Source organism: Pelmatolapia mariae, linkage group LG14 (genome assembly GCF_036321145.2).
Source record: "Pelmatolapia mariae isolate MD_Pm_ZW linkage group LG14, Pm_UMD_F_2, whole genome shotgun sequence".
Lineage (NCBI taxonomy): Eukaryota > Metazoa > Chordata > Actinopteri > Cichliformes > Cichlidae > Pelmatolapia > Pelmatolapia mariae.
In genome coordinates this window covers 28,940,326-29,067,642 of record NC_086239.1, presented here as the reverse complement: position 1 = coordinate 29,067,642, position 127,317 = coordinate 28,940,326, and the positions used below count along the sequence as shown (strand labels likewise).

The following is a 127,317-nucleotide window of genomic DNA, read 5'->3' as shown; positions in this document are numbered from 1 at the left end:
CGATAAGTGACAGTAAAAACCACGAAACAAGAGAAAATCACAAATCTGAAAATGCAGAGAGGTGCTGAGCACATATTGTGATGGCACTGACAACATCTATTTTTTCCAGAGGCAATCAGAGAAGAGAAAGCATGTGTGTCGGTCTACAAACAAACTGAACATGTCTTTTCTCCACCAGTGTTCCTCAAAGAGAAGTCCTATTTAAAATACTCCAACTGCTGCTACTAATACTACTACCACAAATAATAAAAATAAAATTAATAATAATAACTTTTCATCTGCTGTGTCATGCTGACATGAGATGGAGAAACTGGGCGGGCAGCCAGTTTATGTTACTGTAAATACAACTAGAAAGCGAAAATTTCAGAAGAAATTTTAAGTGTGCCTATGCCGCTGGTAAACAGTGTAGTTTGCCATTCATACAGCTACAGAGAGCAAAACTCAGCAGAGCAGCCATTCTCCACCATGAACTATGGTAAAAACAAACACCGCTCGCACCTCACAGATGACAGCTTACAATTTTGGGTAAAGATGAAGTGACTTTGTACAGCCCCGATTTGCAGACGCTGTGCACATAGTTTCATGAGCAGAAGTCCCATTGTACCACGGCAGACCCGACAATGTTTGCATGAACACGCTTTGAAGCATTACGTTATGGACCACTTTTCACACATGGTTGGTGTACCCACACAGCCGGCTGTAGCTTTTCAACTCACAGCCTGACACACACCCAAAAAACAGCCGAGAGAGCACAGACTACGCCAGAGAGGCGTGATTGCAGATGCCGCTCAGGTGGGTCCACCTCCCCTGCAGCGGCACTGCAGACCACGCCCCGCCACACACATCAATCACGTAAAATAAATATTTATGCACTTTTGCATTCACTTTTTGTTTTTTGTTATTTTTACACAGTGTTCTGAATGATTAACAATGGTCTACAGACAATCTTGTGTATTATTATACAAACTTTGGTTGTAAGATGCCCTACCTGGCCCCCTGGCAAAAGCTTTGCTAGATCCGCCCCTGCACAGTTACCAGCTGTCAGCTAAATAAAAAAGGAGCTTGGTGTTTATTTCTCTCAGAAACAGTTCATAACTTCCCTTCAACTCATTCATGTCACCTAAAAAAAAGGTAAACCTGTTTCTCCATCACCAGTTCAGCTCTGATGATTCGGTAAGGTCATCTCCTGGTTTCCACCAGCCGCTTCTACAGCTGTGGCTCCAGCAAACATCAGCTGATACTAGAAATTAAAATCAAATGAATTCTAACAACAGCTGATCAAGCTTAAACGTGCTGCTGTTGTTTAGCGCGATAAACAAACAAGAGAGAAAAGCCGATCATTGATCAGTTTCATGACTGAAGTTTGAACAGGCGAGAGAATGACAGGGGAGGCTGTCATAAAGTTCAACATCAGTAACTTAGCGCGCACACAGCTGTATAGAAACTCCGTCGTGCTAGCTAGCACGCAGTACAAGTTATTATAACTGATTGTAAAAAGTCAGCACAACGAAAATAAATTACACCTAAACTCGGTTTATATCTGACCCAAATAGAGTGCAGTTCATAACTTCTTACCTGAAATTCAGTTCACCTCACGCTCTGACCGGCAGCCGCCTGCTTCTCCTGCCTTCGGTTTCCCTGATCCACGATCTACCACCGGTTGATCGGCGGTCGCCTCGCCGCCTCGTTCCCTGCATGCTCTGTCTGACACACACCGGTGGATAGCTGCCCTCGGTTGTAGCTCCGCGTCAGCGACCACCAAACAACTCAGTTATTTTTTCCACATCGACCAGCATCTGGACAATCCACCGCCTTTCACTGTTTGTACCGTTACTAAAAAAAAAACCCTCATCGGCTCATAAAAACGAAAAATAAGTCCAGCTATGACCCTGAGTCAAAAAGACAGCCAGTTAGCTAGCTAGCTGTCTAGCTCTTTGCAGGCACCGAAACCATCAGAGCTAATATGGGATGTCTTGGTAACACGAGCACATATTTGAAGTTTACATCTGGCCAATCCACCACCTTTCACTGTTTATACCGTTACTAAAATGAATAAATAAATAAATCATTTATTTATTTAAAATAAGTCCAGCTGTGACCACGAGACTTTACGAAGGACCGGGTGTGAAACCAGAGTAAGCCGCTCTCACTGTCATCCAGGCCGGCTGTAGCTTGTTAGCAAAGCCGCGCTAGCCACACTAGCCAGCTAGCCTCAAGCAGAAACGACATCGTCAGAACATTGTCGCTAATATGGGATGTTTTGACAAAATGAGCAGATATTTGAAGTTTACACACCTATATTCTCGCCTGAAAATATCTTAAAAGTTTATTTTGTGACCTAGAAACAGTATTAAGAGGAAAATAAAAACTAAGTGATGGCCGCCATTGTTTGACTCGGCAGAGGCGTGCTATGAATTGTGGGATATTGAGTTTTCCACCAAGCATTACCGTAACTTTTGAATGATTTGCGCAACCTTAAAAATTCCAATGGCTCCTGAAAGCAGCGACGCTGTGCGCACCGTTGATATTGTCATCATTACGGTAATCCAAATAAGGGTAGACAGGCCGTACTACTCCCGGCATACCACTAGAGAGAGCCAACACACCACAAATGAAGTTTGAAATTTGTATCAGTGGGACCAAAAGATGGAGCCAACACACCACAAATGAAGTCTGTTTCTATGGCGCCAAAAGAAGAATCTTTCTAAATTTGCACTAAAATATTAATATTTAAAAAACTATAAAAGTCATAAACACCAAAAGTGTATACCATACTAGTCCAGCTCCAGCCGCACAAAATGATCTAACATATGTAACCCTATTGTCAAAACTGTTTGGCAGAGAAGCGCGGGAAAATTTTCACTAAAATATTAATATTTAAAAAACTATAATAGTCATAAACACCAAAAGTCATAGCACACCATTCCTGATCCAGCCGCACAAAATGAGGTAACATATATGAAGCTTGTCTCAAAACTGCGAGGCGAGATTCGCTGCAAAATTTCAGGCGGAAACTGAAGAATAATAATAATAATAATAATAATAATAATAATAATAATAATAAATCCGACGAATAGTAATATGTGTGCCTCTTGGCATAGGCACACATAATAATAAAACCGGTGAGCTGTAATCTGTTTAAAAGTCAATTTTTAACAGTTGGTGCACAAAAAATATGTTTCTGCCCATTTAAAACTACAGTTTTATGTTAAAAAAGGTTTCAGTATTCAATATAACAATGTTTGGTGTAGTCTTTTTTAATTTTATTTTATATGGGTAACTCTAGTTACTGGTCCCAGTACTGGATACACTTTAAAAACTTTCCCACGTGTGGGACTAATAAATGTTTATCTTATCTCTTATTCTGGGCAGTTTAATGAATTTTGCCAGATTTCTACAAATGAGAGGTGCTGGGATGGATGCCATCTCTCCCAACAAGTTTCTCAATTATCTATAAAGCCCACATCACTCAGACAGCGAGCAATTTAAGGGAAACATATGGCTAAATATGTCACTCCTGCTCTGATAAACATACCGTTTATTCTTACTTTTCCAATTTGGCGACTGCTGCTGTTCATTTCTCTTGTGAAGCAGCACGTTGAAATGTTGGTCTGTTCTGACACAAGGCCTGTATTTTTATTAGAGATGGACCGATCCGATATTACGTATCGTTATCGGTCCGATACTGACCTAAATTACTGGATCGGATATCGGCGAGAAATAAAAAATGTAATCCGATCCATTAAATATCAAAAAAGCACCTCACAAAACTTGCGACATGGCGTAACTCGGCTCATAACTGTAGCACGTCGGAGCAGTGTGCATCACGTGATAGAGCGGCTGTGTGTATTTGTAGCCTCGCTACCAAACCAGCATTTCATCTCCGAGGAAGTGATCCCAGAGAGAAGTAAAGCAAGTGTGTAAGTTCATCTCTGAATGTTTGTAAAGCGTTCCCATGTTAAGCTTAACAACCGATATATAGAGTGACTGCCTCTCTCCCTCCCCTTCCTGCTGCTACTTCAATCGTGAAACTGCTTAATGATCAGCTGATCGGCTTTTCTGTCGCGAGTCTGTCTCTCTTGTTTGTTTTTGGCCCACTTTGCACCAGAAAGAGGAAACCAGCGGCTGAACAACAGCAGCACGTTTAAGCTTGATAAGCTGTTGTTAGAAATTATTTAATATTACTTTCTACTCCAGGATCCTTTTCTACGTAGCTGACGGCTGGTAACTGTCCAGGGGCGGATCTAGCAAAGTTTAGCCAGGGGGGCCGATAGGGCATGAACAGGGAAAAGGGGGCACAAAGACATACTTTTCTTTCTTATTCTCATTTAAAATGTCTAGCTTTTAATAAATAATTATCTGAATCTTACACCCAAAGTTTTAATCTGATGTAAAATGTATAGAAGTCCAGTACTGTATATAGTAACTGTTAAGTCTAATATACCCTAGTAAGCTATAGTACTTTTTCCTTTGGGAAAGTACCATCTGTGAATTCTGCAATTATGTTGAAGAAAGATGTTGAATCTATTTAATTATTCTTGAAAAATAATTTATTTCTGTGCATTTTTTTCACCCTGCATCAAATTAAAGTTGATTACATTGATTAAGCATCATCAGGTGGAGGGTGGGGGGTGGTTCCTTATTTTCTTTTGCTGGGAGTTTGCAACCCTATTAGTTAGGTTGCTTAATATTTCTGCTAAGTACTCTTTAAAATACCAGAATAGGGAGGATGGAGTAGGTTTAAGTTTATTAGATTGATAAGTATTGCTGAACTATGAAATATTTTGGGCGCAGTGTATTTTTTACATACAGGTATAACAGAATAGCTTTAGTGTTATTGTTTATTTAAACTTGAGTATGAACTTATAGAAAATGCAGCAAGATATTAAAAAACAGTTTTGTTGATTAAAAAACACACTATATCGGATTCATATCGGTATCGGCAGATATCCAAATTTATGATATCGGTATCGGACATAAAAAAGTGGTATCGTGCCATCTCTAATTTTTATAGCACTTTACTAGTCCCTAAGGACCCCAAAGCGCTTTACACATCCAGTCATCCACCCATTGGTGATGGCACGCTACATTGATGGCAAGCTACATTGTTGCCACAGCCACCCTGGGGCACACTGACAGAGGCGAGGCTGCCGGACACTGGCGCCATCAGGCTCTCTGACCACCACCAGTAGGCAACGGGTGAAGTGTCTTGCCCAAGGACAACGACCGAGACTGCCGGGGCTCGAACCGGCAACCTTCTGATTACAAGGCGAACTCCCAACTCTTGAGCCACGATCGCCCCTAGACTAGCTCAGATTAAAAGTGTATGATCCAGAAAAAAAAACATACAAGAATATGCAATGAAATCTGATGAGAACAGCAAATCTTCACAAGATGTCTTCACAAAGCTTTAATCAAGACTTTATTTGATCATTAATCACATTATAAATGACAAAGAACTGATAGGTAAAACATACCTTAATAGTATACATTATAGTGTTAACACATGTCTGTATTTTAAATAAATGTGACACTTTTAGTCAGAGTTTAGATGTTTCCAGAACAGTAGGAAAGCATGTAATGGAATGCATCATGATATTGTCCCCACAAAATGTGTGTAAATTGTAGTGAGATCATCAATGTGAAACATTTACTACCAAAAGTAACTCATTTACTTATTTGTCAATAACATATTTTGTTGTAGATAAAATCTTACATATGATTCAAATATACATGTCGTGTTTGATACATGTTGTTTTGAAGCATCCAGTGAATTTACACCCTTTACTTTTAAATATACATTACTTTTTTTTTCTTCATGTATTTGAAAATCAGCAGATGTCACAAACAAGGGTATTTGTGCATAAAAATTGATTAAATTAAACAAAGCTTGCACTAGATAGCAGCACTGACATGGTGAATAGCACAGAGCTAACCAAAGCAAGTTGGCCCCTGGAGTAATACACCTGTCTACCATTCAAAGGCTGTACCGGTCTGTAGTTGTTGACCATTTTCTGTCCATCATAAAACTGAAGTTGGTTGAAAGCAGCGAGCTGTAACAAAGAAAAAAATTAAAACTGGCAGTTAAACATGTACTTTTATTAGAAATAGTATGCAAGGAGGATACTATGATAGAACGCTTTGCTAATAAATACAGCTATTATCAGTGACAACTAGGTAACAAGGTGTGTCTCACTAAAATTAACTTCCTGCTTTACTATTGTGGTTCTACTGTAATTACAGATTTTTTTATCATATAGCTGGTTGAGATCAGAACAGAAATAAACAAAGAAGTGCACTTGTGTTACATTAGATAGGTTGTTGAATGTGTAATATTTCAATAATGTATCAGTAATATAAATTAAAATTAACAAAAGTTTCATATAGACAGCATAATTTCAAGTGAAGGTTTATCCATTTTTAAATATATTTTCGGGTAATGTGGGAGCAGTGGAAACAGTTGTAAACAGCTGCTCATCAAAGAGGCTCATTAGCATAGCCTTGTGTTTGTATTACATATAAACCCTGAATTCTTTTTCTCTGATGTCTTTTTATGTCCCTATATTTTCTCGGGTAAAATATATGCAATATTAGCACCTAAACGCACTGCTTTTTTTTTTTTTACCCATAAGGTATGTGTGAAATCAGTGAATTATTCTTGTTATTTTTAACATTACATTACCCATAGTCACAAATTTACAATGACCAACTACTGCCATCTAGTGGCTTTAGTTATTGTAGCAGATACCTCGGGTTGCCAAAACATTTAATATTGGTTTGTATTTGTCTTTCATTCTGGTTATAAACGAGTAGTTCATGTTGCTTACTTTAGCCTTTAATTTCCTGTTTATTGTTGTGACTGTGGTCTAACATTAACCAAACACCAGGAATTCCCTCTACTCATCTCCTATAGGTCTCAGGTTAGCATGAACACTTTCCCCCCTAAAAACAGCTGACTACTGCTATCAAAAATTATGCAGTTTGGCATGAAAGTCAACAAGCACGTTAAATGTGTGAAGCTGGGAGCTAAATACCGAGCTGATATGGGTGATACCATTATTAGTGTCAAATGTAGCCGGTTTAAAATAAACTATTCAGAAACTATTTACTATTTATAATTTGGGGGTTATCAAAAGTTTCCCAGAAAAGTTATGAAAAATTGCCTTAGTGTTACACTAAATTAAATTTCAAGGATAAACTCATAACGTTCCTCTTCTTCATAGATTAATTAAAGTGTAGGGAATGGTACCTGATTCCTGCTGAGAGGAATAGTGCTTTCAAACAGGGTCCAGACCACAGCTTCAGCACAGTCAGGTGTGGTGAGGGAGCCCTTGTAGCGAAAGTACTTGGTCCTGTTAATTTCAGAAGGAATGAACATGTCCAGGGAAACACCCAGCAGTGTTACATTCGTTTCTGGTTTGATGAAATATTAACAAGAACATAAAGTCAGAAAGTCAGTAAGAAAATCATTACTAATCTTCAAAAAGTTTTGGTTAGCTTTTCTAGTTGATTTATTGTGTTGTTGTGGATGTTATATAACATTGTGTTATCTTATAATAGATGCCCTTTAGCCTAGTGTAATCAGCTACATATTTAGGACCTCTATATGGAGGGTGAAAAGAAGATTATTATCATTTTTCAGCAGATATAACTTACTAGGTTGAGATATGTATTTCAGTGCATTGATAAGATTATCATACTTCTCATTTGCAGACTCAGACTCCTAAAATGAAAGAATAAAATGTTAATCGCCACACCAAAAGCAATTTATAATTAAGAAACCAAAGTTGGTACAACATACAGTAGCTAATTTGGTTCAAAGACACACTAAAGCTCATAAAAGTTTGACCAAAAGAAGGTAAATTCAGATTTCCATTCATCAAAGACGTTGGAGGTAAAACGCTCTGAAACACTGATAATATTCCCCATTTTTTTTTTTCTTTTTTGTTCGGTTGTAGTACAGATTTGAAATACGTTGATGATACCAGGTGATCTAAACTACTGATTTTGTGTTTATTGTCTTATCAAACTTGTACTGGATGCTAGAAAATATTTTAAATTATGTTTTCACAAGTACCTGAAAGAAAAATCCCAAAACAGCCACACCCGTACTGTCTTTTGAAGCCTCAGCTAACGAGTCATATTCTTCTTTTATATGGACGATATGCATCTACAGATGAAATAAAGCACTGCATTAGAATAATTAGGATTTATTTGAATCCAATACATAAAATTACTTAAACAAATATAGTGTCATTTACAAAATATTTCTACTGATTTATGACATACTGTACCTCAATTGGAAACTTTTCTCCATTAATTGTGTGCTCAGAACCACGTCCTCCATCTTTGCCCCAGTGCAGGTGAAGCTGAATTGCCTTGTATTCATCATCCAGATTTCCTTCTTTGATTTGTATACTGGAAGGCAAATTTAGCTGAACTGAAATTCAGAATTAAAAAATAAAAATAAAAACCATTACACAGTCTTCCATGGATGCTCCCATTATTTCAATTGCAAATGACCACACATGACATATTTTAAGAGGTGTTTTTGTTACACGAGACGCTTTGTTGCTATTGTTGTCCATTTTACCACCTCCTCCTCCCTATACTGTTATCCATGTTATCTACAGATGGGGTTATTGCGTTACATTTTTACAGCCAGAATTGAAATCATAGTGTTAAACTGTCTTCCTCAAATAAACTTGCAATTATAATTAAGACATACCACTGTGTCCATTGTTTATGAGGCTCCCATAAAAAGTCTCTTTATAACCGGTGAAGTGAAAAGGAGTCAGGCGTTCATCTGGTAGCACTTTACTTGTGACAATATTAACTGGAGACTGAGATCTGCCATTGCAGGTTTGTGAAACCAGTCCCCATAACACTGGAACTGTGAGGAGAAGAACATAAACAGCTCCACTAACATGCCTCCTTTGGTTAACCATTCATTTGGCTTGTTTTAAAGTTTACCTGTGCAGGTTTGATTCCATTGAAGTTGGGAATAGTAGCAAAAATCTAAAAGATCAGGTTTGCAAAATTTTAAAAGAGAAAAGAATTATTCATCTGTAGGTTATGAGGTATTAATTTTTGAGCATTTGCAATCACAATCGCATGTGACTTTATCTAATCTATCTAATCTTTATCTAAACTTTCAATACAATTTTAGATATCCGGTTGAATTAAATTGACCCTATTGGTCACAAGCATATTTATATTAATGATTAATTATTTCAATTAATACACTTTTGATTTTATATATTTCAGCTGTATTGTACTCAACATCAATACTTCATGTTTACTAAGGTAAAGACATACATACATCTTTCTTTCTTTTTTGGATGCAGTATCCAATGTCATGCAACTTATACACAAATGAAAAAAACAAAGAAACATAAAACTCATACCTGCCCCTGAGACCAGACTCACAAAAGATGTGAAGAGAAATAAAACAGATCTGAGCAGCATTGTGAATCCACTTATAGTGTAGATTCTTCCAGCACTGACTGTTTTCAAAGATGATGCCAGAATCAGAGTTCAACCAGACTATCATACAACTGGGAGCCCCACCTATCAACCCCGCTTTATAATGCACGCTTTAGATTTATGACACCTAATTTGTGAGGACAGTGACACACAGCAAGAGATATCTCGGCGTTCATATTCTTGAGATAATGAATGGACCCTAACGCTGAAGGTGTCTTCCTCCAGAAATGAGCCCACAGGTCATTTGTCCAAACTGCGAGCTACAGTTACATTTTTGAAGTTAAGGGACCTCTAGTGGTGATGTGAAAAAATGCAAGTGACATGTTTGCTGGTGTCCTTACCTTTAAGAAAAACTGCAAAGTAGATTTATTTACCATGAGAAGTGTCATTGTTTGGGATTAGATTTGTGATACTGTTAGGATGTTTTTTTATCACTCTTCAGTGATATAATATTCATGTAAAATTACAAAGAAGTTGAGTTAAGTTATTGGCATTTAAAATAGTGAGGCGATTTGTCCCTCATCAAGCTCATGGAGATGTGCTGTATATAAAAAAAGAATATATATGTATATATATGTATATATATATACTATGTAAGTTTATGTTCACGGAACACCTTATTTAGAACACCTTCACCTCCACGCCTCTCTGCTCTGTCAGATTGTTTTTTACTGTTAATAAAAAAAAAAATTCATTGTAACACTAAAAATCAGACTACATAAAAATTAATTAACAGTTGGTACAGAAAGTTACAGAATGGTACAAAACGTTTTAAAAAACATTTCAGGTTTTATTTGGTGTGGTTTGTAATTCATTATTATGATATATGGGTTATATGTGGACACTTGTTCCCTCCACTGAAGAAAAAAATCACAGTTTCAGGTTCTCTTGAAAATATTTTGGGTGAGGTACTGCAAAATATCAACTTAGTCCAGTGTTTTAGTTAGTAAGACAACACTTTGAGATATTAATTTTTATTCAGTGGTACAAAAAGGTCAAAAAGCTAATCTGATTTTAGTTATCCAAAAGCAGACAACGCAGTTTGTTCCCCTTCTGTTAGATATATTTTATATAAGTGTAAACTGGACTTTAGAAAATTACATGCTGATTCACAAAATATTTTGATATTCTGCCAAATATGTTTAGTAATCCTCAAAATGTATAAACATAAACAAACAATAAGCACACCACATATACCACGTATATTGTGTATAATACTGTAAATTGATGTAAAAGCAAAATCTTCAATCTATAATTATAATACAGAGACACAGATAAGGTTGAGACACATAAATGAATGTGCCAAATATTTCCTTAATCCCTTTAGAAAACCAGCACACCTCCTTTAATCAGGCAGTAATCATAACAGAGTTTGAAAAAAGCTTTGCCCTTAAAACCAATCTCTTTGCTGCTGCATGGATTCTCTGAGTGTCACGTCTCTCTTTCTTTTCTGCTATGTCAGGGTAACATGAGACAGTGAGAGACTGGGCGAGCAGTTCATTGTTCATTCAGCAGTCGGCACACAAAATTTAGTTCATTCAAGTTCATTCCAGTTTTTGCAATAATTAGCCAATTAAAAAACTCTATTTCATGTACCATGTTGAATCACTCTTTAGAGCTCTGCTGTGCTGAGAATGGACAAATCAACCAACAAATCAATGATGGGCCAGAACAGAAGAATTTATTGGGTTCCTGCTCACCAAGAACAGCAATATCAAGCTAAAGTGGGCAAACCAGAAAGAAAATAAAAAGATAAGGCCTCAGACGGCAGGTTCATAATTTGGCAGCAGGAGTCCATGTACCAAATCTACCTTGTATACAAATTGCTGATGATGATGGTTTAATGTTTTTCGAGTTCCTTAATATCACCCAATCATAGTTTGGATTCCATGCTTTATATTATAGGAATGAATTTGTAGCTGATCTGCAGAAATGATGTGATTTCTATGGTGCTAATGTTTTAGTGAATGTAATGTGCTCTGTCTCAGAGTATAAATATAACAAATTACAAATGTTGGGGGAAAAAAACCAAAAAAACCAAACACAATTTATATGGTGTTACCTCCCCACGATGAAGGTCTAGGGGTGTGTGTGGGGACTGGTAACAAATGGGTCCAGAACGGAATGAAAGGAAAACAGACAGAGGTGTTTAGTAAATAAAATAGTTTTTATTATAGATAATCTTAACATAAAGAGCTGGCAACGCCGTTTTTCCAGTAACACTAGAAAAAGAAAAAGATTGCAACAACAAAGAACACAACTCCACACCACGAGGAGGTACTTCCAGGGGCCCACATGCCCTCCCTGTCACTAGAAGCAGCAAGTTCCACTGCTGCTGCTGTTGAGGCCCACAAGCCCACACTACTCACATGAAGCAGCTACTCCCCCCACTGCTCCTACAACTCCACGCCACAGGCAGGACAATCACACAAAACACAATCAAGAAACACCAGAGCAATCTGCCTCCCCCTCATCCAGTTCATGCCCAGCATATATGACCTCAGAGAGGTGATTGCTGACTGGGCCCAGGTGGTAAACAAGGCCAACAAACAGCAGCTGTGTACTGGGGAGAGAAAAGAGTGAGAGAGAGACAGAGGGGTGGAGCAAGAAAGGAGGAGGTGGGGAGAGAACACCACACCCACACAAGAGTAGTTTCAGGAGGCCCTGCTAGGGCCGTAACATATTGCTTTCACAATAGACTGAACAATTAAAGTTTGAGAATGAAAATCTCTGTTGGCCAAATATGATCACAAACAGAGAAGAGTGGAAAGGCATAAGACAGAAATGGTCACTTGTGTTTTTTAAGTGATATAAGAGAGTAGAAGGAAAAGGAGGCAAAGGAGGAAAAAAACAAACCTTTTTCACCACTTGAGGCAAAAACACACTGTTGAACACAGCCAGGCTATAAAGGAGGTGATACTAGCAGCTGGTGTAACACAAAACGAAATGAGTGTTTCTGGGCCACTCGCTAGTTTCACTCCATATGGCCGAAAGAGGAAATGGTGGATGAAAATTACTAATGTGTACATGGTGATAGAGGAGGGTCTTAAAAAAGCTCAAAAATACAAAAGCAGTTGAAGCCGTGAAGTTGGCCGAGCTGGCTGGGTATGAAAGTGGAGGGCTGGGCAAGGGACGTATGAAAAATCCAGGTTTGCTCAGAAGTGGAAAAACGTAGTTTCTGCGAAGAGTATGTTAACATTACCTGACTCTATGAAAAAATAAATTTTGATGTTAAACTTGCTGTTGGCTAACATCATATAGGCAGGTTATTATTGTAAATAAATTGGTATAACCACTTAGTAACAGCACAATATAAATAAATAAAAGAGACCTACATGTAAAAGCTAGTGGTTAATAGGTTTTTCTCACTTTAGTCCCATACAGAAATTTGAAAGCTGGACATAGATGAACTTTTTTATTTACACTAAGTTTATTTAATTTGTAAAACTTGATTTTTGAACTCCAGAGTTTTCATTTGAAAATAATTTATTAGAAAATGCAGATCATTGTGGTTGTTATAAATTGCTTCACGTTGGTTTTAATGAAGGCCAGTATACTGTTGTAAAAACAGGGATCATGCCCAAGTTAATAGTCATGTAAAACTGGAAAAGGCTTTTCTCTGGAAATATGTTTTTAAGCTATAACTTAAAGGAAATGATTTGGATTTCAGTGGATTTTTTTTGTTTTTTGTTTTTGTTTTGTTTGTTTTTTCTGTTAAGGCAAGTAAAAACGTTGTGACACTAATGGAAGCGTGATGAGATAAAAGCATGGAAATTACCCGAACTGTCTTTAAATATTCAAACAGATCCCATTTGTAGGATAGGAACAGGTTTAACCAGCAGAGGGCAGAATATGCATATCCAGGAGCTGGGGTCTATTGACAAGAATCTTTAGAGATGAGCCAGAGAACCATATTTGACATCCAGTGCTGGACTTCCCAAAGAGACTCATTAAGAGAACTGTGTATATCCAGTGTCAGATGAAATACCAAATAGGTAGGTAGATATATCTGAGTGCCATCAAGAAAAATAATGAATAGATACACGGTGTCTCTGAATTATATACTCAATGGGGAGCAATATCAGCACAGACGACTTCCAACATTCAGATGATGTTTGGGCAACAAACATCATCAATTACTCTTCTTATCTTAACCACCACCTTTCACACTGGTTCCCTCTGGAAGGCAAGTCTTTATAGAGCTCACAAAAAGTTTTTACTTTATGTGTCTGAATTGCATTTGAGACTAATGAAACCCTGACTAGAACCCTCAAAGATAATATTACTGTCTAGCGCATGGAGTAATTGCGGTTTTTTTTAAATGAAATTTCTGCTATAAAAGGTTATTTAGAAATTGGTCTAAACGGTCTAAAAGTATTTTCAAGTGTGACTTGACCAACGAGGAGGAGATTCTGGGATTTCTTCCGAGCAGAACATTGCGCTGATAACAGATGATCGCTTTAGTTCAGTGATCCTTAGTTGTTGTTATTTATTTCAGAAGGTTGGCAAATGAATGTGTTAAAACAGCCAAAACATGAAAAACAACCTAGCTCATTAAAATAAATAAGCCATCACAAACACAATAGATGAGAAAGATAAACTGTTACACAAAAGTGGCTAAAAATGGTTTCCTCTTCATTGTTCCCATGAACACATGAAGCGACAAGTACATGTGCCAGTGTAGAGGGTGTTGATTACAGACAGTTTTTTTCTTTTTTTCTACTCAGTCTCTTGCAGGTGAGCATTCTTGCATTGAGTATCTGTGAACGTGAAGCGTATCAGTCAATGAAAGTGAGAAATGTGGATGATGGGCACATCATAAACATAAACAGGTGCAGTTTTAATTACCGATGGACAGTAGCAGACATGGTTGTGAAGCCTGTAGATATAATCATCAGGTAAAGATCTTTTTATAGAATCTTTATCACGATTTAGACAGCGATTATGGAGATAACCTTTGCAAACATTGCACAAAGAAACTTCAAAGACTGAGGCCATGCCTCTTAACTGGAAGGTTGAATCGGGTTAAACAGGGATTATACTTTCTTGCATCCAGGAGTCCGCTAGGGTCCGCTGCGGTCACAGTCACATGAATTTCATCAGACAGCGTGAGGGTCCTTGTAGATGTCCATGTGCCTGTCTGTTTTTTGTGGCTTTACAGGCTGTGGAGAATTGACATTACAGTGCACCAAATATGCACGTTCCATCCTTCATGTTTAAGACTTAAAGAAATAATTGATGATAAATTATATACAAATTTTTGAGATTTTAGACCTGATACAGATTTTCTTGCATCATTCAGCCAGATACTATATGACTGCAATATTAAATAATCAATTACAGTCAATTAGGCTTTCATATTAAGTTCTGAGATCTGATCAGAATATGCTGCTAAATGCTGATCCTCTTCTGTGGCAGCTTAAGTGGTCATAAAGTTTTTCCTGCTGCTGATGTCCATTTCTACAATGCCACCAAGTGTGCTGTAACTGCTCTGACTGAGGGCCTGGGGCAGGAGCTGAGTGCAGAAAACAGCCATATCCGAGCCACAGTAGACTTTGAAAGACACTCTAACCAGCATTTAACCCCAATATCAGCTGTTATGAGACACATATACAGCACTTTATGAAGTTCCTTCATTATTATCTCTTTTGTGAAGAGCATTTCTCCTTTGGCTTTGTAGAGACAGAATTTGAACACAGCTCTACAGGGACTATCCTGATAAAGCAGCATAAGGTAAAAGTATTATTCCTACATGTCAGGCACTGTTAAGATGATTATTCACATACAAAATATTTGTATTTTATACAAATACTTTTTACTTCTCGGACAGCCTATGAAAGCAACAGATATTGCCAGTGCTGTCATATACGTGCTCAGTGCCCCTCTTCATGTTCAGGTTTGTCATTTCCTCTTACTGTTAACCTTTTTTATTGTGACTAATTTTATGTCTGTTATGTTTACTCATAATGAATTACATTCATCTAACTTTTCTTTCAGGTTGGAGACATTCTGTTTGAAGGTGTGTAGCAGGTGAAGTGGAGTTTGTTACCCTGGCAACTACAGTGCAGGAACCCATAATAGCTTTACATTAAAGTGGTGTGATTGATTTGCCTCACTACTCAACTCTGCCAGATTGTAGTCAATTCACAGAAGACTGAAAAGAAAGAAACTCATCCAGCTGTTAACTCTTCTTCTCAAAGCCTCACCTGCTATCGGCTCAGAAGTGCTATTGACCAATCACAGGAATACCCAGGAAAACACTTTAATTAATGACAACTTCCTTCTTATTACATTAAATCTTACTTGTTGGACAGTTTTAAACCAGTAAAAGGTTTATTTGTTTGTTTTTTACAGTTAAATCGATGTTAACTGGTTAAAACCTTATATAAGGATGTTGGTTAGACACACACAGTGTGCATTTTCACATCACTAAGAAGAGGCTACTGGTATGTTAAAGAAATCTTTCAGTCAAACCTAAAAAGTACTGTCTTGATTTGTGTGATATGCAGCAGACAGTGATATTTCAAGTCTGGTATTCGTCAGATAACGGATATGTGGAATATCCTCCATCAGAAAACATTTTCATAGCTTTTTTGTGCAAACTATTAACAAGAGCTACAGTTACATTTTGGAGTTGGAGTTTTAAATTGCAAACTGTAGTAGGTGTGTGAAAAGTAAATTTACATTGTGTAGCTGGTTAGATATTTTGTTTCATATTTTGCCCTTGTCTTTTTTACACGACTGTACTACGACCTCTAGTGGTTAACATTATAATGGAAGTTATAGCAGAGCTGGTTTGGTTTCAAAAACTGGCAGCAGAGTGTCAAAGTGCTGGCCAGCTCGGTGTTTTGGTCCCTTTCAAGTGTGACTTGACCAAAGAGGAGGAAATTCTGTCCACGACTGTACTACGACCTCTAGTGGTTAACATTGTAATGGAAGTAAAAGCAGAGCTGTGAAATGCAAAATGATGATGGTGGTGTGTTTTCTTGGGACATTTGTGCTCTTCATTAACAACCAGCCATGGTTTAATTTCCATACATCAGTATTTCCATGTTTATACCAGTGTTATCTTATTATGAGTAAACTGCTTGTTTAAAATGCAATTAAAATGAAAGTTCAATAAGTGACAGTAAAAAACACGAAATAAGAGAAAATCACAAATCTGAACATGCAGAGAGGCATCAGAGAAGAGAAAGAGCTTAGTCGTCTTTGTATGATGTGTGTCGGTCTACCAGTCTACAGACAAACTCAACATGTCTTTTCTCCACAAGTCTAACTCAAAGAGAAATCCTATTTAAAATAAACCAACTGCTGCTACTAATACTACTGCCACAAATAATAATATAATGATAATGATGTTTTTTTCTGCTGTGTCATGCTGACATGAGACCAAGAAACTGGGCGGGCATCCAGTTTATCATACTGTAAATACATTAATAAAATCGGTTAGTTGCAATTTACGATTCTCCCCGTTTAAAACGTAAAAACAGGGTTTCTGTTTTAGGTGTTTTAGTTTTAGTTTTTTTTTTTGTTTATATGGGTTATTTATGAAAGCTTGTTACCCCACCCCCATAAAGTAATACCAAATAATGCCTTCTTTCCTTCTTTGTTGTTGAGCTGTGAAATGTGAAATGCTTATGACCTTCACAAGTTTTCCATTTTTGCAAATTCACTCACTTCAGTCTTTACTGTGGCAGTCACAGTGTAAGGTGCATAGAAGGAGAGCGTGCTGACACAACTATGATATGTTAGTTTGAGATAAGAACTTTTGTTTGATAAAGAATTTGCTTTGTAGCCAGTGATTCAGCTGAAATGAAGTGGTTAATCAGTCAATGCGTTCCATTCATTGGCGTCTCGTGAAGTCTGCACCGAGACTTAAGGCGTTCCAAAATATATATATATATATATATATATATATATATATATATATATACATATATATATATATATATATATATAGATGGATGGCTAACGGGCACAAGACAGTTGGAGCTCACTGTCACTGAGACTCCTCATCACTCTCTTCATACTGGTGCTTTCGTGCGTGTAGCAGGTTACCGGTGTCGGTGATGGAGCGCTGGCGGGGCAGAGTGGCTCTGGTGACCGGAGCCTCGGTCGGGATCGGGGCGGCTGTAGCCGTAGAGCTGGTCCGGCTCGGCATGAAAGTGGTGGGCTGCGCCAGGGACATCGGAAAAATCCAGGTTTGTTCTGAAATAACAAACTGGATTTCAACAGAGAATAATTTAATGTAAAACTCTAATGCAAAGGACTTTTTAATGCCGATACGGAGTTATAAAGCTCTGTCAGGCGAACATCATATTGTGGCTGTCGAGCAGCCAGACCCTTTGTTTTACTGTGAATAAATTAGAAATACTTTAATTCTCAAAACAGGTGCATTAGTTTACAATAAAGACATTTGAGGGGAGTTATTATTTCCATCTATGCACCAAACAGATTTCAGCCGAATGGAGCAATAACAAATTGCATAAGGCAATCCTATTGATATACGCTTCAAAGATGAAGAGTTGAGAGAAGTAAAAAATAAAGAAACAAATAAAGAAAAACATAATTTATGCGGTATGTATTGGTCTATATGCATGGGTTAAAAAGAGCTGCTTTATACCAGATTTAAGCTGTGTACTATACAAAAGTAAAGGAGATGGAAGTCAGGCATGATAGCTTACATCTTGATGAATGCAGTTGTGTAAATCCACAAAGAGCAGTAAGCCTCAGGTCAACAGCCACAGCACAGGTCAGCTGATCGCAACCTGTACATAAAGAAATCTCCTGGAGCCCTCAATAGAGCTTATTATGATTAATTTCCTCACACTGCTATGATAATTATGTATCTCTCTCTCTCTCTCTCTCTCTCTCTCTCTCTCTCTCTCTCTCTATATATATATATATATATATATATATATATATATATATATATATATATATATATATCCTGTTTGGTTTCAGAAACTGGCAGCAGAGTGTCAGAGTGCCGGCCACCCTGGTGTTTTGGTGCCCTTCAAGTGTGACTTGACCAAAGAGGAGGAGATTCTGTCCATGTTTGCAGTGATCAAAGAGCAGCACAAAGGCGTGGACGTGTGCATCAATAACGCTGGCTTGGCTCACCCAGAGCTGCTGCTAAACGGCAAAACCAGTGCCTGGAAAAACATGTTGGATGTAAGGACTCAGAGTTATTTTAGAAAAACAAAATTGTCCTGGTTGGTATGCAGTAATACATGAAAACATTCACAGGAATGGTTTCAAAGCAGAATGCTGTATTCTAATGAAATGATAAATTGAGTCGTCATTAATTTTTAGCATGCGATAGTTGTCCTTTATTTATACAAAAAGTTGGATAATTAGTGTGTTAAAAATGCCAAAATATGAAAAAAAAAAACCCCATCTCATTAAAATAAAAACAAAATCACAAAACACAATAGATAAGTGAAATAAAATATTATGCAAAAGTGGCTAAAACAATTTGTTTTTCTTATGCGCAAGAAGCAACGAGTAAAAGTATAATTTTGATGCGTCAATTCCATATATTTTTTTAAACCGTTTATTTCGCTGCTTTGGTTTCTTACAGGTGAACATTCTTGCACTGAGCATCTGTGCACGTGAAGCTTATCAGTCAATGAAAGAGCGAAACGTGGATGATGGGCACATCATAAACATAAACAGGTGCATTTTTATTTTAGTGATGGACAGTGATTGGTATGCTTGTGAAGTTTATTGATTTAATCATCACACAAATACCTTTTAGTTGAACTGTGTCTGTGTCTCTGTGTTAGCCCTGTGACAGACTTGGGACCTGTCAAGGGTGTACCCGAGGCTCCAGAACCCTGAATTAGATAAGCAGAAGAAAACAGATGGATGGTAAATGCTGATTTGATTCGCAGCTTGTAAATCTCCGTCTGTTACAGCCAGTGCGGTCATCAAGTGTTTCCTAATGCTGATGTACATTTCTACACCTGCACCAAGTATGCTGTAACTGCGCTGACTGAGGGCCTGAGGCAGGAGCTGCGTGCAGAAAACACTCATATCCGGGCCACAGTAAGCCTTTGAAAGACACTGTAACAAGCTCCAAAGTACCTTTAACGCTAATGTCAGCTGTTATGAGATGCACACACAGTACTTCTTGAAGGATGCTCATTAATAATGTCATTTTGCAGAGCATTTCTCCTGGTGTAGTGGAGACAGAATTTGCATCACGCCTCTACAGAGACAATTCTGATAAAGCAGCTGCTGTATACACTAAATATAGGGTAAAATCATTATTCCTTCAATTCCTACAATTCCTACAGTATTGTTGATGTGATTATTCAGCTAAAATTTCATTAAGCACTTTTCACTTCTTTGATAGTCTCTGGAAGCAAAAGATCTCGTCAGTGCCGTCACATATGTGCTCAGTGCCCCTCCTCATGTTCAGGTTTGAGATTTTCTCATATTTTCATCTTTTTTGTGACCTTTTGAATTTTCATCTTTTGCATTTTAAATATCAGCAGTTTAGGTATAAGATAACATTCATCTATTTTTTCTTTCAGATTGGGGAGATTTTGCTTGAAAGTTTGTAGCAGGTGTCATGCAACTTGGCCGTGAGACCCATCCCAATCTTTACATCAAAGTAGTGTGACTGGCTCTCCTTACTTCTCAACACTGTCAGATTGTAATCAATTCACAGAAGAATAAAATGGAGGAAACTCATCCAGCTGTTAGCTCTCTACTATCTAACTGTCTTCTTATCAAAGGCTCCCGTGGTACCTTTTCACAAGCGTCCTACTGGCCAACTCCAGGAATGCCCATAAAAACACTTTGATTAATGACAGCTTCCTTCTTATTGTAACAGATCTCAGTTGCTGGACAGTATTTAAGCTCTAAGAGTGTTTTTACTGTTAAGCAGATGTTTATTTCGTCTGGTTAGAACCTTCGATGAGGATGTCAGTCAGACATACACAAAGTGTATGTTCTCACCCCTGAGGAGAAACTGTTGCATCTTTAATTTGTAGCCTCCCTTCAAAACAGTCTGTGAAACGTTTACCATCTCTGTGTTTTTTCAGTCTCAGTGAGAAGTTGCATCATGTGACCCTAATGTCCTGGCAAATTTTACTGACTTTATGTACTCATGAAAACACTCTATAACATTTTACTGATAATTTTCGCTAATGAATAAAATAAAAGGATTTTCAGGGAAATTTCTTTCATTGCAGTGTTCTTGTTGTGGTAAAGAATATTTAATGTGTTGTTTGTAAAAGGACATTTAAATAAAATTGTCCTGTGGAGAATATCCAGTACACAAATATTTATATAAGAATAAAAACAAAGAATATATTTAAGGTAAAAGCAAAATATCTGAAAAAATTACAAAAATCTCAATAAAATTACTTAAATATATTGGAATTAAGGTAAATATTATACATTTTTTTATATCTGCATAGACAAAACACCCAGAAGAATTACTATAACTAACTAGATAGCCAAGGAAATTCCATCCTCTCTTTGGTTGAATACATATCAGAAAAACTGTGTAATTTCTCTCAGACACAGCTTATGCTAATTGGCAAATATAATAAAAACTATTAAACGGGGTGGAAATCATGGAGCAACTGGGTAACTGGGAGGTATCCTGGGGGAACTCCCAGGTCTGGACCATTGCATTACTGAGCTCCTGGACAGCCTGAGGTGCAACCTGGTGGCATCACATGGGCAGAAATATAATATCCCTGAGGTGTTCTGTTGGTTTTATCTCAGGTGAATCTGGGGCCATTCGGCGGTATCAATTGATGCTCTTTATGTTCCTCCTTGCACAAAGGAGCATATACTTGTCCTGCTGATGTTTTAAGGACCTGTGGCATTGTCCATGTCTCCTAGAGTAACTGCCTAACCTTTGGAATTTCTTTCATGCTCTTGAAACTGTGCTGTGAGCACAGCAAACTTTCTGGCAATGATGCATTTGGATGTACCATGCTGGAGAAGTTGGACTACCTCTACAACCTTTGTAGGGTCCAGGTATAGCCTCCTGCTATCAGCAGTGACACAGAAATTTGGCAAATGTAAAACTAGTGAAAAAACAGTGAAAAAAGGTTTCCATGAACAGAAACCCCATGATTCACGGGTTGTTTCATCATTGTCGCTCTAGTGCACCTGTTGTTAATTAACACCAAATGAGATTAACTTACCAGATCTTATCACAGAGCGGTGTAGTTACAAACTCAGCTGCAGGGAGCAATACCAGATGAAATGAAATAACACACCTATTGTTTCTTAGTTATTAACCTTTCCCCCTTTATGTACTAGGTGAAGGGGCAGTTATGCTGACACAAACAGACCAAAGATGAAGAGCTGTTGTCAGCCTGTGAAGTTTTCAGGGACTAGCATTTGAGTTATTGTGGAAAATTTAGCTACTAGGTAGTCTTTATGGAGAACACAGTATCAAGTTTATGTAGTGTGCGTGGCAAATTCTGTTGGTGGGCTGTTTTGTATAATGAGATGAACCCACAGGTAGAGCAAATAACTGCTACAGTTATGTATGACGCCAAAGGTCTTGAAGAAGTGACTCTCACAACTTGGCATCCATGCTTGCAATACTTCTGGTTACTTATTTGGGCAATTATTTTGAAGCAGTATCTAAATTAACGTTATTTGTACTGGTCATGGGAGCTGCATGTATAGAATCACCAGTGAAATCTGATTGAAGAGGAAAAAATGGTTGACTGTGCTCCAAAATAAAAGATAAACTTCTACCACCATCTTTGCTGTTGAATAGATATCAATTCAGAGTTCCTTCAGTGCCTCATCCCTCTCTCATTCTGTGCTGATTTAAGCAGGAGATACGCATGGATGACCAAATTAAACAGAGACTGATCTGTCACAAACATACTAAAAAGTAAAGTGAAGTTTTTCTGAATTTAAGAGCATAAATAATGTGTTTGAATTATGTGTGTCTGTTTACCAGTCTACTCTTAAACTGTACATCTCTTTGTGTATTCAAAAAGAGATCTCGTTCCCAAAGACAATATATTTAAATGACGGATTAAATACTGCTACTACTTCTACTACTACTAATGCTATCATGATGATGGAGTTTTTTTCTGCTGTGTCATGCTGACATGAGAGAGAGACTGGGCGGGCAATTAGTTTATCTTGCTGCAAAGAAATTAATGAACCAACTATTTGCAATTCATCATCCATTACTGTAAATAAGACTCTGTGAAAAAGTTCACTGTTCACAGTTGGTTTATAAATGACCAGGTTTATTCCAGTTTAAAACTACGATGTTATGTTAAAGCAGCATTTATGTGTTCAACTTTACAATGCAAGTCTTGTTTGATGTAGTTATTTATTTTTGTTTACATAAAAACAAAACAAAGCTTAGAAACTTGAATAAAAAACTAAACAATACTCAAAGCTCTTTCCCCTTAAATTTAAACTTCTACCACATTGTTTGTTGCAGCATAGATTTTGATTCAGGATTCTTTTAGTGACACTTTCTCAGTCTATGGTGTTAGAGAGGAAACACCGATGATGGTCACAAACACATTATTATCCATTTATTGCACATTAAAGTGAAGCAACAGGTCTAACTTACTCTGTAGATGTTATTGTGGCAGTGCATGGTGCAAAGAACTGTGCGGGGAGAGCTAAAACAAATATGATATGGAAGCTTGAGATAAGAGCTTTTGTTTGGTATAGCTTGGGAGTGTAACCAGTAACAAGTGTTTAATCAATCACTGCTTTCCATTCATTGGCGTGAAGGCTGTACCAAGACTTGCAACGTCTTTCTGTAATATATATATATAGAGAGAGAGATGGCTCACTTTAAAGGACAGTTTGAGTTCAACGGCGACTATCCTGGAGACCCAGCGTCCCTGTCTTCATACTTGTGGTTCTTTCGTGCGTGTAGCAGGTGTCCAAGCTGTGATGGAGCGCTGGCGGGGCAGAGTGGCTCTGGTGACCGGAGCCTCGGTCGGCATTGGGGCGGCTATAGCCGTAGAGCTGGTCCGACTCGGTATGAAAGTGGTGGGCTGCGCCAGAGATGTCGGAAAAATGCAGGTTTGTTCTGAAGTGAAAGACTCATGTAATTTTTGATATGCAAATCATTTTTTATTGTGTCAGGCTGGAATGAAAATTCAGACTTTCTGCGAGACTGCAAAGTATATTTTACACAAAATCTTCCAGCTGTGTCAGGCTTACATAAGTCGTTTTATTTAACTGTAATTAAACCTGTTTTACAGACTGTGTGTAAAAGTTCATCATTGATAGATGTGGCACAACGCTTTCAATTTCAGTTTACTCCATTGCAGAAAAAGAAGGCTGGACACAACTGAACTGATGACTAACATCTGAGTTTCAGTTTTACTTTTTTTTTACTTTTCTCTACAGTTTATACTAGAAAATGAGAAATTAATAAAAATGCAGATCTTAATCTTACCATTTTAATCTTAAAGCTTATCATCTGTCATTTCCTTTTGTTTTCAGAAACTGGCAGCAGAGTCTAAGAGTGCCGGCCATCCTGGTGTTTTGGTGCCATTCAAGTGCGACTTGACCAAAGAGGAGGAGATTCTGGCCATGTTTGCAGTGATCAAAAAGCAGCACAAAGGCGTGGACGTGTGCATCAACAATGCTGGTCTGGGACAGCCAGAGCCGTTGCTGAATGGCAAAAGCAGCGGATGGAAGAACATGATGGATGTAAGAGCTCAGATATTTTAGAAAACATAATTATCTTGATTTAGACTTCAGTAATATTTTTGGTGTGCGGTATGTGGAAATACATTCACTGGAATGTTTTCTTTGAAGAATATTGAATGAAATAAAATTATTACTTTTATGTAGCTCTAAGAGTTGGGGAATTACTCTGTTACAGCAGAAAAACATCAAAAACAATTTAGCCCATTACAATAATAATAATAATTATAATAATTTTTACTGTTTATTTCTCTGCGTGGTTTCTTGCAGGTGAATGTTCTTGCACTGAGCATCTGTGCACGTGAAGCTTATCAGTCAATGAAAGAGAGAAATGTGGATGATGGGCACATCATAAACATAAACAGGTGCGGTTTTATTTACTGATGATCAACGATGGCCATGCTTGTGAAGTCTGATGATTTAAACGTCTTTCAAATATCTTTGAATATAATCGTGCTCAGATTCAGATTGAGATTATGAGCTTCCTTTGGTAACACTATGCATTAGGCATTTTTCACAGTAGACATGTAGTTAAGAGAGAAAGAACACATGGCCATACAATGGCTTTCCTAAAACCTACAGTAGTGTTCTCGTATTGCTTTCACTGGTAATCAAAATGCTAGCTTTTTTTTAGCTCAAAACTTAAAGTTACAACGTGTAAAGGTTTTCACTAGTAGAGCCAACTGTGTGCTGTCCAGAGACAGGATGTTGGAGGGTCGCATGCCTGCTGACAATAAGCAATTGCAACAATATCGGGAATAAGTAATAATAATACATTTGAATTAAAAGTGCTTTTCAAAACACCCAAGGACACTTAGCAATAGAATAAAACACATAGTAGAATAATGGCAAACAAAGAACAATCAAAAGAACAAGATAAAATATACAAACAATAAGTTCACAGCGAATATGCAGACTTGAACAGATAGGTTTTGAGTTGAGATTTAAACTGGGGGAGAGAATGTTTTTTATATCTGGAGGTGGATATTCTTAACCTGAGGTGAAGGGAAAACTGTGGAGTTTTCAATAGTGAGAGTGAAATGATTTGCCTTTATTCCCGATATTGGGAATAAATAGGCATGTTTATGCACATTTTTGTATATTCAATCCCAGATTTCAGTTCAGTAGATGAGATTTGAGGTGAGGAGGAAGAGGGTGACATTTTATTAAGATGCCAGTGGCGCTCAGTCTTTTCAATTCTTTGGTAAAGAGGACTCGTCATCAAGGATAAAACACAGGTGTGATCCTTCCTATATTGAGTTCAAAGGTGCAAGCATGAATATAAATGTTGCGTCACCTTGTATAAATGCCTAGGACCTCCCCTCTATGTATGTCTTTAGCAACATGCATAAAACGTGATTAGTTGGAAGGGAGCCACAGCCACTCTATTCCAATATGGCGGGGGCTTCCACAAACCAGAAGTCCGCTCCTATGTGTTTTGAATACATTAGCTATAAGTTTTATGAGAATGCAATCAGTTTGTTAGGACATGTGATTACCTATTGTTATATCTATATTTATGAGTATCCTTTTTTTGTTTAAATAACCTAAAAAATAGTGAGTGTACCTTTAAGAAACTAATTGATTATAAAGTATCTAGCCTCTGCAGCCATAGCGCTTATACAGATGTTCTTGCATCATTCAGTTAAGAATGTCTTTAAAATGATCAATTGCAATACATTATTAGGATTTCTTGTACTAAGGTCTGAAATCAGATAAAAATATGTTGGTAAATGCTGACCTAGTGAAACGTTCTTCTGTTGTAGTGTGGGTGGACATCAGGTCTATCCCCTTCCAGATTTACATTTCTACATGGCGACCAAGTTCGCTGTAACCGCGCTGACTGAGGGCCTGAGGCAGGAGCTGCGTGCAGAAAAAACTCATATCAGAGCCACGGTAAGGTTTTAAAGAACACTGATAAACTCCAAAAGTGCCTTTAAAACCAATATCAGCTGCTGTGAGACACATTTACAATACTTTCCAAAGTTGACACACAATCACACTTCTTTTACTTTTGTTTTTTGTTTTGTTGTATTACAGAGCATCTCTCCTGGTTTGGTGGACACAGAATTTGTATCACGGCTCCACAGCAATGAACCTGAAAAAGTAGCTGCTTTGTACAGTGAATTTAGGGTAAAATTATTAATCTCACAGTTTATAGATTGTTGATATGATTACTCTGATAAAAGTTTTTAAGCATTTTTCACTTCTCTGACAGTCTTTGGAACCAAAAGACATTGCCAGTGCTGTGACATACGTGCTCAGTGCCCCGCCTCATGTTCAGGTTTGTGGTTTTCTCTTATTTTCAACTTTTTTAAATGTTCACTTATTTAATTTAGCTCGTTGATACTCTAAATATCACCAGGTTACTCACCGTAAGATGATATCTCTATGACTTTCCTTTCAGGTTGGCGATATTAACTTTGAAGCTGTGTAGCTGGTATCACAGTGCAGGCACACAATCCAGCCTGCACAACAAAGTGGTGTGAATCTCCTGACTGCTCAACACTGCTCTCCTTTTATCCTCTGCTAACAAGAAAAAACTAAAAACCACCAACCATTACTGGGCATACTCCTACGTGATCTTAAAATGATAAAAAGCCAAGTCAAAGTTGATTTTTTCATCAAACAGAACTGTCAAAATGACTGTGAGAAAATTACCAAATAAATTGTTCTAATGCAAATGAAAAAAGACTCAAGAATGTTTTTGTTCAATTCAGATGCACACTGAACTAAACTGAAATTGAACACAACAGAATTAACTATGATCTGTTCTTATTAGCTATGCCCTACAGACTGGTAAGTGGCCTTTGTTCATTAATCTATGTTCTCCAACCAGTTGGTGAATAGTTGCTGGAAGCTGTTGGCAGTCACTAGGTAAAAGGCGTGGCAAGGACGCAATGTTCCCTCTAAGCTGCGCACGTGCGCAATTGCGCACTGCTGGCACGGTCTCTGCGCACAGAAAATCTGCGTTGCGCACAAAAAATCTAACCTGAATTGAAATTAAAATTTATACTTTAACAATTCTGTTTTGCAGTGTTAGTCAGTAAGTGACTGGCTGCTCCCATATGGGATTAGAACGATATGCCACTTTATCCCATAGTCCAGCCAATAATGCGATTCACATTCGTATATATGCAGCCAATCAACGTGGTTGACAGGCTATGATAGCGTCCTTATGTGCCGACACCGGTGTTTTAGCTAGCAAAGCAGCGTCGCTGATGTGGAGTGAAGCCACGTTAATGACAACGTGTACAACCATTGGAGATGTGAGCAGGACAGACGGAACAAATGACGGAAAAAGTGTGGACTTTATACCAGTTTTTAAATTGTGTTGATAGGCCACGTAAAACCAGAGTTATGATAAAAATATCTGCAATGTTTGGTTTTCTTCCTGAATACTGTCGTTGTTTATATTTACTGCGGGAAGAAACGGTAAAAACGGCGTTTTATGAGAAAAAAGGCTCGAAAGCACTCTCCGCCTTTGAGCAAAAACAAACCCCACCCCCCTCTCGCTTTCCTATTCGTCCAAAAAAGTACCATGTCGACCAATCAAAAAATGATATGGCAAGGTGGCATCCAGTTGTTAAGAAACGGGGGGGGGGGGGGGGGGGGGGGGAGTTTAAGGAGTGACGGCGGTGTTTTGAGATGTGAGAGATTTGAGACGTTTAGCGCAAATCTTGTGTAGTTAGTGTGTAGTTAGTGTGTAGTGTAGTCAATAGTTTTGTTGTGTGTTTCAGAACAATGAGGCGACTGCTGAATGTTACAGGTGTTACAGCAGTGATACATCTCCTGCTGTCAGGCCTGCAGGTATCAGGCTGTTGTTCTCCTTTATCTCATAGTGGACAGAAATATTATTTTTTGGAGTGGCACAAATAATTTGTGTGGCATCAGATTTGATGCAGAAGAGCTGATTGTTCTGTAAATAGTTTGTTTATTTAAAAACGCCTTGGCTGCATTTAAAAAAAAATAGCTGCAAAAAACTTTGTTGTTTGCCAAACTGAGTTACTTTTTTGAAGAAGTAACTATATAATTAATTGCCCAGCATTGGTCATTATATACTATATTTTGCAGACAGAGAGTTACAGGACTCTCTCCCAGACCACAGACTCATAATACAGTCAGAGCTTTATAAAAAGAAAGAGAAAAAAGAAAGTTGTTTTCAAAATTGGAGTTCAAGTTATTTTTACTTCCAATAGTGTTAACATACTACACAGGTCATGAACAAGATTTTTTTACATTTTCATTGTAAGTGGGCTAAAGCAGTTAATTAAAAGTAGTCTAACATAAATGTAAATGCTGTAATTTGATTATTTTAATAAACCATGTAACTTGGATGGATTTGATGCTGGCGTGACCACAGTGCACACGTCTGCTGTCGCTCACAGTGGTCCAAGGGACCGCTCAGGGAGTTTGTATGTTCGCTCAGACACATGAAAAATTAGAGGGAACATTGGCAAGGAGGTATATGGTGCTGTACTAAAAACTCCATCGTGGTTCCTTTGTATGGTAGCAGATTTCTGCACTCTCCAGCAGTTTGTGTGGATGATGCAAATATTTCTGCAAACACTCACCAAATCGCCGAGTGTCTTGACAATTTGACACTGCTCAGCAAGCACAATGCTCCATTGTCAAGGATGCACTAGAGAACTGTTTGCTAGTGTTAATTTTGGTTGTAATAAATAATATATTTGGTGTAAATAATTAAATGCAGGTATCTGAGAGAGTACACTTTTAAAGGAGTTATCATGTCAATACAAAACTTAGCCTACCAAGAAAACATAAGTTTGGTTTCAGAAACTGGCAGCAGAGTGTCAAAGTGCTGGCCACCCTGGTGTTTTGGTCCCTTTCAAGTGTGAGTTGACCAAAGAGTAGTAGATTCTGGCCACGGCTGTACTACGACCTCTAGTGGTTAACATTGTAATTGAAGTAAAAGCAGAGCAGTGAAATGCAAAATAGTGATGATCTGCAGAGGTATGTTTCCTTGGGACATTCTGTGCTCTTCATTAACAACCAGCCATGGTTTAAATTCCATGCATCAGTATTTCCATGTTTATACCAGTGTTATCTTAGCAAACTGTTTGTGTTTAAAATGCAATTAAAAGGAATGTTCAATAAGTCACAGTAAAAAGCATGAAACAAGAGAAAATCACGACTCTGAAAATGCAGAGAGGTGCTGAGCACATATTGTGATGGCACTGGCAACATCTGCTTTTTCTAGAGGCTATCAGAGAAGAGAAAGCATGTGTGTCGGTCTACAGACAAACTCAACATGTTTTTTCTCCACAACTGCTCCTAAAAGAGAAATCCAATTTAAAATACTCCAACTGCTGCAACTAATACTACTGCCACAAATAATAAAAAATAAAGTTAATGATAATCAGTTTTTTTCTGCTGTGTCATGCTGAGATGACACCAAGAAACTGGGCGAGCAGCCAGTTTATGTTACTATAAAACCGGTGAGTTGCAATTCATCATCCATTATAACTCTGTAAACATGACTCTGTGTCAAAGTTCATTTTTATCAGTATAATAATGTAACAATGTTTGAATGTAGTTTTTTTTAAAAATTTTATATAGATCGTTTATGGAAGTTTCTACCCTAACCTAATTCTAACTAAGTAACAAAGTAACTAATTACTTTTTAAAATAAGTAATCAGTAAAGTAACTGGATCACCTCCTTGGAGAAGTAATCAGGAATTAGTAACTACTTACTATTTTCAAGTAACTTGACCAACACTGCTGATAACACGTGAGAACAATAAACGTATCATTTTCGGTTGTAACCCACAAACTGAACGGTAATGTAACGACACTCGTCTTTAGGTTTTTGACAGTTCATCACTGTTTCCACATCTAGTTGGTTGGAATGGAGGCGGAGTCAACGGGATCCGTTCTCCCTACCTGGTGCGCGCTCCCTACGCAGAGGAAACTAATTTTGTCCGGGATATCTATCTTGCCACGTCCCTCTCTTCATACGTTTGGTGCGTGAGCAGGTTAGGGCTGTCTTTGATGGAGCGCTGGCGGGACAGAGTGGCTCTGGTGACCGGAGCCTCGGTCGGGATCGGGGCGGCTGTAGCCGTGGAGCTGGTCCGGCTCGGTATGAAAGTGGTGGGCTGCGCCAGGGACGTGGGGAAAATACAGGTTTGCTCTGAAATAACAAACTCGATTTCGGAAGAGAAACACTTAATGTAAAACTCTGATGCAAAGGACTTTTTAATGTTATGCCGATATGCAGTTATGTAGCGCTGTCAGGCGGACATTATATAATGGCTGGCGAGCAGACAGACTTTTTGTTTTACAGTAAACATTTTATGCTGTATATATTGGTCTATATGCATGGTTTAAAATAAGCTGCACAATAACAGATCCAAACTGTGTACTATGCAGTAAAAAAAATGGTATAAACAGTATGTTGGCAGTGTAGGAGACGGAAGTCAGACATGATAGCTTACATTGAGTTGTGTAAATCCACAAAGAGCAGTAAACCTCGGGTCAACAGCCACAGCACAGGTCAGCTAATCACAGCCTGTAGACAAATCTGCTGGAGCTCCCAATAGAGCCTATTGTGACTCCTGATTCATTTCCTCACACTGCTATAACCACTACAGTGATCTTAGGGTTCTCACATCTGCAAATCCCATTTCAGCCCCTGACTATACTCATATAGTATATTAATAATAATTATGTAATGATGTTTTGTATTAATATTATTAAATTAATAAATGTATATTCTGTTTAGATGTAGAGGCAGACTCATCCATCTACAATGTAGGCTGCAGCAAATAGAGTTATAAGTTCATTTGTTTGTCTATGCTTGTGTTCTCACTATCATTCAGGTGTTCATTAGAGTTTAGGTTTAAATGAAGTTTTCATTTCCATGACGAATTTTTCTATTATGTTAAAGTTGTATGAGGTTGGGTTTCCTTTGCAAAAATAATTGAAAAGTCCTTATCTTCTTACTTTTTTGCTTTGAATTCATTTCAGAGTCTGGAATTTTTCTCTTTTATCTTAGTAAAGAAGTTTAATTGATAATTCAACTTTTACCAGAGTAGTTTTTACCACGAGAATCTGAATGCAAAGGTGATTATCAAGGTATCATCTTTTCCTTCTTGGTTTCAGAAACTGGCAGCAGAGTGTCAGAGTGCCGGCCACCCTGGTGTTTTGGTGCCTTTGAAGTGTGACTTGACCAAAGAGGAGGAGATTCTGTCCATGTTTGCCACGATCAAAGAGCAGCACAAAGGCGTGGACGTATGCATCAATAACGCTGGCTTGGCTCATCCAGAGACGCTGCTAAACGGCAAAACCAGTGGCTGGAAGAACATGTGGGATGTAAGAACTCAGAGTTATTTTAGAAAGAAAATTGTCCTGGTTGGTATGCAGTAATATGTTGTTGTGTAGTACATATGAAAGCATTCACAGGAATGGTTTCCCAGCGGAATACTGTATTCTAATGAAATGATAAATTGAGTCATCAGTATTTTTTAGAATGAGATAGATGTCTTTTATTTATACAAAAAGTTGGATAATTAGTGTGTTAAAATGTCAAACTATCAAAATCCCCATCTCATTAAAATAAACACAAGGCTTTGACTTGGTGTTCGCTCTCTCTGCGGTAGAGTATCACTTCCTGTTCCAACACACAGTGGTGTTTTTGTGTAGCATATGTGTTGTTATAAAAACTGTATTTACTCACTAATTTATAGTCACTGTGGCTTTAGGGATTCACTAGCTTAGGTTAGTTTTTTAATTTTTAATTTTAACGATACTGAATTGGAGACTCGGTTTTGCACCCTTGAAAACTCTCTAGCTAGCCAGCCTCCTGTAGTCAGTGCAGCCGAAGGTATCGCAGGCCCCATTAGGTGTCCCCCGGCAGACTGTCGAATAGCTTTGGAAACAGGATGGCTGGATGACGGGGAGGAGGAATCATAGCCCCGGTACACTACCAACCTGTTCATGTGGCTAACTGCTTTTCCCCACTCAACGACACACTCGCAGGAGAACAGACTCTGGTAATTGGCGATTCTGTTTTAAGACATGTTGGCTAAGAGTAAATGCAAATTCAGTAAAATAATAAAATCAACAAAAATTGACTTAAACATTAAAAAAATCACAAAGAAAGAACAATACAGTATCCTCATCAGCACCAAAGAGTAAAACATAAACATTAGGTCTCTCTCTTCCAAGTCTCTGTTAGTACATGAATTAATAATTGATCAACAAATCGATTTACTCTGCCTTACAGAAACCTGGTTACAGCAGGATGGTTATGTTAGTTTAAATGAATCAACACTCCTGAGTCTCATTTACCATCAGAATCCTCGAGGCACAGGCTGGGGGGAGGTGTGTCTGCAACTTTCCACCCCAGCTTATTAATTAACCAAAGACCAAGACAGACTTTTAACTCATTTGAAAGCGTGATGCTTAGCCTTTTCCACCCCAGCTGGAAAACTCAAAATCCAGTCTCATTTGTTATCATCTATCATCCACCTGGGCCTTACACAGAGTTTCTGTCTGATTTTTCTGAATTTTTAGCTGATTTAGTGCTCTGTTCAAATAAAATAATTATTATGGGTGATATCCATGTAGATGTTTAAAATGACAGTGTCAATCAACGTGGTATTTAATATTTTATTAGATTCAATTGGCTTCCCTCCAAAGGTGAAAAAATTGACAAAAAGTCAGAGCACTGTTGAGCAAACGATTCCTTTAATGTAATCTAGGAATGAATTCATTCACAAATCAAATTTTAACCATTAGAGAAATAAATTACTCATAATGATCTCACAGATCTAACATTATCTACACATACTTTGAGTACCATTTGTATTTATTTAGTCTTTTTTTCCAATTGACCTTTCTGAGTTAACATAAGTAATTACTTCCTCCAAACCATCAATGTGTCTTTTAGACCCCATTCTTACAAGACTGCTGAAAGACTGTTGCCTATGTACCGCAGGCCTTCAAGCTGGCAGTAGTTAAACTTAAAAAGCCGTTACTTAAAAAGCCATCTCTTGACCCGGCGGTTTTAGATGTTTATAGGCCAATCTCTAACCTTTCATTTCAAAAATTGTCAAACAGCTAATAGATCATCGGCAGACAAATGGCTTATTTGAAGAGTTTCAATCAGGATTCAGAGCTCATCAAAATACAGAAACACCTTTAGATAAGTCCCAAAAAATTGATTCTGTTCATCTGGACGTAGCATCTCAGTGGGAGAAACGTTTCGTCACTCATCCAAGTGACATCTTCAGTTTCAGATGACTGCAGGTTTCCCCAACCTCATAAACAGTACCTTTGCACAATGACTAAAACTAGCCCACTGAATGAAAAACTGGGCTGTGAGGTCAGTTCCTGGATTATTGGTATCCAAACTGGCATGACCAAAGATCAACAACCGCTGATCAAAGACCATCGCTGAACCAATTTTACAATGCTGTGATTGCAGCCATTTCCTAACTCACTCTTCAGTGAATGTTACAAATGATCTTCTTGTGGCCTCTGACAGTAGTCTCATCTCCATGCTTATCCTGCTAGACCTCAGCGTTCGATAATGTTGACCATAATATTCTATTAGAGCGATTAGAACATGCTGTAGGTATTACAGGTACTGCACTAAAGTGGTATGTATCATATCGATCAAATAGCCTCCAATTGTTCTGTATTTTCTGTGCCAGGACCAGTTCCGTTTACATTATATATGCTTCCCTTAGGCAGTATCATCAGAAGGTATAGGATGATTTTTCACTGCTATGCAGATGACACCCAACTTTATCTATCCATGAAGCCAGATAACACACATCAATTAGTTAAAACTGCAGAAATGTCTTAAAGGCATAATGATCTGGATGACCTCTAATTTTCTGTTTCTAAATTCACAAAAAGCTAAGGTTATTGTACTTGGCCCTAAAATTCCTAGAAATATCTAACCAGATTCTTACTCTGGATGGCATTACTTTGGCCTTCAGTAACACTGTGAGGAACCTTGGAGTCATTTTTAACTAGGATATGTCCTTGAATGTACATTTTAAACAGATATGTAAGACTGCTTTTTTTCCATTTGCACAGTATCTCTAAAATTAGAAATATCCTGTCTCAGAGTGATGCTGAAAAACTAGTTCATGCATTTCTTACTTTTAGGCTGGACTACTGTAATTCATTATTATCAGGAAGTCCTAAAAACTCACTGAAAAGCCTTCAGTTAATTTAAAAATGCTGCAGCAAGAGTACTGACAGGGACTAGAAAGAGAGAGCATATTTCTCCTATATTGGCTTCCCTTCATTGGCTTCCTGTTAAATCCAGAATTGAATTCAAAAGTCCTCCTCCTCACATACAAGGTCTTAAATAATCAGGCCCCATCAGCATCAGAATCAGAAGACTTTATTTATCCTCAAGGGGCAATTAACAAACAACAGAGCAGCATAACGTTGAAGACAAGGACAGTAAGAACAGGCAATAAGAGTGAAATAATAAATACACAGAATATACAGTATATACAGTTTTAAAATGACACAGTTTTAAAATTAAAGTGACTGAAAGGTGAATAAATAACTGTAAGTGACTAAAAGTGAATAAAGTGTCGGTAGTATAAGAAGAGTGTAGTTTATGTTTATGGGTGTGGGAAATGTTCTTATCGGCTGGAGTTAGAAAGCAGAGTGGCTTTGGGGACAAAGGTGGCTCTCCTCCTTTCAGTCCTGCAGGAAATGCAGCGGAGGCGTCGCCCAGAGGGGAGCCATTGAAATGCGGGGTGAAGAATGTGACGGGGTCGTTGATGATTTTGGCTGCCTGTCTAAGGGCCTGTTGGCTGAAAACCTGCGCCAGAGTTCTGACAGGCAGTCCAATGATTTTAGAGCACACTGATGCAGTGTGCTGCAGTCTGTTCTTGTTCTGAAGGCTGAGGGAGTGGAACCAGCAGGTGATGGAGAAGGTCATGATGCTTTCCAGGAAGGCATAGTAGAAAGTCATCATGATGGGTGTGCTGACTCCAAAGGAGTTGAGTTTCCTAAGGAGGTATAGCCGTTGGTGGCACCTCCTGAGAATCTCCTCTGTGTTGGCAAAGAATTTCAGGAGGTTGTCAAAGATGGTTCCCAGGTATTTGTACTCCTCAACTACCTCCACTGGTTTCCCGTGGATGGTGGTGGTGACTGAAGCAGCCATCTTATCTTAATGATGTCCTAGTATTGTATCCTTGCATTAGAGCACTTCGCTCTCAGACCGCAGGCTTACTTGTGGTTCCTAGAGTATTTAAAAGGTGAATGGGAGCCTTCAGTTTTCAGGCCCTTGTTCTATGGAATATGGGAGACAGACACTATCTCTACTTTTAAGATTAGGCTTAAAACTCCTTTTTGCTAAAGCATATAGTTAGGGCTGGATCAGGTGACTCTGAATCCTCCCTTAGCTATCCTGCAACAGGTGTAAGCCGCTCTCTTCCACAGTATGTCTTTTATCCTGTTTTCCTTCTCTCACCCCACCCGGTCGCGGTCCCTGAGCCTGGATCTGTCAGAGGTTTCTTCCTGTTAGAAGGGAGTTTTTCCTTCCCACTGTCACCACAGTGCTTGATCATAGGGGGTCATTGTATTGTTGGGTTTTTTTCTCTGTATGTATTATTGCAGGGTCTAACTTACAAAATATAGCACCTTGAGGCTACTGTTGTTGCGATTTGGTTCTGTATAAATAAAATTGAATTGAATTGAATTAAAAGAATTTGTTCATCTTGAGTGCAAAAAGCAACAAGGAAAAATATCATTTTGATGCATTGATTCCATATATTGTTTTATCGTTTATTTCGCTGCTTGGTTTCTTACAGGTGAACGTTCTTGCACTGAGTATCTGCGCACGTGAAGCTTATCAGTCAATGAAAGAGAGAAATGTGGACGATGGGCACATCATAAACATAAACAGGTACATTTTTATTTTAGTGATGGACAGTGATGGGTATGCTTGTGAAGTTTATTGATTTAATCATAACACAAACATCTTATGATTCAGTCATTCTTTTGGCAACTCTGCACACTGGACTTTTCTCACAGCACACATTTGATCTCCCCGTTTAAGAACCCCTGTCACGGTCCTGGGTCGGATCGACCCAGCATTTTGAGTTCCTTATGTTTTGGTTTATTTTTGAATGATGGATTGTTCTTTATGTTTCTCTGGTGCTTTGTTGATTTTTATTACGAATCTGTGTTTCAGTTATTCTGGTATGTTTCTGCATTATGGCTAAGGTTCGGGTTGTATTTTGTTGTTATTGCCGGTTTAGTTCAGCGTCTAGTCTGTCTTACTCTGTCGAGTCCGTGTCCTAGTAAAGTGTGTCTTGTTTCCTGTTTTACTTTGAAGGTTCATGTTCCTGTCTTTGTCAGTGTTTCTAGCTTTGTTCCCCCTGTCTCGTTAGGTCTTATTCCTCCCAGCTGTGTTCCCCTTCTGTCTTTAATTCCTTGATGACTCCCTCAGTGTATTTAAGCCCAGTGTGTCGTTGTGTCAGTGTTGCGTCGTTAACGTCTGTTCACCCTCACTTCCTCTGTGTGTTCTGTTTGCCAGCCTGCCAACCTGTCTAGTCATTTGGTACTCCCAGTTTAGTTAGTGTTTTTCTGTTCTGCTTCATCCCAGCAATAAAGCTGTGTATTTTGAGTTTCTTCCGCCTCCGTGAGTCCTGCATTTTGGGTCCTCTCTTCCTGCCTGCCCACACACAGACATGACAACCCCACTATAGCCAATGAGTGTTTTTTATTACTGGTAGGTCCAATAAAAATAAATGCCAGACTGCTGTCAATAACAATATTCTAAAACCAAAAGTGACATCGTCATATTGCTTTCATTGCCCAGCTAGCAGTTCAGAACTAAAATATTTTTGAGCTTACTATGAAAATCATAAAGAAAAATGCAACCAAATCTAATTGCCAGAACCGAGAAATGTTTTTTTTTTTTTTAAATCTCAAAACACAAATAACTTCCTGGTTATACATTATATAGAAACTTTTAAATTACAGCACAACAGCATAGTGATGCAGTGGTTAACACTGTTATCTCACAACCTATCTCACAAATCCTGCATCCGGCCAGTGTCTTTCTCTGTGTAGTTTGCATCTTCTTCCTGTGTCTGCAGGAGTTCTCACCTTCCCACATAGTCAAAAGACATTAGTTAGTTGGGTTAGTTTAGTTGAACTGTGTCTGTGTCTCTGTGTTAGCCCTGTGACAGACTTGGGACCTGTCTGTGGTGTACCCGAGGCTCCAGGACCCTGAATTAGATCAGCAAAAGAAAACAGATGGATGTTAAACTATATAGTAACTGTTGCCATTGTTGTTGTAACACTTGTAAATATTCTTCTGTTGCAGCGTGTGCGGCCATCAAGTGTTTCCTAATCCTGACGGACATTTCTACACCGCCACCAAGTATGCTGTAACTGCGCTGACTGAGGGCCTGAGGCAGGAGCTGCGTGCAGAAAACACTCATATCCGGGCCACAGTAAGCCTTTGAAAGACACTGTAACAAGCTGCAAAGTACCTTTAACACTAATGTCAGCTGTTATGAGATGCACGCACAGTACTTCTTCAAGGATCCTCATTAATAATGTCATTTTGCAGAGCATTTCTCCTGGCTTTGTGAAGACAGAATTTGCATACCGCCTCTACAGAGACAATTCTGATAAAGCAGCTGCTGTATACACTAAAAATAAGGTAAAATCATTATTCCTTTATTTCCTACAATCGCTACAGTATTGTTAAAATGATTACTAAATGATTACTATTAAAATTTCATTAAGCACTTTTAACTTCTTTGATAGTCTCTGGAAGCAAAAGATCTCGTCAGTGCCGTCACATATGTGCTCAGTGCCCCTCCTCATGTTCAGGTTTGAGATTTTCTCATATTTTCATCTTTTTTGTGACCTTTTGAATTTTCGTCTTTTGCATTTTAAATATCAGCAGTTTAGGTATAAGATAACATTCATATATCTTTTCTTTCAGATTGGGGAGATTTTGCTTGAAAGTTTGTAGCAGGTGTCATGCAACTTGGCCGTGAGACCCATCCCAATCTTTACATCAAAGTAGTGTGACTGGCTCTCCTTACTTCTCAACACTGTCAGATTGTAATCAATTCACAGAAGGATAAAATGGAGGAAACTCATCCAGCTGTTAGCTCTCTACTATCTAACTGTCTTCTTATCAAAGGCTCCCGTGGTACCTTTTCACAAGCGTCCTACTGGCCAACTCCAGGAATGCCCATAAAAACACTTTGATTAATGACAGCTTCCTTCTTATTGTAACAGATCTCAGTTGCTGGACAGTATTTAAGCTCTAAGAGTGTTTTTACTGTTAAGCAGATGTTTATTTCGTCTGGTTAGAACCTTCGATGAGGATGTCAGTCAGACATACACAGAGTGTATGTTCTCATCCCTGAGGAGAAACTGTTGCATCTTTAATTTGTAGCCTCCCTTCAAAACAGTCTGTGAAACATTTACCATCTCTGTGTTTTTTCCATCTCAGTGAGAAGTTGCATCATGTGACCCTAATGTCCTGGCAAATTTTACTGACTTTATGTACTCATGAAAACACTCTATAATATTTTACTGATAATTTTCACTAATGAATAAAATTTTCAGGGAAATTTGTTTCATGCAGTTTTCTTGTAGCACTAAAGGATATTTAAATAAAAATGTGCCGTGGAGAATATTCAGCACACAAATATATATAAAAATAAAAACAAGAAAGATATTTAAAGTAGAAGCAAAATATCTGAAAAAATTACAAAAATGTCAATAAAATTGCTTAAATATATTGTAATTAAAGTAAGTATAATACATTTTTTACATCTGCATAGACATAAATCTCTGAGATTTTGATAAAAACATCCATACGAAATTACTATAACTAACTAGATAGCCAAGGAAATTCCATCCTCTGTCTTTGGTTGAATACATATCAGAAAAACTGTGTCATTTTATTCAGACACTGCTTACGCTACTTAGCAAATATTGTCACGGTAACTGGGAGGTATCCTGAGGGAACTCCCAGATCTGGACCATTGCATCACCGAGCTCCTGGACAGCCTGAGTTGCAACCTGGAGGCATCACATGCACAAAAATATAATGTCCCTGAGGTGTTCTGTTGGGTTTATCTCAGGTGAATGTGGGGCCATTCAGTGGTAATAATTCCTCCAGGAACTGTAGGTCATTTGGTGGGACTCTGGCAATGCTTTTTATGGTCCTCTTTGCACAAAGGAGCATATACTTGTCCTGCTGATATTTTAAGGACCTGCGGCATAGTCCAGCTCTCTGAGAGTAACTGCCTAACCTTTGGAGTCTTCTTCATGCTCTTGAGACTGTGCTGTGAGCACAGCAAACATTCTGGCAATGTTGCCTATTGCTGTACCATGCTGGAGGGGTTGGACTACCTATACAACCTCTGTATATCCCACAGATTGTTGATATGATTACTCTGATAAAAGTTTTTAATTATTTTTCACTTCTCCGACAGTCTTTGGAACCAAAAGACATTGCCAGTGCTGTCACATACGTGCTCAGTGCCTTGCTTCATGTTCATGTTTGTAGTTTTCTCTTATTTTCAACTGTTTTTTAAAATTTTCACTTATTGAATTTAGCTCATTGATATTCTAAATATCACCAGATTACTCAAAATAAGATAATATCTCTATAACTTGGTGACATTAACTTTGAAGCTGTGTAGCTGGTATTACAGTGCAGGCACACAATCCAGCCTGCACAACAAAGTGGTGTGAATCTCCTGACTGCTCAACACTGCTCTCCTTTTATCCTCTGCTAACAAGAAAAAACTAAAAACCACCAACCATTACTGGGCATACTCCTACGTGATCTTAAAATGATAAAAAGCCAAGTCAAAGTTAATTTTTTAATCAAACAGAACTGTCAAAATGACTGTGAGAAAATTAACAAATAAATTGTTCTAATGCAAATGAAAAAAGACTCAAGAATGTTTTTGTTCAATTCAGATGCACACTGAACTAAACTGAAATTGAACACAACAGAATTAACTATGATCTGTTCTTATTAGCTATGCCCTACAGACTGGTAAGTGGCCTTTGTTCATTAATCTATGTTCTCCAACCAGTTGGTGAATGGTTGCTGGAAGTTGTTGGCAGTCACTAGGTAAAATTCGTGGCAAGGAGGTATATGGTGCTGTACTAAAAACTCCATCGTGGTTCCTTTGTATGGTAGCAGGTTTCTGCACTCTCCAGCAGTTTGTGTGGATGATGCAAATATTTCTACAAACACTCACCAAATCGCTGAGTGTCTTAACAATTTGACAGTGCTCAGCAAGCACAACGCTCCATTGTCAAGGATGCACTAGAGAACTGTGTGCTAGTGTTAATTTTGGTTGTAATAAATAATACATTTGGTGTAAATAAATAAATGCAGGTATCTGAGAGAGTACGCTTTTAAAGGAGTTATCATGTCAATATAAAACTTAGCCTACCAAGAAAACATAAGTTTGGTTTCAAAAACTGGCAGCAGAGTGTCAAAGTGCTGGCCACCCTGGTGTTTTGGTCCCTTTCAAGTAGTGCTGGGCGATATGACGATATACAGGTCCTTCTCAAAAAATTACCACATTGTGATAAAGTTCATTATTTCCTGTAATGTACTGATAAACATTAGACTTTCATATATTTTAGATTCATTACACACAACTGAAGTAGTTCAAGCCTTTCATTGTTTTAATATTGATGATTTTGGCATACATAACTCATGAAAACCCAAAATTCCTGTCTCAAAAAATTAGCATATTTCATCCGACCAATAAAAGAAAAGTGTTTTTAATACAAAAAAAAGTCAACCTTCAAATAATTATGTTCAGTTATGCACTCAATACTTGGTCGGGAATCCTTTTGCAGAAATGACTGCTTCAATGCGGCGTGGCATGGAGGCAATCAGCCTGTGGCACTGCTGAGGTGTTATGGAGGCCCAGGATGCTTCGATAGCGGCCTTAAGCTCATCCAGAGTGTTGGGTCTTGCGTCTCTCAACTTTCTCTTCACAATATCCCACAGATTCTCTATGGGGTTCAGGTCTGGAGAGTTGGCAGGCCAATTGAGCACAGTAATACCATGGTCAGTAAACCATTTACCAGTGGTTTTGGCACTGTGAGCAGGTGCCAGGTCGTGCTGAAAAATGAAATCTTCATCTCCATGAAGCTTTTCAGCAGATGGAAGCATGAAGTGCTTCAAAATCTCCTGATAGCTAGCTGCATTGACCCTGCCCTTGATAAAACACAGTGGACCAACACCAGCAGCTGACATGGCATCCCAGACCATCACTGACTGTGGGTACTTGACACTGGACTTCAGGCATTTTGGCATTTCCCTCTCCCCTGTCTTCCTCCAGACTCTGGCACCTTGATTTCCGAATGACATGCAAAAGTTGCTTTCATCCGAAAAAAGTACTTTGGACCACTGAGCAACAGTCCAGTGGTGCTTCTCTGTAGCCCAGGTCAGGCACTTCTGCCGCTGTTTCTGGTTCAAAAGTGGCTTGACCTGGGGAATGCGGCACCTGTAGCCCATTTCCTGCACACGCCTGTACACGGTGGCTCTGGATGTTTCTACTCCAGACTCAGTCCACTGCTTCCGCAGGTCCCCCAAGGTCTGGAATCGGTCCTTCTCCACAATCTTCCTCAGGGTCCGGTCACCTCTTCTCGTTGTGCAGCGTTTTCTGCCACCATTTTTCCTTCCCACAGACTCCCCACTGAGGTGCCTTGATACAGCACTCTGGGAACAGCCTATTCGTTCAGAAATTTCTTTCTGTGTCTTACCCTCTTGCTTGAGGGTGTCAATGATGGCCTTCTGGACAGCAGTCAGGTCGGCAGTCTTACCCATGATTGCAGTTTTGGGTAATGAACCAGGCTGGGAGTTTTTAAAAGCCTCAGGAATCTTTTGCAGGTGTTTAGAGTTAATTCGCTGATTCAGATGGTTAGGTTAATAGCTCGTTTAGAGAACCTTTTCATGATATGCTAATTTTTTGAGATAGGAATTTTGGGTTTTCATGAGTTATGTATGCCAAAATCATCAATATTAAAACAATGAAAGGCTTGAACTACTTCAGTTGTGTGTAATGAATCTAAAATATATGAAATTCTAATGTTTATCAGTACATTACAGGAAATAATGAACTTTATCACAATATGCTAATTTTTTGAGAAGGACCTGTATATCGTGTGGACGATAGAAAAGTGTCTATCGTGCCATTTGTCTTCTATTGTCTCTATCGTTTCTAACCCTAATTTTATAAATTATTACATAAAATATATAATTAACCCTTTACAACCAGTCGGAGCAGGCACACTCCGTTTTCCCTAACTATTTTTAAATCCCTGTAGAACTGGAACCACGTAAGCTAGCGCAATAATGTTTTTTGCATATGAAACCGTAGGAGTTGTACTTACATCTTATTCCATTAGCTTGCCCTAGGTCACGGTTTTCTTCCACATATAGCTTTGCAAATTGCATAAAAAGCGCTTCCAGCAACAAAAACATAATATTCCAGACTTGCAGGAACAAAAACATAATATTCCATTAACGCGCTTTGCCGATCCGATCAGCTGTTCATAACACTTCCTAAATTGGAATATAAGTCAGCGCGAACTATCGCATGTCCGCCATTACCTGTCCGAAACCGGAAGTGACGTCAATTTCGCGGAAATGTAGTTTTTTAGCTTCAAAGCCTATGTTGGTGTTTTTAAAAGTCATGTTTGACTTTATGCTCTTCTGTATCGTTTCTGGGATGCTTAGAAGTCAAATTACACTGTTGGAAATAGTTTATTTTGATGCACATGCTGTCTGTGAAGGTTCTTAGTCACAGGTTCTCAGTCACAGGTTCTCAGATGCACATGCTGTTTTTTTGCAAATTTGCGTTTATTCATTTTCCCTGTAGTATATAAAAATTTGTGTATCTCAAAAATACAACTATGAAGACACTCAAAATAAATTTCTCGTGGTTGGAAACTATTTTGTGCAACTTTTTTGTATTTACAGTTTTGAGGGATAAGCCTCTTAAATTTCTCTAACTAGAAATATATGTAAAAAAAAAAAGATTTTCAATTTTTTTGTAGTTTATTGCACTTTTTTGCAATTTATGTAGTTACTATGGACTTGCATACATATTATTAAAATTTGGGCTATAACGGTTTTATTGATGTATAGCAACTTGAAATGCTCCCACAAATGGCACTACAGCATGTAAAATGTAAAGATAAGCTCTGGCGGACTTGGTTCTATGGTAGGTCTTAAAAGGTTAAATAGCCTGTGGTAAATATATTAGTGTTGTCTTCTCACTATACATACTCTTAACTTTATGCAAGAGAAAATAAAGTATAAAAAAACGATATTTTTCACAAAGAAACTTCGTCTTGTGGTTTTGCGACATGGTGCTGCTTTACGTGCACCCGGATTTGTGACATGCTTTACGGTAACTCAAAACAAAGACTGCAGCCTCTCCACTCGCTGTTTACAGACTGCATACTTTCCAGATGACCACAGGTCAGGTGGTATATCGTGATATATATCGTTATCGTGATATAAAATAATTCATATCGTGATAATATTTTTTCCATATCGCCCAGCACTACTTTCAAGTGTGAGTTGACCAAAGAGCAGTAGATTCTGCCCACGACTGTACTACAACCTGTAGTGGTTAACATTGTAATGGAAGTAAAAGCAGAGCTGTGAAATGCAAAATAGTGATGATCTTCAGAGGTATGTTTCCTTGGGACATTTTGTGCTCTTCATTAACAACCAGCCATGGTTTAAATTCCATACATCAGTATTTCCATGTTTATACCAGTGTTATCTTAATATGAGTAAACTGTTTGTGTTTAAAATGCAATTAAAAGGAATGTTCAATAAGTCAAAGTAAAAAGCATGAAACAAGAGAAAATCACAAATCTGAAAATGCAGAGAGGTGCTGAGCACATATTGTGATGGCACTGGCAACATCTGCTTTTTCTAGAGGCTATCAGAGAAGAGAAAGCTCGTGTGTCGGTCTACAGACAGACTCAACATGTCTTTTCTCCACAACTGTTCCTCAAAGAGAAATCCTATTTAAAATACTCCAACTGCTGCAACTAATACTACTGCCACAAATAATAAAAAATAAAATTAATAACAATCAGTTTTTTTCTGCTGTGTCATGCTGAGATGACACCAAGAAACTGGGCGAGCAGCCAGTTTATGTTACTATAAAACCGGTGAGTTGCAATTCATCATCCATTATAACTCTGTAAACACGACTCTGTGTCAAAGTTCATTTTTATCAGTTGGTGCACAAAAATGCCCGTTTAAAACTACAGGGTTTCTGTATCCAATATAACAATATGTTGTGTATTTTTTTTACTTTCTATGAGTTATTTGTAGAAGCTTGTTTGACCCCCCCCCCCCCCCTCTTCCTTCTTTCCTTCTTGCTTGTTGAAATGTGAAATTCTGATGACCTTCACAAGTCCTTCCATTTCTGCAAAATGGAAGGACTCAGGACTCATCCTAAAAAAGCATTTCCCCAGAAAGTTAAATGTCTCTTTGCTGCTGTATAGAGCATGACTGAGAATTCTTCAAGTCTCTGATCTTACGGAGGAAATCCTTAACCTCCTAAGACCCGAACTCTTCCACGAGATGCATTTTTAATTTCTCTTTGATATTTGGGCTAATTGGGAAACGATGAATGTAAAAACAAAGAATTACCAGATATTTTTTTTAACCTGATTTTTATTTCTAAGAAAAATGAAAGCCACATATGAGGATATTTGTTTAAAATTTCGATAGAACAGTGGCAGTATAATGTCCTCATAAGTGGATATCAGGCCCTTGTAGAGCAAAACTGAGTATTTTGGTCTAAATAACCCAAAATGTGATGTCCACATATGTGGACGCCAGGTCCTAGGAGGTTAACAGAGGCCAAATGATCACAAATACTTATTATTATATAGAATGTTACAAATTAATTAGCTCACTCACTTCAGTTTTTATTGTGGCAGTCATGTCAAGGTAGTTGTCCCCAGCAGAATTTGTTTTCCCTGCATTCAGAGCACACGCCTGGCTGTCCAAATCACAAACAATATAAGCACAAAAAATGATTTTATTTTATATCCATGAATATGGTTTAAATGTTAAACAAATTTCTTCAAGTCAAAGCCTGTTGCATATAATTTAATTTTTCCTTGATGCAATGTGCACAAAATTAAATGATGAAAATGAATAAAATAATTTAAAAAAAACTTATTATACAGGATTATACAGGAAAAAATAGAATTGGGCTGAAAGGTCGATTGCTTTATTACCTATTCAGGTTGTGTATTATCTTTTTTTAAAACAACTAAGTAATAAAATAACTAATTACTTTTTAAAATAAGTAACTGGATTACCCTCTTTTGGAGTAATCAGTCATTAACTACTTACTATTTTCAAGTAACTTGGTTGGAGGCGGAGTCTACTGGATCTGTTCTCCCTACCTGGTCCCGACGCAGAGGAAACTAATTTTGTCCGGGATATCTATCTTGCCACGTCCCTCTCTTCATACGTTTGGTGCGTGAGCAGGTTAGGGCTGTCTTTGATGGAGCGCTGGCGGGGCAGAGTGGCTCTGGTGACCGGAGCCTCGGTCGGGATCGGGGCGGCTGTAGCCGTAGAGCTGGTCCGACTCGGTATGAAAGTGGTGGGCTGCGCCAGGGACGTGGGGAAAATACAGGTTTGCTCTGAAATAACAAACTCGATTTCGTAAGAGAAACACTTAGTGTAAAACTCTAATGCAAAGGACTTTTTAATGTTATGCCGATATGCAGTTATGTAGCGCTGTCAGGCGGACATCATGGCTGGCGAGCAGACAGACTGTTTTTACTGTAAATAAACATTAAGTACTTTAAATGATGCTGTATATATTGGTCTATATGCATGGGTTAAAATAAGCTGCACAATGCCAGATCCAAGCTGTGTACTATGCAGTATAATAAAAAATGGTATAAACAGTATGTTGGCAGTATAGGAGACGGAAGTCAGACATGATAGCTTACATATTGATGAGTTGTGTAAATCCACAAAAAAGCAGTACACCTGGGGTCAACAGCCACAGCACAGGTCAGCTGATCATAGCCTGTAGACAAATAAATCTGCTGGAGCTCTCAATAGAACCTATTGTGACTCCTGATTCATTTCCTCACACTGCTATAACCACTACAATGATCTTAGAATTCTCACATCTGCAAATCCCATTTTAGCCCCTGAATGTATGGCGTTATTTTTGTGCCACTATTCTGAGCGCACGTAAAAAAAAATTGCAAGTGCAAGTGTTGCATTTTGAGGAGAAATTTATTTTGAGCGAAGAAAAGCTGAATTTGAGTGAACAAAATTCATTGCTGCGTGCAAAAAATATATTTCAGTGTTTGCTATTATCCATACACACACACAATAGCAGCCCCTGTCGCTCAGTTTTCGCACTTGCGCTTGCTCGCAATGTGTTGCTTGCGCTCTCAACATTTCTGCCTGTGCGCGCTCAACTCTTTCTGTACACCGTTATATTTGTGCCACAAAACCAGCCAATCACAGACTTGGATGCAAAAAAAATCTGATTGGCTGTTTGGTCTCCAATCAGCTCGAAATGACGAAATGCAATATCCCAGAATCCATTTCGTCCAAAACTCAAACGAGGCAGTGGCGGCAGTGTTGCCAATTTAGCGACTTTGTCGCTATATTTAGCGAGTTTTCAGACCCCCTAGCGACTTTTTTTTAGAAAAAAAAACCCACTACAAATCATTGTAGTGGTTAAAAAAAGACGTGAAAGCGCGTATCGCTTTTACTCTCAACAAGCAGCGGGTGCTGTAACGCAGTCAGTTCTTCTTTTACTCTTTTACTCTTATGCTGTTTTGTGGATCACAAGGTTTAAAACTACTTATAAACACACACACACAAAGTAACTCCACCAGAGTGCCTATTTCGGGTCACTTTTGCCAGTCCAAGCCCGGGTAAAGGAGCAGGGTTGGAATTGTGACATTAAAAAAAAACAATAATTGCTAAAAGAAATTTAATTTGTAGTTCTAAATAAACTCTAAATGCATTTAGGACGTTTTTTACTCACTTTATGTCTCTTCCACGATGTTATTTCTCTCTCCAACAACATAGGTTACAATTATAATAGCATGACCAATTATGCAAATTAGGCGGTGACGTCATTTAACGACTTCTAGCGACTTTTAGGACAACCAATAGCGATTTTCCTTACTGAGGAGTTGGCAACACGGAGTGGCGGAGGAACACAGAGTGGCGGAGTTTGAAATATTACTCTTTCTGGGTCACAAAATAAACTTTTAAGATATTTTCATGCGAGAATGGTGCTGTGTAAACTTCAAATATTTGCTCGATTTATCAAGACATCACATATTTGCATAAGTGCTCTAACGTTTTCGGAGATGCCTGTTACCCACCAGCTGACTGCATAGCTGGACTGGCCGTTGGGCATACCGGACATTTGCCCGGTGGGTCTATGGTGATTTTTCATTTTTATGTTTGTTTGTCTTTGTAACGGTATAAACAATGAAAGGTGGTGGATTATAGCCAGTTGGTCATGATCAACTCTGGGCTGGACCAATTACAATGCATCCGTATTGAGGGGAAAAGGAATGCGATTCGTCCCGTACTTCAGCTACAATGAAAAAGACACAAAGCTGTAGTTATTCTGTCTTTGGTGCACAGCTGCCTCTTCTCCCCTCATTCTCTCCCTCTCCTGTTGCTACTTCAATCATGAAACTGATCAATGATCAGCTGATCGTCTCTCTTGTTTGTTTATCGCCGACTTTGCGCCAGAAAGAGGAAATCAGCGAATGTCGCGCTAAACAACAGCAGCACGTTCAAGCTTGATAAGCTGTTGTTAGAATTTATTTAATATTAATTTTTAGTATCAGCTGATGTTTGCTGGAGCCACAGCTGTAAAAGCTGCTGGCCATGATATCGGTTTGGATATGTGGTGAGAGGGAAACATGAAGGTGATACAAATCATACATATATACCAACAAGACAGTGTACATCACTGTCACAGCAGCGTTTGTTTTAGTTCAAAGGCTTTACGGTTTTTCCTATAATACCTGGTGGTGTAGTCGGCAGATTTTTGTCAGTCCAGCCTTATATATTATGTTTAACCCAAGTGACCACCCGGTCAGCTGGTGGGTAACAGGCATCTCCGAAAACGTTAGAGCACTTATGCAAATATGTGATGTCTTGATAAATCGAGCAAATATTTGAAGTTTACACAGCACCATTCTCGCATGAAAATATCTTAAAAGTTTATTTTGTGACCCAGAAAGAGTAATATTTCAAACTCCGCCACTCTGTGCTCCTCCGCCACTGCCTCGTTTGAGTTTTGGACGAAATGGATTCTGGGATTTCGAGCTGATTGGAGACCAACCAGCCAATCAGATTTTTTTTGCATCCAAGTCTGTGATTGGCTGGTTTTGTGGCACAAATAGAACGGTGTACAGAAAGAGTTGAGCGCGCACAGGCAGAAATGTTGAGAGCGCAAGCAACACATTGCGAGCAAGCGCAAGTGCGAAAACTGAGCGACAGGGGCTGCTATTGTGTGTGTGTATGGATAATAGCAAACACTGAAATACATTTTTTGCACGCAGCAATGAATTTTGTTCACTCAAATTCAGCTTTTCTTCGCTCAAAATAAATTTCTCCTCAAAATGCAACACTTGCACCTGCAATTTTTTTTTACGTGCGCTCAATTTTTTTTACGTGCGCTCAGAATAGTGGCACAAAAATAACGCCATATGAATGTACTGATATATTCATAGTTTTCATTCCTATATCTAATTTTGCTATTATATTAAAGTTGTACAAGGTTAAGTTTCCTTTGCAAAATAATTGAAAAGTCCTTATCTTCTTACATTTATGCTTTGAATTCATTTCAGAGTCTGGAATCTGGAAGAAGTTTAATCGATAATTCAACTTTTACCAGAGTATTTTTACCACAAGAATCTGAATGCAAAGGTGATTATCAAGGTATCATCTTTACCTTTTTGTTTTCAGAAACTGGCAGCAGAGTGTCAGAGCGCCGGCCATCCTGGTGTTTTGGTGCCTTTGAAGTGTGACTTGACCAAAGAGGAGGAGATTCTGTCCATGTTCGCCACGATCAAGGAGCAGCACAAAGGCGTGGACGTGTGCATCAATAACGCTGGCTTGGCTCATCCAGAGGCGCTGCTAAATGGCAAAACCAGTGGCTGGAAAAACATGTGGGATGTAAGAACTCAGAGTTATTTTAGAAAGAAAATTGTCCTGGTTGGTATGCAGTAATGTGTTGTTGTGTAGTACATATGAAAGTATTCAAAGTAATGGTTAATTGGAAACACTAAAATTGCCCATAGGTGTAAATGTGGGAGTGAACGTGTGTGTGAATGATTGTCTCTGTCTGTGTGTTAGCCCTGCGACAGACTAGTGACCTGTCTGGGGCGTACCCTGCCTCTTGCCCTAAGACAGCTGGGATAGGCTCCAGCGCTCCCTGTGACCTTGAAAGAGGATAAGCAGAAGTGAATGGATGGATGGATGATTCAAAATGTTTTCTTTACTGTTTATTTCACTGCTTGGTTTCTTACAGGTGAATGTTCTTGCACTGTGTATCTGCGCACGTGAAGCTTATCAGTCAATGAAAGAGCGAAATGTGGACAATGGGCACATCATAAACATAAACAGGTGCAGTTTTATTTTACTGATCGACAGTGATGGGTATGATTGTGAAGTTTACACAAACATCTTATAATTCAGTCATTCTTTGGGCAACAACAATGGACTTTTTTCACAGCACACATTTGATTTCCCCATTTAAGAACCTCACTAATAGCCAATGGTTGCTTCTATTACTGGTAGTCCAATAAAAATAAATGCAAGACAGCTGTGAAAAATGTCAATAATAATATCCTAAAAACAAAAGTGAAATCTTCATATTGCTTTCATTGGACAGGTAGCAGTTCAGAACTAAAAGATTTTGAATTTACTCTCAAAATCATCAAAGAAAAAATGAAGGACAACCAAATCAAATTAATACATGAATAAATACGTGATCATAAATTATATAGAAACTGTTAAGTTACAGCACAACAGCATGGTGATGCAGTGGTTAACACTGTTATCTCACAACTTCTGGGTTCAAATCCAGCATCTGGCCAGTGTCTTTCTCTGTGTAGTTTGCATGTTTTCCCTGTGTCTGCAGGAGTTCTCACCTTCCCCTTTAGTCCAAAGACATGCAGTTAGTTGGGTTAGTTTAGTTGAATTGTGTCTGTCTCTCTGTGTTAGGTAAGCATCTCTGCATCTCTGAATGATCTCTGAATTAGATAAGCAGAAGAAAAGAGAGGGATGTTAAACTGTATAGTAACTGTTGCCATTGTTGTAACACTAAGGCCTGAGATCAGATCAGAATATGTTGGTAAATGCTGATTTGATTAGCAGCTTGTAAATATCCTTCTGTTGCAGCGTGTGCGGCCATCAAGTGTTTCCTAATGCTGATGCGCATTTCTACACCTGCACCAAGTATGCTGTAACTGCGCTGACTGAGGGCCTGAGGCAGGAGCTGCATGCAGAAAACACTCATATCCGGGCCACAGTAAGCCTCTGAAAGACACTGTAACAAGCTCCAAAGTACCTTTAACGCTAATGTCAGCTGTTATGAGATGCACACAAAGTACTTCTTTAAGGGTCCTCATTAATAATGTCATTTTGCAGAGCATTTCTCCTGGCTTTGTAGAGACAGAATTTGTGTCACGCCTCTACAGAGACAATTCTGATAAAGCAGCTGCTATATACACTAAATATAAGGTAAAATTATTATTCCTTTATTTCTTACAATTCCTACAGTATTGTTAAAATGATTACTAAATGATTACTATTAAAATTTCATTAAGCACTTTTAACTTCTTTGATAGTCTCTGGAAGCAAAAGATCTCGTCAGTGCCGTCACATATGTGCTCAGTGCCCCTCCTCATGTTCAGGTTTGAGATTTTCTCATATTTTCATCTTTTTTGTGACCTTTTGAATTTTTGTCTTTTGCATTTTAAATATCAGCAGTTTAGGTATAAGATAACATTCATATATCTTTTCTTTCAGATTGGGGAGATTTTGCTTGAAAGTCTGTAGCAGGTGTCATGCAACTTGGCTGTGAGACCCATCCCAATCTTTACATCAAAGTAGTGTGACTGGCTCTCCTTACTTCTCAACACTGTCAGATTGTAATCAATTCACAGAAGAATAAAATGGAGGAAACTCATCCAGCTGTTAGCTCTCAATATTCCCTCTAAGCTGCGCACGTGCGCAATTGCGCACTGCTGGCACGGTCTCTGCGCACAGAAAATCTGCGTTGCGCACAAAAAATCTAACCTGAATTGAAATTAAAATTTATACTTTAACAATTCTGTTTTGCAGTGTTAGTCAGTAAGTGACTGGCTGCTCCCATATGGGATTAGAACGATATGCCACCTTATCCCATAGTCCAGCCAATAATGCGATTCACATTCGTATATATGCAGCCAATCAACGTCGTTGACAGGCTATGACAGCGTCCTTATGTGCCGACACCGGTGTTTTAGCTGGCAAATCGGCGTGGCTGATGTGGAGTGAAGCCACGTTAATGACAACGTGTACAACCATTGGAGATGTGAGCAGGACAGACGGAACAAATGACGGAAAAAGTGTGGACTTTATACCAGTTTTTAAATTGTGTTGATAGGCCACGTAAAACCAGAGTTATGATAAAAATATATGCAATGTTTGGTTTTCTTCCTGAATACCGTCGTTGTTTATATTTACTGCGGGAAGAAACGGTAAAAACGGCGTTTTATGAGAAAAAAGGCTCGAAAGCACTCTCCGCCTTTGAGCAAAAACAAACCCCACCCCCCTCTCGCTTTCCTATTCGTCCAAAAAAGTACCATGTCGACCAATCAAAAAATGATATGGCAAGGTGGCATTTAGTTGTTAAGAAACGGGGGGGGGGGGGTTTTAGGAGTGACGGCGGTGTTTTGAGATGTGAGAGATTTGAGACGTTTAGCGCAAATCTTGTGTAGTTAGTGTGTAGTTAGTGTGTAGTGTAGTCAATAGTTTTGTTGTGTGTTTCAGAACAATGAGGCGACTGCTGAATGTTACAGGTGTTACAGGAGTGATACATCTCCTGCTGTCAGGCCTGCAGGTATCAGGCTGTTGTTCTCCTTTATCTAATAGTGGACAGAAATATTATTTTTTGGAGTGGCACAAATAATTTGTGTGGCATCAGATTTGATGCAGAAGAGCTGATTGTTCTGTAAATAGTTTGTTTATTTAAAAACGCCTTGGCTGCATTTAAAAAAAATAGCTGCAAAAAACTTTGTTGTTTGCCAAACTGAGTTACTTTTTTGAAGAAGTAACTATATAATTAATTGCCCAGCATTGGTCATTATATACTATATTTTGCAGACAGAGAGTTACAGGACTCTCTCCCAGACCACAGACTCATACTCATAATACAAGTCAGAGCTTTATAAAAAAAAAAAAAAAAAAGAAAGAAAGAAAGTTGTGTTTTCGAAATTGGAGTTCAAGTTATTTTTACTTCCAATAGTGTTAACATACTACACAGGTCAATGACTAGATTTTTTTTTTTACATTTTCATTGTAAATGGGCTAAAGCAGTTAATTAAAAGTAGTCTAACATAAATGTAACTGCTGTAATTTGAATATATTAATAAACCATGTAACTTGGATGGATTAGATGCCGGCGTGACCACAGTGCACATGTCTGATGTCGCTCACAGTGGTCCAAGGGACCGCTCAGGGAGTTTGTGTGTTCGCTCAGACACGTGAAAAATTAGAGGGAACATTGTTGATAGGCCACGTAAAACCCGAGTTATGATAAAAAATATATGCAATGTTTGGTTTTCTTCCTGAATACTATCGTTGTTTATATTTACTGCGGGAAGAAACGGTAAAAATATGGCGTTTTATAAGTAAAACACTCGAAAGCGCTCTCCGCCTGTGAGCAAAAACAAACCTCCCCCCAGCCTTTCCTATTGGTGGAAAAATGTACCATGTCGACCAATCAAAACATGGCATTTAGTTGTTAAGAAACGGGAGGAAGTTTTAGGAGTGACGGCGTGTTTGAGATGTGAAAGATTTCCGACGTTTAGTGCAAATCTTGTGTAGTTAGCGTGTAGTGTAGTCAATAGTTTTGTTGTGTGTTTCAGAACAATGAGGCGACTGCTGAATGTTACAGGTGTTACAGGAGTGATACATCTCCTGCTGTCAGGCCTGCAGGTATCAGGCTGTTGTTCTCCTTTATCTCATAGTGGACAGAAATATTATTTTTTGGAGTGGCACAAATAATTTGTGTGGCATCAGATTTGATGCAGAACAGCTGATTGTTCTGTAAATAGTTTGAAATGTTTGTTTTTAGATAAACAGCTACAAAAAACTTTGTTGTTTGCAAAACTCAGTAACTTTTTTTTAAAGAAGTAACTATATAAGTAATTGCCCAACACTGGTCATCATATACTATATTTTGCAGACAGAGTTACAGGACTCTCTCCCAGACCACAGACTCATAATACAGTCAGAGCTTTATAAAAAGAAAGAGAAAAAAGAAAGTTGTTTTCAAAATTGGAGTTCAAGTTATTTTTACTTCCAATAGTGTTAACATACTACACAGGTCATGAACAAGATTTTTTTACATTTTCATTGTAAGTGGGCTAAAGCAGTTAAATAAAAGTAGTCTAACATAAATGTAAATGCTGTAATTTGATTATTTTAATAAACCATGTAACTTGGATGGATTTGATGCTGGCGTGACCACAGTGCAAACGTCTGCTGTCGCTCACAGTGGTCCAAGGGACCGCTCAGGGAGTTTGTGTGTTCGCTCAGACACATGAAAAATTAGAGGGAACATTGTATCTAACTGTCTTCTTATCAAAGGCTCCCGTGGTACCTTTTCACAAGCGTCCTACTGGCCAACTCCAGGAATGCCCATAAAAACACTTTGATTAATGACAGCTTCCTTCTTATTGTAACAGATCTCAGTTGCTGGACAGTATTTAAGCTCTAAGAGTGTTTTTACTGTTAAGCAGATGTTTATTTCGTCTGGTTAGAACCTTCGATGAGGATGTCAGTCAGACATACACAGAGTGTATGTTCTCATCCCTGAGGAGAAACTGTTGCATCTTTAATTTGTAGCCTCCCTTCAAAACAGTCTGTGAAACATTTACCATCTCTGTGTTTTTTCCATCTCAGTGAGAAGTTGCATCATGTGACCCTAATGTCCTGGCAAATTTTACTGACTTTATGTACTCATGAAAACACTCTATAACATTTTACTGATAATTTTGACTAATTAATAAAACTCTCGGGAAAATTTGTTTCATTGCAGGTTTCTTGTAGCACTAAAGGATATATATGTGCTGTGGAGAATATCCAGTACAAAAATACGTATATAAATAAAAACAAAGAATATATTTAAGGTTTAGGCAAAATATCTGAAACTTGTTTTTTTAATCAATAAAATTGCTTAAATATATTGTAATTAAAATATGTATAGTACATTTTTTTCATTATCTGCATAGACATAAATCTCTAAGATTTTGATAAAAACACCCAGAAGAAATTACTATAACTAACTAGATAGCCAAGGAAATTCCATCCTCTGTCTTTGGTTGAATACATATCAGAAAAACTGTGTCATTTCTCTCAGACACTGCTTATGCTAACTGGCAAACATAACAAAAACTATTAAACGGGGTGGAAATCATGGAGCAACTGGGTAACTGGGAGGTATCCTGAGGGAACTCCCAGATCTGGACCATTGCATCACCGAGCTCCTGGACAGCCTGAGGTGCAACCTGAAGGCATCACATGCACAAAAATATAATGTCCCTGAGGTGTTCTGTTGGGTTTATCTCAGGTGAATGTGGGGCCATTTAGCGGTATTAATTCTTCCAGGAACTGTAGGTCATTTGGTGGGACTCTGGCAATGCTTTTTATGGTCCTCTTTGCACAAAGGAGCATATACTTGTCCTGCTGATATTTTAAGGACCTGCGGCATAGTCCAGCTCTCTGAGAGTAACTGCCTAACCTTTGGAGTCTTCTCTATGCTCTTGAAACTGTGCTGTGAGCACAGCAAACTTTCTGGCAATGTTGCCTATTGCTGTACCATGCTGGAGGGGTTGGACTACCTCTACAACCTTTGTAGGGTCCAGGTATAGTCTCCTGCTACCAGTAGTGACACAGAAATTTGCCAACTGTAAAACTAGTGAAAAAATAGAAATGTTTCCATGAACAGAAACCCCATGATTCATGGGTGTTTTCATCATTGTCGCTCTAGTGTACCTGTTGTTAATTAACACCAAATGAGATTAACTTACCAGATCTTATCACAGAGCGGTGTAGTTACAAACTCAGCTGCAGGGAGCAATATCAGATAAAATGACTAACACACCTATTGTTTATTAGCTAGCTAACCTTACCCTTTTTATGTACTAGGTGAAGGGGCAGCTATGCTGACACAAACACACCACAGATGAAGAGCTGTTGTCAGCCTGTGAAGTGTTCGGGCACTAGACCTTGAGTTACACTTCTGGCTACTTATTTGGAAAATTGTTTTGAAGCAGTATCAAAATTATCTTTCATTTTATTGGTGGTGGGAGCTGCATGTATAGAATCACCAATTAAATCTGATAAAAGGAAATAAAGAAGTTGACTATGCTCCAAAATAAAACTTACACTTCTACCACCATCTTTGCTGTTGCATAGATATTATTTCAGGGTTCTTTCAGTGCCTCATCTCAATCTTATAATGTGCTGATTTAAGCAGGAGATCAATCAATCAATTAATCAATCTTTATTTATAAAGCACTTTTCATACAAAAAATGTAGCACAAAGTGCTTTACATGATTAAAAGCAGCCCACCCCACCCCACCCTCCCACTCACTCCCCGCACTCTCATTAACATAAACGATCATGAATACACACATTCCCCCCCCCCCCCCCCCCCCCCACACACACACACACACACAGGCACACTTAAAGAGTAAAATTGGGCTGGGCACACATGAGGCAAGTGAGGAAACACTATCACAGGGAGCCGTCTGCACCGGGAGCCGGTCACAGACCGCAGCCTCCAGGCTGGGCACACAGCAGGAGGGAGGCAAAGAAGCCCCCCAGCCAGGCTGAGAGGATCCACAGAGCCCCAGCAGCCACGGTCGATCACAGCCCCGGTGCAGAGAGCCCCCTCCGAGGAAACACTGGAGATATGACCTAATAAGAATATATACAGGATAAAGAGATAAAATAAATAAGAATGTTATACAATATAAATATAAATATAAATAGAGTAAGAAGATAAAAAATGAATAAGAATAAAATCAATAAATATTAAGTAAAACCTAAATTAATAATATAAGTAGAATAACAGGATAGAATAAATAAGCATAAAATAAATAAACGTTAGGTGAAAGCTAAATTAAAAAGGTGGGTCTTGAGCCTGTTTTTAAAAACATGAACGTTCTCTGCGGCCCTGAGCTCCTCCGGCAGGCTGTTCCACAGTCGAGGACCATACCACTGAAAAGCTGCCTCTCCGTGAGTATGTGTCCTGACTTTAGGGACAATCAAAAGGCCAGTACCAGAGGACCTCAAGGTCCGCGAGGGTTCATATGGTAAAAGCAAACGTGAGAGATAAGAAGGCCCAAGACCATTAAGACATTTAAAAACCAATAAAAGAACTTTAAAATCGATCCTGAAACACACGGGGAGCCAATGCAGCGACTCTAAAACCGGTGTAATGTGGGCCCGCCCTCTGGTCTTCGTCAGCACACGAGCTGCAGAGTTTTGTAAAAGTTGTAAATGTGAAATATTCTGTTTGGGAAGACCAGAGAGCAGGGCATTACAGTAATCAATGCGACTGGTAATAAAAGCATGCATCAACATCTCCGTGTTGGCCCGAGAGAGAATAGGGCGGACTCTGGCTATATTTTTTAGATGATAAAATCCAATTTTGGTTACATGTTTAATATGTGGGATAAAACCAAGCTCAGAGTCAAAAATAACACCCATGTTTTTCACTTGTAGTGAAGGGCATAGTGAAAATGCCTGTAATTTAGACAAGAGTTTCTCTCTCTGAGCCTCAGGACCGATGATACTGTGCAGGGCGTGCTAACAGAAATATGATATGGGAATTTGAGATAAGAACTTTTGTTATAGCTTTCCATTCATTGGCTGGAAGGCAGCACCAAGACTTATAAAGTGTTTCTGACAGATATATACAGATAGATAATTCACAGGTAAAGGACAAAGGTTCTCTCTGCTGCAGACGTAGTGTCCCTGTCTTCATACTTGTGGTTCTTTCTGTGTGTAGCAGGTTACCGGTGTCCAAGCTGTGATGGAGCGCTGGCGGGGCAGAGTGGCTCTGGTGACCGGAGCCTCGGTCGGCATTGGGGCAGCTCTAGCCGTAGAACTGGTCCGGCTCGGTATGAAAGTGGTGGGCTGCGCCAGGGACGTGGGAAAAATACAGGTTTGCTCTGAAGTGAAAACTCAGTTTCTGCAGAGTAACTTAACTTAAAATGCCTCCACTGCAAAGTAATTTCTTATATGCAGATCATTTTTAACTGTCAAGTTGTAGTGAAAACCCAAACTCTCTGCAACGTACAAAGTGCATTTTGATGTTAATGTTACTATCATACAAGATCTTCCAGCTGTGTAGGGTTTACTTAAGTCATTTTAGTTCACTTTAATTAAACCTTCTTTTTTTTTTTTGCAACAGGTCAGTCATTGTAGCACGGCAATACAGACTGTGTATAAAAATTCATCATTGATAGATGTGGCACAAAGCTTTCAATTTCAATTTACTCCAGCGCAGAAAGAGAAGGCTCGACACAACTGAACTGATGACAAAAAACTGAATTTTAATTTCACTCATTTTTTGTTTTGTCTCGACAGTTGTCACTAGAAAATAAGAAATTAATAAAAAATACAGAATGTTATGGCATTTTTGTTTTTAAAATAAGTCATGTTCTTTATATTTATTTCTTGATAAAGCCAAAACCAAAAATAAATTAGCTTTTAATGATAATGGTAATAAACTGGTGTAAAAATATAGTAATTTTTTTTTGGGTAGGGGGGGGACTCAAAGTTGGTTCATATAATAAAAAACACAGACACTAGAGGGAAAGACAAGTATATTTAGCAGAAATCTTTCCAGTGTCAAACCACTCAAAAGATTTTTGCTAAGTAAAAAGTAATTAAAAATGCTGTGTTGAGATGGAATTAAATTATTAAAACTGAATTAAAGTTTTTTACTGTTAAAATAGATTTTAATCTTGGTTCTGAAGTTTACTATATTTATTTATTTTTTTCCTTTTGGTTTCAGAAACTGGCTGCAGAGTGTCAAAATGCCAGCCATCCTGGTGTTTTGGTGCCTTTGAAGTGTGACGTGAGCAAAGAGGAGGAGATTCTGGCCATGTTTGCAGCAATTAAAAAGCAGCACAAAGGTGTGGACGTGTGCATCAACAACGCTGGCCTGGCTCACGCAGAGCCATTGCTAAATGGCAAAACCAGTGGCTGGAAGAACATGATGGATGTAAGAGCTCAGATATTTCAGAAAACAAAATTATCTTAGTTTAGACCATTAATATTTTTGGTCTGTGGTATGTGGACAAGCATTCACTGAAATGTATTCTTTGAAGAATATTGAATGAAATAAAATTATTACTTTTATGTAGCTCTGAAAATTGGGGAATTAGTGTATTACAGCAGTTAAACATAAACAACATAAAATCAATTTAGCTCATTAAAATAATAAAACATCAAAAAACAAAGTAGTTCAGAGAGGTAAAACCTTACACTAGAATGGGAAACGAAACACTTGGTTTCCAGTGAGCACAAGAAGCACTGAGTAAATGTGATATTTGGAAGATGCTTGCTTCACATGTTTTTCACTGGATATTTTTCTGCATGGTTTCTTGCAGGTGAACGTTCTTGCACTGAGTATCTGTGCACGTGAAGCATATCAGTCAATGAAAGAGAGAAATGTGGATGATGGGCACATCATAAACATAAACAGGTGCAGTTTTATTTTCTGATGATCAACGACGGCCATGCTTGGGAAGTCTGATGATTTGAACATGATTCAAATATCTTTGAATATAATCATGATCGGATGCAGACTGAGATTGCGATTATGGGCATTTTTTGGTAAAACTGCACCTTATTTCACAGTAGACATGTAGTTAACAGGAAAAGAACAGATGGACATACATGGAATTAAATATAATTTGCATTCGTGTTAAAGTAGAAAATATAAACACTTTTTAAACCACATCACTACCATGTCTAGATTAGAGTCAACTGAGTGTTGTGCAGAGAAAAGGGGCGTCACATGTCTGCTAACAATAAGCAATTGCAACAATATCTGGAATAAATAGGCATGTTTATGCACAGTTTCATATATATAAGCCCGGACTTCAGTTCAGTAGATGAGGTTTGAAGTGAAAAGGAAGAGGGTGACATTTTATTAAGATGCTATTGGCGCTGTCTATTTTTGTTTCTTTGGAAATGGGGAGCCGTCATCTGAGGATAAAACACAGGTGTGATCCTTTGAGTCTTTTGAGTTTATCTTGAGTCTAAAGGTACAGGCACGAATTTAAATGTCCCTCCACTGTATGTGAATGCCTAGGACTTCTCCTCTGAATTTCGTGTGCTACGCATGTGGTCAGTCTCTAGCTACATACATAAAACACGATTTGTTGGAAGGGTGATGTCCTTCCCAGCCACTGTATTCAAATATGATTGGGGAACATGGCGGCTACCCAAAACCACACGTCCATGCTTGTGTATTTTTAATGCCTTAGCTATAAGTTTATGAGAACGCATCAGTTAGTTGGAAGATATAATTAAGATTATTCCGTGGATATTTCAAGCATTATCCTTTTTTTCATTAAATAACCCCCAAAAATTGTGACTGTACCTTTGAGAAATTAATTGATCATTTATTATATATAAAATGCTGCAATCCTAGAGCTTATACAGATATTCTTCAAAAGGATAAATTGCAATACATTATTAGGATTTTTTCTTGTATAAGGTCTGAGATCAGATCAAAATATGTTGGTACTGTAAATGCTGCCCTTCCTACTTAAACTTTCTTCTGTTGTAGTGTGGGTGGACATCAGGTCTATCCCTTTCCCGATTTACATTTCTACATGGCGACCAAGTTTGCTGTAACCGCTCTGACTGAGGGCCTGAGGCAGGAGCTGCGTGCAGAAAACACACATATCAGAGCTACGGTAAGGTTTTAAAGACTAATAAGCTCCAAAAGTTCGAGTATAATGATAGTACACACTTGCTCTTGCACAGGTTATTAAACACTAATATAAATCCACAGCATGTGGTCTGTTTTTAAAACCAATATCAGGTGCATTTCTGAAGTTGCCTCACAATCCATATTTTTTTCTTTTTTTTACAGAGCATCTCTCCTGGTTTAGTGGACACAGAATTTGTATCACGGGTCCACAGTGACAGTCCTGATAAAGTAGCTGCTGTGTACAGTGCATTTACGGTATAATTATCAATCTGACAGGTCACAGATTATTGATATGATTACTCTGATGAAAGTTACTCAACGTTTTTCACTTCTCTGACAGCCTTTGAAACCAAAGGACATCGCCAGTGTTGTCACATACATCCTCAGTGCCCCGCCTCATGTTCAGGTTTGTGGTTTTCTCTTATTTTCACCTTTTTTGAATTTTGACTTATTGAGTTTGAGTTTAGGTCTCCAATATTTTAAATATCACCAGGTTACTCACCATAAGATAATGTCCCTATAACTTTCCTTTCAGGTTGGAGACATTAACTTTGAAGGTGTGTAGCTGACGTCACAGAGTTTGCTACCCTGCCAACCCCACTGCAGGCACCCAATCCAGCCTTCACAACAAAGTGGTGTGACTCTCCTGACTGCTCAACACTGCTCTTTTATCCTTTTCCTACTAAGAAGAAAAAATTAAATCCACCATTCACTGCAGGGCCCAGTCATATTTGATCTTAAAATTATAAAAAGTCAAGACAAACTTGTTTTTTTTCATCAGCTTTTAAAATGACTGTGAAAACTACAAAATAAATTGTTCTAATGTGAATTAAGAAGGACTCAAGTATGTTTTTGTTGAATGACTGTGTTAATTTCAACTAAATTGCCAGCTGTAATGCTCATTTCTTCATTTCTAATCATAAAGTAAGATGAGTAAAGCATATACTATTCATATGTTTTGTTTCAGCCAAACACTAAAATCTACATTCCTTTGGTTTCACTTTAGATTGTAATATACATATAATGATATGTTAATAACTGATGTCATGTTTAACTTTTGGGGAGAAAAGCCAACAAACTTTTCACATGTTTCTTTTTTTAATTACATTTGAGAAGTTATTCTACACATGCAGTGTTTATCCCTGTGAGTAAGGAAATAGAAGTTAATTTAAATCTTGAGTCAAAGTAAGTGCTCAGAGACATTTCATGGGAATTTTCAAGTGGAAATTTTTTCTTCCCACTGTCACTAAAGTGCTTGTTCATAGGGGGTCATATGATTGTTGGGTTTTTCTTTGTATGTATTACCATAGGACCTACCTTACAATATAAAGCGACTTGAGGCAATTGTTGTTGTGATTTGGCACTGTATAAATAAAATTTAATTGAATTTGGTGTTTGTAAGATTCCTTACTGCAACACATGTAGGTATCTGAAAGAGGAAATTACAAGTACATTCAAATCATCTCCACAAGATGGTATGTGTTTAAACATATCATGGTCAGTCATGATCTGTTATTGGAGTTATGATTTGCTGAGCCAAGTGGAGGTGGTGGAAAAGATTATACAGTGCACTATGAAATTATAAAATGTTATGGGCCCCAAGGGCAGTGCCACAATAACAAAGATAAAATTCCTGGAAATACAATTACAGTTACGGAGCAATGAAGACACAGTTCACTCGGTTCACCTTCCACAATCCATCTCTTATCCAAATTGTAACAAACATTAACAATATCTATGTTTTACATGTATTTCATGCAATCTCTCAGTGCAAGCATAATAATAGTACACACTTGCTCTTGCACAGGTGATTGAACACTAATATAAATCCACAGTACATAGTGTGGTAGAAATTAAAGTGGACAAATGTCCCTGTTCTGGATACTGAATTGAAACAAAATAAACATGCAGTACTCTGAAGATAAAACTTACTTTTCCATGACATGCAACTTTCATATGTTCTTCAACCCCTTGAAGCAATCAGAGTGCACCTGCCTTGAAATCAACAGTTCCACCTGTGGTGTTGCTCCACTTTACTGATCTTTTGTACAGTCCATGTGACAAAACAATATATTACAAATATTGGCCATGATTCCAAAATGATATTAAGTACTTAGTTACCAGCAAGCAAATTAAAGTGAACAAAAAGCTCACAAAAGTGAACACATTTTGTGTTCGAAAATGTGTGTTCACTTTCATGCTAATCCTTTCAGTGCCACTATATATATATATATGTGTGTATATATATATATATATATATATATATATATATATATATATATATATATATATATATATATATATATATATATATATATATATATACTGTATACAGTGGTCCCTCGCTATATTCACTGATTTTTTTTGTGTGTGTGCACTTTTGCATGATTTTTTTTGTTTTTTTTTACAGCGCATTGTTTTCTTTTTCAGAAACTGGCAGCAGAGTGTCAGAGTGCCGGCCACCCTGGTGTTTTGGTCCCATTCAAGTGTGACTTGAGCAAAGAGGAAGAGATTCTGGCCATGTTCGCAGCGATTAAGGAGCAGCACAAAGGTTTGGACGTCTGCATCAACAACGCTGGCTTGGCTCACCCAATTGCTCTAAATGGCAAAACCATTGGCTGGAAGAACATGATGGATGTAAGAGCTCAGAGTTATTTTGGTTTGGCTTTTGTATATGATATGTGTTATAGAAGCATCCACAGGGATGGTTTCCCAGCAGGATATTATGCAACGATCACTTCTATGCAGGTTTTAGGATAAGATAAGATTAAATAAGATATACTTTATTTACCAGTTGGGAAATAAGTGTGTTAAAATACCAAAGCATAGTAAAGCGTAGTGGACACTGAATTTGTATCTTGGCTCCACAGTGATGCTGCATATATGGTAAAATTATTATTTATGCATTTTAGATACTGTTAATGTGATTTTACAGATAAAAATGAACTGGGCACTTTTCACTTCTCTAACAGCCTCTGAAAGCAAGTGATATTTGCTGCCACATGTGTGCTCAGTGCCCCTTCTTATGTCCAGGTCTGTGATTTTCTCTTATTTTCATGCTTTCTTATTGGGACTTAATCAATTTTGCTCCTTCACACTTTAAAAAAAAAAAGAAAATCTTTATTTTCTTTTTTGCCTGTTCTGTTTGGCAGTGTAGCAGTCAGAGTTACTGTCTGAAGGCCAAGAAAAATGCCCAACAGATTTATTTTCCCAGGTGGAGTTATTACAATCAGAACAGATCAGAACAGACAGTGTGGGGGGACAGGAAAGAGAAAGAAGAAGGAAAGAGAGGATGGGAAGAGAGTTAACAAAAGGAGAGGGAGAGAAAAAATAGAGAAGAGAGACAGAGAGAGCGAAAAGACTGAAAATCTGCTTCAGCCACAATAAAAACAAACATATGCAAAAGCAACAGTATATAAGAAATATTAAATGTTATTGAGCAATCTTTAACAAAACAGTGCACTGTCTGCTTTGTATAACAATGTTTTATGTTTCATTGTTACTGTTGCAGATCTGATGACAGCTATTAAGGATTGTAATGTTGCATATATCCTTTTTGACTAACTAGAGCCTCTTTTCTGCATTTTGCTTGTGGTATTTTTGCTATGTTGATGTCAAATCTTTGGTGGAGTTTCAGTTTATTAAATCAGACAACATTATGTGGCTTGAAGGGAAATATCAGCCTCCCCTTCACGTACTTTAAATCTCACTACTCATTTGTCATTCTCCTTTACAGACTCCTTTGTGCAACCCGCTTCCTCTTTATCTTCGCCTCTCCCATGTTTCTCAGGCTCCATTCAAGTCTCCACCTTTATCTCCCCCACCAGCATCTAAACTCTGGGAGATCCTGGCCTAATCCCTAGCACCGTTAGTAACGCCGTTACTTGTAACGCCGTTATTCCCATCACTGGTTGTGTTACAGTTTTGCAGATTGGGCACTGTTATTTCTTCATTTGAAAGGAAGAAAAATAAGTCCACATGGAAGAGGTAAACCTTTATGCAACAACAAGATCAGGATATCCTACTGTTGCAGCTCAAAGACCTCCAGTCTCTCAAACCACGGCCACATCATGTAGTCAATCATTGTTATGTAATCACCACCAAAAAACTTGGTCTTCTTGTTAACGAGGTCCTAGAAATTGAATATTACATTCATTAGAGATGCATTTAATACTCTAAAATAACCAAGTAAAGTCATTAAAGATAATCTTAATAATCCTTTGATTAGTGATTATGATTGGCAAACAAAGTTGCAAGCACACTCATTCACACAGTCTTTCAAATTATATGTTTATTTGTAAAGAAACTAGAAGCCTCAATTGTGCCACCTACCTCGTTCAATTTGGAAAGCTTTTCTTTCAGTTCAGCTTCCAGTCCTGAGACATCCTGACCATTCTTTCTCCCTGATGGGATCCTGTAAAAATATCCTATCATCTAAAACAGTGACATTAATCTGATTATTTAGTAATTAAAAAAACAAAATATGAAGATTTATGTGCAAGTTTTCATGTGACCTACTGTGGAAAAATACTCCAGCATCATTCTTTGCTGAGCTTTAGCAAAAGGAGAAGAAGGAAGCAGCTGCTTTTCAGGGTAAACTTCATCCAAGTATTCACAGGTGATCAGTGACTCATATATCACCTCACCAGCAGGTGTCTCCAGTGTCGGGACAATCCCAAATGGATTCTTTTTAAGGTACCACTGGCTTGTCTGCCAGATGGACATTTATGATTTCATGCCTGAAACACAAAAACAGGTTGCACATGTGTGTTTAAGTAAAGGTTAAGATTGTCATAACTTTCCATGTGTAAAGTAAAGCAGAATAAAAGTAGCCTTACTTGATTCCTTTGGCTTTCAGCACTAATCTGGCCCTCTGGGCAAAAGGGCAGAACCTCATGCTGTAAACTCTGATGTACCCTTTAGGGACTGGGCCAGGTGCAGCACTACCTGAGGGAAACAAAAAAAACTTCATCCATGAGAAAAAGCAGCTTGGAGAAGAAGTTAACTTATGTTTTCAGGCCAGTAATACAACATTTTAAAAAGCTGAATTGTTTTAATGTATCCATTGTGCGTCCCATGGAATATAGGAATCATTAGGAAAGCACAAAATTCACACAATGTACAATAAATTAAAGGAATTTTATAGTTGTCAGTTTGGATCATGTTGTGCTTCCACGAGGGCAAATTGAATTTCATATTTGTTATTAGCAGGTGGGTCCCATGTTTATAGTTAAATGTAAGGATTTTAAATCTTTACATTACATTCCTATTTTAATTTTATACAACCCAAGATTTTTGGAAACGAGCTGTGTATAAAAATCTGAAAAAGAACACCTTCATTAACATTACAAATACCGCCATGGTAATATTTATATACTGTAGACTTTAAATGGATGTTGTATATTTACGTATTTCCTTTAGCGGGAAGAAGTAATTTTCTTACATCTGTTCGTTTTTAGAGAAGCCACAGTGTGTCGCTGTTTGTTCAGACTTTTTTTAAAAGTCGTTTTCAGTCGTCTGCTTTTAATCGTCACGAATAATATCAATATTGACTTAATTAAAATGCATGGCTTTGTAAAACTGCAACTACACCCTCACCACAAGCTAGGTAAGGGAACATGACAGAGCTCGGGGAACAGGACAGGTCAGGGAACGGAACAGAGCTGACTGCACTTCAGAGGCTTCACTTAACGCAGTAATATCTTAAAGTCTTACCTTTAGCGAGACACTTTTCAGCAGACATGTTGACACCTGAAGTAATGAATGAGACAAAAAGAAGACGGGCTGTGAAGACTGAGCTCAGATTTTCACGAGTGAATAGTGCGGCTGAAGTTCTGAATTTATATACCGCGATGTGCGTGTATGACAAGTCTGTGTTGTTCTTAGAAAGAGGACTCTTTCTATGAAATTATTAATAAAAAGACTAAATTCTTAGTACAAAGACTTCGCCTGCAAAATTATGAACACGGTAACAAATCCGGACAATTTCTTGCTAAGTTAAAAATCAATAAAGAAAAAACAACTATATGTGCTGTTAAAGATTTATCTGGGAATACAATATATGATCTTAAAAAAATAAACAACATTTTTAGGGATTTCTATGAAACTTTATATACACCACAAATAAACCCATCTAAAAACGAAATTGATCAGTTTCTGGACAACATAACTCTTCCAAAATTATTAGACACCCAAGCAATGGCACTGGATTCGCCACTGACGCCAGGTGAACTCCAGGAAGCCCTGATAAGTGTGCCCAATAATAAGGCTCCAGGTCCAGACGGCTTTCCTGCAGAATTCTACAAAGAATTCTGGACGATTCTAGCACCAGTTTTTTACAGAATGTTGCAGGAAATCAAAGAAAATGGTAGACTACCACCAAATATGAACTCTGCAAATATCAGTCTCTTACTAAAACCAGGCAAAGACCCTGTATTTGCCTCAAGCTATCGTCCAATATCCCTTATTAATGTAGACCTTAAAATAATCTGCAAAGCTCTCTCAAAGAGATTAGAGAAAATAACCCCCCTTTTAATTCATCCTGACCAAACTGGTTTCATAAAAGGTAGGCACTCATTAACAAATACACGTAGATTACTTAATTTAAGAGACTACTCATGCAGTAAAAACATTGAAACCATAATATTGTCTCTTGATGCAGAAAAAGCGTTTGACAGAGTTAACTGGAAATTTCTATTTGCAACTTTACACAAATTTGGTTTTGGAACCTCTTTCATAAACTGGTTAAAAATATTATATAATTCCCCAACAGCTTGTGTCAGAACAAATGACCAAACATCCTCAAGCTTCTGTCTCCTGAGGGGCACCAGGCAGGGATGCCCACTCTCCCCTTCACTGTTTGCAATTTTTATTGAGCCATTAGCAGCAGCAATTAGACAGGCTACAACAATTAAGGGCATAAAATGTAAGAATGTAGAACATAAAATCAGCCTTTATGCGGATGATGTGTTACTTTTTCTCCAAAACTCACAAACCAATATCTCTGGGGTGATTGCACTGATAAATTCTTTCTCAAGAGTCTCAGATTATTCAATTAACTGGTCAAAATCTACAGTTCTTCCGATTAATTGCTCCTTCCATAATTCTTCACCTACACCACTGCAATCTGGAAATATAAAATATTTAGGTATTAATGTCTCTCCTAAGCTTTCAGAATTAACTAAATTAAACCACATCCCGCTTTTAAAGACAGTAGAAAGCGATCTGGCTAGATGGAAATCTTTACCCATATCACTCATGGGAAGGGTCGCCGCTATAAAAATGATGGTCTTGCCAAAAATAAACTATTTGTTTTCAATGATCCCAAATAAGCCATCACAAGATTGGTTCAGGTCTCTAGACTCATGTATTTCTAAATTCCTTTGGAAAGACAAACCCCCACGTATCAGCTTAAAAACATTACAAAGGACCAAGGATAAAGGAGGATTAGATCTGCCTAACTTTAATCACTATTTTTTAGCCAACAGGCTTCAGTTCATCTCTAGATGGTTTAAACACACCTTCTTAGATGAGCCCTGGCTAGATGTTGAACAGGCACTATGTAATAATCTAGAAATTTCAGACCTACTATTTATCAGCTCAAACATCAAAAGACATGAATGTTTTAAAAGCATCAACATCAGCTCTTCTCTGACAGCATGGTGGCAGTTTCTAAAAATGACAGAGTCCTCATTAATCCCATGCAAACGTACACCTATCTGGAATAACCCTGACATATTACAAAACAATAATATGATTAATTTTCCAGAATGGAGTTGTAAAGGAATTAAATACTTAGAACATATATTAGAGGGAACAGAATTTATTCCATTTGACAGACTAGTTATACAATATGGGATCAACAAGAAAAGATTTGTAGAATATCAACAAATTAAATCCATAGTAAAAAAGAAATTTTACCTCAGTCAAGCTGAATTACAAACACCACCAAGTGCGGTACACTTTCTTACTCTTAAATCCCCCAAATTATTATCTAAAATATACAGAACACTTTCTAAAATAGATGAATCAATATCCCTTCCTATTGCAAAGTGGGAAGCAGATTTATCAGTAAGCTTAGACCAAAACGTCTGGTCTCAGGTATGCTTAAAAACCTTTAAATTGATTAAAAATCCCAGTCTGCAATTAATACAATACAAATTACTACATAGAGTGCACTATACTGGTCATCGGATGTTCAAGATGGGCTTTACATCTTCCAACAACTGCTCACACTGTCAAGGCAATACACCAGACAATTACATCCACGCTCTTTGGTTCTGTCCACCAGTGCAGAAGTTTTGGCGTGAGATATGTGAAGACTTATCAAAGTGTCTGAAATGTAACATTCCAGCCTCCCCTTTAGTATGCTTGCTGAGCAACTTGGATGAGGTCACTGCAGAAATAAACACAGCCCACATTGTTTTTATAGCCCTATGCATTGCCAAGAAAACGGTCCTCCTTAACTGGAAAAATAAAAATAATCTTAATTCTAATCAATATAAAAACCATCTAATAGATCACATTAGTCTTGATACAGCCTCTGCCACCACATTTGATCAATCCCTTTGGGCTCCTTTGATCGGCTTCATCACCTAGTGGGGGTGGGGGGTCATGGTTTGGTCCTGCCTTCGCTATTGTGGTTGATGTGGAGGTTGGGACGGGCTTAGGGGGCCTGGAGAACCCCTAGAGACGTTATCCCTGGAGGGCTCAACCCGGGGGGTTGTGGTCATAACCTGGTTAGTGGCTCTGGTCGCTCTTAGAGGGTGTTCTCCTCGTGGCTGCGTGCAGCGGGGCTGGGGGATGGTCTGTACTGGCGGACGTAGGTTACTGGCCTGGTAGCCTGGCTGCCCCTGAGTGGATCCGGGGCAGGCGTGGGGGCTTGGAGTTCGGGGGTGCTTCGTCTCCGTGATGGGGCTCTGGCTGGGCCTTGGGGGCTTCGATCCTCGTCGGTGTGTCACTGAGGTTGTGGGCGGGTGGGTGCACGGGGGCTCAGCCCTGGCGCAGGGGGCCTCTGGTGCATCGGCCTAACTGGGGGGCTCTTCAACTGGCAGGGAGGTTGTTCCATCCTTGCAGAAGTCCACTCTGCAGGTGGGGGAGAGACATAGGAGAGGTGGAGAATAAACCTAACCTGGGTGTCTGTTGTCTTGTGTAGTCTGGAGATGATTGAATGTTGGGGTGGGTACAGTTTCCTCTGCGGTGAGGTAGGGTGGGCTTCCCTGGGTCCTGTGGGGCTTGGCGGCGCTGCTGCCGTAGGACCCGGTCTGGATGGGCCTGGGCTCCCTTGCCTTGGTGGGTACCAGAGGACGGGGGTGCCTACTGGGGTCAGCGGGGGAGCTGGCCCTAAGGAGGGGCATCTTGCCCCTCCCTTCTTTTCCTCCCCATCCCCGGCTGCCTCCCTCTTCCCGCTCCACCACACCCACCCACACAGGTAGGGCCTTGGGGTGCGGGTGTGTCACCAGGGTGCAGGGGAGGCATTCCCCCCCTCTGTCCCCTTCTGGCCACCTGTGCCTCAATTTTATTCCACAACTTAGACATCCACATTATTCACACTCTCATAACACACACATATATATAGGGCCTTGAGGGTGACCACGTTAACGGCGTCCAGTGGACGGTCTGTGTATTCAACCCTACCTCTGGCGCCGGTGCCCACCTCTCAATTTTAAATCCATGTAGACATTGAGGGTTCTCGGGAGGGGCCGTGCTAACACCTGCTGCTCTCTGGCAGCAGCACCATGCCCTCCCTTGTTTTAAATGCACTTTAGAACAACATGCAGCAACACTACACATGAGCGGGAGGAGGGAGGTATGGGGTCTTCACACACCCCCGTTCTCTACTAGCCATCGGGGCGGGCAGTGTTGGGGAGTAACGGAATACATGTACCGCCGTTACGTATTTAGAATACAAAATATGAGTAACTGTATTCCGTTACAGTTACCGTTTAAAAAGGTGGTATTCAGAATACAGTTACTTTGTTGAAATAAATGGATTACACGGCGGTACTTTCCTGTTTCATATTGTCGCGGGTCAGGACTGTTTGGGTTTGTTTGACAGCTACGTTCTGTTGTTCCAGGCGGCAGCGTTACGGTTGCCATGGTTACAGGGTGACGCTCTCTCGCTGCGTGTTTCCTGGGTGAGAGAGCGCTTTTTATGTGTGCCTATGCCAAGAGGCACACATATTACTATTCGTCGGATTTATTATTATTATTATTATTATGTGTGCCTATGCCAAGAGGCACACATATTACTATTCGTCGGATTTATTATTATTATTATTATTATTATTATTATTCTTCAGTTTCCGCCTGAAATTTTGCAGCGAGTTTTGAGACAAGCTTCATATATGTTACCTCATTTTGTGCGGCTGGATCAGGAATGGTGTGCTATGACTTTTGGTGTTTATGACTATTATAGTTTTTTAAATATTAATATTTTAGTGAAAATTTTCCCGCGCTTCTCTGCCAAACAGTTTTGACAATAGGGTTACATATGTTAGATCATTTTGTGCGGCTGGAGCTGGACTAGTATGGTATACACTTTTGGTGTTTATGACTTTTATAGTTTTTTAAATATTAATATTTTAGTGCAAATTTAGAAAGATTCTTCTTTTGGCGCCATAGAAACAGACTTCATTTGTGGTGTGTTGGCTCCATCTTTTGGTCCCACTGATACAAATTTCAAACTTCATTTGTGGTGTGTTGGCTCTCTCTAGTGGTATGCCGGGAGTAGTACGGCCTGTCTACCCTTATTTGGATTACCGTAATGATGACAATATCAACGGTGCGCACAGCGTCGCTGCTTTCAGGAGCCATTGGAATTTTTAAGGTTGCGCAAATCATTCAAAAGTTACGGTAATGCTTGGTGGAAAACTCAATATCCCACAATTCATAGCACACCTCTGCCGAGTCAAACAATGGCGGCCATCACTTAGTTTTTATTTTCCTCTTAATACTGTTTCTAGGTCACAAAATAAACTTTTAAGATATTTTCAGGCGAGAATATAGGTGTGTAAACTTCAAATATCTGCTCATTTTGTCAAAACATCCCATATTAGCGACAATGTTCTGACGATGTCGTTTCTGCTTGAGGCTAGCTGGCTAGTGTGGCTAGCGCGGCTTTGCTAACAAGCTACAGCCGGCCTGGATGACAGTGAGAGCGGCTTACTCTGGTTTCACACCCGGTCCTTCGTAAAGTCTCGTGGTCACAGCTGGACTTATTTTAAATAAATAAATGATTTATTTATTTATTCATTTTAGTAACGGTATAAACAGTGAAAGGTGGTGGATTGGCCAGATGTAAACTTCAAATATGTGCTCGTGTTACCAAGACATCCCATATTAGCTCTGATGGTTTCGGTGCCTGCAAAGAGCTAGACAGCTAGCTAGCTAACTGGCTGTCTTTTTGACTCAGGGTCATAGCTGGACTTATTTTTCGTTTTTATGAGCCGATGAGGGTTTTTTTTTAGTAACGGTACAAACAGTGAAAGGCGGTGGATTGTCCAGATGCTGGTCGATGTGGAAAAAATAACTGAGTTGTTTGGTGGTCGCTGACACGGAGCTACAACCGAGGGCAGCTATCCACCGGTGTGTGTCAGACAGAGCATGCAGGGAACGAGGCGGCGAGGCGACCGCCGATCAACCGGTGGTAGATCGTGGATCAGGGAAACCGAAGGCAGGAGAAGCAGGCGGCTGCCGGTCAGAGCGTGAGGTGAACTGAATTTCAGGTAAGAAGTTATGAACTGCACTCTATTTGGGTCAGATATAAACCGAGTTTAGGTGTAGTTTATTTTCCTTGTGCTGACTTTTTACAATCAGTTATAATAACTTGTACTGCGTGCTAGCTAGCACGACGGAGTTTCTATACAGCTGTGTGCGCGCTAAGTTACTGATGTTGAACTTTATGACAGCCTCCCCTGTCATTCTCTCGCCTGTTCAAACTTCAGTCATGAAACTGATCAATGATCGGCTTTTCTCTCTTGTTTGTTTATCGCGCTAAACAACAGCAGCACGTTTAAGCTTGATCAGCTGTTGTTAGAATTCATTTGATTTTAATTTCTAGTATCAGCTGATGTTTGCTGGAGCCACAGCTGTAGAAGCGGCTGGTGGAAACCAGGAGATGAACTTACCGAATCATCAGAGCTGAACTGGTGATGGAGAAACAGGTTTACCTTTTTTTTAGGTGACATGAATGAGTTGAAGGGAAGTTATGAACTGTTTCTGAGAGAAATAAACACCAAGCTCCTTTTTTATTTAGCTGACAGCTGGTAACTGTGCAGGGGCGGATCTAGCAAAGCTTTTGCCAGGGGGCCAGGTAGGGCATCTTACAACCAAAGTTTGTATAATAATACACAAGATTGTCTGTAGACCATTGTTAATCATTCAGAACACTGTGTAAAAATAACAAAAAACAAAAAGTGAATGCAAAAGTGCATAAATATTTATTTTACGTGATTGATGTGTGTGGCGGGGCGTGGTCTGCAGTGCCGCTGCAGGGGAGGTGGACCCACCTGAGCGGCATCTGCAATCACGCCTCTCTGGCGTAGTCTGTGCTCTCTCGGCTGTTTTTTGGGTGTGTGTCAGGCTTTGAGTTGAAAAGCTACAGCCGGCTGTGTGGGTACACCAACTATGTGTGAAAAGTGGTCCATAACGTAATGCTTCAAAGCGTGTTCATGCAAACATTGTCGGGTCTGCCGTGGTACAATGGGACTTCTGCTCATGAAACTATGTGCACAGCGTCTGCAAATCGGGGCTGTACAAAGTCACTTCATCTTTACCCAAAATTGTAAGCTGTCATCTGTGAGGTGCGAGCGGTGTTTGTTTTTACCATAGTTCATGGTGGAGAATGGCTGCTCTGCTGAGTTTTGCTCTCTGTAGCTGTATGAATGGCAAACTACACTGTTTACCAGCGGCATAGGCACACTTAAAATTTCTTCTGAAATTTTCGCTTTCTAGTTATTGTGTGGATGCCCTCAAGGGCTTCCACACTATTGTTTTCCTGTTTCTCTTTATTCTTTATACTTTATTCTTCAAGTTGCCACTTTCTTTGCCGCTTAACTACTCCCTCAGTTTTCAGCCGATTTTCTCAGTTCAAACTTTAAAAAATTCTGCTCTTTCTGCTAATGTGTGCTATATCTTTTGGTGCTCATAACTTCTATACTTTTTGAGATATTGAATTTTTTTTGCAATATTGTTGCCCATTGAAATAAATGGAACACATTATCAGTGGGGTCACTAGTTTTCCTTGCCGGGCTGAGCTGTGTTTTAGCTCAGTGAGATGAGCAGCCGTTCTCAGACTGGGAGGCCCGGGTTCAAATCCCGCTTATGGCAACATTTCTTTCAGTTAACAGTTAAACTTTTTTAACTCAATTTCACCTTTTCCACCCCTTTTCAGCAAAATTTTCAGTTTTTTCACCACTTTTCAGCACAAATCCCAGCTTTTTCTGCTGTTTTCAGCAAAAACCTCTTTTCTGCAGAATTCTGAAAAGAGTTCTGCAGAACTCTTTTCAGCAGAAATTCTGCTGATTAAACTCTTTTCAGCAGAATTTTCACCTCTTTTCAGCCCAAATTCTGCTTATTCACCTCTTCTGCAAAATTTTCTGCCTTTTCACCTCTTATTAGCACAAGTCTCAGCTGTTTTCAGGAAAAACTCTTTTGAGCAGAAATTCTGCTGATTCATCTCTTTTCAGCGCAACTTTTTGCTTCTTCGCCTCTTTTCAGCAGAAATTCTGCTGATTCACCTCTTTTCTGCAAAATTTTCAGCCTTTTCTCCTCTTATCAGCACAATTCTCAGCAGCTTCTGCTCATTTCAGCAGAGTTGTCCGTCTCTCCACCTCTTCTTGGTCAGAGTGAATTTAGCTCAGTGAGATGAGTAGCTGCCTTGAGACCAGGAGGGCCAGGTTCGAATCCTGCTCAGGGCAATGTTTTTTTTTCACCACCATACAACTTTTTGCAACTTTTCATCTTTTTCAGCTTTCCAGCAGACAGCTTCAGCGTTAAGGCATCCACACAGCATTTTCGCAGGAAATGCAAATTTTTCTAGTTCTTTATACTTTATTCTTCAAGTTGCTCCGTTCTTCGCCGCTTAACTACTTCCGCAGTTTTTGTGCTATTTTCTCAGTTCAAATTTCACAATATTCAGCTATTTGTGCTCATTTGTGCTATATCTTTTTCTACTTTTAAGTATTATACTTTTTAAAATATTAAGCTTTTTATGCAATTTTTTGTCCCATTGGAATGAATGGGAAAGTTCTAAAATTCTTCAGAAATTCTGCTAAAACTTGCTTGTTTTTGAAACTTAACTAATTCCTCATACTTTCACCTAGAAACTCCATTCAAACTTTAAAATGTTCTCAGATTATTGGGCTATTCCTATATGATTCAGCTTTTTCAGATCTTCTACCGTTTTAATTTTATATCTCTTTAAGTTTTCAGTTGCAAAATTGTGATTTTTCACAAAATACATGCGTTGTAATGGTTGCTATGCAATTAACTCAGAGTGTGCACTTGTCCTTTCTGAATTTTCTCTTCATGTCTGAACAACTTCTTGCTACTCGCTCAATTTCCACTCAACCCCCCAAAATTATACATCGAAACGTAGGTATTTTTGCTGGCTTTCAGAAAATGTCACTATCATTGTTGTGGGACTTATAGATTTTTTGCAAATCTCCTCAGAGTAACACAAAGTTTGAAAACTCTCTATAGAAACTCAATGGAGAGTTTCTTCAAAATCAGCGCTGGATTTCTCTAATGACAGGCATTTTCAAATTGTCATATCTCCTTAACGAAACAAAGTTGAGACATGACGCTTGTGCCAATATATCTTCAGACATCCCTGATGCTCACAATTCAAGAATTTTTTCCTCACCTATTACCGTTTGGCCATGAATTACACTTGTTTGAGGATAGGAAATTTGTGCCTTGCTCAGATCTCTTCAGATTTCAAACTCTGGAAATGAGCAACTTTTTTCTCTCATCAGATCTTTTTGATGGATTTCAACAGAGACCTGAAAATTTCCATGACTGTTCACCAAAGCCTGCTGTTTCTTACGGTGAAAAAATGATTTTGATGCTCCTTATAGATTTAGAGATACAAAACGTTGTTTGAGGGCAGGTCAAGGCACTTTTGCTTTGCCTCTACTCAGTTACAGTGTATTACAAGTCATATATCTTCAATAATTTATATTTTATCTCTGAATTATGAAGACCTGCAGATTCCCCCATCTCTTCTGAACAAAACGGTGTCAGAATGAGCGTTCTAGCCCCTACGGTTAGGAAATTATGGCCATTTGTTCGAGGGGAGTCCTGAATGTGAGAAATACACTGCAGAAAACTTATACCTCTCTGTGTCTCTGTGTGTGTAAGGGCTGATTACAGCAGGTGCAGCTAATTTAGCTGACCTAGATATACCAAGCCCAGACTCTTAACAGCCACTGCTCCCTTTAGGCTCTGTGTATGTGTATGTTTGTGTGTCTGTATCAATATTTCTCCCATGTTAAAGTATTACTCCTCCATAATAGTATTTGTGCTAAATCAAAGTACTTCTACTACATCTTAGTACTTCTGCTCAATCATATTATTTCTGCTAAATCATAGTATTTTTGAAAAATCATGGTATTTGTGCCAAATCATGGTTTTGGGGCAAAACCATAATATTCATTTTATGTTATAGTATTACTACTAAGTGGAGGAATGTCTGTTATGTTATAGTATATTTGCTGAATATAGTATATCTGCCAAATCATAGTATTTATGCAAAATTACAGTATTTCTGCTAAAAAGCAGAAATAGTACCTTTTAGCAGAAATTTCTGTCAAAAGATATTATTTATGTTAAAACATAGTATTTCTGCTAAATCATAGTATTTGTGCCAAATCATAGTATTTGTACTAAGTCATAGTACTTCTGCGAAATCATAGTATTTGTACCCAATCATAGTATTTCTGCCATATCATCGTATTTGTGCCAAATCATGGTATTTGTGCCAAATCATGGTATTTTTTTGCCAAATCATAGTATTTGTGCCAAATCATTGTATTTGTACTAAGTCATATTACTTGTGCCAAATCACAGTATTTGTACCCAATCATAGTATTTCTGCCATATCATTGTATTTGTGCCAAATCATGGTGTTTGTGCCAAATCATGGTATTTTTTTGCCAAATCATGGTATTTGTGCCAAATCATGTTATTTGTGCCCAATTAAAATTTTTGTTATGTTATAGTTTACTACTAAGTCGTAGAATTTCTGTTATGTTATAGTATTATTACTAAGGCATAGCATTTCTACCAAATCATAGTATTCCTTCAAAATCAAAGTATTACTGCAATTTCATAGTATTTGAGCGAAATGGTAGTATTTGTGCAAAAACATACTATGTCTGCAAAATCACAGTATATCTGTTATGTTATAGTATTACTACTAAGGCATAGTATTTCTACCAAATCATAGTATTCCTTCAAAATCATAGTATTACTGCAGTTTCATAGTATTTGAGCGAAATCGTAGTATTTGTACTAAATCATGGTACTTGTGCCAAATCATAGGTTTTTTTGCAAATCATATTATTCGAACCAAAACATTGTATTTGTACAAAGTCATAGTATTTCTTCTAAATCATAGTATTTCACCCAAATCTCAGTAGTTGTGCTAAAACATAGTACTTGTGCCAAATCATAGTATTTCTGCCATATTGTGCTAGTTGTGCAAAAACATAGACTGTCTGCAAAATTATAGTATATCTATTATGTTATAGTATTACTACTAAGTCGTAGACTTTCTGTTTTGTTATAGTATATGTGCTGAATATAGTATATGTGCCAAATCATAGTATTTACAGCAAATCATAGTATTTGTGCTAAAACATAGTATACTGCCAAATTATAGTATTTGTGTAAAACCAGAATGTCTGCAAAATCATCATATATCTGTGATGTTATAGTATTACTACTAAGGCATAGTATTTCTGCAAAATCATAGTATTTTTGCAGAAACATTGTACTTCTGGTAAATCATAGTATTTCTACTAAATAATAGTATTTCTGCCAAATCATAATATTTGTTTCAAATCATAGCATTCGAACCAAATCATAGTATTTGTGCCAAAACATTGTATTTGTACAAAGTCATAATATTTCTTAATCATAGTATTTCAATCAAATCTCAGTAGTTGTGCTAAAACGCAGTATTATTGCCAAATCATAGTATTTGTACCCAAACATATCAGTTCAACTTATTTAACTCTTCTCAACAGCCCAACACCTCTTCTTCACCTCGTTTCATCAGAATTGTGAGTTTTTTCACCCCTTTTCAGCACAAATCCCAGCTTTTTCAGGTGTTTTCAACAGAAATCTCTTTTTTAGCAGACATTCTGCTGATTCACCTGTTTTCAGTGCAACGTTCTACTTCTTTACCTCTTTTCAGTAGAAATTCTGCTGATTCACCTATTTTAAGCAGAATTTTCAGCCTTTCACCTCTTATCAATACAAATCTCAGTATCTTCTGCTCATTTCAGAGGAAACCCTTTCACCTCTTTTCAGTACAAATTTGAACTTCTGTACCCCTTTGAAGGAGAATTTTTGCCTTTTCACCTCTTTTTCAGCAAAAGTTTCTGTTTTTTCACTTGTTTTCAGCATAATTTTTCAGTTTCTTTATTGCCATACAATTTTTGCAGCTTTTCATCTTTTTCAGTCATTTTCAGCAGACAGCTTCAGCGTTCCGGCATCCACACAGCATTTTCGCAGGAAATGCAACTTTTTCTAGTTGTGGCTTCCACACTATTGAGTTCCTGTTTCTCTTTATTCTTTATACTTTATTCTTCAAGTTGCCACTTTCTTTGCCGCTTAACTACTCCCTCAGTTTTCAGCCGATTTTCTCCGTTCAAACTCTAAACTGTTCTGCTCTTTCTGCTAATTCCTGCTATGACTTTTAGTGTTTATTACTATTATACTTTTTAAAATATTACACTTTTTTCCTTTAATTTGTCCCATCCCATTGAAATGAATGGGAAACTTCCACAATTCTGTGCAATTAACTCAGAGTGTGTGCTGGTCTGTTCTGAATTTTCTCTTCATGTCTGAACAACTTCTTGCTACTCGCTCAATATCCACTCAACCCCCACAAATTATACATCGAAACGTAGGTATTTTTGCTGGCTTTCAGACAATGTTACTATCTTTATTGTGAGAGTTACCGTTTTTTCGCAATTTGCCTCGAAGTGACACATAGTCTGGTTACTTCCCATTCAAAGTGTATGGGGAGGTTTTGAAATTCAGAGCTGAAATTCTGTAACGGGAGGCATTTTAAAATCGCCATATCTCCTTAACAAAGCAAAGTTAGGACATGAGGCTTGTGCCAATATATCTTCAGACACTCCTGACACTCACAGTGGAAGCAGTTTTTACATTCATCTTAACATTGAGCCATAAATTACGTTTGTTTGAGGGGTGGAAATCTGTCCTCCTCTCAGTTCTCACACTCTGAAAATGAAGCCGTTTCTTCTCTCGTCATATCTCCGCGACGGAGGTACAAAGAGCAATGAAAATCGCAGTCAAAGTACACCAAAGTCCGCTGATTCACCCAGTACAAGAATTATGCTTCTAGCCCTCCTAGTTTTTGAGTTATCAGTAATGTAGGGGCTGGGCGCTCAGGTATGCACCAGCTCACTCCCGGTGGCTACTTGGCGGGGCCTGGTTCCTGTCGCTCGGTCAGGCCTCTTCCGGGGCAAAGGGGGCCCTCGGGCCTCCGGCCTCGGGGCCTGCAACTCGGTTCACTCTGGCACAGCTGGCTGCCGGCAGAGCCAGCGGGCACGCCGGTGCAGCCCCCTCTGGCTTCTGCTCCGTGGCTACTGGGTGACCCCTCGTCTGGGGATCTCCTCAGCCCTTCCCAGGAGGCTGGCACGGATGCCCCTCCAGTGGTCCTCCTTGGGCTCTCGCACTCTGGGGTCCCTGGATGTCTGGAGCCTGGATCTCCTCCATGCCTGCTTCATGCCCTGGGGGACGGGGCTATGGCCCTCCACACCCTCTAGCAGACCATTACATGGAGAAACCTTTTGTATACAAGCGCGCTGATCCACACAGGTGTGCACACGAGTGTTCACTGTTCGTAGACATAAATTACACCTTTCTTAGCTGCTACTTCAAAGCACATTGTGCGCTGTCTGTCCTGCGTGCTGCACAACCACATTCAATATTTAGTTTTTACTGCTGTTCACACTTAGCTAGATTAATGTGATGGTGTTGTGTTTAGTATGTTGCTTTGTTTTTTGTTTTTTTTGCTTGTTTTCTCTTCTTTTTCTCTCAACAGGTGATCCAAGAGATTTTTTTTTGTAAGTGCCCTTTCTCACTGTCCCTCTTCCCTTCTGTTTTTCTTTTCCTTCCTCTCTTTCTTTCTCCCTTTCCTATCCCCCAGTCATGTCTGTCCCATCTGTAACAACTGAAAATAAAATAAATCATAACAACAAAGTTTGATCAAATGGACCAATACGGCAATGCCATGATGATCCATTTGGCAAAATAAATTCATTTGGTATCCTTGTTGGTCTTCAGACAACAATTCTGACGGCTAAAGAACCAAATGGGACAGACAAAAAAAAAAAAGAAAGAAAGAGGACTCTTTTCCCCAGAAAGCTAAACAAGCCATACGTGTTTTCTCTGTTTCTGGTTGTGTAGGTTATTATCATGAACTTTAACATTTGAAATCCTACATTAGACCTGTAGAGAAATGAGGTGTGTCAGTCTGAAAATTGACCTTGATGTGTATTTTCTGGAACATTAATGCAAAAATGTTCCCAGTGTGAACTTAGAAATGATGCTCCAGACCAGAAAACTGGTAAAAACCTCCGATTTTATGGAGGTGCTCATACTTGCTGACGATCAATATATTTAATAGCAGCACCTAGCTGCTACTTATATCTTAATTCCTGTGGAGGCAGTGTACAACAGTGTACATTCTTTTTTGTGATGCACGTGTGGGAATCACGTGTTGGATGAATTCCCTGAACTTGGGGCTGAAGTGTGTTTGTGTAGGCTAAAATAACTGTTAGAGTGAACTGTTAAATGTTTGTCATTTTTATGCTTACCATCCATCTCTACATTGTTTAACTGTGGGATGAAAGGAATTTCACAGTCCCCTCCCCAGATTCTCGAGGTTCTGGGTGAGGGGCTGTAGTCTTTTATTACAGGCAACATCCTTGTGAAGGTCTTTTTGATGTAAGCTTCCTGCCCAGCAGGAGGACACACACACACACACACATTCTTACTTACATACAGAAGTTCACACACAATGCCTTGTCTTAGAAACTATGTGGGCGTTACTTTTTGTGTGAACTGTCTCTCAATAAAAGGCAGCAGGAGGAGGCCATCGTTGGGGTCATTTTCATGGTGGACACAGACAGGCCTCCCTTGCAAGTAAAAACGATCGATCGCTGACTGTCTTGTTTTCTTTCATGATGAATAAGTCTCTAAAACTAGCAGGGCTTGTGGAAACAGACCCAACATTTATAATCTTAGAAATAATTCCTTGACTAATCTATTACAAAACACAACTTCAAATCGCATGACATTTTATTACGTTTTTGTAATAAATGTTGTGCATACATGACCCTGCTTTCTACAAAGTATTTATTACCTTATTTCTTATGAATTTGCAGTAAAGAGAAACCACATTGTCCACTGAGAGAGGCTGTGCTCTTCTGATTCAGTCATATAAAGATTATTATTGTAATAGACAATACTCATGTTAACAGTGACTCAGCTGGTCTACATTTACATTTAAAACCATCAGGACAGATTATGTAATGCATGCTCATAATGACTTTGCGAATACGTCACTCCCTTTCTTTACATAGCCTGGAGCTCAGGAGGTAGAGCAGGTCACCTGCTGATCGGAAGGTTAGCGGTTCGATCCCTGGCTCCTCCAGGAGCAGGATACTGTATGTCAAGTATCTTTGGGCAAGATACTAAGCCCCCAGGTTGCTCTCCGATGCTTCCATCAGAGTATGAATGTGTCTGAATGTATTTAGGAAGCACTAAGAATAGAAGAACGTGCTTGGTTGAATGGGTGTGATTGGGTGAATGTGGCATGTTGTATAGACCGCTTTGAGTACTCTGGGAGAGTAGAAAAGCACTATATAAGAATCAGTCCACTTACCATTTAACAAAGGTGACTGGTGGCACGGCACACAGGGGCCACTCTGGACCAAATGGTGCTGTTTTTGTGGTTCATTTCCATTGCAGTCTCTCTTTCGTCCTGTTCTGTCTAGTGTTGCACTGTCTGGTCTTGTTCATTTTTTGCAATTTTGCACATTCCACTTTACGTAGTCCTGTGTTTGTCCGTTATGTGTCATATGTAGCACCAGGGTCTTGGAGGAACGCTGTCTCATTCCACTCTGTACTGTACCACTGTACATGGTTGAAATGACAATGAAAGCCGCTTGAACTTGAACTTGAACTTGAACATCGACATGACTAACCATGACATTGCAACAATGCTGCCCCTTTTGTTTCCATCTCACATTGCTCCCTTTATTTGCAGAAATTTGATTCCTAAGCCAACTCTTTGGAATCAACTCCAGATTCTTTTTTAACCTGCTTAGTTTGTCATGAATTAAACTGGAAATAGGCCTCACCTGACCACAGAATTGCTTTAATTAAGGCTTAGAATTTGTGCATTTTAATCCCCTCTCAATTTTTTATTTTATTTTTTTTACAGAAGTGTGCGGAGGAACTAAAAAAGTTCAATCATCAGCCAAAAACGTATGGGCCTAACTATATATACTGTAGACTTTTGTCAAAGAGTCTTTATGGTTGCTATATTTCTGTTTGTAGCAAATGTCTGGAACCTTTGATCACACTAAAGAGTAATGGTAAGGTCTCACTCTGCTTTTCACTGTTATGATATAGAAGAGAGGAAAGACTAAACCACAGGTGTCGAACTCCAGGCCTCGAGGGCCGGTGTCCTGCAGGTTTTAGATGTGCCCTTCATCCAAAACAGCTGATTTAAAGGCTAAATTACCTCCTCAACATGTCTTGAAGCTCTCCATAGGTCTGGTAATGAACTAATCATTTGATTCAGGTGTGTTGACCCTGGGTATTATCTAAAACCTGCAGGACACCAGCCCTCGAGGCCTGGACTTCGACACCCCTGGACTAAACGGAGGATATTACTGCCTGCATCTGCTGTATGACTGAGGCAGCAAACAGTCTTCTTTGTTTTAGCTTTCACACATGGATCAAAAATGCTAGTGTAAAAGTACACAACACACACAATGATTGTGCTCACTATTATTGCGTTTTATTGACAGTTGTGAACTCAAGGAATACAGTCCATTCCAGTCCAGCTCTCTCCGTCCCCACTCAACTCTGCATTCACGATATAGAGAAACGGAAAGAGACACCGTGATCAGTCAATCGCCACCACCTGTGGCTCACCTGCCTCCCGGTACCGCCCCTTTGAGCTCACTGCACCACTCCTCCCCTGCAGCTGAGCTAGGGACTACACCTTCGCCACAGCTAGCAAAAGGGATCATCTGCAGACAGTTACAGTCAAAGACAGGAAATTCTCTATGTGGAAGAAACTGAAAGTCTGTACAAGAACTTTATTGTGTTTACAAGCTTATGTAGAGTGAATGAGAATGTTATGTGCTTCTATGGTGCTATTACTCCTTCAGGCCAGAGGTGCCGCTGTTCAACAGGTAAAAGAGAAGGGAGAGAAGAAGTGGAAGAGTGCAATTTAAAACAGTTTTGACTAAAATTAGCCAAGAAAACGGTCCTCCTTAACTGGAAAAATAAAAATAATCTTAATTCTAATCAATATAAAAACCATCTAATAGATCACATTAGTCTTGATACAGCCTCTGCCACCACATTTGATCAATCCCTTTGGGCTCCTTTGATCGACTTCATCACCTAGTGGGGGTGGGGGGTCATGGTTTGGTCCTGCCTTCGCTATTGTGGTTGATGTGGAGGTTGGGACGGGCTTAGGGGGCCTGGAGAACCCCTAGAGACGTTATCCCTGGAGGGCTCAACCCGGGGGGTTGTGGTCATAACCTGGTTAGTGGCTCTGGTCGCTCTTAGAGGGTGTTCTCCTCGTGGCTGCGTGCAGCGGGGCTGGGGGATGGTCTGTACTGGCGGACGTAGGTTACTGGCCTGGTAGCCTGGCTGCCCCTGAGTGGATCCGGGGCAGGCGTGGGGGCTTGGAGTTCGGGGGTGCTTCGTCTCCGTGATGGGGCTCTGGCTGGGCCTTGGGGGCTTCGATCCTCGTCGGTGTGTCACCGAGGTTGTGGGCGGGTGGGTGCACGGGGGCTCAGCCCTGGCGCAGGGGGCCTCTGGTGCATCGGCCTAACTGGGGGGCTCTTCAACTGGCAGGGAGGTTGTTCCATCCTTGCAGAAGTCCACTCTGCAGGTGGGGGAGAGACATAGGAGAGGTGGAGAATAAACCTAACCTGGGTGTCTGTTGTCTTGTGTAGTCTGGAGATGATTGAATGTTGGGGTGGGTACAGTTTCCTCTGCGGTGAGGTAGGGTGGGCTTCCCTGGGTCCTGTGGGGCTTGGCGGCGCTGCTGCCGTAGGACCCGGTCTGGATGGGCCTGGGCTCCCTTGCCTTGGTGGGTACCAGAGGACGGGGGTGCCTACTGGGGTCAGCGGGGGAGCTGGCCCTAAGGAGGGGCATCTTGCCCCTCCCTTCTTTTCCTCCCCATCCCCGGCTGCCTCCCTCTTCCCGCTCCACCACACCCACCCACACAGGTAGGGCCTTGGGGTGCGGGTGTGTCACCAGGGTGCAGGGGAGGCATTCCCCCCCTCTGTCCCCTTCTGGCCACCTGTGCCTCAATTTTATTCCACAACTTAGACATCCACATTATTCACACTCTCATAACACACACATATATATAGGGCCTTGAGGGTGACCACGTTAACGGCGTCCAGTGGACGGTCTGTGTATTCAACCCTACCTCTGGCGCCGGTGCCCACCTCTCAATTTTAAATCCATGTAGACATTGAGGGTTCTCGGGAGGGGCCGTGCTAACACCTGCTGCTCTCTGGCAGCAGCACCATGCCCTCCCTTGTTTTAAATGCACTTTAGAACAACATGCAGCAACACTACACATGAGCGGGAGGAGGGAGGTATGGGGTCTTCACACACCCCCGTTCTCTACTAGCCATCGGGGCGGGCAGTGTTGGGGAGTAACGGAATACATGTACCGCCGTTACGTATTTAGAATACAAAATATGAGTAACTGTATTCCGTTACAGTTACCGTTTAAAAAGGTGGTATTCAGAATACAGTTACTTTGTTGAAATAAATGGATTACACGGCGGTACTTTCCTGTTTCATATTGTCGCGGGTCAGGATTGTTTGGGTTTGTTTGTCCGAGCTGTCACGGAGCAAAAACGGGAGCTGGAAGCATGTAAATATAATAATAACCACTGCAGCCAAGAAGAGTGCCTGAGAAGCCCATTTGTAAGTAAGCTATTAAGACTCGACTGTACACTGTGTTCGTGTTTTCCTCCGGAAAAAATAAGTTCCATTGGAGCAGCCTTTCAACGCCTCTCTTTGTCTCTGGCAAGCAAAGTTGACCCAGACAACAAAGTAAAACTATTTTTCGGCTACCAGCCCGAAACGGAACCCACCGTATTAGCCAGATGTCCCTTTACTACGGTTCGGAGCCGTGGACCTTCAGTAACAGTAATAAATCACAGCAATAGTACATTCACGTAGTTGTAAACAACATGATAATATATTAAGTAATCCAAAGTATTCAGAATACGTTACTCTCATTGAGTAACGTAACGGAATACGTTACAGAATACATTTTGGGGCATGTATTCAGTATTCTGTAATGGAATACATTTTAAAAGTAACCTTCCCAACACTGGGGGCGGGGGACTGGGAGGAGGTGTTGGCTGTCCGATTGGCCTCCCTGCTGCTGCAGAGCCTGGGGCGGTCTGCTTGCCTCCACCCCGGGGGAAAGGGTCACATCTCTTGGGTCTGGGTGCCGTTTCCCCCTCTGGGGGCGAGAGTACCTGGACCCGGGGTATAGAGTATGTTTGGGGAGTATGATTGTGTGTACATGTCCATGTATGTCTATCCCTACGTTGGGTGAGTGCTGAGTGTTTGTATATGTGTGCATGAGGGTGGGAAAGCATGTTTGTGTCTGTGTGTGCCTGTTTGTCTGTGTCTATATGTCAGGTCGGGTCTTAGACTCCACCTCTCTGGGAACACCCAGGCCCTCCAAAGTGTGGAGGCCTATCTCCCCTCACCGCACTCCCTGCCGGTAACTGATGCCCTCAGGGGTTGGTGCATTGGTGGTTCTTGGTGTCCGGGGCTGGGTGCTCAGGTATGCACCAGCTCACTCCCGGTGGCTACTTGGCAGGGCCTGGTTCCTGTCGCTCGGTCAGGCCTCTTCCGGGGCAAAGGGGGCCCTCGGGCCTCCGGCCTCGGGGCCTGCAACTCGGTTCACTCTGGCACAGCTGGCTGCCGGCAGAGCCAGCGGGCACGCCGGTGCAGCCCCCTCTGGCTTCTGCTCCGTGGCTACTGGGTGACCCCTCGTCTGGGGATCTCCTCAGCCCTTCCCAGGAGGGTGGCACGGATGCCCCTCCAGTGGTCCTCCTTGGGCTCTCGCACTCTGGGGTCCCTGGATGTCTGGAGCCTGGATCTCCTCCATGCCTGCTTCATGCCCTGGGGGACGGGGCTATGGCCCTCCACACCCTCTAGCAGACCATTACATGGAGAAACCTTTTGTATACAAGCGCGCTGATCCACACAGGTGTGCACACGAGTGTTCACTGTTCGTAGACATAAATTACACCTTTCTTAGCTGCTACTTCAAAGCACATTGTGCACTGTCTGTCCTGCGTGCTGCACAACAACATTCAATATTTAGTTTTTACTGCTGTTCACACTTAGCTAGATTAATGTGATGGTGTTGTGTTTAGTATGTTGCTTTGTTTTTTGTTTTTTTTGCTTGTTTTCTCTTCTTTTTCTCTCAACAGGTGATCCAAGAGATTTTTTTTTGTAAGTGCCCTTTCTCACTGTCCCTCTTCCCTTCTGTTTTTCTTTTCCTTCCTCTCTTTCTTTCTCTCTTTCCTATCCCCCAGTCATGTCTGTCCCATCTGTAACAACTGAAAATAAAATAAATCATAACAACAAAGTTTGATCAAATGGACCAATACGGCAATGCCATGATGATCCATTTGGCAAAATAAATCCATTTGGTATCCTTGTTGGTCTTCAGACAACAATTCTGACGGCTAAAGAACCAAATGGGACAGACAAAAAAAAAAAGAAAGAAAAAGGACTCTTTTCCCCAGAAAGCTAAACAAGCCATACGTGTTTTCTCTGTTTCTGGTTGTGTAGGTTATTATCATGAACTTTAACATTTGAAATCCTACATTAGACCTGTAGAGAAATGAGGTGTGTCAGTCTGAAAATTGACCTTGATGTGTATTTTCTGGAACATTAATGCAAAAATGTTCCCAGTGTGAACTTAGAAATGATGCTCCAGACCAGAAAACTGGTAAAAACCTCCGATTTTATGGAGGTGCTCATACTTGCTGACGATCAATATATTTAATAGCAGCACCTAGCTGCTACTTATATCCTAATTCCTGTGGAGGCAGTGTACAACAGTGTACATTCTTTTTTGTGATGCACGTGTGGGAATCACGTGTTGGATGAATTCCCTGAACTTGGGGCTGAAGTGTGTTTGTATAGGCTAAAATAACTGTTAGAGTGAACTGTTAAATGTTTGTCATTTTTATGCTTACCATCCATCTCTACATTGTTTAACTGTGGGATGAAAGGAATTTCACAATCCCCTCCCCAGATTCTCGAGGTTCTGGGTGAGGGGCTGTAGTCTTTTATTACAGGCAACATCCTTGTGAAGGTCTTTTTGATGTAAGCTTCCTGCCCAGCAGGAGGACACACACACACACACACATTCTTACTTACATACAGAAGTTCACACACAATGCCTTGTCTTAGAAACTATGTGGGCGTTACTTTTTGTGTGAACTGTCTCTCAATAAAAGGCAGCAGGAGGAGGCCATCGTTGGGGTCATTTTCATGGTGGACACAGACAGGCCTCCCTTGCAAGTAAAAACGATCGATCGCTGACTGTCTTGTTTTCTTTCATGATGAATAAGTCTCTAAAACTAGCAGGGCTTGTGGAAACAGACCCAACATTTATAATCTTAGAAATAATTCCTTGACTAATCTATTACAAAACACAACTTCAAATCGCATGACATTTTATTACGTTTTTGTAATAAATGTTGTGCATACATGACCCTGCTTTCTACAAAGTATTTATTACCTTATTTCTTATGAATTTGCAGTAAAGAGAAACCACATTGTCCACTGAGAGAGGCTGTGCTCTTCTGATTCAGTCATATAAAGATTATTATTGTAATAGACAATACTCATGTTAACAGTGACTCAGCTGGTCTACATTTACATTTAAAACCATCAGGACAGATTATGTAATGCATGCTCATAATGACTTTGCGAATACGTCACTCCCTTTCTTTACATAGCCTGGAGCTCAGGAGGTAGAGCAGGTCACCTGCTGATCGGAAGGTTAGCGGTTCGATCCCTGGCTCCTCCAGGAGCAGGATACTGCATGTCAAGTATCTTTGGGCAAGATACTAAGCCCCCAGGTTGCTCTCCGATGCTTCCATCAGAGTATGAATGTGTCTGAATGTATTTAGGAAGCACTAATAATAGAAGAACGTGCTTGGTTGAATGGGTGTGATTGGGTGAATGTGGCATGTTGTATAGACCGCTTTGAGTACTCTGGGAGAGTAGAAAAGCACTATATAAGAATCAGTCCACTTACCATTTAACAAAGGTGACTGGTGGCACGGCACACAGCGGCCACTCTGGACCAAATGGTGCTGTTTTTGTGGTTCATTTCCATTGCAGTCTCTCTTTCGTCCTGTTCTGTCTAGTGTTGCACTGTCTGGTCTTGTTCATTTTTTGCAATTTTGCACATTCCACTTTACGTAGTCCTGTGTTTGTCCGTTATGTGTCATATGTAGCACCAGGGTCTTGGAGGAACGCTGTCTCATTCCACTCTGTACTGTACCACTGTACATGGTTGAAATGACAATGAAAGCCGCTTGAACTTGAACTTGAACTTGAACATCGACATGACTAACCATGACATTGCAACAATGCTGCCCCTTTTGTTTCCATCTCACATTGCTCCCTTTATTTGCAGAAATTTGATTCCTAAGCCAACTCTTTGGAATCAACTCCAGATTCTTTTTTAACCTGCTTAGTTTGTCATGAATTAAACTGGAAATAGGCCTCACCTGACCACAGAATTGCTTTAATTAAGGCTTAGAATTTGTGCATTTTAATCCCCTCTCAATTTTTTATTTTATTTTTTTTACAGAAGTGTGCGGAGGAACTAAAAAAGTTCAATCATCAGCCAAAAACGTATGGGCCTAACTATATATACTGTAGACTTTTGTCAAAGAGTCTTTATGGTTGCTATATTTCTGTTTGTAGCAAATGTCTGGAACCTTTGATCACACTAAAGAGTAATGGTAAGGTCTCACTCTGCTTTTCACTGTTATGATATAGAAGAGAGGAAAGACTAAACCACAGGTGTCGAACTCCAGGCCTCGAGGGCCGGTGTCCTGCAGGTTTTAGATGTGCCCTTCATCCAAAACAGCTGATTTAAAGGCTAAATTACCTCCTCAACATGTCTTGAAGCTCTCCATAGGTCTGGTAATGAACTAATCATTTGATTCAGGTGTGTTGACCCTGGGTATTATCTAAAACCTGCAGGACACCAGCCCTCGAGGCCTGGACTTCGACACCCCTGGACTAAACGGAGGATATTACTGCCTGCATCTGCTGTATGACTGAGGCAGCAAACAGTCTTCTTTGTTTTAGCTTTCACACATGGATCAAAAATGCTAGTGTAAAAGTACACAACACACACAATGATTGTGCTCACTATTATTGCGTTTTATTGACAGTTGTGAACTCAAGGAATACAGTCCATTCCAGTCCAGCTCTCTCCGTCCCCACTCAACTCTGCATTCACGATATAGAGAAACGGAAAGAGACACCGTGATCAGTCAATCGCCACCACCTGTGGCTCACCTGCCTCCCGGTACCGCCCCTTTGAGCTCACTGCACCACTCCTCCCCTGCAGCTGAGCTAGGGACTACACCTTCGCCACAGCTAGCAAAAGGGATCATCTGCAGACAGTTACAGTCAAAGACAGGAAATTCTCTATGTGGAAGAAACTGAAAGTCTGTACAAGAACTTTATTGTGTTTACAAGCTTATGTAGAGTGAATGAGAATGTTATGTGCTTCTATGGTGCTATTACTCCTTCAGGCCAGAGGTGCCGCTGTTCAACAGGTAAAAGAGAAGGGAGAGAAGAAGTGGAAGAGTGCAATTTAAAACAGTTTTGACTAAAATTAGCCAAGAAAACGGTCCTCCTTAACTGGAAAAATAAAAATAATCTTAATTCTAATCAATATAAAAACCATCTAATAGATCACATTAGTCTTGATACAGCCTCTGCCACCACATTTGATCAATCCCTTTGGGCTCCTTTGATCGGCTTCATCACCTAGTGGGGGTGGGGGGTCATGGTTTGGTCCTGCCTTCGCTATTGTGGTTGATGTGGAGGTTGGGACGGGCTTAGGGGGCCTGGAGAACCCCTAGAGACGTTATCCCTGGAGGGCTCAACCCGGGGGGTTGTGGTCATAACCTGGTTAGTGGCTCTGGTCGCTCTTAGAGGGTGTTCTCCTCGTGGCTGCGTGCAGCGGGGCTGGGGGATGGTCTGTACTGGCGGACGTAGGTTACTGGCCTGGTAGCCTGGCTGCCCCTGAGTGGATCCGGGGCAGGCGTGGGGGCTTGGAGTTCGGGGGTGCTTCGTCTCCGTGATGGGGCTCTGGCTGGGCCTTGGGGGCTTCGATCCTCGTCGGTGTGTCACCGAGGTTGTGGGCGGGTGGGTGCACGGGGGCTCAGCCCTGGCGCAGGGGGCCTCTGGTGCATCGGCCTAACTGGGGGGCTCTTCAACTGGCAGGGAGGTTGTTCCATCCTTGCAGAAGTCCACTCTGCAGGTGGGGGAGAGACATAGGAGAGGTGGAGAATAAACCTAACCTGGGTGTCTGTTGTCTTGTGTAGTCTGGAGATGATTGAATGTTGGGGTGGGTACAGTTTCCTCTGCGGTGAGGTAGGGTGGGCTTCCCTGGGTCCTGTGGGGCTTGGCGGCGCTGCTGCCGTAGGACCCGGTCTGGATGGGCCTGGGCTCCCTTGCCTTGGTGGGTACCAGAGGACGGGGGTGCCTACTGGGGTCAGCGGGGGAGCTGGCCCTAAGGAGGGGCATCTTGCCCCTCCCTTCTTTTCCTCCCCATCCCCGGCTGCCTCCCTCTTCCCGCTCCACCACACCCACCCACACAGGTAGGGCCTTGGGGTGCGGGTGTGTCACCAGGGTGCAGGGGAGGCATTCCCCCCCTCTGTCCCCTTCTGGCCACCTGTGCCTCAATTTTATTCCACAACTTAGACATCCACATTATTCACACTCTCATAACACACACATATATATAGGGCCTTGAGGGTGACCACGTTAACGGCGTCCAGTGGACGGTCTGTGTATTCAACCCTACCTCTGGCGCCGGTGCCCACCTCTCAATTTTAAATCCATGTAGACATTGAGGGTTCTCGGGAGGGGCCGTGCTAACACCTGCTGCTCTCTGGCAGCAGCACCATGCCCTCCCTTGTTTTAAATGCACTTTAGAACAACATGCAGCAACACTACACATGAGCGGGAGGAGGGAGGTATGGGGTCTTCACACACCCCCGTTCTCTACTAGCCATCGGGGCGGGCAGTGTTGGGGAGTAACGGAATACATGTACCGCCGTTACGTATTTAGAATACAAAATATGAGTAACTGTATTCCGTTACAGTTACCGTTTAAAAAGGTGGTATTCAGAATACAGTTACTTTGTTGAAATAAATGGATTACACGGCGGTACTTTCCTGTTTCATATTGTCGCGGGTCAGGACTGTTTGGGTTTGTTTGTCCGAGCTGTCACGGAGCAAAAACGGGAGCTGGAAGCATGTAAATATAATAATAACCACTGCAGCCAAGAAGAGTGCCTGAGGAGCCCATTTGTAAGTAAGCTATTAAGACTCGACTGTACACTGTGTTCGTGTTTTCCTCCGGAAAAAATAAGTTCCATTGGAGCAGCCTTTCAACGCCTCTCTTTGTCTCTGGCAAGCAAAGTTGACCCAGACAACAAAGTAAAACTATTTTTCGGCTACCAGCCCGAAACGGAACCCACCGTATTAGCCAGATGTCCCTTTACTACGGTTCGGAGCCGTGGACCTTCAGTAACAGTAATAAATCACAGCAATAGTACATTCACGTAGTTGTAAACAACATGATAATATATTAAGTAATCCAAAGTATTCAGAATACGTTACTCTCATTGAGTAACGTAACGGAATACGTTACAGAATACATTTTGGGGCATGTATTCAGTATTCTGTAATGGAATACATTTTAAAAGTAACCTTCCCAACACTGGGGGCGGGGGACTGGGAGGAGGTGTTGGCTGTCCGATTGGCCTCCCTGCTGCTGCAGAGCCTGGGGCGGTCTGCTTGCCTCCACCCCGGGGGAAAGGGTCACATCTCTTGGGTCTGGGTGCCGTTTCCCCCTCTGGGGGCGAGAGTACCTGGACCCGGGGTATAGAGTATGTTTGGGGAGTATGATTGTGTGTACATGTCCATGTATGTCTATCCCTACGTTGGGTGAGTGCTGAGTGTTTGTATATGTGTGCATGAGGGTGGGAAAGCATGTTTGTGTCTGTGTGTGCCTGTTTGTCTGTGTCTATATGTCAGGTCGGGTCTTAGACTCCACCTCTCTGGGAACACCCAGGCCCTCCAAAGCGTGGAGGCCTATCTCCCCTCACCGCACTCCCTGCCGGTAACTGATGCCCTCAGGGGTTGGTGCATTGGTGGTTCTTGGTGTCCGGGGCTGGGCGCTCAGGTATGCACCAGCTCACTCCCGGTGGCTACTTGGCGGGGCCTGGTTCCTGTCGCTCGGTCAGGCCTCTTCCGGGGCAAAGGGGGCCCTCGGGCCTCCGGCCTCGGGGCCTGCAACTCGGTTCACTCTGGCACAGCTGGCTGCCGGCAGAGCCAGCGGGCACGCCGGTGCAGCCCCCTCTGGCTTCTGCTCCGTGGCTACTGGGTGACCCCTCGTCTGGGGATCTCCTCAGCCCTTCCCAGGAGGCTGGCACGGATGCCCCTCCAGTGGTCCTCCTTGGGCTCTCGCACTCTGGGGCCTCTGGATGTCTGGAGCCTGGATCTCCTCCATGCCTGCTTCATACCCTGGGGGACGGGGCTATGGCCCTCCACACCCTCTAGCAGACCATTACATGGAGAAACCTTTTGTATACAAGCGCGCTGATCCACACAGGTGTGCACACGAGTGTTCACTGTTCGTAGACATAAATTACACCTTTCTTAGCTGCTACTTCAAAGCACATTGTGCACTGTCTGTCCTGCGTGCTGCACAACAACATTCAATATTTAGTTTTTACTGCTGTTCACACTTAGCTAGATTAATGTGATGGTGTTGTGTTTAGTATGTTGCTTTGTTTTTTGGTTTTTTTTGCTTGTTTTCTCTTCTTTTTCTCTCAACAGGTGATCCAAGAGATTTTTTTTTCTTTGTCTTTGTAAGTGCCCTTTCTCACTGTCCCTCTTCCCTTCTGTTTTTCTTTTCCTTCCTCTCTTTCTTTCTCTCTTTCCTATCCCCCAGTCATGTCTGTCCCATCTGTAACAACTGAAAATAAAATAAATCATAACAACAAAGTTTGATCAAATGGACCAATACGGCAATGCCATGATGATCCATTTGACAAAATAAATCCATTTGGTATCCTTGTTGGTCTTCAGACAACAATTCTGACGGCTAAAGAACCAAATGGGACAGACAAAAAAAAAAAGAAAGAAAGAGGACTCTTTTCCCCAGAAAGCTAAACAAGCCATACGTGTTTTCTCTGTTTCTGGTTGTGTAGGTTATTATCATGAACTTTAACATTTGAAATCCTACATTAGACCTGTAGAGAAATGAGGTGTGTCAGTCTGAAAATTGACCTTGATGTGTATTTTCTGGAACATTAATGCAAAAATGTTCCCAGTGTGAACTTAGAAATGATGCTCCAGACCAGAAAACTGGTAAAAACCTCCGATTTTATGGAGGTGCTCATACTTGCTGACGATCAATATATTTAATAGCAGCACCTAGCTGCTACTTATATCTTAATTCCTGTGGAGGCAGTGTACAACAGTGTACATTCTTTTTTGTGATGCACGTGTGGGAATCACGTGTTGGATGAATTCCCTGAACTTGGGGCTGAAGTGTGTTTGTGTAGGCTAAAATAACTGTTAGAGTGAACTGTTAAATGTTTGTCATTTTTATGCTTACCATCCATCTCTACATTGTTTAACTGTGGGATGAAAGGAATTTCACAATCCCCTCCCCAGATTCTCGAGGTTCTGGGTGAGGGGCTGTAGTCTTTTATTACAGGCAACATCCTTGTGAAGGTCTTTTTGATGTAAGCTTCCTGCCCAGCAGGAGGACACACACACACACACACATTCTTACTTACATACAGAAGTTCACACACAATGCCTTGTCTTAGAAACTATGTGGGCGTTACTTTTTGTGTGAACTGTCTCTCAATAAAAGGCAGCAGGAGGAGGCCATCGTTGGGGTCATTTTCATGGTGGACACAGACAGGCCTCCCTTGCAAGTAAAAACGATCGATCGCTGACTGCCTTGTTTTCTTTCATGATGAATAAGTCTCTAAAACTAGCAGGGCTTGTGGAAACAGACCCAACATTTATAATCTTAGAAATAATTCCTTGACTAATCTATTACAAAACACAACTTCAAATCGCATGACATTTTATTACGTTTTTGTAATAAATGTTGTGCATACATGACCCTGCTTTCTACAAAGTATTTATTACCTTATTTCTTATGAATTTGCAGTAAAGAGAAACCACATTGTCCACTGAGAGAGGCTGTGCTCTTCTGATTCAGTCATATAAAGATTATTATTGTAATAGACAATACTCATGTTAACAGTGACTCAGCTGGTCTACATTTACATTTAAAACCATCAGGACAGATTATGTAATGCATGCTCATAATGACTTTGCGAATACGTCACTCCCTTTCTTTACATAGCCTGGAGCTCAGGAGGTAGAGCAGGTCACCTGCTGATCGGAAGGTTAGCGGTTCGATCCCTGGCTCCTCCAGGAGCAGGATACTGTATGTCAAGTATCTTTGGGCAAGATACTAAGCCCCCAGGTTGCTCTCCGATGCTTCCATCAGAGTATGAATGTGTCTGAATGTATTTAGGAAGCACTAAGAATAGAAGAACGTGCTTGGTTGAATGGGTGTGATTGGGTGAATGTGGCATGTTGTATAGACCGCTTTGAGTACTCTGGGAGAGTAGAAAAGCACTATATAAGAATCAGTCCACTTACCATTTAACAAAGGTGACTGGTGGCACGGCACACAGCGGCCACTCTGGACCAAATGGTGCTGTTTTTGTGGTTCATTTCCATTGCAGTCTCTCTTTCGTCCTGTTCTGTCTAGTGTTGCACTGTCTGGTCTTGTTCATTTTTTGCAATTTTGCACATTCCACTTTACGTAGTCCTGTGTTTGTCCGTTATGTGTCATATGTAGCACCAGGGTCTTGGAGGAACGCTGTCTCATTCCACTCTGTACTGTACCACTGTACATGGTTGAAATGACAATGAAAGCCGCTTGAACTTGAACTTGAACTTGAACATCGACATGACTAACCATGACATTGCAACAATGCTGCCCCTTTTGTTTCCATCTCACATTGCTCCCTTTATTTGCAGAAATTTGATTCCTAAGCCAACTCTTTGGAATCAACTCCAGATTCTTTTTTAACCTGCTTAGTTTGTCATGAATTAAACTGGAAATAGGCCTCACCTGACCACAGAATTGCTTTAATTAAGGCTTAGAATTTGTGCATTTTAATCCCCTCTCAATTTTTTATTTTATTTTTTTTACAGAAGTGTGCGGAGGAACTAAAAAAGTTCAATCATCAGCCAAAAACGTATGGGCCTAACTATATATACTGTAGACTTTTGTCAAAGAGTCTTTATGGTTGCTATATTTCTGTTTGTAGCAAATGTCTGGAACCTTTGATCACACTAAAGAGTAATGGTAAGGTCTCACTCTGCTTTTCACTGTTATGATATAGAAGAGAGGAAAGACTAAACCACAGGTGTCGAACTCCAGGCCTCGAGGGCCGGTGTCCTGCAGGTTTTAGATGTGCCCTTCATCCAAAACAGCTGATTTAAAGGCTAAATTACCTCCTCAACATGTCTTGAAGCTCTCCATAGGTCTGGTAATGAACTAATCATTTGATTCAGGTGTGTTGACCCTGGGTATTATCTAAAACCTGCAGGACACCAGCCCTCGAGGCCTGGACTTCGACACCCCTGGACTAAACGGAGGATATTACTGCCTGCATCTGCTGTATGACTGAGGCAGCAAACAGTCTTCTTTGTTTTAGCTTTCACACATGGATCAAAAATGCTAGTGTAAAAGTACACAACACACACAATGATTGTGCTCACTATTATTGCGTTTTATTGACAGTTGTGAACTCAAGGAATACAGTCCATTCCAGTCCAGCTCTCTCCGTCCCCACTCAACTCTGCATTCACGATATAGAGAAACGGAAAGAGACACCGTGATCAGTCAATCGCCACCACCTGTGGCTCACCTGCCTCCCGGTACCGCCCCTTTGAGCTCACTGCACCACTCCTCCCCTGCAGCTGAGCTAGGGACTACACCTTCGCCACAGCTAGCAAAAGGGATCATCTGCAGACAGTTAAAGTCAAAGACAGGAAATTCTCTATGTGGAAGAAATGGTAAAATGGTAAATGGCCTGTATTTATATAGCGCTTTACTAGTCCCTAAGGACCCCAAAGCGCTTTACATATCCAGACATCCACCCATTCACACACACATTCACACACTGGTGATGGCAAGCTACGTTGTAGCCACAGCCACCCTGGGGCGCACTGACAGAGGCGAGAAACTGAAAGTCTGTACAAGAACTTTATTGTGTTTACAAGCTTATGTAGAGTGAATGAGAATGTTATGTGCATCTATGGTGCTATTATTCCTTCAGGCCAGAGGTGCCGCTGTTCAACAGGTAAAAGAGAAGGGAGAGAAGAAGTGGAAGAGTGCAATTTAAAACAGTTTTGACTAAAATTAAAGTGTGCCTAAAAACGAGCCATTGTCTCCAGTGTTATATACAAACACACCAAACTTCTTATATTTAGTTTTACTCTTGTAAAACATCACTCAGTAATTAATGATTTCCTTCGACGTTTGCAAGTTATTGACCATGAGAATTGAATCTGACTTTTACTGTTTGTTTTACCGGATATTTGCCACATGAACCTTTTAATATTAGTCGCATTTTCAATCTCATGTTGGTGTTTACTGTCTGTTAACTGTCTGTTAGCAGTATGTCTGCTGTGTCCTTTTGGGACTGGTGTTTCTTCAGCATGATGAATTAATGTTGTTCCCTTTTTGAAATATAATTCATCCATAGACAATTATACAAACTGCACAGTATGAAATCTCCTTCCCATGTGCGACTTCAGTGAAAACCAGGAAAAGGGACATAACCAAGGTGAAAACAAGAATGGCAGTACTATTAGGTGTGAGAGCTGGACAGATGCATTTAATGTTACAAAGATCAAAGTATTAGCACCTATTGTTGGCATTATATACACTCAGTAATGTGTAATTCATAAAACTTGCCGGGTGCATAAAGCACATTCAAATTCCTCCCTGAGCAGTTCATAAACAGCTTTCCACATCATTGCTGGGTGTGTCAGCATAGATGCCCCCTCACCTACCGCATAGAGTGAGAGGTTTACTGGCTAATGAACAACAGGTGTGTCAGTGACCTCACCTGACACTGCTGCAGCTGAACCCAAAACCACACCCCACTATGACAAGGAGAAAAGTACTGACACATATACAAGACATGGAATCAGTGGGGAATACTGGAGTAACAATACAAATAGGATCCAGTCATCTAAGAAATAAGAAATCAAAGCTAAAAGAAAAACATCACAACGACCCTGGTCCATAACATTTTGTCAGCATGGTTGGGTTTGTGTTGACGTTATAGAGGCAGCTCTCCCCCTGCATGGTGGCATGCAATTAATCTTGTTTTTGTGTTTATGAAAACAGTTTAAGGCAACTTTTAATTTAAGATATGGAATACTGCCATTAGATAGTAAATGTGTCTTTATTACATTTTAATAAACATAGTAAATGTGTGATACTGATTTAACATTGGCCCTGTAGGGAGCCACATGGTGTAACTTGTGGAAGAGATTAAAGAGAGAAATGTAATTCATACATTAGTGTGTGGAGATACCAATAGTCTGCTTTCTACAAAGTTTCTTATATTATTTCTTATCATTTTGCAGTAAAGAGAAACCACACTGTCCACTTTAGTCTGTGCTTTCCAGATTCAGTCACATAAGGATCATTATTTGATAGATAGCACTGATGCTAACAATGTATTAACTTGTCTAAACATCAGGAGAGATTATGTAACAAATATTCATAATGAATTGGCAAATATGTCGCTCCCTTTCTTTGCCTAATACACAAACATGACTTATCGTGACACTGCAAAAATACTGCCTTTTTTGTTCCCTTCCAACATCACTTCCTTTATTTCCAGAAGTCAAAATACAAGTATTTTCTCAAGCCTGGATTTTACTGAGTTGCTGTGAAGAAAGGCCATCGTGATGACTGATGGGTCTCCCGCAGGTTAACATGTCACCATCTTTTGATTCCTAAGCCAACTATTTGGAATCAAGTATAGATTTTTTTTTATCTGTTTAGTCTGTCATGAAATAAAGTGGGAACAGGCCTCAGCAGGCCACAAAATCGCCTGTCAGCAAACTGTATAAAAAGATTTATGTAAATACAAATGGATGTTTTCTTAGCAGTTACTGCAATCCATCTGTTATAATAAGAACAGAGCCGTGATTTACTGACGTGTTTGCATGGATATTCCTGGGGTGGGTGAATGGATAAATGGTATTTGGATTTAGAGTCATTATACAGTTATTGTTGTTGGACTAAACAGAAAATACTGTGCATTATTCATTAACCATGACACAGAGAGATATATTGTAAGTAACAGACATGTTATGGACATGTAGTTAACAGTGCTAAAAAACAAAAATCTACATTAACAGCAGCTATAAGTTGCCCTCTTCTGAAACTGAGTTTTCATTTTAAAGCAAACCTGTCTTTTCATGGGGCAGCCTACCAGTCTGTAGACCTGCTACAGGCTTTTTAGACATTGTGCAGGCATTACTATTTGAAGCATGTAAAATGAACATAGTCAAAGCTGGACTGAGGAAACAGATACAAATATCATCAGATCCAGTGGACTGGTTTAGACCAATGAATCCTTTCCACGTGTCTTTTGTCACTGAAGTGCTGATTTTATCAAAAGCTTGCAGCACTGAGGTGCTTCATGTGTCATTACTAAAATTATATTTTATATATTTTATACTATTTTTGTATAAAAATAGACAGGCGAACAATTTTGTGTGTAAGAAAGAAAATTTCAAATGCATAAAAGCAAACAAACAGTGGCGCATAAAACATCATGCCACATAATAATACTGTTAGTTGGAAGTAAATTCTTCTTTTAATCATCTACGTAGACCTAAAAATAAATGAATAGCTTTTCCATTCACTGAACATCTTACTAAGAAGGCCACCTCTACCTACATAAAAAGGTTTCTTAGAAAGTTTCCTCAGTGTTTTCACAAATCTGATTGGCTGACTGCCTCCCTGCAGGGCGGAGAACTGAAGGTGTTTGAGAGCAAAGGCAGGCTGACATGGTTCAGATGGATATATAAATGCTTCCCAGCATAGGACAGTTACAGCTCCGTCACTCTCTCTCTCCGTATTTGTGGTTCTTTTGTGTGTGTTGTAGGTTGCCGGACTGTGATGGAGCGCTGGCAGGGAAGAGTGGCTCTGGTGACCGGCGCCTCGGTTGGGATTGGGGCGGCTGTAGCTGTAGAGCTGGTCCGGCTCGGTATGAAAGTAGTGGGCTGCGCCAGGGACGTTGGGAAAATCCAGGTTTGTTTTAAAGTGAAAACTCAGTTTCAGCAAAGAGCAACAACTTCACTTTAAAAAAGTGTTTTTTGTGTGTGTTTGTTTATTTGTTTTGTGATGAGAGGCTGGGCAGTAGCTGATTTTATGGCAGTTAAATAAACCTGCAGAACGAGCTTTGCAACACATAATCCACTGTAAGACTGTAACAAACTGTAAGTCTTTGTAAAGCTTTTTTTCTTTTACTGCCTTTATACAGTATTATAATGGTGGTACTGTTTGGTAAATCAGATTCCATGTAAAAGTTCACTGCTAATAGATTTTCAGTTAAGTCCAGCACAGAAACAGAAAGCTGGACACAAATTAACTGATGACATATGAATGATTTACAGTTTTAACTGCTTGTTGATCGTCTCCACACAGTTTTCAGTAGAAAATATGAAGGTACTAAAAGGAAGAATATTTGTATATTATGCAAGTCCTGGTTTCAACTGTCTAGCCAAGCAAAATAAATCTGTATGATAATGAATATAATGCATTTATTTATAGATATAGCACTTTTCAAAACCCTTCTTTCAGGATCAACAATGTGAGCAACACTGGTAACTAAACTGTAGAATAAACTGTGGTGAAAATTGCATAGTTTTTTGGTTTTTGTTTTTTTTTAAATAGCTATTTGAAATAAATTGTAAAGTGAAGGACTTAAAAGCAGGGCTCAGCCCAGGCTGAATGATAGAAAACACAAACAATATGACAGAGACTACAAGAAGAAGGTATGGACTATTTATACACATCCAGCAGCTTAACTGTTTACAGTCTACAGTTTTCCAATAGATTTAAAAGAAAAAGAAATGTAGTGGTCAGATAAAAACATATGAAATGACTGATCTCCCTCGTAAGGGTCTCAATTATGTAACCTCCCCTGTCCCCTGGAACAGCTGGGTTATAACATACTGTCAGAATGTTTTCATGTTAAAATAGTTTTAGTTTTTTTAAGGTACTGTACAGCAGGCTTGGTGAACCAGTTAAGGGGAGGATGTGTTGAGACATGGGATTTCTAATTTTGGACAAAGTTACTGAAATGAGTTGCAAAATGCAAGCTCAAAACTTAAAGCCACATATTTACAGTAGCCTAACATAAACATTTGAAGGGCAGATTCATACACTAATAATGTTATTCTGAATCTGAATGTCTGCCTTCTTTTTTTCAGAAACTGGCAGCAGAGTGTAGGAGCGCTGGCCACCCTGGTGTTTTGGTCCCATTCAAGTGTGACTTGAGCAAAGAGGAGGAGATTCTGGCCATGTTCGCAGCGATCAAGGAGCAGTACAAAGGCGTGGACGTCTGCATCAACAACGCTGGCTTGGCTCATCCAGAGACGCTGCTAAACGGCAAAACCAACAGCTGGAAGAACATGATGAATGTAAGAGCTCAGAAATGTTTTTAGAAAATCTGCAGCTGTGTGAAAGCTGAGTTCAAAGTAATGGATTCCCCATCAGAACACTGAAGTAAATTTCAGTGATCACTCTAACGCTGACTCATTCGTAGCAATCCAGCTCATAATATCACAAAACTAAATAGCTGAGAAATGCAAAAGAAAAAAATACACAAAAGTGGGTAAAAAAAAAAATACTGAAATAAAAGCATCGAGCAAAAGGTTGTCAGAAATTTGTTGATTCCAGATATTATTGTGACTGTTTTCTGCAGTTTCTGCAGTTATTTAATCTAAACTAACTATGCAAAATATTGCTGTTTTATATTTTTAATATTTAAATTTTTATGTTTAATGTCACTGTTGTGCAGAAAATTTCCAGCTGCAGCAGATGTGTATATGACAAACAAAGAAAAAAAATATTTCAATGTAAATAAGCCAGTATAACCAGTTTTCCAACAAGTCATCCATTAATCACACTGTAAATCACATTCTGTGTAAAAGTTCACTGTAAATAGGTGGGGTACACGTTCAGTTTAATCCATCCCAAAAACAGGATGTATGATTCAACCGAACTCATGAGTCATCTGAATTACAAAATTTTTATACAATCTGACAAAACTCAGAGAGTTAAAAAGGTACACAAGTGAGAAAAAAACTACTTAATGCTTTTTATGCACAAGAAACAAAGAGTAAATGAGTCATTTGTAAAGTTTAGATTTTCCTGGTTGTTTATTTCTCTGCTTGGTTTCTTACAGGTGAACGTTCTTGCTCTGAGCATCTGCACACGTGAAGCTTATCAGTCGATGAAAGAGAGAAATGTGGACGATGGGCACATCATAAATCTCAACAGGTGCAGTTTTATTTGCTGATGAATAATGATGGGGATTTGTGAAGTCTGTAGACTTAATCATCAAAGATTTCTTACATGACCATTACCATGATTGTCCAGGACTCTTTAAACCCTTTTCACATCAAATATTTGGTTAACAGGAAAAGCACAGATGGTGGTATTAACAATACTGCTAGCTCTTTCACATGGAGATTATTATCTTCTCAATTCATACAAAACAAGGCAAGACACTGTTAGGCCTTTTACACATATTTTCCACTGTTATTGTTCTTTTTTTTATCTTATTCATATCCCCTCATCTGGGCTGATGTAGACTTGTGAGAGTTTCCTAACATAGGCTAGATTTTTTTAAACCTTAAAGCAGCACCCAGTGAAGGTACAAGGGGTCTAGTATCACTTCTTGCTGTACAAAATGGATTATGCTGAAAGGTAATTCATGGACTTTTAGTCCAGTTACACCAAATTACATGTTGGCTACAGCATAAGCTTCTTTTACCCAACATGCACAACACCAAATCCAGGATCAGACAATAGAATAAAGTCATCATCATGTATTTACTTATTTATTTTATTTGTTATACTGTTAAAAAGGTCTGTTATTAAAAAATTTAGGAAGCAAAAAGAGTTAAACCCCATGTCAGGAGTTCACTAGTATAATGATTACTTTAATTAACTGTTAATTTGAAAAAAGTGCCAGACAGTAGTGAAAAATGTCTATCACAATATCCTAAAACCTAAAGTGACATCTTCATTTTATTTAATTGACCAACCAGCAATTCAGAACCTAAATATGATTGGGGATTTTTCTCATATGAAGATCTGAGATCAGATCAGTGTATCAGTCTCGGTAAATGCTGATTTGGTAAAAGCTTGTAAACCTTCTGTTGCAGCGTGTGTGGACATCACGTCTTACCTGTTGCTGATTTGCATTTCTACACCGCCACCAAGTATGCTGTAACCGCTCTGACTGAGGGCCTGAGACAGGAGCTGCGTGCAGAAAAGACCCATATCCGAGCCACGGTTAGGATTTAAAAGACACTAATTAACTCCAAATGTGTCTTTAACACCAAGATCGGCTGCTTTGAGACACATACACATTGTTTACTGAAATTTCCATTTTTGTTTTTTCTCAGTGCATTTCTCCTGGTTTAGTGGACACAGAATTTGCATCACGGCTCCACAGTGACAATCCCGAGAAAAAAGATGGGATATATGCTGCGTATAAGGTAAAGTCATTAATCCTACAGTTTGTGTACTGTTGATTTATTACTCAGATAAAAATAAATGAAGCTTTTTTTTTTTTACTTCTTTCACAGTCTTTGGAAGCAAAAGATATCGTCAGTGCTATCACATATGTGCTCAGTGCTCCTCCTCATGTTCAGGTTTGTGATTTTCACTTTTACAACCCTTTTTTTGACTCATTGAATTTTGCTCTACAACATTCTTAATATCACCAGTTTACTTATCATAATAAAGCATTATTTAACTTTTCTTTCAGATTAAAGACATTCACATTGAAGCTGTGTAGCATGAGTCACTGAAGTTGTTCTCTTCGCAACCCTAATACTTTTGTGACCTTCCTGTTTTCAAAATGGCCTCTGAGGATGTTACTATCACTGTGTGTTTCTTCAGTCTCTTTGACAAGTTGCATCATGTGCTCTCTCATATAATCTTACTTCTTAACTACATTTATCAGGGTGCTGAAACATTTGTACTGAAAAGTTTGAATGTATGAAATAAAATGATTTTCAGGGGACCCTTATTGCGCTCCAGTATTTATTATTAATATATAGAGGATATTTCATTTAAAAAACAGTTTATGATGGAAATAATTCAACCAGTATAAAGTATAAAACAATAAAAATTTCTGAAATATACATTTAACTATTCGACATAAATCTCTTGGGTTTATTTCAGGACAGGTGGCATAAAAATCTTCTAAATTAAATATGCCAAATTTTATTCTATTGCCTTTATTCTGAAAATACTCAAAATAATAATATAGAATAGATATATTCTATATTATCCGTCCATCCATCCATCCATTTTCTTTCGCTTATCCGGGACCGGGTCGCGGGGGCAGCAGCCCAAGCAGAGAAGCCCAGACCTTCCTCTCCCCAGCCACCTCCTCCAGTTTATCCGTGGATCACCAAGGTGTTCCCAGGCCAGCCGAGAGATATAATCTCTCCAGCGTGTCCTGGGTCTGCCCCGGGGCCTCCTCCCGGTGGGACATGCCCGAAAAACCTCGCCCAGGAGGCGCACAGGAGCAATGTGCCCTCTAAACTGCGCGCGTGCGCAATTGCACACTGCTGGCACGGTCTCTGCGCACAGAAAATCTGCCTTGCGCACAAAAAAAAATCTAACCTGAATTGAAATTTAAATTAAAACTTTAACAATTCTGTTTTGCAGTGTTAGTCAGTAAGTGACTGGCTGCTCCCGTATGGGATTAGAACGATGCCACCTTATCCCATAGTCCAGCCACTGATGATTCACATTCGTATATACGCAGCTAATCAACGTCGTTGACAGGCTATGACAGCGTCCTTATGTGCCGACACCGGTGTTTTAGCTAGCAAAGCGGAGTGGCTGATGTGGAGTGAAGCCACGTTAATGACAACGTGTACAACCATTGAAGATGTGAGCAGGACAGACGGAACAATTGACGGAAAAAGTGTGGACTTTATACCAGTTTTTAAATTGTGTTGATAGGCCACGTAAAACCAGAGTTATGATAAAAATATCTGCAATGTTTGGTTTTCTTCCTGAATACTGTCGTTGTTTATATTTACTGCGGGAAGAAACGGTAAAAACGGCGTTTTATGAGAAAAAAGGCTCGAAAGCACTCTCCGCCTTTGAGCAAAAACAAACCCCACCCCCCTCTCGCTTTCCTATTCGTCCAAAAAAGTACCATGTCGACCAATCAAAAAATGATATGGCAACATGGCATTTAGTTGTTTAGGGAGGGGGGAGTTTTAGGAGTGACGGGTTAGGGTTGTTGTGTGTGTCAGAACAATGAGGCGACTGCTGAATGTTACAGGTGTTACAGGAGTGATACATCTCCTGTTGTCAGGCCTGCAGGTATCAGGCTGTTGTTCTCCTTTATCTCATAGTGGACAGAAATTATTTTTTGGAGTGGCACAAATAATTTGTGTGGCATCAAATTTGATGCAGAACAGCTGATTGTTCTGTAAATAGTTTGAAATATTTATTTAAAAAACCGCCTTGGCTGCATTTTTATGTAAACAGCTGCAAAAAACTTTGTTTGCATAACTCAGTTACTTTTTGAAGAAGTAACTATATAATTAATTGCCCAACATTGGTCATTATATGCTGTATTTTGCAGACAGAGAGTTACAGGACTCTCTCACAGACCACAGACTCATAATACAAGTCAGAGCTTTATAAAAAAAAAAAAAAAAAAAAAGAAAGTTGTGTTTTCAAAATTGGAGTTCAAGTTATTTTTACTTCCAATAGTGTTAACATACTACACAGGTCATGAACAAGATTTTTTTACATTTTCATTGTAAGTGGGCTAAAGCAGTTAATTAAAAGTAGTCTAACATAAATGTAAATGCTGTAATTTGATTATTTTAATAAACCATGTAACTTGGATGGATTTGATGCTGGCGTGACCACAGTGCACACGTCTGCTGTTGCTCACAGTGGTCCAAGGGACCGCTCAGGGAGTTTGTATGTTCGCTCAGATACATGAAAAATTAGAGGGAACATTGCTCGTGACCATAGGTGAGGGTAGGGGCGTAGATCCACCAGTAAATTGAAAGCTTTGCTTTTACACTCAGCCTTCTCTTCTCCAAGACAGACTGGTACAGCGTCCGCATCGCTGCAGCCACTGCACCAATCTGTCTGTCGATCTCCCGCTCCCTTCTCCCATCACTCGTGAACAAGACCCCGAGATCCTTAAACTCCTCCACTTGGGGCAGGGTCTCGTCCCTGACCCGGAGTGGGCACTCCACCCTTTTCTGGCTGAGGACCATGGCCTCAGATTTGGAGGTGCTGATTCTTATTCCTGCTGCTTCACACTCGACTGTGAACCGTTCCAGGGCGAGCTGGAGGCCATCACCTGATGAAGCCAACAGGACCACATCATCTGCCAAACGCAGAGATGACATCCTGAGACCACCGAAGTGAAAGCCTTCCGTCACTTGGCTATGCCTAGAAATTCTGTCCATAAAAAAACAAGGACTGAATGGCCCGTAACAATGGGCCAGACACCCCATACTCCCGGAGCACCCCCCACAGGACCCCCCGGGTGACACGGTTGAATGCCTTCTCCAAGTCCACAAACACATGTAGACTGGTTGGGCAAACTCCCATGCGCCCTCGAGTATCCTCGAGAGCTTAAAGAGCTGGTACATTGTTCCATGACCGGGACGAAAACTGCCTTGTTCCTGTATCCGAGGTTCGACTAACGGACTGACTCTCCTCTCCAGCACCCTGGCATAGACTTTCCCAGGGAGGCTGAGGAGTGTGATTCCCCTGTAGTTGGAGCACACCCTCCGGTCCCCCTTCTTAAAGATGGGGACCACCACCCCGGTCTGACAGTCCAGGCAGACGATTTGAAAACGATTCGAGTTTTCTGGGAAGCCAAGATAGCTAAGTGGTTATAAGTCCGCTGTTACAGTGAGATAAAGAAGGAAGCTGAGGCTTCTATGGTTAGTAAATTATTAATGGCAAGGGAATGAAGTGACAGATCAATGCCCCTAATAATTCTAAAAGTAAGCTTTTGATTATTTTTGTACAGTGGGAAACTAACACTGAATAAAACTAATTTATGATCTGAAAAAGGCATGTCCGATACAGCACAGCTCTTTAGGGTGACGTCAATGCAGACAAGACCCAAATTTTGTCATATTGTATTTAAGTGTTGTTTGTGAATAAATATCATGATTTTCTGAGAGTGTTGTTGTAATGCAGTTTTTTGGTTTTTTAGCTTTGTCATGGTTATATAAAATAGAGAGGTTTTGGCAGACAATTTATCTTAATGTTAATCAACTGGTATAACCACTACAGCACTCTGTCTATTAATACTGCAAATCAGCCTCTTGGTAAAAGTTCATTGTTAATAAACATTGCACAGACCTTTCTGTTTGTTCAGCACACAAACACAGTTCACCTTTGTCACATGACTCCCATCTACTAAAACAGCAATTTCTTCACATAAATCAGTCAAATCTAGGAAAAGTTCCCACCCGACACCTTCACATTCAGCTAAGTGAACTGGCAGATTCATACACATACAGTGCTAAAAGCATGGTATGTCTTGTTGATCTTGAAGTCTGTAATCTTTTTCTTTCTGCTTTCAGATCTGTGCGATCTGATCAATGAGGAGGAGATTCTGTTCAAGTTCACAGCAATTGAAAAGCAGCACAAAGGTATGCTGGCTTAGCCACAATCACTGATAAGTGGAAAAACCAGAACTGGAATGGAGGTAAGAGGTAAGTTTTAGGTAAGTTTTCTTGATCTGCAGTAGAGTAAATGAACAAAGTACAAATACTTCTTTACAGTACTCAAATGTTCAGATATCTGTACTTTATTTTAAAAATAATTTTCTGACAACTTTTTCCTTTTTCTCCCAGCATCTCAATACAAATGTCTCTACTTTCTAGTCCTGACATATTCAAAAAAAAGGCTCATGACTTTAGGTTTAACAAACCTGAGGAGATCTAATATTTCCTGTCACTATACCCCTGCAAACATCAAACTGATTTGAATCTAAAAGGAGGGAACTATAACACATTAAAGACAGACCTATTGGTGTATTCCTCACTGGTATTTGTCACATATGACGAGATGAAAGATGCACAAAGAAACACATAATTCATCCATAAATTATATGCATATATAATTTAGAATTATATCCATATAATTTCTTATAATTATATCAATTTTTAGGCTTTTGGCTACACTGCACAATAGACCTTTTACATAGACCTCTGCTGTATTAAACCAGAAGTGCAGAATCTTTGCATATTAATGAAAATCCATCACCTTTAAGAATTAAAATGTGTTTACAGTTTGGGTTATAGCATTTAAAATTAAGTATTGCACAGTGATGGGTTATAGAGTGAAGTCCTTGGAATGGGGAGTGGAACTGTGTTATCAGTGCATGTGTGAGTTCAGGATGGTTATGGCTTTTGGGAAGAAACTGTTCTTGAGTCTATCGGTCTTTGTGCTGATGCACCTGTAGCGCTTCTCTGAGAGAAGCAGGTTGAACAGGTCAAAACCAGGGTCGGAACTGTCCTTGATGATGTTTGTTGCTCTGCTGAAGCAGTGGGAGGAATAAATGTCCATCAGTGAGTGGAGAGGGCAGTCGATTATCTTCTGTGCTGCCTTGACTACTCTCTGAAGCCTCACTCTATCTGCATTAGTGCAGCTGCCATATCATACTGTGATGCAGTATATCAGCAGTGATGCAGTATGTCAGCAGTGATGCGGTATAACAGTATATGAAGTGGCATTCATGCTTAACAATGAATTGCTTTTTACATCAACCTGTAATTATGTCTATCCCACCAGCAAGTCTGACCAAAGTAGCGGTACAAACTCTAATGAGTTAGTAATGATTAGTTTGCCCGTGCTGAAGAGGGAAGTTACATGAACAATTCATTAAAGAAACATCTAAGAAACTATCCAAGTAAAGTTGGCAACACTATAGTAAGCACTCTGAGTAAGAGGAAAAGTGCAGACCGAGCTATTAATAATAATGACTGCTCTCTGACACTGAAATAATTATCTGTTGCATTCAAGCCAAACAAGAAAACAGACAGTGATTATGTTGGCCCCAGGGATTCTTTTAGGTCTCCTCCACTGATATTGTTCCTCTTGGTACACTGTTTACTGTATCTCTCACTTGATCTTGTTTGACCTGATCTAGACATGTGAATTGCCAAATTATAACTCCACAGGTTGGATTTTTTAAAACCTACAAGCAGCACCCAGAGAAGGTGCAGGAGTCTCGTACCACTTCTTACTGTATGAATTTGTGCAGAAAAGACCCACATTCGAGCCACAGTCACAGTTAAAGTACACTAATCAACTCCTAACGTGTCTTTAACACCAACCCCAAGCTGCTATGAGATACATATACAGTACATTGCTTCCTTCAGCTTCCTCACTATCCACCTTTTTTGTGCATCTCTCCTGCTTTAGTGGACACAGAATTTGCATCACGGCTCCACAGTGGCAATCCTGTGAAAAAAGCTCCTACAGTTCATGTACTGTTTATGTGACTAAACCACATTGCACCTCCTTTATCCAAGGTTCAACTCTCTTTTCCACCCTGTTACAAAATTTCCTGGGTAGGGGAAATAACAACAAATTCCTTTGAAAATAATTTTATTATATTAGCGTCAAATTTTCAGGACAACATCAAAAAGTCAGACAGTTAACTCTTGGACAAATTTCCTTATTGTTTCTTTCCGTATTCTGTAAATTGATCTTGCTGTGTTGAGTAGCCAGATGAGTCAATCACACCACCTTAATGTGAAGACTAGCCTGGTCCTGGAGTTGCTGGGGCAACAAAAGCTGCATGACACCTACTGTATAGCTTCGAGCAGAAGTTCTCCAATCTGAAAGAAAAGTAATGTGAATGTTATATGATCATCTTATATTATTATAAGGAAAGTGTTGTTATTTAAAATGCTAAAGAGGAAAGTTCAAAACAGAAAGGACTGAAGATAAGAGAAAAATCACAAACCTGAACATGAGGAGGGGCACTGAGGACGTACGTGACAGCACTGGCAAGATCCTTTGCTTGCAGAGCCTGTTAGAGAAGTGCCAAGTGCGTCATTTGATTTTATCTGAATGATCATGTCAACCCTCCACAAACTGTAGGATTAATAATTTTACCTTATATGAGGCATATATGCCAGCCACTTGATCAGGATTGTTGGCCCGTGATACAAATTCTGTCACCACTAAACCAGGAGAAATGCTCTGCAAAAGGAGATAATGAAAAAGAAACTGTAGGATGTACTGTGCATGTGTCTCACAGCAGCTTATATTTGTGTTAAAGGCACTTTTCCAGTTGGTTACAATGTGTTTTAAAGCCTTACTGTGGCTCGGATATGACTCTTTTCAGCACGCAGCTCCTGTCTCAGGCCCTCAGTCAGAGCAGTTACAGCATACTTCGTGCCGGTGTAGAAATGTAGATCAGCAAAATCAAAGACATGATGTCCACACATGCTGCAACGGGAGTTTTACAAGCCATGAACAAACAAATTCATTTTCAACTATTACTAGTACTTTTTTTCAGATTAACTAGCAATTAAAGTGATCATTACCCTAGTAAAGTCCTTAAACAAAGATCTGTTATTTCCCTTCTTAAACCTTGTAATAATGATGTGATTACAAAATAATTCTGATCTACAAACATTTTCCACAATAGAAAAAATCAAATCAAATCAGTAAATAATGATTACTGCATTCCATTTAGTGGCTCGGGCTTTGGGTAAATGAAGCGCGGTCTGTTGCAGTAGGAAACATGTTTTTGGTGTCACTGGACCAAAACCCCATAAATGATCTTTATCCATATTGTAATTCTTATAGTAACAAATGGTACTATATTCTGCACCTCCTCTAAGTTTGCTTTTGGGTTTCAGAAAATCTAGCCTATGTTAGGAGAATTTGGCTTCTCGCAGATCTACATCAGTTCAGAGCAGGGGAGATTTATCAGACAAGAAACACAAAGAGGAACAACATCAGTAGAGAAAATACAGAAAGACATGCCCAGGCCAGACAGATTAAAACATCGTTGTGTGTTGCATTATTTGGCTTGAATTCAACAGATAGCCATCTCTCTGCCAAAGAAACATGAATATTGCTAATACCACCATCTTTGCTTTTCCTGTAAGCCAAATGTGTGCTTTGAAAAAGGTCTGTTGAGTCATGTTGCTACAGGATGCTCGTAATCAGTCTAAATGATGATTAGAATCATATTGTGACATTTATGTGACATTTAAATCGACAGATTTCAAAGTTCTGTCATTTTCTATTAGCAAGTAAAACTGCACCTGTTTATGTTTATGATGTGCCCATCATCCACATTTCTCTCTTTCATTGACTGATAAGCTTCACGTGTGCAGATGCTCAGTGCAAGAACATTCACCTGTAAGACACCAAGCAGAGAAATAAACAACAAAGAAATCAAATTTCTCCAGGGGAGTTGTTTGCCTACTTTCGTGGAACTTTTCAACTTTCTGAGTTTTGTCCTATTGCACTTATTTTAACAAACTATGTTGTTTTGCAGGATTTTAGGACAACAACTTTGTAATTCAGATGAGAGTCATGACTTTGGTTGTATCAGACTTTCTTTTTTTTGTGATTGATTATACTCAGCAGAATGTGATTTAATGGATGACTTGTTGGGAAATGGTTATACTGGTTCATTTACATTAAAATAAACTTTCTTTCTCTCTAATGCAGCTGAAAAATTTCTGCATGATAGTAAGTTTAGTTCTGTCCAACTTTCTGTTTTTGTTATGGACTAAATTGAAAGTTTCATGTTTCATATTCTAAAAACTATGAACAAATCGACTGAAAACTGATCATTCAATTGTTCTTCTCGGAAACCACTCCTGTGAACGCTTCTTTCAAACAGAACTGCAGATCATTTTTTTCTAAAATAACTCTGAGCTCTTACATCCATGATGTTCTTCCAGCCGCTGGTTTTGCCACTTAGCAGTGGCTCTGGATGAGATAAGCCAGCGTTGTTGATGCACACATCCACGCCTTTGTGCTGCTCTTTAATCGCTGCAAACATGGCCAGAATCTCCTCCTCTTTGGTCAAGTCACACTTGAAAGGAACCAAAACACCAGGGTGACCGGCGCTCTGACACTCTGCTGCCAGTTTCTGAAACCAAGAAGGGAATGATGACAGAGGTTTAGCTTCAAAATAACTCTGCCCTTCAAATCTGTATATAAAATTACTGTAAATTAACACAGCTAGACAGCTGATCAGTAACTTTGTACAACACTGGAAGTCAGATTTTTGTCTCCAACTGCAAAAACATTCTTCTCACTGTGTCTCAACTCATGTCTGAACACACCCTGCCATCAGCTGCTTCATCAGATCTGCTGCACAGTAACTTATCTTTCTATCTCAAAAGCAACAAGATTATTTTAGTAGTAGGAGGAGTTTTTATCTGACTGGAGCATTTTTACTTAACAAAAGATTCTACTGAACCACTGCAGACTGTAACAAATTCAGCCCCCAAACATGTTTGAATAGTTCTGTCTAGACTCTAGACTCTAGAGTCATCAGCTCATATGTGTCCAGCCTTCTGTTTCTGTGTTGGACTAAATTTAAAATCTATTAACAGTGAACATTTACACAGAATCTGATTTATAGCATTACAATAGATTATTGTAAAGCTGGTTTTTCAGGTTTATTTAGTGTTTTATTCAGATAAGCCGCTCCCTCTGTTCTTTTTTGCTAGGTAACAGTGAACACATATATAAATATAAATATAGACTAAAAAATATAAAATGCAACAGCCGAGATTGAAATACACTAAGTGATAGATGCAAGCCTGGTCTATCAAAATTTTCTTTTCTTTTTTTAATCAGGTTGATACATCTGTTGTTGGGCTAGAACATCTTAGTTGCAGTGTAGAAATTAAGTTACCTTTTAGCTATTAGCATGTTATTATCAAATTGCTCTAACCATGAGCCATTTATTTTACCTGAATCTCTTCCTCTCTATACCTTATTTGTTAACTACACCTTCCTCTGTTTCTTCCTCACTCTCTTTTTGGGACTGCTGGTCCTCTTGCGCTCTCCATGGCTAATGCTAGCAACTATGGCGTTCTTTTTGTGCCTCTACTCTGAGCGCACATAAATAATTTTTGCAAATGTTGTATTATAAGGAGAAAATTATTTTTAGCGAACAAAATTCATTTCAGTGTTTGCTATCATCCATATACACACAATAACTGCCATTCTCGCTCAGTTGTTGGCATTTGCTCTTGCTCAGATCTCTGCTCTGTGTGCTCTCAGTGTGTTCAGCTCTCAACATCTCTGCTCCCTGCACACTCAACTTTTTCTGTTCACGGTTATAAATATGCCACAAAACCAACTAATTACAGACTTGAATGCAAAATGATTGGCTGTTTTGGTCTCCAATCAGCCACTGCATTCAGGAAACACAAATGTAGCTAAATCCAGTGAAGTGGTTTGGTTTAAACTAGATTAAAACCAACATAAAAATTATATATTTAACAATCAAATAATTAAAAATACTAACCGAAAATGTTCTTAACTACACTATTATTTTGTGTCTATATGGATAATAGCAAACACTGAAATACATGAATTCTGTACATGAATTTTGTACATGAAAATAATTTTCTCCTCAAAATGCGACATTTGTTCTTGCAAAAATTATTTATGTGTGTTTAGAATAGAGACACAAAAATAAAGCCATAAGCTACAGCAGCCTCTTGTGAATGCCAGGGCTTTATATCAGCTGGTGCTGGTACTACTGCACTACTATGTCGGTTAATTTGACACACTTTGCTGTATCTATTTCTTGTTTATTTTTCTCTCTTTGTTTTTTTTCTCGTTTTTTTTTCTGCGTTTGTATCTACCGCTTTATTAACACTAACTCTGTTCTAGGGTGCGTATAGTGCACACGAAAAGTAGAAGGAGGGGTCAGAGACGTTAAGAGATTTGATTGAAAATGAAAATTGAACTAATGCAAAGAAGAAGAAAAAAATCACCCCCCTACAAATGCTTCGGCGCACTGGGAAAATACCCGGTATACCAGATTACCAGTCCGGCCCTGGATATAGGTCAAGATACTCTACGCTGAAACTGAGTTTTCACTTCAGAACAAACCTGAATTTTTGCGACGTCCCTGGCGCAGCCCACCACTTTCATACCGAGTCGGACCAACTCTACAGCTATAGCCGCCCCAATCCCGACCGAGGCTCCGGTCACCAGAGCCACTCTGCCACGCCAGCGCTCCATCACAGCTTGGACACCGGTAACCTGCTACACGCACGAAAGAAGCACAAATACGAAGAGAGAGAGAGAGAGAGCGACGGATCTTTCACTGTCCCGTGTGAGCATTTATATGTATAGAAACACCTGAGTCATGTCAGCCCCCTTTTCCTCTCAAACAGCTACAGTTCTCCGCCCTGCAGGGAGGCTTTCAGCCAATCCTGTTGTCAGGTTTATGAAAACAGTTTAAGATAACTTTTACTCTGTGACACGTTACATAATCATTGTTAGAATGACACACACGTGATGAGCAAGTAAAACGCTAATTCTAAATGATGTAAACCGTGCGACGTGAACCTTACACTTTTATTACTGCCTGTTACTACTGTCAAAGCAATTTATGTTTATGGCTCCGAGCGTGCAGCGACAGTCGCAAAGGCTTCAGCTATTAATATTTTTATCCTCATATTTCTGTTCTTGGCCGGCAGGAGCCTGATTGGTCTTCAGCTGTTGTAGCCCATCTTGATCTGCTTGCTTATTCTTAGCACATCATACCTGCAAAGACTGGTTATTCAGGCTGATATAATTCAACACAGCACAGCCAAAGTCAAATGACTGATTTTTTACTGCCTTTTTTTTGCATGATAAAAGTAGGTGTGCAGGTGTGCTGTAAGCTCGGAAATAATCAGTTTTACTTTAACAGTGAACAAAAGGATGCCGAAAGGATACGTAAGAGTAAATCAGTGTCATGATTTGTCGCTATTTCCACAACTGAAGTGTTCAACAAAGTACTCCGCTTTTTTGACCACATGTACTTTTCATATTTTAAATATATTTTTGATTCACATTTAGTGCACTATAGGTTTACTTGGGTAAAAAGTCTAAGTGTTTTTTTCTTCAATATGCAAAACTCTTATCCAACACAATACTAAAATAATAGGTCTTTAATAGGTGTACAGACTGGCGGGCTGTGCCTGGGACCCTAGGAAAATACAGCTTAGCTTTGAAATGAAAACTCAGTTTCAGCAGAGAGCAAGCAGATGTTGTTGTTTTTTCCAACAGTGTCACGGTTATATAAGACAGGAAGGCTGGGTGTGTGGGGCGGTCAGTTTATCATATTGTAAATAAACCAGTTTAACCACTTATAATGGCCTTTTACTCACACTGTAAATCTCTCTGTGTAAAAGGTCACCATCATAATTGGTGCACAGAATTATTAGTTAGTTTAGCACAGCACAGAAACACTGGTTATGGAACATGGACATAATTTAACTTTGCCACATGACCCTCAATCTGATTTCCATCCAGTTATTTGCTTCTTTTTATACAATTCAGAGTACATTTTAATTTGCCAAGGAATATCCATGTAAACGCTCATACCCAGTTAATGACAGTTTTCTTATTGTAACAGATTTTAGTTGATGGATAGTTTTTTTTAACTGTAAGTGTACTTTTACTGCTGATGAGATGTTAATTTCTGAGTCTGGTCTAGTCTGAGTCTTCTGGTGAACACTAGAATATGAGGTGCTTCCTCTTTGTCATGTTTTATTTTCAGAATGGACTCTGGAGGATGTCACCAGTGTGAGTGTGTTTCTTCAATCTCGTTGACAAGTGACATCATGTCGTCCTCTCTAGTAATATAGAGGGCCATGTTATGTCCTTACTACATTTATTAATATGTAATAAATGCAGATTTACTGTGGCAACAGTGTGATGATATACCGTATCATTAAGTAATAGTTGTCCCTAACTGTTTTTGTAAACACGACAAGAAGACTGATCGCATGTCTCCGTGCGGGAGGAGAACTGATGCTGTTTGAGAGCAAAGGGAGGCTGAGATGGATTACATCTTTACTGCCAACTATGTTCACAAGTGTGAGGAATTTGACTAAAGCATCAAACAAAACCCAGCCATGCTGACAAAATGTCGTGGTCCAGGGTTGTTGTAAAGTTTTTGGGCTCAAGATTTTGTTCTTGTTTTAGTTTGATTGTTATTCTAGTGGTCTTGATTTTAATAAAAGCTTGTTTGCCTTTTTTTTTTTTTTTTTTATTCCACTATCCCCACTGTTTCTCATTCTGTTCCTCAGTCGTATCAGTATTTTCCCCTTTGTCACAGTAAGGTGGGGTTTCAGGCTCAACTGCAGGGATCAATGCAGTGTGAATCAGCTTACTTTCAATCGTGCACTTTATCCTGCAGAGCTAACGTGCCAAAATGCTAGCGCAGACTACACTACAAGCTAATGCTGCTAACAATGAAAGGACAAAGGGAGAATTGTAATGCACTCTCCAAGTGAGTTCACTGTGCCAAATAGCATGACACAGGAATTTATTTGTAGTTACAGATCTCTCTGCCTAAGCCTTAAAGGACAACAAGGTCCTTCAAAAAACAATTGTCACAACTTGGCATCCATCTGGAAGTAACTTTAACTTATTTGGTCACAGTGATGTAAAAGCTCCATTTCTTACTTCAACCTGAAAGAAAGAAACACTTTAAGAGTTTGTAGATTTTTTTTTCAAATGTAGGTATTAAAAACTTTTTTGTTTCTACCCTGAAAGTTTAACGTCTATGGCCATCTCTGCTTTAGTGAAGAGTTCATTTCTTGTCTTTATGTCTTCTTCTTATAATGCCTCTGATGTTAGTGAGGCAACACATTTAGATAAATGAAACAGAGGCAACAAAACTTGAACACAGACACAAACACATGGAATACAATTTAAAATGAAGGAACAGGATATTAGGTTTTAGTGTATGGTAGAAACAGGATGTGTGCAGGCAGTGCTGAAACAAGTTTACTCATCTTACTTTAAGATTGGAAATACAAAAATATGAGTGTGGGCATTATATCCAGCAAGTTGAAATTAAATGTTTTATCCCAGCGACACAACTTAACTGCTTTCATACAGTACTCTCTCATTATGGGCACAGCAAATCTGACATGAAAAACCTAAAATGTGAAGACTTGAGTGTATGAAAATCCTGGAAAACATGGCATTAGCATTGCAGAATAGCTGAAGATCAGACGAGGAATGAATGAAAACACACAGACTAAATGTACACAGGAGGTGATCAGGGGAAGTGGAAACACATGGGGAAACAGGTGATTAGAATGAACATAATAGTGCCACAGGAAAAGCGAAACTAAACACAATGAACATGGGACACCAGAGCTCTTCAAAATAAAACAGGAAACAAAACGGGACGCATACATGACATGGGCTTGACAACACAGGACACGCAGAAATGAAACGTTACAGGTTAAGACACGCAGACTTAAAATGATGAACCGATGAGAGAGACTTACAGGGATTGATAACACAAAGGGAGATCTAAGAAACAATGAACTATAACAGCAACCTAAGCATAAAAGAAGTGAGATTAGATAACTAAATAAGACTTAAACATAAACAATGAATATCAAAAGAAAACTCCAAACACTGGGTCAAACAACCCAGGACGGTGACACCTGTCACTGCACCCCTACAAACATCAAACTGATTTTAAATCTAAATGGAGGGAACTATAAGTCATTAAAGACAGACCTATTGGTGTATCCATCACTGCTATTTGTCACATATGAAAAGATGAAGAAAGCACAAAGAAAAATCTAATTTATGAGTTATAGCTCTGTACTGAAGGGTTAAAGTGGAGCAGATCTGGTGTGGTGCAGATTTCCCTATGTTGTAGTTATGAGACTTCAATATGTAGCTAGGGTTGCATATGAGGAGTGGACACAAAGGGAGTAATGATTTATAAGTGGCAGGTTGTTTTTCACAGTTCAACAAATATCAGCAAACACACAAATTGTTTCTGTCCAGTTCGTCAAGCAGTGAGTCTAAAGATCCAGCTGCTGTATTTCCATGGAGAGAAAAGAATGTGAGATAGTTTCATTCAGAGATGGAGAAAAATGTAAGAAAGAGGAGAGGGGAGGAATAAGAGATGTGTCATGGTCCTGGGTCGGTGACCCAGTGTTTCTGAGTTTTGTACATTTTTTGTGTTTAGATTTCCACTGTAGTGTTTTTTTCTCACTGTGTCTTGCCCCCTAGCACTTTAGTATTTCCTGAGTCCAGTTTTAGGTTTTGTTATGTGGCTTCCCTGTGTTCTGTATTTCCTGTTTTATTTTGATAGTCTCTGTCCTGTGTGTAGTGTGTCTGGTTTTGCCCCCCCCCCCCCCCCCCCCCTTGTCTCGTCAGCCCTGATTTGACCCAGCTGTGTTTCCCTCCTGTCTCTCATCCCCTGATTGCTCCCTATGTGTATTTAAGGCCTGTGTTTCTCTGTGCCAGTGTTGTGTTGTTAATGTTTCCTTACCCTCATGTTATGCTGTGTGTTCTGTTTACCTGCTTGCCTGTCTGTTAGTTTATTTCTCCCCCGCATAGCTAGTTTTCTGTCCAGTCCACAACCCACCTAAAAATTGTGAGTTTTGAGTTCACCTTGCCTCTGTGAGTCCTGCATTTTGAGTCCTTTTCCCTGCCTGCCTGCACACAGCCATGACAAGATGTTATATTTAAAGATAAGGACTCTCAGTGGCACATGATAAACTAGAGAATTTAAAGCTTGCGTGGTAATGTCTTAATTCATTTTACAGTTTCCTTTTTAGTCAGATATTGAATCTGTACGTCACATGAGGTTATGTTATGAAAAGTCTTGCTAAACAAATTAAAGTATGCTAATGTTTGTTGTTCAGCAGGTGGTTGAGTATACATTTTCACAATCTTACAATGCAACCATTCCCCACCTCTCTTGACTGGAGGCCATGACTCTTTGCATATTAACAATCATGAAAAGACAGCACAGTGGCACAGTGGTTAGCATTTGCCTCACAGCAAAAAGGCTTCAAATCCAGCATCTGCCCATTAGGTGCGAATGGTTGTTTGTCTCTCTGGACAGGTTTTTAAAAAATATATATATATATGTAATTGGTTAACGGCTCTTAAACCTCTTGTACTTGCAGCGTTTGTGGACATCACGACTGTTGCTGATCTACATTTCTACACCAGCGCCAGGTTTGCTGTAATCACGCTGGCTGAGGGCCTGAGACAGGAGCTGCATACAGAAAACACCCATACCCCAGTCACAGTGAGGCTTTAAACGACACTGTAACCAGCTAGAAGAGTTCCTTTAAGAACAGTTTGAGGTTTGTGAATTTCTCTTATTTACTATCCTTTTTTTGTGACTCATTGAACTTTACTCTGCAACATATTAAATAGCACCAGTTTGTAATAATATAGCATTCATAGAAATTTTCTTTCATATTCTAGACGTTCTGGTTGAAGCCATATAGCAGATGTCATTGAGTGTGTTCCCCTGGCAACTCCAGTACTACTGTGGTGTTCATATTTTCAAAGTTGTTCTCTGAGAATGTCACCATCACTCCATTTATCAGTGTTCTGATTTAATCTGGTCAGAAAACACCTTTTTATCATGTTTGTACTGAAAGGTTTCATGAATGCATAAAATAATTCTGGGGAAATTTATTGTACGTCAGTGTTCTTAGGGAATAGTGTATTGTGGAAAATATTCAACCCAAGTATAAAAGTGTCGGAAATATACATTTAAACATTTGAGACAAATTCCTTGGGGGTTCTTTAGGGGGTTAGGGTTGTGGTTAGCGCCATCTGCTGTGGATTTTATTCTGAAGCCTTTATTCTGAAAATATTACAGTTTTTCTTGATTGCATAAACACTATAACCAATCTTGTGAACCCAAATTTCAAAACCATAATGCCCCTTTCCAAAAAGCACACCCATTTCCCTGAACTATAAACACTACGCCCCTGCTTTACCACATGAGTCAGATGTGGTGAACTGTTACTGAAACTCTACACACAAATCCCTACATCTGTCAGTGCTGACACCATGAGGTCACTTAGAAAGCACTAGCAGTCAATAATGTTAACTCACATCAACAGAACTTTAGCTCAATTAGCACACAATTAACGAAGTAGAAACACTAGGAGTCAAAATGTATCGCACACCAATCAGAAACTTTAATGGATAGACTAAAGGGCCAAAGTCAGCTCATTCAGATTTGAAACAGGTGGAGAGGGAGATGGAGGTGGAGGAACATAATTGGCCATTGGGCTATTGTAAATGTCCCTTGTCAGCGTGGAGGAAATGTCACTATGTGCGCAGCCATCAGCCAACGAGGGATACTCTACCACCATGCCATTCTAGGGCCCTATAAAACTATGCTTCTCCTTGCTTTTCTTGATGGTCTGAGACAACATATGTTCCAGCAGGACTACAAGTAACAAGCACAGCCAGAGCAGCTTCACTACGTTGTTATTTGGGATAATGTCAGCTTCCATCGCGCTGCTATGGTTCATGACTGGTTTACCAATAACCCAAGGTTTTCTAACATCTTTCTGCCTGCATATCTCCCTTTCTAAACCCGCTAGAGGAGTTATTTTTCGGCATGGCGGTGGAAGGTGTATGACAGAAAACCTTATGTCCATGTGCACCTCCAGGTCATGGAAGACGCCTGCCTAGGCATATCAGTAGATGCATGCCAGGGGTGGATCAGGCATGCAAGTAAACATGACAACAAGACTGATCGCATGTCTCCGTGCAAGAGGAGAACTGATGCTGTTTGAGAGCAAAGGGAGGCTGAGATGGATTACATCTTTACTGCCAACTATGTTCACAAGTGTGAGGAATTTGACTAAAGCATCAACACAAAAACCAACCATGCTGACAAAATGTCGTGGTCCAGGGTTGTTGTAAAGTTTTTGGGCTCAAGATTTTGTTCTTGTTTTAGTTTGATTGTTATTCTAGTGGTCTTGATTTTAATAAAAGCCTGTTTGCCTTTATTTTGTTTTTCTTTTTTATTCCACTATCCCCACTGTTTCTCATTCTGTTCCTCAGTCGTATCAGTATTTTCCCCTTTGTCACAGTAAGGTGGGGTTTCAGGCTCAACTGCAGGGATCAATGCAGTGTGAATCAGCTTACTTTCAATCGTGCACTTTATCCTGCAGAGCTAACGTGCCAAAATGCTAGCGCAGACTACACTACAAGCTAATGCTGCTAACAATGAAAGGACAAAGGGAGAATTGTAATGCACTCTCCAAGTGAGTTCACTGTGCCAAATAGCATGACACAGGAATTTATTTGTAGTTACAGATCTCTCTGCCTAAGCCTTAAAGGACAACAAGGTCCTTCAAAAAACAATTGTCACAACTTGGCATCCATCTGGAAGTAACTTTAACTTATTTGGTCACAGTGATGTAAAAGCTCCATTTCTTACTTCAACCTGAAAGAAAGAAACACTTTAAGAGTTTGTAGATTTTTTTTTTCAAATGTAGGTATTAAAACCTTTTTTGTTTCTACCCTGAAAGTTTAACTTCTATGGCCATCTCTGCTTTAGTGAAGAGTTCATTTCTTGTCTTTATGTCTTCTTCTTATAATGCCTCTGATGTTAGTGAGGCAACACATTTAGATAAATGAAAAAGCCTGTTTGCCTTTATTTTGTTTTTCTTTTTTATTCCACTATCCCCACTGTTTCTCATTCTGTTCCTCAGTCTCCAGTCACCCTCCTCTAGCGGGTTTAGCGACAGAGCTTCACTGCTTTCATACATTATCTCTCTTATTATGGCCACAGCACAGAGATATATGATGTTTTGTTTCAGAACATGAGATGTTCATGGACATTAAGCTAAAATATGATTTATTTAAGTGTTATTTGTGATTAAATATCATGATTTTTCTTTTTCTTTTTTCTTTTTTTTTAGCTTTGTCATGGTTATATAAAACAGAGAGGTTTGGACAGGCAATTTATCTAAATGTTAATCGACCTTTATAACCACTAAAGCACACCCTCTATTCATACTGGAAATCTGACTTTTGGCAAAAGTTCATTGTTAATAAATGGTGCACAAAACATTGTGTTTGTTTAGCACACACAGTTCACCTTTGCCTAATTTCTCCCATGTACTGAAACAGCAATTTCTTCACATAAATCAGTCAAATCTAGGAAAATTTCCCACCCCAGACCTTCACAATTAGCTAAGTGGATTTGCAGATTCATACACATACAGTGCTAAAAACACAAAGTGGATCTTGAAGTCTATAATTTTTTTTCTTTCTGGTTTCAGAAACTCACGGCAGAATGTCAAAGTGCTGCCCACAATGTCATTGTCATGCATTACAAGTGTGACCTTATCAAAGAGAAGGAGATCCAAGTTCACAGCAATCGAAAAGTAGCACAAAGGTGTGCACTTGTGTACTGTAATGGCTGTAATGTGTAATGGCTTAATTAATTTTTCAGTTTACATGAGGTTATGTTATGAAAAGTCTAGCTAAACAAACTAAAGTATACTAATGTTTGTTGTTCAGCAGGTGGCTGAGTGTACATTTTCACAATCTTACAATGCAACCATTCCCCACCTCTCTTGATTGGAGGCCATGACAGTTTGCATATTAACAATCATGAAAAGGCAGCACAGTGGCGCAGTGGTTAGCACTTGCCTCATAGCAAGAAGGCTTCAAATCCAGCATCTGGTGGATATCCATGTTCTCCTCGTGTCTGCTTGTGAGACACTTCAACAACATGCAGTAAGTGGTTAGGTTAATTGGTGATTTCAAATTGCCCATTGGGTGCGAATGGTTGTTTGCCTCTCTGGACAGGTTGCCAGTCTGTCGCAGGGCAGACTACCATAGAGTGAGAGGGCCTGTGGTAGCAGATCACTACAAACATGAACCATGGCAAATCCCTCATTTTTAAGAATAAAAAAAATCACTCAATACTGACTGTTAGCACCAGGTACTTGAAGTGGCATTCATGCTTAACAATGAATTGCTTTTTACATCAACCTGTAATTGTCTCTATCTCATCAGGAAGTCTGATCAAGGTAGCAGTACAAACTCTAATGAGTTAGTAATGATTGGTTTGCCCGTGCTGAACAGGGAAGTTGTATAAATAGTTCATTAAAATACCATCCAAGAAAGTATCCAAGAAATGTTGGCAACACTACTCACAGTAAGCACTCTGAGTAACAGGAAAAGTGCCGAATTGAGCTATTAATAATAATGATTGCATTCAAGCCAAACAAGAAAACAGACAAGGATTATGTTAGGATGTCTTTCTGTGTCTCCTCCTCCTCTGATATTGTTCCTTTTTTGTGCAATTTTTATTATGTGCCTCACCTGATCTGGTTTAGACCAGTGACTTGCCAAATTCTATTACCAAAATATTATTGGGAATTAAAATATATATATATATATATATATATATATATATATATGATTGGTTAACAGCTCGTAAACCTCCTTCACTTGCAGCGTTTGTGGACATCACGACTGTTGCTGATCTACATTTCTACACTAGCGCCAGGTTTGCTGTAATCGTGCTGACTTAGGGCCTGAGACAGGAGCTGCGTACAGAAAACACCCATACCCCAGTCACAGTCAGGCTTTAAAAGACACTGTAACCAGCTAGAAGAGTTCCTTTAAGAACAGTTTGTTGTTTGTGAATTTCTCTTATTTACTATCCTTTTTTTGTGACTCATTGAACTTTACTCTGCAACATATTAAATAGCACCAGTTTGTAATAATATAACGTTCATAGAATCTTTCTTTCAGATTGGAGACGTTATGGTTGAAGCCGTATAGCAGATGTCATTGAGTATGTTCCCCTGGCAACTCCAGTACTACTGTGGTGTTCATATTTTCAAAAATGTTTCAAAATGTTCTCTGTGATGTCACCATCACTACATTTATCAGTGTTCTGATTTTACCTGGTCAGAAAACAACTTTTTATCATGTTTGTACTCAAAGGTTTCATGAATGCATAAAATAATTCAGGGGAAATTTATTGTACGTCAGTGTTCTTAGGGAATAGTGTATTGTGGAAAATATTCAACCCAAGTATAAAAGTGTCAGAAATATACATTTAAGCGTTAGAAATAAATCCCTTGGGGGTTCTTTACAGGGTTAGGGTTGTGGTTAGCGCCATCTGCTGTGGATTTTATTCTGAAGCCTTTATTCTGAAAATATTAATAAAATGAATATATTATAGACTAGAATATATACAGATTAATAGTAGCATATCTGGCAGACAAATTACAAAGCATATCAGCATTGCAAAGCATTTCAAAAGAAGCCCTCCATAATGTGGAATGCCAGGACTGCCAAAATGAATTAATTAAATATACAGTTAAATAATTAATTAAATGTGTCAATAATTAATTAAATGTGTCATTAATTAATTAAATGTGTCATTAATTAAAATTGGAATGAATTAATTAAATAAATATCTATGACATATTTAATTAATTAATTATTGACACATTTAATTAATTATTTATTTATTTCACATTTTAATTAATTATTGACACATTTAATTAATCATTTCATGATGTACTTATTTATTTCATTTGGCAGTCCTGGCCCTAGGGATCAGGACTGCCAAAATGAATTAATTAAATACACCATTATACCAAAAAGAATAATGAAGTCCAGCAAAGCATTCATATTACTGAGATCCACCTACGCACTTTTGGCAAGTTTTTTTAACTACTGCCATATACTTTGTGGTACGGAAACAGTTCTGGTATGAAAACGTTCACCCTTTTCAGGACTACACTGCTTTAACTTTTCTTTTTTGTAAATTTTAAACATATTTAAGTATTTAACTTTATATGATTTTTTTCCTTTCAAATGAATGGAGAAGTCTTCAAACCTTCTTTAAACCCACCTTACTATGAAACTCAACTACTTCAGCACACTTTGAAGTAGTTAAGCGTAGTTAAGCAGACTGATTGCCTGGCATAGAAACATAGAGGCAGGTGTGTATCAATGTGTGTGTGTGTGTGTGTGTGTGTGTGTGTGTGTGTGTGTGTGTGTGTGTGTGTGTGTGTGTGTCAGAGGATTTGCTTAGAATTTATAGATTGACACTGAGCTTGTTTCATGTATTTTTCTCTCATTTATTCTCATTTATTTATTTATTTCAGCACTTCTTCATTTTGATGAGTTTCAGCTTCAAGTTTCTAATTCGGATGATTCTGACAAGAGGGTCACATCATGCAACTTCTCAAAGACACTGAAAAACACAGAGTGATGGTAACATCCTCACAGAGTGTCATATGAGGTAGGTCACAGTGCGACAGAGGAAATATATCATGTTCCAGCATTTTTAAGAAGAATGCAGCTAACACTTGGATAAATTTCCATTCTTTCCATATTATGTGAATTGATTTTGCTGTGTTGAGTAGTCAGATGAGTCAATCACACCACTTTAATGTGAAGACTAGCCTGGGTCCTGGTCCTGGGGATGCTGGGGCAACAAAAGCTGCAATGACACCTGCTATATAGGTTCAACCAGAAGTTCTCCAATCTGAAAGAAAGTTATGTGAATGTTATATGATCATGTTATATTATTATGATGAATGTGTTGTTATTGAAAATGCAAAAGCAGAAAGTTTATAAAGTCCAAACAGGAAAGACTGAAAATAAGAGAAAATCACAAACCTGAACATGAGGAGGGGCACTGAGGATGTACGTGACAGCACTGGCAATGTCTTTTGCTTCCAGAGACTGTTAGAGAAAGTGCTTTATGTATTTTTATCTGAATAATTATATTAACACTCCACAAACTGCAGGATTAATAATTTTACCTTGCGTGTAGCATATATGCCAGCCACTTGATCAGGATTGTTGCTGCTGGCCCGTGATATAAATTCTGTGGCCACTAAACCAGGAGAAATGCTCTGCAAAAAGACGTATTGATGAAGGAACTGTAGGATGTGCTGTGCATGTGTCTAACAGCAGCTTATACTGGTGTTCAAGGCACTTTTTCAGTTGGTTACAGTAAGTTTTAAAGCCTTACTGTGGCTCGGATATGGGTCTTTTCAGCACGCAGCTCCTGTCTCAAACCCTCAGTCAGAGCAGTTACAGCATACTTGCTGGCAGTGTAGAAATGTGCTTCAGCAACTGGAATGACTTTATGTCCACAGATGCTGCAACAAAAGATTTTTTACAAGCCATGAATAAACACATTAATTTTTAACTATTACTACTACTACGACTCCTTTTTTCCAGATTAACTACCCTAGTAAAGTCCTTAAAGGAAGATCTGTTATTTCCCTTCTTAAATCTTGTAATAATAACATGATAACAACAAAATTCTGATCTATAAACATTTTCCAAATTAGAAAAAAATTAACTGAATAAATAATGATTACTGCATTCCATTTGTTAACCCAAGGTTTGGGTAAATGAAGCATGGTTTCATGACTTCTTAAAGCTGTAATAGGCAACAAGACTTTGTTGTCACTGGACCAAATATATGTCATCCATCCATCCATCCATTCGCTTCCGCTTATCCTGGAGCCTATCCAAGCTGTCATAGGGCGAGAGGTGGGGTACACCCTGGACAGGTCGCCAGTCTATCGCAGGGCTAACACACAGAGACAGACAACCATTCGCGCTCACATTTATTCCCACATTCACAGATATGGGCAAATATATTGTAATTCTTACACTAATAAGTTGTAGTAGACTCCCACACCTCTGGGCTTTGCTTTCAGGTTTCAGAAAATCTAGCCTATGTTAGGAGACTTTGGTTTCTCACAGGTCTACATCAGTTCAGACCATGGGAGATGTATAAGAAAAGACGTACAAAGAGAAACAATATCAGTGGAGGAAATACAGAAAGACATGCCCAGGCCAGACAGATTTAAACATCGTTGTGTGTTGCATTATTTGGCTTGAATTCAACAGATAGTCATCTCTCTGCCAAAGAAACATGAGTATTGTTAATACCAACATCTTTGCTTTTCCTGTAAGCCAAATGTGTGCTTTGAAAAAGATCTGTCGAGTCATGTTGCTACAGGATGGTCGTAATCAGACTAAATGATGATTAGAATCATATTATGACATTTATGTGACATTTAAATCGACAGATTTCAAAGTTCTGTCATTTTCTATTAGCAAGTAAAACTGCACCTGTTTAGGTTTATGATGTGCCCATCATCCACGTTTCTCTCTTTCATTGACTGATAAGCTTCACGTGTGCAGATGCTCAGTGCAAGAACGTTCACCTGTAAGAAACCAAGCAGAGAAATAAACAACAAAGAAAATCAAAACTCTCCAAACAGCTTGTTTGACAGCTTGTTTTTTGTGCAGGGAGGAAAGAGATACATTTGTGTAATTCTTTAACTTTTTGAGTTTTGTCATATTGCACTTATTTTAACAAACTATATTGTTTTTCAGGATTGTAGGACAACAGTTTTGTAAGTCAGATGAGAGTCATGAGCTTGGTTTTATTAGACTTTGTGTTTTTATGCTGGATTATACTGGACGTTATGTACCCCATCTTTTTACAGTGAACTTTTACACAGAATGTGATTTACAGTGTGATTTAATGGATGACTTGGAAAACTGATTATACGGTTTAGTTACAGTAGAATAGACGTTTTATTCTCTGTGTCTT

General features: G+C 39.5%; 10 protein-coding genes across 10 annotated transcripts in view; 6 read left to right on the top strand and 4 right to left on the bottom strand.

The window, feature by feature from the left end:
* Window positions 1-5,879: 5,879 nt before the first annotated feature.
* Window positions 5,880-9,468, bottom strand: LOC134640650 (carbonic anhydrase 4-like). The gene is made up of 8 exons (XM_063492559.1): window positions 9,408-9,468; window positions 8,974-9,018; window positions 8,729-8,893; window positions 8,295-8,440; window positions 8,078-8,170; window positions 7,657-7,723; window positions 7,250-7,413; window positions 5,880-6,053 (listed from the first exon to the last, which is right to left on the bottom strand). The coding sequence occupies exons 1-8, from the start codon at window positions 9,466-9,468 to the stop codon at window positions 5,880-5,882; spliced, it is 915 nt and encodes a 304-aa protein (XP_063348629.1).
* Window positions 9,469-17,546: 8,078 nt separating this feature from the next.
* On the top strand, window positions 17,547-20,175 carry LOC134641374 (dehydrogenase/reductase SDR family member 11-like). The gene is made up of 7 exons (XM_063493770.1): window positions 17,547-17,687; window positions 18,451-18,660; window positions 19,070-19,164; window positions 19,407-19,536; window positions 19,656-19,748; window positions 19,847-19,912; window positions 20,028-20,175. The coding sequence occupies exons 1-7, from the start codon at window positions 17,556-17,558 to the stop codon at window positions 20,055-20,057; spliced, it is 756 nt and encodes a 251-aa protein (XP_063349840.1). The 5' UTR covers window positions 17,547-17,555; the 3' UTR covers window positions 20,058-20,175.
* A 3,222-nt stretch (window positions 20,176-23,397) lies between these two features.
* Window positions 23,398-26,602, top strand: LOC134640649 (dehydrogenase/reductase SDR family member 11-like). The gene is made up of 7 exons (XM_063492557.1): window positions 23,398-23,532; window positions 23,959-24,168; window positions 24,436-24,530; window positions 25,932-26,061; window positions 26,206-26,298; window positions 26,384-26,449; window positions 26,573-26,602. The coding sequence occupies exons 1-7, from the start codon at window positions 23,401-23,403 to the stop codon at window positions 26,600-26,602; spliced, it is 756 nt and encodes a 251-aa protein (XP_063348627.1). The 5' UTR covers window positions 23,398-23,400.
* Window positions 26,603-30,056: 3,454 nt separating this feature from the next.
* On the top strand, window positions 30,057-38,752 carry LOC134641220 (dehydrogenase/reductase SDR family member 11-like). The gene is made up of 7 exons (XM_063493513.1): window positions 30,057-30,310; window positions 31,289-31,498; window positions 35,974-36,068; window positions 37,497-37,626; window positions 37,746-37,838; window positions 37,946-38,011; window positions 38,127-38,752. Exons 1-7 carry the CDS (start codon window positions 30,179-30,181, stop codon window positions 38,154-38,156), a joined length of 756 nt encoding a protein of 251 aa, XP_063349583.1. The 5' UTR covers window positions 30,057-30,178; the 3' UTR covers window positions 38,157-38,752.
* A 6,956-nt stretch (window positions 38,753-45,708) lies between these two features.
* On the top strand, window positions 45,709-51,287 carry LOC134641431 (dehydrogenase/reductase SDR family member 11-like). Its single transcript, XM_063493854.1, has 7 exons — window positions 45,709-45,858; window positions 49,191-49,400; window positions 49,756-49,850; window positions 50,628-50,757; window positions 50,877-50,969; window positions 51,077-51,142; window positions 51,258-51,287. The coding sequence occupies exons 1-7, from the start codon at window positions 45,727-45,729 to the stop codon at window positions 51,285-51,287; spliced, it is 756 nt and encodes a 251-aa protein (XP_063349924.1). The 5' UTR covers window positions 45,709-45,726.
* A 6,248-nt stretch (window positions 51,288-57,535) lies between these two features.
* Window positions 57,536-64,313, top strand: LOC134640648 (dehydrogenase/reductase SDR family member 11-like). The gene is made up of 8 exons (XM_063492556.1): window positions 57,536-57,670; window positions 58,526-58,735; window positions 59,124-59,218; window positions 60,311-60,440; window positions 60,620-60,712; window positions 60,798-60,863; window positions 62,888-63,094; window positions 64,194-64,313. Exons 1-8 carry the CDS (start codon window positions 57,539-57,541, stop codon window positions 64,311-64,313), a joined length of 1,053 nt encoding a protein of 350 aa, XP_063348626.1. The 5' UTR covers window positions 57,536-57,538.
* Window positions 64,314-64,478: 165 nt separating this feature from the next.
* LOC134640647 (glutathione S-transferase omega-1-like) lies at window positions 64,479-66,200 on the bottom strand. Its single transcript, XM_063492555.1, is given in 6 exon segments — window positions 64,479-64,589; window positions 64,790-64,891; window positions 64,976-65,159; window positions 65,161-65,196; window positions 65,296-65,404; window positions 66,173-66,200. Coding segments are annotated over 6 exon segments (570 nt in total).
* A 33,227-nt stretch (window positions 66,201-99,427) lies between these two features.
* On the top strand, window positions 99,428-103,679 carry LOC134641291 (dehydrogenase/reductase SDR family member 11-like). Its single transcript, XM_063493643.1, has 7 exons — window positions 99,428-99,677; window positions 100,862-101,071; window positions 101,839-101,933; window positions 102,824-102,953; window positions 103,067-103,159; window positions 103,250-103,315; window positions 103,432-103,679. Exons 1-7 carry the CDS (start codon window positions 99,546-99,548, stop codon window positions 103,459-103,461), a joined length of 756 nt encoding a protein of 251 aa, XP_063349713.1. The 5' UTR covers window positions 99,428-99,545; the 3' UTR covers window positions 103,462-103,679.
* A 5,593-nt stretch (window positions 103,680-109,272) lies between these two features.
* On the bottom strand, window positions 109,273-114,063 carry LOC134641203 (dehydrogenase/reductase SDR family member 11-like). The gene is made up of 7 exons (XM_063493492.1): window positions 113,790-114,063; window positions 111,595-111,804; window positions 110,966-111,060; window positions 110,009-110,138; window positions 109,803-109,889; window positions 109,651-109,716; window positions 109,273-109,522 (listed from the first exon to the last, which is right to left on the bottom strand). The coding sequence occupies exons 1-7, from the start codon at window positions 113,919-113,921 to the stop codon at window positions 109,490-109,492; spliced, it is 753 nt and encodes a 250-aa protein (XP_063349562.1). The 5' UTR covers window positions 113,922-114,063; the 3' UTR covers window positions 109,273-109,489.
* Window positions 114,064-124,808: 10,745 nt separating this feature from the next.
* The window catches only part of LOC134641210 (dehydrogenase/reductase SDR family member 11-like), a 3,736-nt gene continuing 1,227 nt past the window's right edge, over window positions 124,809-127,317 (bottom strand). The window contains exons 4-8 of the mRNA XM_063493498.1: window positions 126,831-126,925; window positions 125,713-125,842; window positions 125,501-125,593; window positions 125,355-125,420; window positions 124,809-125,220 (exon numbers count right to left, since the gene is read on the bottom strand). Of these exons, the coding sequence (XP_063349568.1) occupies window positions 125,191-125,220; window positions 125,355-125,420; window positions 125,501-125,593; window positions 125,713-125,842; window positions 126,831-126,925 (414 nt within the window). The 3' untranslated portion in view covers window positions 124,809-125,190. The remainder of the gene's footprint in view (window positions 125,221-125,354; window positions 125,421-125,500; window positions 125,594-125,712; window positions 125,843-126,830; window positions 126,926-127,317) is intronic.

Coding starts and splice junctions, on each gene's coding strand:
- LOC134640650 (XM_063492559.1), bottom strand. CDS start 9,468: ATGCTGCTCAGATCTGTTTTATTTCTCTTCACATCTTTTGTGAGTCTG. Junction 8,894..8,973: donor ATGGAATCAAACCTGCACAG/GTAAACTTTAAA, acceptor TTCTCCTCACAG/TTCCAGTGTTATGGGGACTG. Junction 8,441..8,728: donor CATAAACAATGGACACAGTG/GTATGTCTTAAT, acceptor TCTGAATTTCAG/TTCAGCTAAATTTGCCTTCC.
- LOC134641374 (XM_063493770.1), top strand. CDS start 17,556: ATGGAGCGCTGGCGGGGCAGAGTGGCTCTGGTGACCGGAGCCTCGGTC. Junction 19,165..19,406: donor CACATCATAAACATAAACAG/GTGCATTTTTAT, acceptor CGTCTGTTACAG/CCAGTGCGGTCATCAAGTGT. Junction 19,913..20,027: donor GTGCCCCTCCTCATGTTCAG/GTTTGAGATTTT, acceptor TTTTTCTTTCAG/ATTGGGGAGATTTTGCTTGA.
- LOC134640649 (XM_063492557.1), top strand. CDS start 23,401: ATGGAGCGCTGGCGGGGCAGAGTGGCTCTGGTGACCGGAGCCTCGGTC. Junction 24,169..24,435: donor GATGGAAGAACATGATGGAT/GTAAGAGCTCAG, acceptor GGTTTCTTGCAG/GTGAATGTTCTTGCACTGAG. Junction 26,062..26,205: donor AAACTCATATCAGAGCCACG/GTAAGGTTTTAA, acceptor GTTGTATTACAG/AGCATCTCTCCTGGTTTGGT.
- LOC134641220 (XM_063493513.1), top strand. CDS start 30,179: ATGGAGCGCTGGCGGGACAGAGTGGCTCTGGTGACCGGAGCCTCGGTC. Junction 31,499..35,973: donor GCTGGAAGAACATGTGGGAT/GTAAGAACTCAG, acceptor GGTTTCTTACAG/GTGAACGTTCTTGCACTGAG. Junction 37,627..37,745: donor ACACTCATATCCGGGCCACA/GTAAGCCTTTGA, acceptor GTCATTTTGCAG/AGCATTTCTCCTGGCTTTGT.
- LOC134641431 (XM_063493854.1), top strand. CDS start 45,727: ATGGAGCGCTGGCGGGGCAGAGTGGCTCTGGTGACCGGAGCCTCGGTC. Junction 50,970..51,076: donor CTATATACACTAAATATAAG/GTAAAATTATTA, acceptor CTTCTTTGATAG/TCTCTGGAAGCAAAAGATCT. Junction 51,143..51,257: donor GTGCCCCTCCTCATGTTCAG/GTTTGAGATTTT, acceptor CTTTTCTTTCAG/ATTGGGGAGATTTTGCTTGA.
- LOC134640648 (XM_063492556.1), top strand. CDS start 57,539: ATGGAGCGCTGGCGGGGCAGAGTGGCTCTGGTGACCGGAGCCTCGGTC. Junction 58,736..59,123: donor GCTGGAAGAACATGATGGAT/GTAAGAGCTCAG, acceptor GGTTTCTTGCAG/GTGAACGTTCTTGCACTGAG. Junction 60,441..60,619: donor ACACACATATCAGAGCTACG/GTAAGGTTTTAA, acceptor TTTTTTTTACAG/AGCATCTCTCCTGGTTTAGT.
- LOC134641291 (XM_063493643.1), top strand. CDS start 99,546: ATGGAGCGCTGGCAGGGAAGAGTGGCTCTGGTGACCGGCGCCTCGGTT. Junction 99,678..100,861: donor GGGACGTTGGGAAAATCCAG/GTTTGTTTTAAA, acceptor TCTTTTTTTCAG/AAACTGGCAGCAGAGTGTAG. Junction 101,934..102,823: donor CACATCATAAATCTCAACAG/GTGCAGTTTTAT, acceptor CTTCTGTTGCAG/CGTGTGTGGACATCACGTCT.
- LOC134641203 (XM_063493492.1), bottom strand. CDS start 113,921: ATGGAGCGCTGGCGTGGCAGAGTGGCTCTGGTGACCGGAGCCTCGGTC. Junction 111,805..113,789: donor GGGACGTCGCAAAAATTCAG/GTTTGTTCTGAA, acceptor TCTTGGTTTCAG/AAACTGGCAGCAGAGTGTCA. Junction 110,139..110,965: donor CACATCATAAACATAAACAG/GTGCAGTTTTAC, acceptor CTCCCGTTGCAG/CATGTGTGGACATCATGTCT.